The sequence below is a fragment of the Pinus tabuliformis genome, chromosome 6 (genome assembly GCF_031772625.1).
Source record: "Pinus tabuliformis cultivar Carrire ecotype Pingquan chromosome 6, CPIR1, whole genome shotgun sequence".
Classification (NCBI taxonomy): domain Eukaryota; kingdom Viridiplantae; phylum Streptophyta; class Pinopsida; order Pinales; family Pinaceae; genus Pinus; species Pinus tabuliformis.
In genome coordinates, this window is record NC_142292.1 from 758,924,650 (window position 1) to 759,068,828 (window position 144,179).

The 144,179-nt window shown below is 38.7% G+C and overlaps 1 protein-coding gene across 5 annotated transcripts; it reads left to right on the forward strand.

Moving 5' to 3' along the window:
- The first annotated feature begins 48,650 nt into the window (after positions 1–48,650).
- LOC149260944 (uncharacterized) lies at positions 48,651–88,297 on the forward strand. 5 transcript variants are annotated; one of them, XM_089421439.1, is made up of 5 exons: positions 48,651–48,787; positions 48,924–49,014; positions 60,032–60,143; positions 83,372–84,495; positions 84,935–88,297. In XM_089421439.1, the coding sequence occupies exons 4-5, from the start codon at positions 83,425–83,427 to the stop codon at positions 87,317–87,319; spliced, it is 3,456 nt and encodes a 1,151-aa protein (XP_089277565.1). In that variant the 5' UTR covers positions 48,651–48,787; positions 48,924–49,014; positions 60,032–60,143; positions 83,372–83,424; the 3' UTR covers positions 87,320–88,297. The 5 variants fall into 5 exon arrangements, with proteins under 5 accessions (XP_089277565.1, XP_089277559.1, XP_089277553.1 ...); XM_089421433.1 differs by lacking the exon at positions 60,032–60,143; XM_089421427.1 differs by lacking the exon at positions 48,651–48,787 and having other exon boundaries at positions 48,794–49,014; positions 60,025–60,143.
- Positions 88,298–144,179: the final 55,882 nt, after the last annotated feature.

Sequence of the window (144,179 nt, forward strand, 5' to 3'; positions counted from 1 at the left end):
TGAAACCATGAATACCTGCATGGATGGTTGAAATTCTTGCCATTGTTCACCTATAGCATCCACTCATCTTCTACCATTGTGTTCCTAACATTTCCATCATATTTTAGGAGCTTGAGTGGATCCAGTTTCCATATCGTCAAACCCTAATTTCTCCACATATGTCCATCCTTACTCCCCTTCTTTCGCCTGCAAACAAATGATGTGGATCACACACATTTACAGGCATAAATACCTTAAAACATAATGAATTGATTGACAGAAAAACCATTAATTTGGACCCGGTATAGTCCTTTTTTGTGACACAACGTTATTAGAGAGGGTGGCTTTATAGGGTCTCCCAGCCTTCTTTAATCAATGTTTTGTCCATGGGCCCACAATGGAACGAGTGTTGAATGTATCTCCACTGCTTTGTAGAGCCAAGGGGCATAGTACTGTAAAAGATAGATGATGTCATTTTCTATGTCTACGAGCTTCCTTAGTCAATTCTAATCATTAATCGTTGCTACTAAGAGCCTCAAGGGTTTGATCACTACCATCTAAGTTTCCCAAGTGGGTATAATAATCATACACTTCTTTAATCACTTCCCATTTCCAAAACTTGCGACGGGATACAAAGGTCTCCCTTAGTGGCTCCATAATGAATGAACCCACACAATCTATGTTGAATAGTTTCAAGACCTCCATTTAAGGCCCCAAACAACTCGGTCTTCTAAAGGAACCTGAGGATAAAACGAAGGATAATTGTTCCAACTATACTCTAACATTGGAATCATTAATCCTTTGGTTTCTAATCCATGACATCCATTAATCTCAAGGAGGTTGTTGAAAACCCTAATCCACTTGTTGCTAATGCCATTGTACTACTAAGAGAATTTGCAAGAGTTGATGCTTGGGGTTGCAATGTTCAATTTTTTAGTGTTTGCTTGACTTTTCTCCTTCCATTGACACAACACCTTAAGAAGGTACATGAATCGAGTTTGCGTGTTGACTCAAACCCTGGATGTGAAGCTTATGGAGGAAAACCCCAACTTCCTTCACATAGGTCACACTATTTCTTTCTCATGCTATATGGTGTTATAAGGGCAAGTGGCTTTATTGAGTTCTGTGAGGTTTCCAGTCATTATCCTTCAACTTTGAGGCTCATCCTCTACTGCTATCAGAGGTGCCCTCTTGCTAATTGAATTGTTTCTCTGAACTATCATCCACAAAATAGGCGTTGAATGTAGCTTCATGTTTTGCAATGTCGACAATCATAGTGCCTAAAACAACCCATAGTTTTTTAGTGTATATTCAATGTGCTTGTATGTGTGAATTTGATCATTGGAGCCCTTTGGATCGGTTAAATGAACCTCCCAAGCACACTACTTGGTCCATCCATTACATATTCAACATGAGCTCATTTTGGGTAGCAGTAATACTTTTTATGTTTGTGTTCAAACCTTTATACCCTCATGAATAATCATGCCTCATTTTGATACAGTTACTGCCGTAATATCTTGGCAGCCATTGCAACATTAATTTTTTGCCTTGCAATGCAATGGTAATAACTATACTACCCATTTCACCATGTTCGCTTACACCATTTCATGCATTGGACACATTGAAAGGAGATCACATTAGTCGCATACAAGTTCAAGGCGTATCCTAGGGTTGCTTCCGAGGTTCTTCCAGGTGACTTTGCGACTAGTCACATAGTCGCACTTGAGTGAAGTCACGACCTTCTACAGCTTTTCCGAGGCCTTATAGTGTAAGTTTGCGACCCGTGGGAGGGATTGAAACCTATGGGGACCGTATGGTCGCAACTCTCAAATAGGTCGCATTTCTCGTGGCTTGCTAGAGATTTAAAATGCGACTATGAAGGAGTTGCATGGACACACAGTGAGATGCATCACGTTCTCCAGTTGTAAGGGAGCTACTAAAGGCCGTAGAGTTCGTGTGACTGGGTGAAGCTCTGCATTGTGACTTGGAGACCAGTGGAAGAGGTTGTGAATTTGCAATTTATGTGGGTCACGTAATAGCCATTCTCGTTGAGATGTCCTAAAACATTAAATCTTCTAAAAATTGAAGACGCATCCATGAGAACATGATTGGTTCCAAAAGATTCCAAAAGATACTGAGCATCAGAGATATCCACTTTATTGTGAATGGTGTAATACAAAGGAATACTTTGACCAATGTTTCTATCAAGAAAGTCAATAACTCTAGGGCCATACATCCCAATTGCCAATTGCAGAATGAGGACAACCAAAGTCATCATTGTTGGAAGTCCAAGAGTTGTAAGATTTGATCCAATATTCTACCAATAAAGCCAAAGGCGAGTAGATAGTAATTCCTTTATCTACATTTTCAAAAGACTTCCCTTCTGATTAATCACTCTAAAAGCATTATCACCAAGCAATCACTCCCTTTCACTATTGGTATCTTCGATAAACCTTTTGTTGGATAGATGTTATAGAGATATTGCTTCATTCATAGAATCCGTTGCGAAAACAAGCAAGAACTTCTTCTGTAATTTACATATGAGATTCCATAAATGCTTTTTAGAATCTAGATATAAGCCAAATGTTGGTTGCTCCATCAAGACAACCTGGGGATCACCAATTAGAGCTAGTTCCAGCTAATCTTTTGGCGTGCAGGAGACACAAGTATCGTGCTTGCTTATCTGCTTCTTCTATAAGGTTTAGCTCCTTCAGCAATTCATCAATCTGGAGTTTGACAGACTTTCTTTTCCGACCTGAATTTCTGAGGTCCTCATGGTTTCCCCTTAATGGTATCAATATATTCTAGCTCTTCACGGGGAGTTAGCAGGCCACTACAGATATCACCCTTAGGACAGACAGACACAATCGACTTCAGCTCTGCCCCTTCTGTTGCTAATGGAAGTCCATAAATGTAAGCTTCTCCTGATGTGCAACAAAAAAGTCGAGAGAGCATATAGATGATGGAAGACTTTCCAGATCCACTGTGACCAACAATAGCAAAACGTTCTCCCTCATAGAGTTTCAGGTTGAGGCCCTTTACTGCTTCAACTTCCCTATGGACTCTTTTAGTTCTTAGACTCGTTCCATGGTCAAATGACCAAAACTCCTACCATTTCCTGGGTGTAGTATAGACTTTCCTCAGATTTTTAAGCTCCACAACAACTTTAGATGCCAAACCTGGATCAACTCGCTCTATGTTGGAGTTGTCATCCTCATCTCATCATCACCCTGGATGGTAAATATGGAATTTCATTGTTAATTCTTCTCCTCATGGAGTGATTTCGTTTTACGCCCATTGTTGCCTCATGAACCGAAAATCATTTTACAATGTGCAACAATTAAAATCCATTATTTAATTGCGCTTATGTGAGAGACTAGAATGGGTTTCCATCACCTTTTCCTTTAAACATCCTCTTTGACACATATCTCTGATGGTATATGATTCTCACTCTTCCATGGCAACCTTTAGTCATGCTTTCCACACTCTTTATTATTATGCCCCTATGCATGATTTTGGAGTGTGTGTTGACTTTTGCAACTTTTAATATTTCTTAGCAACGAAACTTCCCATACGACTTCTATGTGCGTTATGGTGGTTCAAACTCAAAATAATAACCCATTTATTAATTTTAAATATCCATCATGCCATGTATTAAAGAATTGTCACGCGTTAAAGAGTGTTTTGTCTCATTTTCGCCCTCTATTTTCCTTAAACTCCTTAAAAGAGTATATGAGGTTCGTATGGAAAATTAAAACCTCCATCACCATAGCATCTTATCGGTGTCATGTCAAGGGATTATTTAATAAAATTGTAGCATAGTTCACTGTATATCCATGGCATCTTCAACTAATTGCCGGAAAAGAAGATGGGATGAAAATAAGTTAGTCTACAATAGTGATATTTTCGTGTGAAAACAAATGAGTAAATAAAATAATTCATTTGAGGAGCATAAACAATAAATGATCCAAAATAAGATGTTATAAATTATATTGGTTGATAAAAGTAGGCTTAAGTTTGGAGGCCAACTCAAAATTCAAGTGCTTTCATGGATCTATTAATTGTTGTTGACTTTGATATTTCATGATGCCCAAGGTGATGATGCACTCATAGAGAAAGTTCCTTGAGATACTCATGATCATGTGCTTGGAGGGTGGGGATTAATGTAGAGAAAGGTTGTATTATTGATTATGTCGATCTAGGACTTCAAAGTGCATGGGAAATATGACATTATTACAAACCCCAATGCACACGTTGAGATGAGGAACCAATCATGAACCTAGGGGAACATGACATACAATGATTCTTACCATGATGCCAAGCAACATCAATGAGAATGCACCCCTAAAGGTATATGAATTAGGTTAAATCATGAAGGGAACCTTCATTTTGACAATCTAGGGTTTCTCCCAAACCCTAATATGGTCAACCATAAGGAAATCCAAATTAAAGTCATGCCCATCCACACACAGGTGCCTCCACTAATTGGAAATGTACACTATAGGAGGATAGGTTTTGAAGTCACGGGGTTCTCAATGCTCCTTGAAGCAACAAACCTCGAAACCTAATGCAATCATAAGATTTATAATTGAGATAAAACATGATGTGTCGATGCAATGTGTGAAGTGTGGGTGAGCACACCAGCAAGGTTTGACAGGAAGGGTCGCGGGGAAAGTAACCAATTGAAAACCTTACCAAAACCCTAATAGCCCAGTGTGAGTAGAAGGGGGGGACCCAAAATTTTGGGTGTTGTTGTAGCAACTACAATAGGTCCTTACAACTACCTCTTTACATCATGCTCGTCATTATCAAGGAGTAATCATCAAGCACAAGTCTTGCTTTTTCCATCCTTCTCATCTTGATTTCACAATTTTGACAATCTTCATTATGTGCCTGCAAATTTTTCATCATCAAGTACAACCAAGTAAGATATACAAAGACAAGAACATAATGTCAATTCGGTCAATCTAGGGTTTTTATGATTTCTCAAAAGTGTATTTATAGGGTTTTAAATATACACCCTAGAAACTTCTTTACCTAACCCTTATTAGGGTTTTTAATTTTAATGAAAACAACCATTCATAGGGTTTTTTCTTCAAGCCCTAGAATTTATCTTAAACCAAATTTTGCTAGGGTTTAATACATACCCTAGATCATTTAGCCTTCCAAGTCCTAGATACCATTTTCCAAGAACTATGGATTCCTAAAGAGGGAACAATTAGATGGTGTTTCCTTTACTAGATTTTTCTAATTCAAGTCTTATCTAGGGCCTACAAACCCTAAATACCAAAAGCTATAAAAGCTTACAAACCCTAGGAATTGTAGCAAAATTTGTGCTATAGTGGGGAACTCGTCCCACAAAACTAATCTGTGTTGGCATTATGGTGTGCATAGTTCCAACTGGCTGATGTTGGCATTGATGTCAACCATATGTAGTCTAGATAATGTGTGGATTCCTTCCTTGTAGCATGGTTGCAGCTGGTTGTATTGACAGTGAGATGGTTGTGTTGGCATTCATGTCAACCTTATGAGGTCATGCACTTATGTTAACCTCATGATGATATAGATTTTTGATGGAGCAGTTGGTTTGTGCTAGCATGTGTTGGAATTGATGTTCATCCTATGGTGATGATCAGATGATGGCATTGGTTTGGTTGATGATGCAACTACAAGTGGATGATGACAATCTACATGTGATGGAGATGATGATTGGCACACTAGTCGAGTTGAAAACTAGGTCTTCATGCTTATGCTCATGGAGATGACTTGTTGCAGTGTGATGGCCTTATGTTTGATGATGGAGATGTGCTACAGAGTATTTCAAGTCTATCAGGGGTGTTGTAGTTTGTGGATATGATTATTGGAGAGTGGATGACTTGTTGGAACTCTTTCCAACCTTGTTTGCTGGCCTTCTAGGTCAATTTGGCAATGACACTTGGGAGACATGTTTGATCCACTTGAAGATGAGTCAAAGGCTATGCCAGAGGTTTGGAGGCTTGTACAGATGTTGAAGAAGGTGATCCAATAGGTGGCAGAGATTATGAGCTAAAGGATTGATTTTTTATTCATCCTTTGCCCTGGTTCCATGGATCCAAGCCTGTGGCAGCGATTGAAAGACTCGAGTTGGTAGCATACATACCTATAGGAGTGAATGAAGGTTCCAATTGAGTTCATCCAGTGTTGTGCATGTGACTAAGTAGTTTCATAATATTTTCTCTCCATTCCTCGTGTTGTTCAGAAGAAAATTATCAAGGAATTTCCTAGAGGCTTCTAGAATTAGTTGAAAAGGTCAGAAATGTTTTGAAAGGGTCCTCCAATGATGTGAACTCATTTAGTGCACAAGTAGTGGTCTTAGTGGATTGATTTGATCCAATTTGTGCACCTTTGATCCTAGCCCCAAGCTCAATTTCACCCTACATGTTTTATATTCTTCACTTTGGAGCTTAGTGGTTGTTGATATTGGGTGTACATGTGTAAGAGAAGGTTGCAAAGTGTGATTACGATTTAGACCTATTGGAGAGCATAGATGCTTCAGTATATGAGTTTTAATGACTACATGTGGAGCATATATGAAGCATGTTGAAGAATAGATTAGATTTGATGTTGTTGGAGTAGATATTTTTTGGAGAGCTTTTGTATGATGTTGGATAATTGTTGTTGGTGACTCTCACACTTTCTTTTGCAGGAGTTGTTGATGCATTTGGAACATACCCATAGTGTCTCTTGTTTTTTATTTTATTATGCATCATTATATTCTACTGTGAGGATTTGATATTATGATGGCATTTTAGATTTTATGTGGACACTATTTTGCTAGTTTGGAAAGCATATGATTGTGGTGTTTTTTATTAATATGGTGATGTCTTTCTACTAGAGGTCGTATGCAGAGCTAAATCGGTTTGTGCAGAAAGTATTTGGATCCAGTTTGAAAATAGATGAAAGGAGATCCACATAGAGTAGAGGAGGAGTGACTTCATGGATGTGGAGCAACGATTATGAAGTTTCAGGAAAAGGAATAATTCCTCAATACAATGGAAGTTGGATAGTCTAATCAAAGTTGGGGGAGGATTGACTATCGTGGCTTGAGTAGATGGTAGTTCGTAGATCCATGGAGAACATAGTCTTCTGAGATTATCAATAGAATCGAGTATCTAGGCTTATCAGAGTTAGATGATTGTATATGAGGTCGAGTCTCCATGTTGATGGGAGTCAACAAATCTATGTAAAATACACATTTTGCTTAATAGAAGATTCAAAGCAGCAAGAGTCGTGTTTTGCCTGGTGAATGGCTTTCCACTAGATATCTTGTGTCTCTTGTGTGATGCTTTTTATGGTTATATTTGATGGTTTTGTTGTTCTCATGGTTGTTTGATTTAGTTGCTTACATTATTATAGTCATGTGATGGTATTATATGTTGTTGGTTATATGCATGATTATAGTGCTCAAAGGTTTCCAACAATCTGTCCTTCCCCCCTCAATATTCAGCTTCATAATAATGCATATCCCAATAATAATAAGAGGGAACTCAGTCTTGCTTCAGGAGGGACTTTGGCTCCATATTTTACTTGGGTCTTCTATGATAAAATTAAGTCTCTTGGCCTATTAACTATTTTGAACGTAGACCTCCTGCAAGAAATCAATTTCCCCAAACTTGCAACAAATATTAGCAATAAAACAAAATAATAAAAATTTCCAACTAGGGTGGTAAGAGTGTCCACCGAAATTGGAAGAGGACTAGCTAGGGTGGCAATCAAATCTATTGAAACTAGTTTGTGAGGCTTTAGCTAGAAACCCTCATCAAGACTAAAACTTGCTTGAGATTCTTTCCAATGGAAATAAGAAATGTTGGGATAGAATAAAATGAATAGAAATTGAGTCCACGCTCATTTTATATTTTTTAATGAGTCTCTCCAAGCTTTTATATCCCCCCCTTTTTAATATTATTTTATTGGTGGGGGCCACTTTCCACTAAGTGACTTTTGCCGCCCTTTCTAATAAAATAATATTTGTTGCCCTTTTCCAATAAAATAATCTTTTGTTGCCATTCTCCAATAAAATATTATTTTTCCACCATTCTCCAATAAAATATTTTTTTCTCACCATTCTCTAATAAAATAATATTTTCCCTTTTTTTAATTATAATTAACCTTTTATATAATTTAAAAAAAAAGGGGCAAACTCCTTAGTAGCTCTTGCCCTCACCAAAATCAATCTCACCATATGTTGCTACCCCACAAGTTGGTCCAGTTAGATGCAAGTGTCCCAAATGTGACATTGAACCACTACACGCCATTGTGCCACCTCACATGGATAAGTCCCACTCAACTTGGAAATTTGCTCCACTCGAAAATCAACCATATGCACTCCATGAGTAAACTTCTGAAGTTTATGCAGTCCTCCTTGTCCACCTGAACTGGCCACATCCTCCTCATGTTGATCACACTACCAAGCTAGCGAGGTGTGTCATAAGATTAGTGAGTGACCTAGAAGTGAAATGATCTCCATGAAACTAAGGTCCAATGGAACTGTGAGTGGTCTCCCCTTATACAAACTTGCTCATCCCCACTAGTAGATGAGATGCCAAGACCTATAATGTCAGGGTCCCATTCTAATCTCAAAAAGTAACCACTACATTGTCATTGCACCACTCTAATTATGGTTTATTTCCCATTGCACTCATATAGAATCCTCCTCTCATAGAACCCTGATGGAAAAATATTTGTAAGGGTCGAACATATCCTACCCAAGAATCCTAACGATGTCAGAGCCTACCCATTTTTTGTAGCTCCTGGAGACAATCGTTGGGTTGATGAGAGACCAATGCCTAGGACATCTTGATGAGTGTTTTTATGGTTAGCTAGAAATTCATAACACACTCAATTTTCAGTATAGCTTAGAAAAGAATTGATTCAGAACCTTCCATAAGAGAGGAAATGCAACAATCTGATGTAAATGATTACTCACAGAAGTGTCAATCTTAGATTCATGGTGGCCAACATTATTTGAATCTGTAGCTTATCAATCATTTTAGTATATATGATAGGAGAGCTAAGTAGAAGAGAAATTCGATACACTGGGCTTAAATTCTAAGAATCTAATGCATCAAAATTCAGAACGAAATGGAATAGGTGGAGATGTTGATGGGATGCAAAGATACATGGAGCGCGTTTAAGGATCTAGTTTTCATATCAATACAAGCGTCATTCATCAACACTTGATTTAAATGAATCCATAAATTCATGAAAACATGTCCAACAACTACTATTACATGCAGTCTGAGAAGAATATTGAACACATATGGAAACACATAGAAAAGAATACATACTACAAACTCAAATGAGTTGGAATCGCCAAAAACTTTGTATTAATCTTCCATGAAGCATACATTTATCAAAATTCCACAACACTTCTCTTTTGGAAACAAAAGACTTCAAAATTTTGAACCCTTGTTTAGTTTCATAAAATTGTTCTTATAGGGCCTCAGAGGGAGAACCCATTACAAAAAATATTCCTTCTTGATTTCATTACAGTGAATAATCATGTCAAAACCTTAGCGTGCTTTGTGGCATAGTTGTACTAACCGAATACTAATGGACTGACTAAAACAAAATATTTACATAAGAGATGAAAAGTAAAATGTTGCAGTCAACGAAATAAAAAAATTTCTTCAAACATGATAGAATGGTGGTGGAGTCTGTGTCGAGGGATCCATGATTTGGAGCACAAGAGGATTGAAAAATTGCTTGAATCATTGCCACAATGCTGGAGATGGGCCAGGGGCTATGAAGAATTATTGATACACAATCTTAAGGTTGGTCAAGTTGGCGTAGTTTAGTCTGTGACGAAATAGGTTCTTCACCATTCCCAGCAGTTGAAATTCTCTCTTCAAATAGTTTACCACAATCTTCCCTTTGAGGGTAGTAGTTTTCTCGTGGGAAGAACCTGCCTTGCTTTTGGCCTCTACGAGTCTCTAACTATAATTCTCCCACGGGGTTAGCTCCCCTAGAAAATCCCAACAATTGGGTAATCCTACTAGGACAACCCTTTCAAACTCATCACTGAAAGCGGCCACATCCTTTGACACCACTTCTAGGAATTCCTCGGCTTTGACTCTAGCCTCCTCTTTTTGGACAACTTTAGATATCTTCATAATAGCACTCACTCTATCCACCATGTCAATAGGCCTAAGCTCATTGATTGGCCTTTCATTAAAAAACCAAATGATTTTTTTGGCAATCTGGGAGTTCTTCTCGCCATCCTCTTTAGCAGACAAGAAGAAACCTTTGTAATCCTTGATCGCAATCTTATGTTCATTCATCAATGTTATGTGCCCCCAATGGTTTCTCATTTCATTGATGATCTCATCCCAGACGAGCTGCTTGATTTGTAGTAGCGACATATTCCCTTTCAGGTCAGCGACCTCCTGATTTACTGCCTGTAGGTTCTTACTAATAATCTCAGCATTCGTCATAGCTGCCTCCAACTGATTTTCTTTCTGAGCTATATTTTCATGGGCAGCATCCAAATCCTTTTGTACCTTTTTCAATTTCCCTTCTTAGTAAGCTATTCAGTGGGATTCTGAGGGTCCTTGGGCACAATTACTTCACATATATGTGAGTCTATTCTCGTTTGCAGCTCTGTTGCCTACTGCTTGAGGGCTATTATTTCATTATTCCTTTCAATAAGCTGCTTGGAAAGGATCTCATTTTCTCCTTCAACCTAAGCAAGCTCTTGATATTTCACATGATCATTACCTGGAATTTTCAGTTTATGCCTTAGCTCCTTCCGAGAATGTTGAAGGAGGGCTTCAACCTTCATCTTACCCTATGGATTCACCCCCAATTTCACGATCAACTCCTTGAAACTTTGATTATGCATGTGGAGAACCCTGGAAATGACTCTCTCTTGCTTACATTTGTTTACAGCTTTCTCTAGCAGCTTCTCGACTTTTCTGATAGTCATTGCATTCTTGTTGAGCTCAGTATATAACATTTTTCCAACATGTTTATGGAAATTTATTTTATCTGGCAAGGGAACACTCTCTAGATCCAATGAAACATCCAAAGCTTTGAAATGGGAGCCTGAAGGCAAAGACTGTGCCAATGGGTGTTGTAGTGAAAACTTCATTTGATTTCATTCTAAATCCATAGCTACAACAATATGGTGTGATAAGGTACTGAGTGGAATGCCATTTTATGTTGTATCTCCTCCTCACCTTCTTATTTCTTTCTTCAATGACCTTTCCAGCAGGCCAGCTTGACTCAGTTGCAATTGCACCCTCTTTAGCACCCAGAAAAACTACCTCTGAAGAGGATGAGGCAACAACCTGAGATGGATCCTCCAAGGTCACTTGGAAACCTATTTTATCTAGCTTTGTTTCCACTAGCCTGGTCTCAAAATATTCTTCTTTAGACTCTTGGTTTCTTGCCTTTTTATTTGCATGTATTTTCTCCATCTCAATATCTCAAGCTTGGTCAACAGTCCTTTTTGGTGCTTTGTCCTTGGTCACTAGGGTCTCAATATCCATTTCTATATTCAGAGGCCATGAATCAAAATTAGTTTTCCATTCGATTTCAGGCCTGTACTCGTGTTCATAAGTTGAAGATTTTATCTTTTCTCTCCTTCGAGCAATGACACCCTTAGGATCATAATGTCAGACATCTCCCTGGTCAAACTCCATATTTTTTAGTAAGGCCTCAACTGCCTTGAAGGCCTGCCTTGAATTTACGACAAAAGGCCCCACAAGCTTCCCCAATTTAAACATATTTCCTTTCTTTGTAGGGACGAAGTGGAGCAAGTCTACATTGAGGCTCTACCTAATGAATTCTAGAGAAAAAAATCTCATTGGCATGAACACGGGTAGGTGGTAAGGAGGAAGCTCACACCCATAAAGCTTGATTTCTATATAATTCTAAAAAATATACTAATCCCCCACCCTAGTGTCTTTGCTAAGCTGAAGAAGCCCTTTTTTGGGGGGAAGAATTTTGGGTGGAGAGACACTGTGGATGATCTTATATGCAATGGCCATATAAGTCGATATGAACTGAGAGTAACCATCAACATCTGGTCTCCTCCTGACTACGACATCCCAATCAAACACAAAATTCCTCTGTTTATTGTGAGTATTCACACTAATACCCAAGTATTCGAACTCATTGACATGGGCGTACACGAACAAGTAGAACAACAATGAATAATATCGTAAATAAGACATGGTGAGAAAGTGGTGTAGCTAAAAACTTATAGTTGCAGATAGATAGGCTAGAATATCAAATAAGTAGTCATGCTACATCATTTGGTCTAGAAATCCCAAGATGACTTTGTTGGCCATATTGGGATCATCATCACCCACTAACCACGAAATTAAGGATATGATGGGTTGAACGGGTTCAACAAAGAGGGTGACTAGGAAGTTGTTGATCAAAGGCAGAGATTACAGGCGCAGGGCCAGGATCATTTGTAAGAAGGATTGTTGCTCATCAGCTGGAAGGGTAACATAGTGATATACAAGGGTGACATCAATGAATGATTGCGACTCAGGAGAGGTGGGGTAAACTAGGGACTTTTGGATTAATTCTGGAGTTACTTCGAATATTTTGGCTCCCCTGTGTCCATGATGGGTTCAAAGCCGGAAGAGGGTTTGACTTCATGGTTTTTCGGGGTTTCAGGTGTCGTCTTCTTCATATTATGAGCACATGAACAAATGAGAGGTGGTCGAGGGCAATAGGTTACCTGGTTATCGTAGATGTGGCTGAAAACGATGTCGGGAGTAGGTCCATGGATGGTTTGGGCACTCGAACGAGATCCTATGCAGGCAACTAATAGGAGAAAGTGTGTCGAGAACTGGAGAGTGAATTTTGGAAATATGAGGTGGTAAAGGGTCATTGTATTGTGGGAGGGGAAACAGTCGGATGACACAAGATGACACGTGACACAACAGGATTGGATGAGAGCGGGAGACAGGAGCGGGGACACTGGATTACCATTTACCGTTAAAATTTCATTCGCTTGAAAAGGGTGCCAGTGGGTTGCCCCGCTTGGCGTGTGGTCCCCACCACCTTCCCGCGAGTCGACTGGCAGATGGGTGGATCCAACACTCACCCCCCGGGATAGATCTAGACTGTAAGATCAAGATCTGAATTTTCAATGCCAAGGGGTTCAATTTGGTTATCTTCCATGCAAGTTAACCCTCTGATATGATCCTGGGGGGCGATCGGTCAGAGATGGACGGTTATCCACCTGAAAATCACCCGACCTTTGACCAATAGTCGCGTCTGTGTAAATCCTCCTACCCGCCTTGTTTTTTTGTGCAGTTAAGAGCCTGTTGGGTACCATCTTGTGTCTTTGGTCCTTCCACCTGAGTACTCGACTTCGATATTTTACCCCAATGATGCTTTAACCAATTTTGATTTTTGAAGCCATACCAATGGCTCTTCATTTCCTTCAAAAACCTCATAGGGGTGACAACATTGGCTCCAACTAGGGACAATGTATTGGATGCAATGCACTAAGAACCTGTAACTTAGCGCCTTACTCCTTGGGCATGGAGTCATTTTATTGAAAACTTTGCTCAAACAAAAAGAAATAACAGAAAACTCAAAGCAGTATTGGTTATTTATAGATAGCTCAGTGATATTTACAATGATTGAGGATGGTACCTTTAGTGCCTAAATTAAAACTTGAGAAACTGCCCATTGCCCGACAACTCAAGAGCTTCACCTTCTAAGTTTTCCAGTAGGAAAGTATTATTCCTCTTTGCTTTGGTGATCTTGAAAGGCCTTAACCATAAAGGGTCTATTTTTTTGTGCTTGGCTTTGTCTTCCCTCCTAACATCCCATCTTAAAACTAAATCCCTGGGCTGGAGATGTTTGTCTTTTTCCTTCCTATCAAACAAGGACTTCATTTTTTCTTGATAATTGATCAATTTATGATTCACCTTCTCTCTACTCTCTTGAAGTTCTACTAGTTGATTTATCCTTCTGGTCAAAGCATTAGGCTCTTCATCAATGTCTTGTAAGATTCTGGCAATAGGAATATCAAGTTGTATGGGGAAAATTGTGGCCCTTCCATAAACCAACTCAAAAGGAGATTTCCTGGTGGATCTCTTAGTGGTAACCCTATTGGCCCATAGGGAAAATTTTAGCTGTGAGCCCCAATTTTTCTGGTTTTCTACTATTTTTTTCTTTAAGATCCTTACTAAAGTTTTATTTGAAGACTCGGCTAATTCATTCCCTATGGGTAATAGGTGGTGGAGTGACCTACCATGATGTTTTACTTCTAACAAAAATCGATGAATTTTGTTGACTTAAACACCTGAGCATTGTCGGTTACAATCTTTTTGGGGCAACCAAACCTGGAAAGGATGTTTTCCTCTAAGAATTTAATGACTACAACATTAGTTCCATTTCTAGCAGGGGTTGCTTCCACCCACTTAGTGAAGTAGTCAGTAGTTATAAGTATTTTTTTGTGTTGGCTGCTGAAGGGTGGGGTGTATTTCTCCAATGAAGTCTAGCCCCCTTTGCTTGAAGTGTTCTACAACAAAGACAATGATTAGAGGAAAGGTTGCTAGTTTTTATTTCTCGACAAACATTTGACACTTCTCACAGGCCTAAACATAAGCATGAACCTCTCCAAATAGTTTTGGCCAGTAAAAACCTGCTTTGAGGATTTTGTGTGACATAGCCCTCCAACTATAATGTCCTCCACAGACGCAACCGTGGAATTCATCCATCACCTTATGAATTTCCTCCTCAACCAAACATAAAAGCAGAATCCCAACAGGGTCTTTCCAGTATAATTGGTCATTTGATATAACAAATTTTTGGGCCTGTAGTCTCAAAGCCCTATACTTCACCTTATCAAAGTTCATTGGGCACCTTAGAAAGAGTAGATAGTGAATGATGTCTTTATACCAGCAAGACACAATATACTTCATCTAGATTTTCTAGATTGTTGTTTCGATCTCTTGTTGTTGCCCCATGTTTCCATCTTCTCCATCTCTTTCAGTCAATAATTTTATGCCCAATGCTCGACAATTTATTTCTGATAGAATTTTACCTAGTCCATGCCCTTTGATGATCTTAGTGGGCTTGATATCCATGTCAAACTCCTGGATTTTAGCAATCCATTTGCCTCTTTTTCCCTCACTATCTCCTTGTACCAGAATGTCTTTCACGGATGTTGTAGGAACATAAGCAATTATGTTGGATTGCAGAACATAGATTCTAAAAGTCTTTAGGATTTTGACTAAGGCACAAGCCTGCTTCTCTAGGATGTTATAATTTAGCTCAGCTCCTTACAACACTTGACTAAAGAAGGTTATTGGTTGCTCATGTCCTCCACTACTTTTCTACAATAAGACAACAACCATTGTATGAGGAGAAGCAAAATGTAGGTTTTAACCCCATACAGAAATTACCTGCATACGAATTCTAAAACATAGAAAATAAACAATGTGAAAGCATAACACATAAAACACATATACATAGAAATTTTCCCCTGGATCCCAAAACTAAGACTACTAGCTTGATTTTTCATTATGTTCCTTTCAATGTTACAATACATATATATACATGTCGAAGCATCCAATGCCATGGACTGAAAACCATCGCGCCCAAAACCATGTGCGAAAACCATGCACAAAACCATAGGTAGGTTCGCCCACCTAATATAGGGTCCAGAAAAAATTTCCCCAAGGCACTGCCCCAGACCCCATAGAGGGGGGCTATCCACCCCCAACCCCTCGGCTAGTCGTGGAAAGAATACAACACAACCCAACATTCTCCCACTTGTTGTTTTCTTTCCACAGGAGAGCTTAGTCATTTATCCAACCCTTGCAACACCCATTGTTTCTCTACACCAAGAGAACTTCTCAGAGCTCATGGATTTTTTCAATGCATCTGCAGTATTCTTCAAAGCGTCCACCTTTACCAGCAACACCTTTTTGTCTTATATCATATCCCTCACAAAGTGATATTGAACATCAATGTGCTTTGCCTTTGAATGGTAAGTAGGGTTCTTTGCCAAGAAAATTGCACCTTGGCTATCACAATCTATTCTTATAGCTCCTTGTACTAACCCCATACTTGAACACAATCTCTGCAACTAGACTGCTTCCTTGCTTGCATGAGTGGTTGCCATGTATTCTGCCTCTGTAGTTGATAGTGCCATTACAGATTGTTTCTTACTCATCCAACGAATTGCACCTCCAAATAGGTTAAACACATACTCACTTGTAGATCTTATCTGATCCAGATCTCTATCCCAGTCTGCATCAACAAAGCCACGAATATCCAAATATTTGTCCAATCCTGGTCTTCCTTGGTAGCAAAAACCATAATCACTAGTGCCACGCAAATACATGAAGACCAGCTTCACTGTTGTCCAATGCTCCTTCCCTGGTTTTGACATAAGCCTGCTCAATACTCCCACTGCATTTCTAATGTTTGGTCTAGTACAAACCATCACATACATCAAGCTACCGAATGAAATTGAATATGGAACACAGGACATGTCCTCTTCCTCTTCTTGTGTATTGGGACACTGTTCAGCAGATAACTTTACACCTATAGGGATAGGAACCTTCATCGGTTTACTATCCTGCATATTAGACCTCTGCATTATTGTCTCGACATACTTACTCTAGTTTAACCAGAGCTTCCTCTTTGCTCGATCTCTTTTAATTTTCATGCCTAAAATATAGTTTGCAGCAACAAGATCTTTCATGCCGAATTTGGAGGACAATTGGGTCTTCAAATCCTCGATAATTTCTTTGTCATTTCCAACCAGCAACATATCATCCACATACAAGAGCAGATATATAACATGGTCACCAATTAATTTAAAATACACACAATGATATGCTTTGTTTTTGGTGAAGCCAAGTCCCCGCATAAATGTATCAAATTTATGATACCACATCCTTGGTGGTTATTTTAACCCATACATATATTTTTTTAACTTGCATACCAATTCTTTCTTACCCTTCACCGCAAAGCCTTCAGGTTGCTTCATGTAGATCTCCTCTTCCAGATCCCCGTGAAGAAATGTTGTCTTCACATCCATCTGTTGTACCTCAAAATCAAAAGCAACAACAATAGATAAAAGTAATTTAATAGAAGCTACCTTGGCAATAGGTGAAAAAATATCACCAAAATCAATTCCCGACACCTAGGAATAACCTTTTGCTACCAACCAAGCTTTGTATTTCTCCACCTTTCCTTCTGCATTTGTCTTCTTCTTGAACACCCATTTTCTGCCAATGGGTTTCCTTCCTGCCAACAACTCCACTAGATCCCAAGCCTCATTTTTGTGCAAAGATGCAATTTCATCAACCATGGCCTCTTTCCAGAGTTTTCCATCCTCTGAATCTATTGCTTCCTTCACAGTTCTGGGATCATCATCAGTAATAGATAAAGCAAAATTTGAACAAAAAGCAAATGGACTATACCTTTCTGGCTGCCTTCTTTCTCGAACTGATCTTCTCACAACTGGAGTTTGTGGCTCTTTATCTTCTAATTCCACTTTTGTTGTAGAGTCTGATTCTTCCTCCTTAAGCTCAAACTCTATCTTCTCAGGTTCCTTTGGTTGGACTTCATGTTTAATAACACATTTCACCTTTCTGAACACCACATCTCGGCTGTACACAACCTTCCTTGTTACTAGGTTCTAAAGTGTATAACCCTTTAAACCATCCTTATACCCAATAAAGATGCACTTTTCATATTTACTATCCAACTTTATTCTTTTCTCCTTTGGAACATGTACATATGCATCACATCCAAATACCCTCATATGTGAAAGAGAGGGTTTCTTACCATTCCATACCTCTTGTGGAGTCTTATCCTCCAACACTAATGAAGGTGATCTGTTGACCAAGTAACATGCAATCTCCACCGCCTCTACCCAGAATTCATGTCCTAACCTGACACCACTGAGCATGCTTCTTGCCCTTTCCATCAACGTCTTGTTCGTTCTTTCTACAACTCCATTTTTCTCAGGTGTATATGGAGTAGTCTTTTGTCATGCTATACCACACTTCTTACAAAATTCTTCAAATTCCTTCTTGCAAAGCTCTTCACCATTATGTATCCTCAACACCTTTATCTTCTTCTCTATCTGGTTTTCCATCAGAGCCTTAAATTCTTTAAACTTGTCAAAGACTTCAGATTTCTTCTCAAGGAAATATATCCATGTATTCCTTTAGAAGTCATCCATAAATGATACATAGCACACAGATTTACCTAGTGATGAAACCTTCACAGGTCCAAACACATCACTGTGCACAAGCTCTAATATCTGTTTCGCCCTCTTACCACCAGAGGGGAAACTCACCCAATTCTGCTTCCCATATACACAATTTTCACAGAAATCAAAATCCATAGATCTATTAGTCATACCTTCTACCATACCTTTACCATGAAGTATTTGAAGGCCCTTCTCTCCAATATGTCCAAGCCTTTGATGCCATAGCATGGTCTTTTCTCCAGAGACCACTAGATTTTCTGCTCCACTTTCAGGAACCACAGAACTATTGCACCCATCAACAACAGTGATACCTTGTAGCTTGTACAGAGTTCCAATCTGAACTCCCCGCATCAATACCAGTGCTCCCCGAACCATCTTGTAGGTATCCTTCTCGAACACTGTTTTTACACCTACATCATCCATCTTGCCTACATAAATCAAATTTCTGGCTAATGCAGGAATATACAGAACACCCAGAAGTGTTCTAATCCTTCCACCTTGCAAATTCAACTTAACTTTTACGCGACCAATGATTTTAGCCTTCCTGTCATCCCCCAAGAAGACATCACCACCATCATATTTCTCATACTTGTAGAACCACTCTTTATGGGGAGTGAAGTGAAAGGATGCACCTGAGTTAATCAACCATGCCTCATGATCTACATGTGTACTTGAAGAAGCCAAGTACACATCCACACCTTCATATGAGGTGGTTTTCACGTCTGCAGAAGGAGCATTATCAGATCCCTTTCCTTTGTCAGGAGATTTAAATTTACAGTCCCTTTTGTAGTGCCCTTCCTTTCCACATTTCTAGCACACCTTTACAGGTTTTGCTGCAGATTTAGAACTCCCAATTGATGACTTATTTTTGTTTATGTTCTGGGACCTTCCTTGTAAAAACAAGGCATCACCATTATGGCTCTCCATATTTTTCTGTCTCATCTCCTCTGTCAGCAAGGATGAGACTATTTCATCAAACTGCAAGGTAATTGCATTACTACCTATTGCAATAACCAGACTATTCCACGAATCTGGTAGAGAACACAAAAAACTGATGCACTTATCTTCATCTGAAATTTTAATATCAATAGATAATAACTGACTTACCACAGTATTAAATGTGTTCAGATGCTCTATCACCGAGTCTCCATCTTTCATCCCTAGGTTATACATCTTTTTCTGTAGGAACAGATTATTCACCAGAGACTTAGATTGGTACAAAGTCCCTAACTTGTCCCACAAAGCCTTTGTCGTAGCTTCCCCTGATACATTCAGGAATACTGAAAGTGAGACACACAATCGTATTGTTCTATTTGCCTTCCGATCCAACTTCTTCCATTCTTCATTGGACACTCCCATTGGTTTAGTACCCAAATCTACCGCGATCCACTGATCTTTATCTACCAACAAATCCTCTATCTTGAGTTTCCACAACTCAAATCTCTGACCATTAAATTTCTCGATCTCTATATTTCCACTGCTCACCATCTTATTTCACCACCAGAACCGATCCTGCAGATCTCCCACTGAACAGGGTCTACCGCAGGCCCAAGCGAAGCCCCTCAACAACAAAGGCGTCCCCTTGAAGCCAAAACTGCTCTGATACTAATATAGGTTTTAACCCCGTACAAAAATTACCTACATATGAACTCTAAAACACAGAAAATAAACAATGTGAGAGCATAACACATAAAACACATATACACAGAGATTTTTCCCTAGATCCCAAAACCGGCACTACCAGCTTGATTTTTCATTATGTTCTTTTCAATGTTACAATACATATATATACATGCCTAAGCGTCCAATACCATGGACCAAAAACCATCGCACGCAAAACCATGTGTGAAAAGCATGCACAAAACCATAGTAGGTCCTCCCACCTAATATAGGGTCCAAAAAACAAATTCCCCGGGGCGTTGCCCTAGACCCCGTAGAAGGGGGCTAAACGCTCCCACCGTGACCCCCCCGTTGTGTAGTTGGCACAATGAAGGGGGGGCTTCACCCCCCCTCTAACCCCCCGGCTAGTTGTGGAAAGAATATAACACAACCCAACACAAAATAAAATATGTAAGAATATTTTAAATGATCTAGGCTAACTAGTACAGGAGCTTCTGAAAAAGCCCTTTTAGTCCTGGAGAAGGATTCTAGAGACTCTAAATTCCATTTTACTTCATTGTCCTTCTTCAACATTTTTGTAATCTCTTTTACTATCTCGACATAGTTAGGTATGAATCTCCTCAAGAAGTTAATTCTACCTAGAAAAACCTAAACCTATTTATTATTCCTTGGTAAGGGAATGTTGTTTATGGCTTCCACCCTCTTGGGATCAATCTTCACCCCCTCTTTTTCCACTATGTGCCCTATTATATTTCCTTCACTTAAAGAAAACTGATATTTTTTAGGATTCAGGGACAAGCCATACTTTCTGCATTTCTCAAAAGTGAGTTGTAGGTGTTCAATGTGCTCCTCATCTATTTTTGAGAAGACAGTAATGTCATCTAGGTAAATTACTACAAACTCGCCATGTTCTCCCACAAATGTTATATCCATTTCTCTTTGAAAAGTGACTCCTGCATTTATGAGACCAAATGGCATTTTGGCATACATGAAGGTCCCCCAGGGCATGGTGAACGCATTTTTCTTTTGATCTTCAGGATGTACAACCACCTAATTGTATCCACGAAATCTATCCATCATAGACATATGGGCTTACCCTACTGCCTTTTGTAAGATGTAATCCATTTTAGGCAATGGGTAATTGTCTTTTAATGAGGCTTTGTTAAGATTCTTGAAGTCCACACACAACCTTATCTCTCCATTCTTTTTTCTAACAGGAACCAAATTCGCTACCCAATCTGAATATCTTAGAGGCACAATGATTTTGGCCTGGAGTAATTTCCTTACCTCCTTCTCAATGGATGGGAGTAGAAGAGGATTGATCTGCCTAAGTTTCTGCTTGTATGGTTTCACCCCACTCTTCAAAGGAATCTTATGTTGAATAATATTAGTATCAAATGTTTTTAAATCATCATACGACCAAGAAAACACATCCTTATAATCTCTAAAAAGGTTCAAATACCTCTGCTTGTACTTGTGGGAAATTCCTTTTGCCAGCTTGATTATCTGGGGCTCCTTTTCTGAATTGATGTTGCAATCCTCCACCTGTTCTTTAATTTCTTGTTCGGTTGGTTTGGTAGCTACATCGTTTGAGTTGAACAATCTTTCCAAGGGAACCAAACCCTAGGGAATAGTGTTACCCTTTAGCTGTAAAATCTTTTGCCCTACAATGGTTTCTTCCTAATCGCGCTGTTGTCCTCCTATCATCTTCTCACCCCATTGGTCAATTACTGAATTTGAGAATTCCCCAATAACTTCCATGAAGCATTTAATCTTCTCCTCATTTTCAAACACCTGCCAATGTATAATGTTATCTGGTACTGATGGGCTATATCTGACTTTAGCGTCATACCTAAGAAGTGGATTTTGAGGTGGTTTAAAATGGTTGGTAGCTATGGCCAAGGAGTCAACCATTCGATTCCTTTCTATGGGCAAGAATTGAATGTTGAAGGCTAAGAAAAAATTATCAATAAGATCCTAGACCTCATTATGGCAAGCCTTCAATCTCAGATGCTTGGTTTGGCACTGATTTCTAATTTTTTTCTACCGGTTCCAAGTCTTTGAACACAATCAAGCACCCAATGTTAAGATTTTTTGCAGCTTGCAGGCCCAAGAGTAAATATTCATACTCAACAACGTTATTAGTGGCCTCAAATTCCAATTTAAAAGAGAGAGGGATCAAACTGCCTTATGGGGATATCAACAACACACCTGCCCCATTTCCTTCCTTGGAATAAGCACCATCAAAGTATAACTTCCACACCTTATCACATTCTCATAATTGTTGGTCTAGTTGGATAGAAGGCTACACCTGTGTCTCTTCCAGGATCAAATCATCTTCCTCTAATAGCAAGCAAGAGAACTCTCTTTCTTTACCATACATAGGGGCATTATTCAAACAGTCAGTTCTTGTAACTGTCTTAACAAACCTTGATTCTCTATATAGTTGTCTTTCTTTTCCACCGAATACTAGACAGTAGCGTGAGTCAAACACAATTTAATGGACCCTCCAATATTGGACCCCCATGACCTGGACAAGAGCATACCAAACCTTGCAGGGATGTCAGCCACTACAATATCCATCACTACACTTTTTATAGGAATTTGAGCCAAATTCACCACCAAATCTTTAATCATCCCTAGACACTTTACTCTTTTGGAGTCAAAGGAATACAAATCTTTGTATGGCCTGGTTATTTGCAGCCCCAATTGCTCCATGATAGATAAAGGCATCAGGTTATGAGAAGCGCCTGAGTCTAGCATGCAATTATGTAGTAGAAGGTCATGTACTACCAAGGTAACATAAAAAGGGGCGGTGGAAGAGTCTTGTTCTTCAACATGGGGTCTAAATACAACCATAGGCCTTTCTTCTTGGAGATTCAAACTATCATGTAGGGGGACTGTGGTGGATGGACACATGAACTGAGACACTTGAGCTTTATAATTTGGTTGCTTTAACAATTCAGTCAACAGGACAAAGATTTTGACCTTCTCTAGTTCTTTTTGGAGATTAAAAACAACAGGATTCTTCTTAGCTTGAACACCTTGATGAGCTCTTTTTCGTTATCACAGACTGGTTTGGGTGGTGAGGGTGATTTTTCTGCTTTAGTTGCTTTAGAATTATTGGAGATTGGATATGAGGACTCCTTGTTTTTGGGTAAGGCTAATTCTAAAAGCTTCTTCCCCTTTTCTTCCGATTTAGGAGAATTTTGGGGAGAGGGGTCTTCATTTTGGCTCTGCATTCTCAATCTCTTTCTAGAATATCTGAGATCATATTTCCTTTACAACTGTGCTTACATGAAGTCAACAAACTTCCTACAGTAATCATCAATCTCACCATTATCCAGTGGTGCATCTAAATCATCATGTACTTCAACCTCATATTCCTCATCTAAAAAAGAAGATAATAGATGTTCTTGAACCTCACTGCTTTCTTGTGCCTGTTCTTTTGGATCATCATCTAGGTACAATGGACGCTAAATGTGGTCTTGATACTCCTTTCTCGCCCTCTGCAAAAGTTGCAAAGGAGGTATCATATACTGAGGATTGAAGGCTCGATTAGGGGCTTATGGGTTTTGTCAAGGAGGATTTTCATTTACCATATCCAACTTCATGAGCTTGTTAGACATGTTTCTTATCAATTTATTCATTTCCTCAAGTTTATGCTCTTGGTTTTCCTTCCCTTGGCTTGAGGAATTAGATTCCTATTTTCCTCTCCTCCTTTCTCCATGATCAATTATGCCTCTCGACTCCAGGTAGAGGTAACTTTTTCTTCCACCTCTAAAGAATTTATTTGAATCTGGTCCAGAGTACAAGACTTCCTCTCCCTAAGTGTGAAACCAAACTCTGGTTCAAAATCCCAGCAAAAACTACTTTGGCAGCTGCCTGTGGAGGCTTGATTTCAGTAGGAAGACTATTATACAATTTATTGAACCTTTTTATGAACTCTAACACATCTTCATTGTGTTTCTTCTTCATGGCATTGAATTCAGTGAGGATGTACCCATGATCTCTCTTCTCCCCCCATTTTTGCATGAAATAATTTTCCATCTCTTCCTAGGTGGTAATTGAAGCATTTGGTAGATATTTGAACCATTTCCTAGCCTCCCCATCCAAAGATTGGACAAAAAGTATCAGCACTACGTCTAGGTGTTCAACATTTAGGTTTTCTGCAAAGGCACAAAAAGCTTCTATATGTCTCTGTGCTGAAATGTCATCTTCTCCTGTGAATCTTGGCAAGAGATTGAGATAGTCTTGCGGCATACCACTCAAGGGTTGAGGCAAGTCCAATGGAGCATACTTGTTTAAGAGGAATCCTGGGACAACCATATGGAGCAAAGGAGGTGGTAATAGGTTTGTTACAGGTCCTCGCAGAGGGGTTATTTGAGCAATAAATAACTGGATCTGAGTTGGGAGGTTGTTCACACTTTGCGTGGGATTGTTCTCAAGGATGTCTTTGAAGTCTTCTGTTTCAGGGAAGGGATGAAAATAGAAAGAAGGTGCACTGACAAAGGCTTCTTCGTCTTTGACTCAGTGAGAGGGATGTGTTGAATAATAGGCCGCTTGCTAGAGGATATTCTAGCACTCTGGAGGGAAAATCGGGACAAGTTATTACAACTTTCTAAGAGCTGGAAGAGGATGCTTCTGGAAAGGAGGTCATAGGAACAATAGTGGTTGGGGTTCTTTCCTTCCAGATCCTCCTAGATATTATTCTTTCAGGTTTGGATACAGGAGGAGTTCTTTGTTGTGAGGTATCTAAGTAGGTATGGGGCCTTTTGAAAGCCAGGGTGATCAAACTGACAATGGAGTCGCCAAGGTGAGAGATCTTCAACCCATACCCCTTTCTGCTCACCTTACCAAAAGGTGTACAAATGTCGTACCTAGGGAAAATATTATGATTTGTTCCCTGATAACGACACCAGAAGATGTTGTAGCTCCTAGAGACAACCCCTAGGTTGATGAGAGACCAGTGCCTAGGACATCTTGATGAGTGTTTTTATGGTTGACTAGAAATTCATAACACACTCAATTTTCAATATAGTTTAGAAGAGAGTTGATTCAGAACCTTCCATAAGAGAGGAAATGCAACAATTTGATGTAAATGATTACTCACAAAAGTGTCAATCTTAGATTCACGGTGGCCAACATTATTTGAATTTGTAGCTTATCAGTTGTTTTAGTACATATGATAGAAGAGATAAGTAGAAGAGAAATTTGATACACTAGGCTTAATTTCTAAGAATCTGATGCATCAGAATTCAAGACAAAAATGGAATATGCAAAGATGTTGATGGGATGCAAAGATACATGGAGCGCGTTTAAGGATTTAGTTTTCATATCAATACTTAGTCGTATTAATACTTATTAAAATCATAATCATATTATCTAAAATTTTATAAATTTATATTACTATTATATATTTGATATTTTTATTATTTAATTTTCTTGCTTTTAAAATTTTAAATAACTAATAATTCATTCCTTTATTCCTCTATTTTTTGTTTCTTCTATGTGGTTCAAAGATCCCATAGATCACTAACCACTATGTCCATAGAATATTTGTACCAAGCAAATCCATTCAAAGGGATTAGTTCCTGTCGACACAACCACAGAGCCTAACCTCGAGGGTGTCGAGAGAATTGAACTCGTGACCTCTCAATCGCAAAGATACTTTAAAGATGAGGGCTTAACCAATTAAACTAACCCTCCAGGCTTATTAATTCTTTTTTTTGTAAGTTTGGCAACGGTGAGGCTACATCATGGTCATGCCCAAGAATAATACTTGAATAGGCCGAGGAATTGAACTAATTACTTAACATCTAGGAGTGTCATAACAATGCACCTGGTCACCGTCTATCCAAGGCCCTGTGGAATAATAATTCTTTATTAAAAATATATATATATATATATATATATATATATATATATATATTTATAACTTATAATTCATAGTATATAAATTTATATGAATAATATAAAACTTGATCATTTTATGTAAATTTATGAATAATAAATTAGAGTGAATGTTAGTTATATATATATATATATATATATATATATATATATATATATATATATAAGTTAATTCGTGTTACCTTAAAATGGAAAATTACATCATTCCATCTATCATAGATCAAGACAGTTCAAGATAATACAATTACTATGATCATGGTCTTAGCTTCCACGATTGATCATGTGTTTTTTCTTTTTTCCTTTTCTCTTGCGAACATCAATCCATTTTGAGGAGTTATTAGGAACAAATGTAAAGGAGACAACAACTAAAACAAATGGTTCTACAATACTTGTTGTTTCATTATTACCATTTGAGTGATATGATTCATGGAAACATTTGTGTCCGCTCAATGATGTAGCCAAAACCAAGGTTGTGTCTCTTACGTCTCCACTCTAATGTCAGGATTTGATATCTGAGAGATGAGATAGAGCTACTTGAGGCTAAAGGACTTGATTTAGCTGTAGAATTTTGTTGTTCTTTCATATTGGCTTTCTTGTGAACTGAATAATTCTTAGAACCATTTGGAACTTCTGGGTCTTACCATCCACAAACCTTATTCTTGGGGTTTAGTGGGGGAAGAGAGCCCTTGAGAAGAAGGATAAGAATTCTGAAGATGATCGGGCTATTGACAAATCCTACATTGAAAAGTTGTGTTTTCTTAGTCCACTAGTAATGAATATACTATGTTGTTCCATTTGAGGAGGAGTTTGTTTGGCAATCCTTTATTGAGGTCTATTTCAACACATATGTGAGAGAAGGTAACAATACCCTTCTCAATCTTGTATGTCTCACCCTTAATGAAACAACTGATTGAGTTTCCCACATAAGCTAAGACATTTGGATGTAAAAAATGAATGGGTGCGTCAAGGAGTCTTACCCAGACTAGAGTGACAAAAATGACATAGAAAGAGGGTTAAAACCAAGAAACCAATGCCTGAATAATAAATCATAACGACCACAAAACTAGGTTCCTTGATAAACAACCTTTTGTTGATCCTAAGGATTTTTGAAGTATACCACGAAGAAACCCTTCAAACAACAAAATAGATATATATCCGATGACCAGGTCTGATGCACCCATTCCTAAAGCATGGTTGTTGAGGGCCATAACCCATTAAAATGATAGATAATGGAATTTTGCAAAAAATCTATGCAAGTACTGATAGTTTGAAGTTGATTCACTTCGATAGTTGGATTATTTACAGTCTAATCCACAATGAAGGTTGGACTTGGGAGATCTTTGGGAGTCGTCTCTAAGAGCCTTGGCTTTAGGGCGTCCTTAAAGAATATAGCACCCCAGCCTTTGGCTCCACCATTTAATCTTGAAACTAAGAATATTGTAGTGTCCTTGCTATGCCATATTCTCAAAGCAATTTCCTTTCCTGGAGTTGTCTTCCTCTATGAAAGAGTTGTATATAGATAGAGGGGATTCTCGTTCGATCTTGGATTCAAGTTGTGAGCATAGAGATAAAATCGGCAACATTGACCTAAATATAGAAATAACCCCAAGAGATTGGTCTCACAAAGATGGAAAAATTCAAGAGATGTAGAGAAATGGCCTCAGCTTGAGAGTAGGAAAAACCTTGTTGCAAACAAATAATATTTTTCATATCTACAACCAAAGCAACAAGATGAGGGGGTTTCCAACCAACAACATAGTCCTGAAGCATGAATTCTTCAAAAACTAGAATATTGGCTAAAAACATTAAGGTTTTCATTGCAAAATATATTTTTATATTTTTTATAAATATTTTAAATAAAATAACTATTTTATTATAAAATCGTATTAAATATTTATCAAATATACCATTTACTTTTAAATCTTATACACAAACATACTATTCAAATTATTTTCAAGTAAAATAAGATTATCTTTTAATTATCATCTCGATTACAATTTCCCTCATTTTATTTTTTTAAGTGATTTGATTCCATAACATAAAATGTATGTATTTAATTATATTTTAAAATTTAAATAGTTTTATTTTATTTTTAAATAATTTATTGTGTAATTAATTATGTGTTCAAATTTAAATATTAATGAATAAGAGATTTAATTTTATATTACTATAATTATTGTTATTTAATTTTAAAGTTATAATTAAGTTTTTCTCTTTCTTTTTTTAAGTTAAAATTTTCCATTCGTTTATCAAAAAGATACATAGAAGTCTAGCCTTGTCGCACTGGTCTACCACAAGGGAAATCATACCAACGTCGAAAGAGCAAAGATTTTGTCTAAAATATGATAAATATAATATAACACTTGTACCTATGTTTAATAAAAAAAATACAATCCGAATAACTGTTGAAAGCAATTAACCGAGACTTGCCCAACATCACAAGTTCCCTATTCTTATACATGACTAACAAAATGTCAAAATTTTCAGAGAAATGAGCATGCATGGATCTACGAAGATGTGGAGACATTAATAGAATCAATAGGGTTCGTTGGTGAGGGAAGGCCCCTGGCTCACTGCAATAATGTTTCAATCCTAGCCATCCTGGTAGAGATGTCACTATGTTCCAAACTAAGATCCCTGTGCTCCATTTGTAGTTCATCAATCTGCAATAATATCTCCATGGAGCTTCACTAAGCTCCAACAAGGCTTTGTAGAGGAGAAATTTCATGTTCTAGTATAATTCAATTGTACATAGATATTGGTTTTGTGTTCCTAGATGTGGCCTATATCAGGCACATACTCAACCATCGTGGCCAAGACCGCCTCATCAGCTTGATCATCATGATCAACACAAACTTTAGCATCAACATACTTGATTTCTTACTATATAAGAGTAAGGGTTTGAGAATGGTATATTTGTGTTGCCTTATGGGCTCGAAATCTGCCTTAAGCACTCCCCTCTACCCAAGAAAATGAGCCTCAACGAGATTTAACTCTTTTTTGTAGCAATGGAACTGTTGAGTGGGGGAACAAGAGAGTACGAGTATGCATATAGGTCAATAATTCAAATGGATATGACTAATTCTAGCAGGGTGAAGCTTCAATGGTGTAATCACTGAGTAAGGATGAGCATAAATTAATTTAAAGTTGGAGAGTAGAAGGTGCATGGTCATAGGCACATTTGAAGAAGGTAGGAGTAACATTATGACTCATAAAGATTGCCTAAGGTGCAAAGGGGACCCAAGTATCAAAATGTGGAAGGAAAAGCTTGAGTTCACACCTTAACTGCCCTACTTCTTTATAATAGAATGTAAGAGTTAAATAAGCTAACCATGTCTTCATGAAAAATTGAAGATGCAAGGTTGAATTACCTTTGAGGGCTCTGATCCAAGTGGATATTGGTGGCCACCTGCCTATTCCATTTGGACCCCTGACGCCATTTCTTTAAACTTCCTTACAATAAGGGTTGGAGTTGAAAGTTGTAGTCCTCGGATAAATCTTTCTAACGAGGTATCTTACCCATTAAACAAAGATTGTATGCCAAAGTTACGAGCCGGGGAGTTGGCATACCAACTAACCCCAACAGGACCCACAAAATTTTGGTGCTCATCTCCTAGGGTTAGGTTTTTGGATGTTTGGGGTTTTCCCTTATTTCTCAATAATAAAAAGGCCTACGAGCCTCATTGTAACACAGTTCAGAAGCATGTAGCCACCACGTCTCTTCTTAGAGATAAGCTACCATCGCCTAAGCTAGTTTATTTCCATTCTTCATATAATCAATTTCCAGTATTTTGTTATTAATGAATTGAAGTTTAGTTTTTGTTGTAGCCTTGTGTTTTTGTTTAAATTTGTATTTCATTTTGTTCCTGCATAAATTTGGATTAGTGGTATTAGAGTGGTATGCCCTTTCTCTATTTTTCTTGTGCATGTCCCCAATAAGGTCATGGTATAAGGTAATAGGGCTTGAACTGGTTGAACCTTTACAAGACTCGCCTCACCGACCCCAACGACCTCCCATGATGAAATAAAAGAAAGACGAGGGAGCAGGAGATCCTTTCAAAATATTGCTCGAAGTAGCCCTCCAACGACAAAGGAATGAGATGATGGACAACTTTTCCCAAGTCCTTCGGTGGATGCCCATAAGCAACACATCTTCATCCAACAACCACCCTAGAGGCACCACTTACTTTAAGGTACAAGTCAATTTTGACATTCCCATATTGAAGACCAGATAGATGTCGATGTCGTAGATAAATGGTTAAATTTGTTGGAAAGATATTTTTCGATTCATGATTTTTCCAATAGGTAAAAGATTACTTTTTCACTCCTCAAAGTCCCCCCTCCAACATCAAGGATTGGTAGGAAACCTACTATGAGAAGAGGGATGAGATGGAACCCTCACTATTTTCAACCACACCCACTTGTAATTCTTTCTAACACACCATCAAGGAACAATATTACCCTGTCAGGAGCTATGGAGATAAGCACATAAAATGGAGCACACTATGGTGGGGAGGGGATGAAGACATGTTGGAGTTCACAAATACTTTTCATCCCCTTCATACGAAGTTTTGTATCAAGGATTCTGAGCGGCATCTGGTACTTAAGTAATGCAACTGTCTACATAAATACATCTAGGATGAGATGGAGTTCCTGGACATCTCCTCGCTTGGCGTCACCTATTGATACATTGTCAAGATCGAGCAAAAATTTAAATAAAATAAGAGAGAATTTGGATTTGTGAATTTGAAGCAAGGGAAAGGCGCCCCCAAACCACAAAACAAAGGACAAAGCTAAGGCGGGGTGAGCCAGGACAACCCACTAAAGGCACAAGTAAAAAACAACACCATGAAAACAAAGAAGGAGATAGGAAAGTGGTGTGAGTTCCATAAGAGTCTCACTCATAACATAAGTGAGTGTTGAGCCAGGAAATCATTGATGGCCGAGTTGGAGGCTTTAGAGTTAGATGCATGTTTCTAATCTGAGCTAGAACCCGACAAGGGAAATGACAAAGGGAAGCAGATTATTGATGCAAAGCCCAACGCCACTATTTCCACCACCAAGATCTAGAAGATTGAGCTCAAAGATCCAGAGGAAGGGGAACGTCTCTTCCACTCATAGATGTGGGTGAAGGGGTCTTCGTTTCAGTTCATTGTTGATAGCAGGAGCCAAAAGAACCTCATCTCAACAGAGGTTGTTAAGTGGTTGGGCCTACCAACCACACCACACCAGTAGCCATACACCATCAATTGGATCCACTAAGGACGATATCTTCACATCAGCCAACTTTTTTGTCTTCCTTACATTATCAAATCCTTCACAGATGAGGTATTATGTGATGTTGCTCCTCTTGAATTTTGTGATGTATTATTAGGTCAACCATACTTGTGGAAGCGTCGTGTTGTGTATGAATTGAGGACTCCCACTGTTATTATTACTTTGGGAAGTAAGTTATATAGGATACTAGAGGTAGCCTTTCCTACCGCCATCTCTTTCATCTCTGCTAAGAATTGCAGTAAGATCATCTCCCAGACTTGGAGATTTGTTTTCTTTTTTATTCGTTCTCAAAGTAAGGGGAAGATCATGGCCACATCCATGGTCCTCGCGAAGGGTTCCAATGCGCAACAAAAGCAGGTAGATAAAGTCGTGGAAGAATAAAGGGACATCTTCTCCTTGCCCGTAGGGATACCGTCGCACTGTCAATTCAAGCATTCGATCGATCTGACTCCTGGAGCACCTATACCAAATGGGCCGATATATTATCGCTCTATTATGGAAATTGAAGAAATCAAGTGGAAAATCAAGGAGTTTCTGCAAAAATGGCACATCCAACCAATTTCCTCAGCCCGATTATACTTATATAGAAGAAGGATGGGACCTGGAGACTCTGCATTGATTATCGGGCACTAAATAAAATCATTGTTAGGAACAGGTATCCAATCCCACAGATTGATGACCTTCTTAACCAACTCAAATGGGCTAAGTATTTCAACAAGATTGATTTAAAGTATGGTTATCACCAGGTTCCAATAAAACCCTCAGATATATGGAAGACCACTTTTGAATCCAAGGAGGGCCTTTTTGAGTGGTTGTTCATGCCTTTCAGATTGAAAAATGCCCCTGCAACTTTTATGACGCTAATGGATGACATCTTGCAGCCCTTTACCAACTTGTTCGTGGTTGTATATCTAAATGACATCCTCATCTTCAACAAGATTTGGGAATAGCACATGCAACACATTTGACAGGTCCTTCAAACCCCGTGGCAACACAAACTATGTGCCAACTTGGAGATATCCACCTTTGGCATGAGCTAGGCCCAATATTTGGGTTACATAATTGACGAGTAAGGTGTACATGTGGATCCAACTAAGATCCAAGTAATTAGGGATTAACCAGCCCCGACCACTCTAACATAGCTTCACAACCTTTTGCGCCTTGCCAATTTTTATCATAGGTTCATATTGGGATTCTCTCATATCACTTGGCCTTTGAGTCAAATTACCAAGGGTAGAGCGAAAGCAAGTTTTTTTAGTTCGATTCCAAATAGAAGAATTTGTTGAACTGAAGCACCGCCTCTACTCTACACCAATACTCACATTGCTATACTTGCAACAACCATTTGAAATTGAGAGAGATGCCTTTGACTATGATATTGGTGTATTTCTCACCCAACAAGGGCATATGGTGTCCTATCATACTGAGACACTTCCGACACAATTCGAAAATACCCCACCTACAATAGGGAGATGTATTCCATCATGTAGGCTTGCCAACAATGGAAACATTACATTCCGAGGAAGGAGACAGTCATCCACACATATCACCAATCCTTGTAGTTTATACAAACCCAAGGTAAGTTGCAGAACGATCGTCATCATAAGTGATCCATACATCTACAACAATTCCATTTGAATATTAAATATAAGAATAAAAATATTAATCATGTTGCAGATTGCCTCAATCATCCATTGGTTGTAACATTAACCAATGTTCTCAACTCTTGTGGCCATGAGACATTTGGATGGCCACAACTATATAAAAATGATCCAAAGTTCGCCACCACATACTAGATGTTAGTGATGGCAAGCAAGTTCCAGACTTCCACCTCCACAATACATTATTATGCTACCTAGGCCACCTTTGTGTTCTTTCAAGCAATCGTTCCAAGTTGATTTGGAAGGCACACTACAGTCCGATCGTAGGACACTTTGGTGTGGAGAAAATTGTGGTCGTACTACATAAGTATTTTTATTGGCAAAATCTTTAACATGATGTTGGAAAATACATCAGATCTTGCATTGCCAATGCCATCACCAAGCCAACCATTAAGAAGCAAGGCTTGTATACTCCTCTGCCTACTCCTAGCCGGCCTTGGTAATCCATCTCCATGGATTATATGTTTGGCCTTCTGTCTACTAAGCATGGCAACAATTGTGTATTTGTGGTCATCGACATATTTTCTAATATGGCCATATTGGCGGCTTACAAGAAGAGTATCACAATACAGGCCACTACCAAGCTCTTCTTTGAACAAGTATGGATACATTTTGGGATCCCACAAACCATAATATCAGATCTGGATAGCAAGTTCCTAAGCATGCTTTGGTCAAGCCTTTGGTCATTGTTGGACACCAAGTCGGCTGCATTCCATCCCCAGACTGATGGCCAAACAGAAGTCATTAACATGATTATTATGCACATACTACGCATGCACAACTCTAAGAATTCACGGACATGGGCTGAGAGTCTTCCCTATGCGCAACACAACTATAATAGATCTATCCATAGCTCGATTGTCCACAACCCCTTTAAAGTGGGCCTAGGATTTCAACATTATGTCCCCTCGATGTTGCACTGCCTTTTGCAACTACACAGGGAGGAATATGTCCATGCTCAATTCGAAGTTGATAAAGCCACTAGGTTTATTGAGTGCATTCAACACATGCACCAATAGGTTCACAACATCTTGGATAAAGCCAATGCCAAATACAAAAAACAACATGATCAACATTGGGTGCCCAAAAGTTTCAGGTGGGTGACAAAGTTTGGTTACATCTGCACAAAGAATGCCTCATTGGAGCCCATCATAAGCTTCAACCACTCTGATATGGGCCTTACACCATCACCAAGGTTATGGGAGACAATTATTTCGAGCTCAGTATCCCCCCATTCCCTGGATGGCACCCCGTATTCAATGTGGACAACTGTTGGCCGTACTTTCCACCATTGTTGAACACATCAGACATTGTTGAACATTTGACACCAATAGAGCTCAACCCATAATACAATGAACATGCCATGACTGATTAGATCATGGACACACAGATCAAGAACACTCACAAATAGAGGATCCAACTCTGTCGAATTGTCAAAGTTAGCCAACTCTTGCACCATGGCAAGTGGCTCACAAGGGACCAAGTTTAACAAAAATTCCCCCATCTCATAAAGGCACTCAATGCAATGGAGACCATTGCTTCCAAAGGGGGGAGGACTGATCCAAGTGGATATTGATGGCCACTCGCCTATTCGACTTGGATCCCTAACACTGTTTCTTTCAATTTCATTATTGCAACATAATTTACTATTTTTGTCAGTTTTTCGGGTCCTGAGCTTCTAGAGCCGTTTTGAGGCTCTAAAGGATGTTTTTTTGGAAAACGGAAAAACCAGTAACTTTATTTTATAATTTGTAGTCAAACGTTGTAGTCCTAAGATAAATATTTCTAACGAGGTATCGTACGTGTCAAACAAAGATCATATGCCAAAGTTACAACCCTGGAAAGTTGGTATACCAACTAACCCCAACGGGGCCCACAAAATTTTGGCGTTTCATCTCCTAGGGTTAGGTTTTTAGATGTTTTGGGTTTTCCCTTGTTTCTCAATAATAAAAAGGCCTATGATCATAATTGTAACACAGTTTAGAGGAATGTACTCTCCACATCTCTTCCTAGAGATAAGTTATCATCGCTCGAGCTAGTTTATTTCCATTCAACACGTAAACAATTTTCAGTGTTTTGTTATTAATGAATTGAAGTTTATTTTTCAGTGTAGCTTTGTGTTTATGTTTAAATTTGTATTTCATTTCGTTCCTGCATAAATTTGGATGAGGCTCTCAAACTGAAGAGTTGGGTGTGCAACGGAGACCTTTGGTGCCACCACCTATGAATCCTTGTTGTTTTGTGCACTTTTCCTTGCAAATTGCGTGCCTTCGCCACAAGGAAAGAATGCCTCCAAAAGGAGCAGGTAAAACTAAGGAGCTCGAGTGGATTATAGACCTTGGGAGGATATTATGCAACTTCAAGAAAAGAATGGATAGGTTAGGAGGACTATGTCTAGCCTCTTCAACCAAGATAGAAACAACAGATCCAGAGGAGAAATACAAGTCTAGATAACACAAAAAAATGGACTAGGAGAAATCCTCATCAAGCTCCTTTGTGTAACTTACAAAAGTAGAATCCAATCCATTGTTAAAGCCACAAAAACCTAGATATGATTCATCAAAACGGTCATCATCGAACATAGAGTGCTCATGAAGGATGAGCGTGCAAGTATAATGTTAATGCATAGATGGGATAGTTGGAGATTGGTATGGATATATTCCGCCACCCTCTATTGCTTATGGTGGCGGCTGTAGAGCCATTATAATTCCCCTTTCATGATCATTAAATGAGTTGTCACCTCCCTCTACCAACCTTAGGATTCCACCCTGATTGGGGGGCTGTAAATATTTCTTTAGGAGTGCAATACAATCCTTCTTTTATCTTGTTGGGGAAAGATCATCCAAAGAGGACGAGAAGACTTTAGTTCCTTCAATGTATCCCTTGTGAGCAAGAAGAACCATTATTTTTTTGTTCGTCCTTCGAACATGCGATGGAAGCGTGACATGGATTTGAGATAACAAACTTGCAACTTTGGAAATATAAAGCTCTAATAACCAACTTGTAGAGATTGTTTCTAGATTGGTTCCATTTATTAGTTTTTTGATAGTGGATATTACAAGGGTTGAATCTCCTTCCATGACTAATTTAGAGAATCCCTTTTGTTTGGATAGGAGTATTCCTTCTAAGAGTGCTTGAAATTTCGTAGCATTTTTGGTGGAATATCTCAAAGAGCCGAAGAAGAGGGCAAGGGGAATCCCTGTGTGATCTTTGAATATCCCTCCACAACCTACATCATGCCTTTGGTGGTTCTATCAAAGTTAAGCTTAACACAATCTTCTGGAGGAGGAAACCAGGAGAATGGAGAGGTGAGAATAGGATGAGAACTATGGGAATGGGAGGAAAGGGAAGGGGAAAGGTTGAGATTGGTAAGAATGAGAAGCTCCTCTGGGGACCCAATCGAGTTTGAAGCAAATCATGAAACAAAGAAGACGATTTCTTTGGTTTTTAGGAGAATTTGCGACCAAACATAGTCTAATGTGGTGGAGGAGGATCCAAAAATATGAGAGTTTCTCTCTTTCCATACTAAACAAAAGAGGAACCCGGGAAAAATTATCCAAGCTTTGTTAGTGACTGGGTTGAGGAAGGCCATGAAACTTCAGTTCTCAATGGTTTGGAGAAGATTTGATAAGTTCAGATCAATTTTACCAAATAAATAAGAGATTTGAGCCCATAGATCTACAACAAACAAGCACAAATTGAAAGGTGCTCCATAATTTATTCTTCTTCATGACATAGATGACAAATAGATGACCCTTTATAGCCCCTTCTTAAGATTTTGTCGTAAGTTAGGGTGCCTTTTCGTAGCTAAATTCCATTGAAAATGAGCAACTTTTGGCAAGTGGTTTTGGAGCTAGATTTTCTTCCATGTGCTATGTGAGGGAAACTATTGATGTTGTGCTGCTAGGGTGCAAGCCTCCTTAATTGTGAATGTTCCTGTTGGCCTTTGTCCCTAACGAAGTTTATCGTCTTCATCATTGATTAAAATTTCCTGTTTTTGAAGCATTTTGTCAAATGTTTCCCATTCTTCAGTTGTGTTTTTTAATCCCCAATCATTTTTGTCCTTCCATCTTCTATTGGTGATGTTCCTCTATTCTGATTTCTTGTAATCAACTACCACAAGGGCTTGTTTCTATTTTGTTGTTGCCATTATTACTTCTAGGTTTTATTCCTCAGTAAGGTGGGGTAATTGTTGCCAAGAGTCCTCTGAAAAGAGGGCTATTTGGCAATTCCTTATTTCTCAAAAACAATTTTTTTGGGCTAACTTCTTGTTTTTATCAACCAAATTCCAAATTGAGGAGCCTTGAGTTAGGTGATCCCTGTGGATTTTTTGCTAAATTCATAACTTTCCCCATATTCGGCATCCCAAATTTTCTTCCAAAGTTACTCTCCCCCTGAATCCACATCCACCATAATTTGGATCCAAGTACTTGATTTAGGATTTCTGGATGTTTCAATCTTAGACCTCCCTTTAGATTGGGCAAACATAGCTTGTCCCAGGCCACCAATTCTCATTTCTTTTCTTTGAGAGCTCTCCCCCATAGAGAGGACTGTATAGCTGCTTGATTGACTTCAAGATGCCCTTAGGGGCTGCTAATGTTGAGATTTTGTAAGTTGGGAGTGTCATAAGAACTCATTTACGAAGCAACAAATGCCCAACTAGATTAAGAGATCTGAATGTCCAATCACTTAAATTTGTGTGTCACTTTAAGAAGCAAACCTTTCTAGTGGATAGATCTTAAATAATTATCCACCATAGGAGCACCTAAGTACTTGGTTGGGAGTGTGCTTCAAGGAAAACCCAAAAAACTTTATAATTAAGTTAAACATCAAATTGATTTATGCGATTTTTTTTATCTATAGAATAAAGAAATTTCTTGATGCAAAGATCTAATTATGGAAGATTATAAAAATATACAAATTTGGTATATAATAATATTTATAAATTAATAATGATAAAAATATAATAATTACTTATTATAATGACTACTTAACTGGTAAGTGTTTATAATTTTATAATAATAAAAATACATAAGCCTCACTTCATAGAATTATAGCTTATATTTACATAATCAAATCTTGTAGTGTTTTTAGGAATTATTATTAGGTATTTATAATTTGAATAATTATTAATAATTTTAAAATAAATTATAATTAATTTATCATTAATAATTTAAAGATAAATTCCCATGGGGCTTTGCATGGATGGTGAAGGGTGCATTATTAAAATACTCCATATAAGATCATGAGTTCAAATCCTCCATGAGTGATAACTTATAAGAATTTATCCTTTAATAATAAATGTTATTGATATTAACTAACTTGAAATTTAAAATATTTATTCAATAATTTGTTTATTTTTAATTAATTTTTATGTTTATGTTTAAAAATAAAATTTCAATATCTTAAAATTTACTTAAAAATTATAAAAATATAATTTTTTTTTTTTTTTTCTTATTTATTAAAAGTAAAATTTTATTATATATTCATATATCATAAACAAAATATCATTTTTTTCAAGGGGCTTCCCCCCTCGAATCAACTAGTTTACACTTCACAAGTGTAAAAAAAAATATGATAGTTATAAGCCCGATAGGAGCTTGAATGAGTGATTTATGTGGATTACCACTAAATCTCACATAAATCGAGAGAGGTTTTATGATTTATTATAGGGGAGATGTTGTCATGTTAATAATAGATAATGTTATATTAAAAAAAAGGTCGGCTCCATTTAAAAAAACAATAATAAAAGTAAAAGTTGGTTCATGTTTACCTATATTAACTCGAATGATTTAGTTGTTTACACACACATATATTGACTTGATTTATTTAGTAACACATGATGAGATTTCTCCTTATTTAGTGATGCACAAAGGAAAGAGCTCATGGATCTTTGAAGTGGGCTCAAGAATTGGGAAATTGTTGATTGAAGAGGAATGAAGTCTCTATATACATGAGTCTCTGAATACTTCATTACTTCTGAGTAGGTATCTTAGATTAACACTATTTTGGTTTCCTTTTAGGTTATGAATTTTATTTTAGTTGCATGCAACAAGAAAGTGGTTGAATAACCTTGTCTACATTACTTAGATTAACTCTATACTGGTTTCTTTTTAGGTTATGGATTTTATTTTAGTTGCATGCAACAAGAAAGTGGTTGAATAAACTTGTCCCTTAGCATTTTACATTTGCAATAAGTTAATTCTTGTATATTTTTTTTTGCGGCTTACACATTGTGAATGGTGATATTAAAAAATTACACATTGTGGATGATGATATTCAAAAATTAAGAAACTCATGCTAAAACATGATAGATGTCTTTTTTAAGGCAATCCTTTTATGAACAATTAATCATACAAAAGAGAACCACTACAAAGTTGAATTCTTATTATTAGTAGAAAATTATGACATCAAAAATTAAGTAAATTCAAAAAGAAAAAATAAAAACCCTTTTACTTTTGTGGACTAAGTAAATTCAAAAATAAAAAATAAAAACCCTTTTACTTTTGTGGACATTTATTTATTTATTTTTATTTTTAATTTTTTTTTTTCGGAGAAAAAACGAACTTTTTATTAAAAAAAGTTACATATACATGCTGCAGCTTCTGTTTAGCTGTAATACATCATCTGTTTCTGCTAAAGAGTTGTTCAAAGTCTGAGCAAAACCTCCTCAAAAAACACAGCTCTCAGTAATGGCAAAAAAAACCAACAGTTCCTTTAGTTTGATAACAAAACCCAGTGTCTGGCATCTTTCCTCGGGCTTCCTTTATCAAGGAAAACAGCCCATGACGAGAGAGATTGAACAAAAAACACAAAACAAAACGACTTTATACAAATTTTCAGCTATCAAAATTTCCAGTTATGTTAAAAAAACATAGTATGTCCAGTTCAGCTATATGCCATGATTATGCAATCTGATTATAGGGAGGCTGATCCGAAAACAGGACCTCCCCATTGTTTTCCTCCTTTATTCTCCAGCTGCCTAGAACTTGTTGAAGACCTTCTTTAGAAAGCTTGTCTGCATTGTCATTTTGTTCCCTGAAGACATGATGAATAGAAAAAACATTAAAAGACAATTTTAAATGTTGTATTTCTTCTAATAAAGGAACCAAGATATAATTTTGACATCTGCATTGACCATTTATCCATTTAATAACATTTAATGAGTCCCCAAAAATCTAAACTGTGAAGATGTTTTTGTGAATCAGCCAACATAGCAGAAGCTTAAGAGCGGATAATTCTGCAAAGTTATTGGAGCCACTCCCTAATCCTATGGAAGCTTTTAGGGAGTGGTTTCCGTTTATGTGAATGATTAGACCTGCTCCCGCTTTGTTGTTTTGTGAGGCTCCGTCAAAATATTCCCATGGCACTCCATCCTTAATCTTTTCTTCTTCAACCTGCCTGGGCGTCCTTTCTTCCTCTGAATCCGGGATATTTAAATAAATTGATGAAACCTGCACGGCAATTGCTTCAGCTGTGGTTTCCTTGTCCTGAAAGATGCATATGTTCCTTGCAATCCAAATGCCCCAGCATATAATAGGAGGCAAATTCCTTAATTTCCGTACTGAGTTTTGGTGTCACCATTTATGCCATGCTTCAATGGTGTTGTCTCCTTCCCAGCTTATTGGCATAAGGATGAGCTTTCCCACCTCCATCCATACTTTCTTGGCTTCAGGACAACCAATAAACAACTGCGCTATAAATTCAGAGTCATTTTTGCACAATGGGCATCTTCCCGGTCCTTGTTTGAATCTGGATTGCAGAATGTCCCATGTAGGGACTTTTCCTTTCAAGATACACCAAAATAACAGTTTTGCTTTGGCAGGGCATTTCAACTTCCATAACGATTTTGCCCACCATTCTGGCTCTCCCCATCCTTTTTTTCCCATGAGGAACTTATAACCAATTTTAGGGGAATAGCTTCTAGACTCTGCATGAGCCCATAAGCTGATCTGGTTTATCCTTAAACCTTACATTTGATCTAGACAGTTCTTGAATGTAATTCTTCCAGTCATTCCACCAATGAGGGTGAAGCTCCAATTCCTCCCCTAACCTCCAAGCCTGTCCCCATATGGTTGAATGACCTATCTTTTCCACCTGATTAAGGTAAAAGATTCCTTTGGATACAAGGTGTCTAATCAGGCCTGGGGGGATAACATAGTTCTCATTACAACCCACCCAGGGGTCCCTTCCGATTCGAATGTTTTCCCCATTTTCGACCTGCCATGACAAACCTTGTTCTATAACTTTGAAAGCGTCGATAGTCGCCTTCCAGATTATCGACACACTTCCGCCTTTCTTTTCTGGGTTCCTGATCCAGTCCTCCAGAGGAGCGGGGTCAATGTACTTCTGCTTCACTACTTTTGTCCAGAGGTTTTCCATTTTGATGATTCTCCACACTGATTTTGTTGCTAGGGAGGATCCAAAAGTAGTGATGTCTTTTATTCCCCACCCTCCCCATTCTTTCGGTCTTGCCACCTTTTCCCAGGCAATCCAGGGAAGCACCGACTCTTCCTTAGATCCTGCCCATAGAAATCTACTGCAAATTCTTCTTATCTTTTCTAGAATGCCCTTGGGCACCCAGGTCAGCGCCACCCGGTAAACCGGAATTGCTTGGAGGACAGATTTGATTAAGGTTAGCCTTCCTGCTCTGGAGAGCCACTTAAAGCTCCAGTGAAAAATCCTGGCTTCAATCTTTTCTACCAGCCAAATCCAGTCCTGCTTCCTATAGGAGTCTGGTTTCAACCAGAACCCCAGGTATTTGAAGGGGTCCCCAAACTTAAGAACTTCTAGAGGGAGAATAGAAGTAATTTGGCTTATCTCCTGTCTATTAAGACCTTCCAGCATGAGCTGCGATTTCCTATAATTTACTTGCATCCCTGTTGCTTTCATGAACAACTCCAGAATCTTCTTTATTTCTTTCATTTCTGACAGGCTTCCATTACTGAAGAGTAGTATATCATCTACAAACAGAAGATGCGAAATGTATAGATTGACAACCGCCTCCAGACCTTTTATTGTTCCTTCCCTTTTGGCTTTTAGAAGTAGTTGGCTCAGTCCTTCTGCAACCAATAGGAAGAGCAATGGAGACAGGGGGCAGCCTTGTCTTAACCCTCTTTTCCCTTTAAAGAACGGAGAGGCTGCCTCATTAATAAGCACTGCAAAGCTGACACTGGTGATACATCCCATAATCCAATTGATAAAGTCAATTTTGAATCCCAGATGAGTTAACAACATTCGGAGATAGATCCAACTGATTCTGTCGTATGCTTTTGACAGGTCGATTTTCACCACTGCCCCTTTCTTTTTCATCAGTTTCACACTGTGTATTGTCTCCTGAGCCACTCCTATAGCTTCATGGATTTGGCGCCCATCCAGAAAACCAAACTATTCACTTGAGATGCATCTAGACAGAATTGGTTTTAAGCAGACAACTATCGTCTTAACTATAATTTTATAAACGTTGTTGCAAAGTGAGATGGGTCTGAAGTCTTCAAACGACTCAGGCTCTTCTTTCTTGGGAATAAGGGCTATAAAAGTTGAGTTAAGTGGCGCATAAACCATACCTTTCCTTCTGGACTCCTCAACCACCTCCGTTAGTTCTGAGCCAATTTGATCAAAGAACTGCTGAAAAAATTCAATGGGCCACCCATCAGGCCTAGGGATTTTGTCTTTGGCCATAGATTTTATAATGTTCTCCACTTCTTCAAGTGTGACTTCCCCCTGTAAGTCCTCAGCTTATTCCTCCTCCACATACCGAGGGAAGCATTGGGCTGTTTTGATGACCTCTGCTAATGTTGCCTCCCTCTGATCCGAAAAAAGACTCTGAAAGTGGTTTCTCCCCATGCTTGAGAGAGCTTCAAAGGTATTTGCCTCTTTGCCTTCTTCGTCTTTAAACTTCCAGAAAGTATTTATTATCTTCATTCCTTTTGCATAGTTGTGAAAGAATTTTGTGTTTTCGTCTCCAGCCATCAGCCAGATCGCCCTGTTTTTCAACCTTCACTCTTCTTCTCTGTCCAAGAGGATTTGGCCTCTCTATTTTTCCAGCAATAGTATCTTGTTCTTCGATTCCTGAGAGTCATAACCATTTGAATCAGGGTTTTCCAGCTCTCCAAGCTCCAGGTTGGTGCTATTTAAGGCTTCGTTTTGCTTCTGCTTCCTCTCCTTAGCCCAGGCCATAGTGGCCTTCTTCATCCTTTTCAGATTTTCTGTGAAAAGGAAGCTCTTATCTTCCAAGGCATCCCTTCTTGGGTGTTGCCAAGTTTCATTAAAGAGCTTTCTGAAGGACTCCTCCTGCATCCATGCTGCATTAAACTTAAAGGGTGCAGCCGGTTTGAAGGGAGGCTTGGAAAGCTCAAGCAGAATTGGGAAATGATCCGAGTTCCCCCCCTCTCCTATCCACTGACAGAACACCGAAATTATGGACACTAGATTTTCGCTTAACAGAAACCTGTCCAGTCTTTTTGCAATTCGAGCTTCCCCAGTTCTACGATTTCTCCAAGTAGGTTTTAGTTTTAGCAGATTTGCATCAATTAGATTATGCGCAGCAAGGGCATTTAGAAAGAAGTTCGATAAGTGGTATTCTCTGGCAGAGGGACCCCATGTTTTTGCTCGCCCAATGGAGAAGTTCAAGTCTCCTCCTATCACCAGATTTTGATTTCTCATCATAGATTTAGCCAGAAGATTTTTCCAAAATGATACCCTCTCCTGGAAAGGCCCATATATGTTTAGGATAAACAGGGGATTCTCAAATTCTGGGCTCAAGGCTTCCATTCCTAGATCGTGATACATCCCCCACGAATTTATGAATTTCATTCTTCCTTCCTTGAAGCCTATAGCCAAGCCTCCTGAGTGACCATTTGAGTCCAATGCTTGGAATTGCCACCCCGGGAAGATGGAACATAAAGAGGACACCACTTCTGAACTTATTCCTAAAGTCTCCTGCAGCATGAGTAGATAAGGGTTATAGCATTTTACCGATTCCTTCAAAGCCAATTTTTTGGGCTTACTGGCTAAACCCCTTCAATTACGTGAAAGGCAAATCATTTTGACACTTCCCCACAGGGTTTCGCCGCTCTAAGCACCCCAGGAATTGACAGTTGTTTACCGTCCTCCACATCAAATTTTGCTTTCACTTGAGCCTTGGACAAAAAATACTTTCACCCCCTTGACTTCTTCCTTGAGGTCTGAGGAATATCCATGCTTATGCCTCCGATTGTGTCTCCGGGCGCCGGTCTTTTGTCAAGGGAGTGCAAGTTATAATGGAATTTAGGCTTAGAAACATGAATTTTAGTTTTACCGGAATCATTTACAGACCCTTCACAGTTCAGATTGATTTTGGGGATAGATGCAATAATAGAATCAACCTGCGCTTGGTCTATAGATGCATGACCATGCAACTTTGAATTTAAGCATGTTTCATTTACTTTCTTTGGTGGGTGCAAAGAAGGGAAAAAGTCCAGATGCGTACCCATCGAACCTTCAGGAGAGCCTTCTTGAACTTCCTTTGAAGCTTTCGGATCGCCTTTGCATGCAACAGTAGGAGCTCCTTCTCCATCTGCCTGACGCATAGCCTGCTGTGCCTCTACTGGAGCCCTCTTTTCCTCGATTCTTTCTATCTCCATGGCATCCTCCACTTGAGCCACCTCAGGTCTAGGTGTTTTTTCTTCTCCCACTGATCTGACCTCTGCTGCATCTTTTTTTTGCTTTCTTCTGCGGCGGAAACCCAAAGGACAGTCCCTTGCCAGGTGTCCATACTCGTGGCACCTATGGCACCTGAAGGGCAGGTGTTCGTAGTCCAGAGGTTGATCGAAGACGAGCTCTTTATAATGGATTTTTATATTTTCCGGAAGTCCTTCTCCAGGATTAAGATTTACCAGTATCCGTGCCATGGCTTTGTTCCTTGTTTCGATGAAAGACATGTCAGCTTCTAGGTAGGAGCCAAGCGTGTTTCCAATCGACCTGAAAACTGACTCAACCTATAAAAATGGCGGTAACCCAGGAGCGCGCACTCAAACCAGAAATTATTCTACCTTCTCTCGCTGCGCATCAAACATCGGTATAAACATTCTTTTTATTATAAATATTAAATATATTTTCAAAAATAAAATTACAATTATGTATTACATAATTTAAAATAATTTCAATATCTTAAAATTTATTTAAAAATTATAAACAATAAAATAAAAACTATATTTTTTAATTTATTAAAAAATAATATTTTATTATACTTTCGCATATCATAAACCAAATATCATTTTTTTAAAAGTGCTCCCACCCTCCATTCAACTAGCTTACACTTTACCCGTGTAAAAAAATATGATAGTTATTGGCTGGATAGGAGGTTGAAGGAGTGACTTGTGTGGATTACCACTTAACCCCACATAAATTCACTGATACACCTCACAAGTGTAAAAAAAATATAATAGCCCTTATTATTTCTATTGATTTATTATAAGGAGATATTGTCATGTTAATAATAGATAATGTTATATTAAAAAGACCTAGCTTAATTTAAAAAACAATAATAAATATACAAGTTGGTTGATGTTTACATATATAAATTAGAATGGTTTATTTATTCACACACATATATTGATTCATGATGAGATTTCTCCATATTTGGTGATGCACAAGACCTTCTCAAAGAGCTAGAGGATCCTTGAAATGGACTCAAGAAATGAGAAATGGATTGCAGAGGAATGAAATCTCTCTATATGTACATGAGTTTTAGAATACTTCATCACTTCTAAGCACATATCTTATATATATATTATTTAGATTAACTCTATTTTGGTTTCTTTTTAGGTTATGAAATTTATTTTAGTTGCATGCAACAAGAACGTGGTTGAATAATATTGTCCCTTCATGTACTTATCTTATATCTACACTAAGTTGTTTTTTTGTATATATATATATATTTTTAGGAGCTTAGACATTGTGGATGGGGATATTTAAAAATTAAGAAAGTCATGCTAAAATATTGATAGATATCATTTTTAGGGCAATCATTTTATGAACAATTAATCATACAAAAGAGAACTATGACGAAGTTGAATTCTTATTATTAGTGAAAATATTATGAAATTTAAAATTAAGTAGATTCAAAAAGAAAAATTAAAATCTCTTTACTTCTATAGCCGTTTTATTTATTATAAATATTAAATAAAAATTCAAAAATAATATTACAATATTATAATTTATATATTACACAAATTGTAATGGAAAAGAAAATAAATATTAATTGTTGAAGACTGAAAATACATTATAGCAACTTACAATTTAATATAAACATTGATAGATCCATCTTAACCCTATATCTATCATGTGGGTAGAGATATCAAATTTAACTAGATGAATCTTTTTTCAAGTTTTGGGCTTAAAAAAGATTTGCACCTCAAAACATTTCATCAATCTCAAATCTATAAGTACATTTTTTTTCTTTCAAATTTCACTCTATTTTTTTTTTATTGTATCTCAGGGGTTTGATCCATCTAGACACTTGAAACATCCAAAATAAAAAATCTCTAATTAATCGAAATTCAAGAGATTTAATTCTTCTAAACACTTGATAAATCCAAGATTAAAATAAATCCACCTAATTCGACCATTGATTTTTAAATCTCTCAGTTTTAATTTACATCATTCATTAGCACATAGTCCACATCTTTATTGAAATATCATAGAACATAGAAATATGCTACTGAAGAGAACCCTTCCCTTGCTTTCCTAATTCTTTTCATAAGACTTTCTAATGTTTTGTCCCTTGGAGAGGAGCCCTTCCCCAAATGTCTAATAAGGAGGGAATGTCCCAAAACATTGAGAGAAGCTACTTGATTTTCTTTGGTAACTAAATCCCCTGGTAAAAGATATAAGCTTCACCTTAGTTGTTTGTCATGCATCCTAAATCCCATAAATATTTTAACTTCTTCACCATAAAGCACTCCCTCTTGTTACTCCTATAATTTTATTAATTTTATTATAAATTATATCTAACAAAATTTAAAATTCCTTTTCATTACATTCTAATATATTAAATAGGTATTAGTGATATAAAAATCATTAAGATTGACTAAGGATGAAATTTAAAGTTTTTATTTAATAATTTGTTTATTTTTCATAGTAAGTTTTTGTTAAGAAATAGAAATATGGATTACATGGTTTTATTGGATCTATTTACTATTTAGTAGGTTAGTCATTTATATTACATTTTTAAATTATATTTTTAAATATAATAATATTGAATAGTGTAAACAATTATTACATTTATAGTTGTGTCTGTTTTGAAGTAGAATTTTTAGAGTTTTAATTAATTATTAATAATTATCAAATGAATGGTAAGGATTTAATCTCTATGGAATATTCTAGAATATTTTTAATAATAGTCACATAGAAAAGGTTGAACCTTATCTCAAAAGTAGTTACGTTTCTTGCCCTTTTAATTAAATTGATTGATTAAAAAATGTCATGAACATGAGTTATGGTTTTATGGTTTTTTGGACATGTGTGTTAGAAAACCATGGTATTGACCCATGGTATAATAACAAAGCCTATTTACATGTTAAGAATATTTATAATAAAGTGGGACAAATTTTCATGGTTAAAAATCTTGTTACATCTTATTACCTGTTTTCTTAAATGTATATATATTTAATTCATATATTAAATATTTTTATAATTAATAATAATAATGATTTAATTAGTTTTTATGTTTTTTTAAAATCTTGATAGTGTGAGATGTCTCGTAAAGTAAGTGTTTTGATGTTTATCAAATATTTACCAGTCATTTAATTTATATGATTGAGCTAGCTAATTAATATATTGGTTCACCACTTTTCAAAGAGTAGTTGAAAAATTATATTAAGCAAAATTTATGTATGGAAGAATAAAAAAGTTATACAACTTAGTGTTGTTACATTAATTTTAGGCAAAACATCATCCCGGTTCATATTGAAACCATCTATTTTATAACTATACTTAACTATATCAAACTAAGGAATAAACACTATATACACTTTGTAAAACACCCCTAAAACGAGGTAAAAATTGACTTACATATAGATTTCATGAGACCTAAAGAAACCTAATTTATCTTTGGTGCACTTGTACTAAAATTTGTGATCAATCAAAATTCCAATGTGGTGACTAGTGATCAAGGAATTGGTTGAAATGACACTCTTCAGTTGATTTGGGGTGGTGTGCCCCGCTAATTGGGTAGCTAATTCATTTCCTTTAGGATGTATTCCAATCTTTATTGTATACTTTAAAATATTGTTTGGAGTTGAATGTATATGGAGAAGTGGCATAATTCAGAGACATGAAGCAAGATCATTATAAAGATACTTGGGAATAATGCATAAATTTTTGTTTGATGGTTGGAGGCATGTCCCAAAGTTGAGAGAAAGTGGTGTCTATTATTCCTTCAATAAATTATCCGTACACCGGCCAACTATATATTGATTAATCATTATAATCATATAAACTACACATGACCATATTTTAGAACTTACCCAAATTCATCACTAATAATTTTAATATAAAAATTACTATTTGATTTGATATTTAAATTATATTAGTCAACCATATTTATATTTATAATAAAATATTAAAATATTTGATACATTACTAAATATAACAATAAACATTATATAGAATCATTTGATATATCAATATTTACATATATCCTAATTATCTTAACCTAAACACTACACTGTAATCATAATATTCTGATTAAATATAAATAAATTTTATAATTTAAAGATTTTTTTTCCATATATATATAATTATTAACCATATTATAATATTTTGATAATATTTACTTTATTTATTTATTAGAATATAGGTTTTCCTTTATTTTTCCTATTATCATAGGCACTCCACAGAACAGAGAACATAAAATCCACCCTAATGTCATAAGCTATAATTCTCATATCAATGCCATTTAATTTCAAAGGGACCGTATGACTTGACCGACTGCCATCACCAAAGCAAAAACAAGAAGAAGAATACTAGTCAGATAAATTTTAAGATGAATAAAATACAGCACAAAACTTGCGCTTCTACTATTTATATATAGATGCACACACACAATGTATAGATTCAGTTCATTTATTCTCGCTCATTGTTCTTTCGTTGTATTGTATTTGTGTTGGTGATATCAGCTTCGCTTTGTCCTTCTCCATCTTTTTAATCATCAGCCATGGCTTATGAATAGATCTTCTTGTCAGGCAAGCCAAGCATTCATTCATCAACCAACAACAGCAGCTGAGAACCATGGAACACTTGTGAGCTATTATTTTTCAGACATACTGTAATCAGGTAAGAAGATTGATTCTTTTACTATATTTTTACATATTGTACTCATGTTTCACAGATCAATACACGATATTCTGTTTTGCCTTCATATGTTCACCCATAACAATCAATGCTTAACGTGGGGTTGTTATTTTACCTGTGTTATTTCACTCTGTGGACTGAACCCAACAACCCAATACGGGAATTCGACATAGATCTTTCGTGAGTGACGCCTCTGCAATTTGTTCGATCTCTGATAATAACAGCACTCCGTGTCTCATTCTATAATATTAAAACTTTCGGTCCAAGGATTAAACGAATCTAGGGAGTTGAATTGGTCTGCTATGGTGGGCTGTTGGTACACTAAAAAATAATTAAATGGGGAATTCGTTCATGATGTACGGAGCCAGGAGGACGGTGATATTCGCCCTGTGTGCATCTGTGCTGGAATACATATCGAGTCTTACTGTTGAAGGAGTTATCTTAGTGTTTGTCCAAAGCTACTGCATTTTCCCTACTGTTATGCTCATTATACATTTTGTGTATCTAGAAGTTGTTTATATCCAATAATGATTTTGTGGGCGTTTTCAATTTGTTCTCTGTTAAAACCAAGTTTTTGGATTTTGGTTTTTGAATGGGGTTTTTCGTTCAGTTTTGAGTTCCATCCCCACCTCTGTGACTTTATGCGATAGCAAGTCTATGAACAAGGTATTAGAATGAAAAACTGATGAGAAAGGGTACCTTCCTGCAGACTCTGGTCTGGTCTTTTGGTTGAGGATCCATATCCATGTGTAAGGTTTCAAGTTTCGAGTTTCTGGTTGAGCAATGAATCTGAGAAAGGGGTTGCATTTTCATAGGTTGTGTTCTGGTCTCCAGGATGAACATAGACATTTGAATATCAGGTTCCCTTGACGATGAGTCTTGACAGAGCATAAGATATTATATATATGCTAATTTATTCTTATCATTTTCTTGTTAAAGTTCTTGCAATGAATTGTAAATGATGATTGACAGTTGGTTAGCATTGGAAGGAGACTTTCTAGAGGGGAAATTTTGCATTTATAGTTATGTTTCCTGTTTCCTGATTTTGCCCAGCAAATAAGAAATCTTACCAGTCCTCACTGCGTTTTTTTCCAAACTTCCCATAGATGATTCCCCATTAAAACTGCTTTACTCTTGGTACTCATGCTTAAGGAATATGATGACGACTATTAATGGCATTAACATTGAGAATGCTCAATTTTAAACTTGAGGCAATGTTAACAAATCAGCATGAGGCAATGTTAGCAAATCAGTCGGCTTCAGAATTGTTTTACCCCTATGCATGATAGAATGTGACTTTAAAAAATGATGAATTGTTAATGCCATTAACATTGAGAACCCCCAATTTTAAAGATGAGGTAATGTTAGCAAAATCAGTTTGCTTCAGAATTGTTTTCCCACAGTATACGTTAGAATGCGATTTTGGGGAAGTCACTGGCTTCTTGTTTAGCTTTGCCTACGATAGGTGCTAATAAATTGTCTTCGAATCAACAACTGTAACCAAAGATTGTATATCTTATTCCTTCACTATTCTCAAACCTTGCAATAGAGTGTAAGCTTTTGCTTGATTGTTGGGTGAGATGTTGAGTCCCCATGCAAAGGTGTTTCCTATTGTTCCTTTGGCGTCTAATATGACTCCTTTCCATGCCTACCAACACACATTTACAAATTATTCATGCTTGCAGCTTAAGGAATAGGATGATTATTAATAATGCCATTAACATTGAGAACTTCCATTTTTAAAGATGTGGCAATGTTAGCAAATTGGTCGGCTTCAGAATTTTTTTCCGGCAATACATGATAGAATATGATTTTGGGGAAGTAATTGGCTTCTTGTTTAGTTTTCGCTTTGATAGGCGCTAATGAATTGTCCCTAGGATAGAGTGCAAGCTCGCATAACTGATAGTATACCTGATTTCTATTAATATATCATATAACTGATAGTATACATGGTTCCTATTAGTATATCATATAACTGATAGTATACTTGATTGGTTGTGGTATACCTGATACCACAACCAAAGATAGTATACCTGATGCCTTCACTATTCTCAAGCCCTGCAATAGAGCATAAGCTTCTGCTTGATTGTTGAGCGAGATACCAAGTCCCCATGATAAGGTGTTTCCTATTGTTCCTTTGGCATCTAATATGACCCCTCTCCGTGCCTGCTAACCCATATTCACGCATTACTCCAACAAACAAAACCAAGTTTCTGGTTTCTTTCCAAATAAGCATGCTTGAAATATGCTTTACCAAAATTAAAATGTATTCAGTTGGAAGCTTGCCCGCAGCCCACAAATCTCTAGGGATGATAAATCATAAGAAGATGGAGCCAACAATGATAGACCCTCTGCCTTGTATGTGTGAATGCTCAATATGCATTTGATCACATCTTCTAGAGCTATCATTGGACATGCAACATTTGGAATTTCTCTCTAAATTGGTTTGGTTAGGACCCTTTGGCGACTGAGTTGCAACAATGGCTTGCAAACATCAAGCAACTTTCTATGTTGCCAAGCTTGGGAGAAATCAAAGAGATGGTTCAATACTGCTCTAGTCAGACACTTGTTCCTGCTGACGTTTAAGGATTTAATTTATATAGTCTAGAAATAAGGTATACAGCTTATTTTCAATTCCTAATGTAAAAAATAGTGCTGGGGAAGATCAAATTTATGAGAAAGTAGCTAGAGCTATTAAATATGGAGAAAACACCCACCTGTTTGATTAAGGCCTTACTCCCAACTTACCTAGAAGATTACTTACTGCTATAGGTTGTTTGAAATTAACACTAAACATTCAAAGGAGTAATAATTTGACAATGAATCAGAATGTTGAGGCCTTTGGGGTACAATTCAAAGAATTTTTGTTATTGCCTATCCTTGAGCAGATTCCAGAGTTTAGATCAGGTAGGTTTCTGTTTGCAGGTCTTAGCAGTAATTCCTAAGTTCACCGCTGGATCCTTGGGGAGTGATTCAGAAGTCTGTGGTGTCAGAGAATAAAATTCAGAGTCTCAGACATTGCAACATAGATTGACAGTTTGTTTTTAAGAATGAATTAGTTGCTGTCCAGGTACCTGGACAGGTTCAAGATGCAGAAGAATTGTCAGATGGAAACCCAAGTTTGAAATCTGCTCAGGTGAGTGAGATGATCTAGTCATGACTAATAACCCTAAGTCAGAAATCTGTTTTTGGACAGAGTAGGACAAACTAAGTGTGGAGTGTTGTGGAGTAAGTGGTGGCATGGACTGAGTTATTGGGATGAAGTGAGTCAAAAAAATTGAGTGAGTCAGTGCTGATGGTGTGCAGCAATGAGGAGATGAATGAGGATAAAAATATTCAGAAAAATTTCCACACTTTTATTCTCTTTTTGTAAAGAAGATAGAGTGGTATGAAGTCTGATGGATGAACTTGTGCTACAGAGTTTGTCGCAGTGTGAATGAATGGACTTGGTGTCCAATGGAGTGTCCTGGAGTAATTGGCACAGCCAAACTTAGGCAGAGTGGGACAGTAATTAATGGAGTTAGAGTTGGAGTCCGACAGAGTGCCATGGAGTATGGTGGCGCATGGTAGCATGAAGTTTGGACTCAACCCAGAACCCAGAGTAATAACTTACAAGAGAGTGTGAACTAGAGCAGCGGGCCCAGGGGTGCCATGGGTTTCACCAAACTTGGAGTAACTGTGGAGTGAGATGAAATGACCGTTAGCAGCAGAAGATTTTAATGTTACCTAGCAATTTGGCAGTTGGAAAAAAATTCCATGAGCACCAAAGCGAGTCAACAACTTTCGAGGCAAATTTCAGAGGTCAATAGTGGCATAGAGGGCCAAAAAGATGGAAGGGTCAGAAAAGATTCAGAAGGGCCATTCCAAATGAAATGGTAAAAAAATTGATGGGTTGCAAAAATAAAATGCCATGTTTGGACAGCTGGAAAATACAGAGACAACCTCCTATGAAAACAGGAATGGTACCACTGGAAAGGGGATTATGTACACATTCCAGAACGACGGTGAAATGAGTTGCATGTACTAATGATTCAGAATTATTTACAAAGAAGTGGGTGCCCATTAAACTTTTGGAAGATTCTAGAGCAAGTAGAGTCAAAGTTCTGAACAAACTTCTTAAAGCCATAGAAGCAGCCAGGAACTCATTCACAGCAAGAGAACAACCATTGGAAAAGTCTCTTAGAGGAGAGTATGATTATGAAAGTAACTGGTTGAAATCTGCTATCAGTCAGATTTTAATATTTATAGGGCAAATTGGCTCTAACCTAACTTTTGCACCTTGAGTGCATAACAGATAGCAGAAGTATCCATTTCTGGCAAATATGGGCTCAATGGAAAACTAACTCAGAGGAGAAGACTGTCATATAGTAGGGATATCAAAGATGAGTGGACTCAATCTTGCTCACAAGAACCAACTCAATATTTTAGGGTTGAAAACCTTAGCTAAGGTAATAAAAGAGGCCAAACACTGCAACGAGTAGGCCCAAGGTCATTAAGATCTTTGTAAGAGATTGAAATAGAAAGCAAAGGAGAAAAGTGACTTGTTATGGAAGGGTTACAAGCCTTCAACTTTCACTAGGGGTAGAAAGTACCACGTTCTCATGACAAGCCCACACCTTTTGATGTAGACCAAAAGAGGGTGGGGATGTGACCTATTACTGTTGTAAAGGGGAGGGGCATTGTGCCAAAAGTTATCATGAGAAGAAATGTTGAACATGAAAGTTCAATAACATGCAAGAGGTAGACACTATGGAGGATGTAGCCAATACAAACAAAAATTATGTAACACAAAAGCATCAATAGGTGGACCACCATTCTACTATGATTGAGGCAAAAGTAAGATGGGTCTTCACTCCATTGTATTGATAGACCTAGGAGATAGTCATAGTTTCATAGCACTGCATGTATTTGTTAAGTAGGGATTACTGTGAGGGTGCTAAGGGCACCATGGTCAATGGATATACCTAGGAGGATATTGAAACCAATTAGAGAGATGGTTTTAGATTGTGTAGTGGAATTGGGTGGGCTCCCAATCCATGTAGAGTTGCACATTTTACCATTGGGTTGTATGATGTCCTAGTTGGACTAGGTTGGTCCTCACTTACTTGAGCCAAAATAGATTGGTATGCGAAATTTTTGAGTGCATTGATGATGAGAGACAATAAAGAAGGTTTAGGGGTTGCTAAGCCTATCACCTTTTGGCATGTCTCCTCTATGAAGGTGAAGAGGCATTTGAGAAAGTGTTGACAACTTTATCTTTGAATGTTACAAACTCATCTAGTGTCAAAGGACCAAGCCTTGAAGATTATTCAACATTAAAAGAATATGTTATGTGTTCCTTGATGAGCTGCCATATCATCCTTCCAAGAGGGAGGTGTAATATTTTGTAGAGTTGCTGCTAGGGTTTGAGGTAGTATCCAAGCGACTCTATAGAATGAGTACACTAGAGTTGTTGGAGCTAAAGATCCATATACAAGAACTAGTTAATAAGGGCCACACCAAGTTTGGTGTATCACTACGGGGAACATTGATACTCTTCGTATGGAAGAAGGATGGCACACTTAGATTGTGCATTGATTATAGGTAGTTGGACAAAGTGACCATTAAGAATAGGTACCCTTTCCATGGATAGATGATCTATTTCAATCAATGGGAGGAGCCAAAGCCTTTTGAAAGATAGAGTAGACGTTTGGGTAATATTAGATTGGGATTAAAGATGAAGACATCTACAAGATGACATTCAAAACCTAGTATGAATTCTACAAGTTTGTAGTGGTACCCTTTAGGTTGACCATTGCCTCCCTCTTGACTATGTTCATATTCCTTTGGATGTGATTGTCCTTGTGTCCTTGGATGATATCCTTATTTATTAGGATATCATGAAGAACATTTACGTCTAGTATGACAAGTGTTAAGAGAGTGTAAGCTTTATGGCAAGTTGAGCAAGCATTATTTTTTCTAGAAGCAATATTTGGACTACATAATTGCATTTGATCCTTAGAAGATTGTAATGACCGTGGAGAGGCCCGTTCCTAAGAATGTTTCATATGAGAGATTGTTCATGGGCCTTGCAAGCTATTACAAGACATTTATTGAAAACCTCCCAAATATTGCCTATCTTATCACTTCCCTCTAGAAGCAAGTAAAGAAGTTGGAGTGGATGGCTAAGTGCGAGGATAAATTTCACCTTTTAAAGAAGTTCCTTATTAATGCCCCAAGTCTAAATATTTGATATCTGGACAAAGAGTTGATTGTATGCATGGATTGAAGGAATTGGAAGGGTGCTCATGTAGGGAACCATGTACTTTGCTTTTGAGTTTAGGAAGCGCAAAGACTATGAGATGAATTATTCAAACCATGATTTATAGCTTACAACCATTACATATATCTTGAAGATGTAGAGAGAGAAAGCTAGAAACTACCTTTTGATTAGGAAGTTTGAGTCTAGGATTGACCATGATAGTCTCATTTACTTGTTCACTCAACCACATGAGTGCAAAGCAAAGAAGACGACTTGGATTTTTCAATGAGTATGATTTTGGAATCAAATATATTAAATGAAAAAGAAACAAAGTAGTTGATGCACCCATTAGGAGGGGATATGTAGTTGCCATAAGTTCATATGACGCTAAGTCTCAATAGTTCATACTAAGGGAGATTGCACGAGATGAGTTCATCGTTATGGTTAAGAAAGAGATTTCAAGAGTTGAAGATACTATGCAAAGGAACAATGAAGATTGCAAGATAGAAAAGGAAGGCTTTCTCATATTTAAGGGCAAGCTTTATGTGCCTAAATAATATGTCTCATCTTGAGTAATGCTTTGATTTCCCACCCTAGCTAAATAAATTTAATAAACGACCATGTAAAAATCAATGTCATGTTTTCCTTGATGTATTGGAAATAAACGGGTGCTCATTAATGAAGAATTTGTCTTTTGATATTAAAATTAGTTGAGAAACTTTTGATCTATGCTGTAGTAAAGGGCAAGAAGCTCATGAATTATAGTTGATAAAAATAAGGCACATTAAATTTCAAGGAGGGGAAATAAAAATAACCTTAGGAGGGGGTGTGTGTGACAAGTGGCAAGTTCAAGTGGTAAGTAAATTTCTCCCTATAAGATAAAACCATTGGCAAGGGGGAGAGACCCTTTTTTCCACCGTCCTTCATGTTGTTCCTCGAACCTTCCTACATTGATACACATTTTTCCATTATTTCTCCACACATGGGGAATGGTGGATGAGGAGAGAAGCAAGGGAGATTTACTTCCATATTGGGTATGTATCTCAATCCTTAGGTAGCTTGAGGCTAGTAGGGAGGACTCTAGTTGTTCACATCTTTGTGGACTGAAAGGAGACTAGCCTTGGGTAGTGGATTTTGATAGAGAGCACTAGGCATTCTATGTGGGAATTCAAGATTGCTTATTGATTGAGTTATTATTGCTTTGTGCTTCTTTTATCGCAATAGGCCATTCTTGGGCTTGGAATGGCCCTAGGCCTAGATTAACATGTTACATAGACCTAGCAAGCCTACATGGGCTTGGGATTGGTTGTCCCACAATCGATAGAGATTAGGCTCTATAAAAGATGTTTTGTCAAACTGTGGCCCTCATCTTAGGGGTGCCTCTACGTAATGTGATCCTTTGGCTAGGTTGAAAATTCTCCAAAGGCAATTGATGTATTGAATTTATCCCATACAAGTATTGTCTTTTTGTGCAATATAGGTACCCTATGGTGAATGGATTCCATTTATTAATATATTTATGCAATCTTGCTAAAATTGAATCTTTGATATATTAATTGAACTATTTTATACATGTTGGAAGTAGACATATAGGTTTTATTTAGAATTGGGGCTTGATAAATGCATTGTGCTTAAGGTGAATTGGGGCGAATTGTCTATAGAATACTTTATGAGTTGCCATTATTGTTGTAAAAAATCATACAAAGAACCTATCGAGATTTAAAGATTAGAAGTTGCAATGTAGATTAGTGCCTTGATCCTTAAGAGTAAGGTTGTTTCATGTGACAATACCTCTATTGTTGAAATTTATGCTATACGACATTCCTCCTTTTCCAACTCTACTATGGACCTTTTTGGGCCCGATTTGTTATTATTGGGGGGGTTCCCCACTTGTTGTATAGGAAGAAGATCTCTATTGCTAGAGCTCCACTAGGTTGTTAACCTCTAACTAAACTTTATTGGCTCGTACACATATCCACAGAAGGAAATGGAATACTTGTTTTCGAAATAAGAAATTAAAATTTAGATCAAGTGAATCACCATTAATGATGACACTTTGATAGTGCTTCGTTATTCTAATAAAGAATCATCACCCTTTGAAGCTATCGGACAATGTGGAAGGTAATAAAGCAAGAATTGGTATGTCCTAATAAGGTTGTTGATTAGTTTACTTCACATGGAAGGGGCTTTGTGAGGGTGGAAACCCAAGACTAGGAAGATTTGGCCTAGGGACAAAATCAAAACCATTTCCTTATTATGGTACAATGGAGAATGGAATCTTGAAAGTATCAAAATCCATTTGCCAATGTCTATCCCCAGTTTTCAATCCTTGGTGAATTAGGGACTAAGCAAAAAAGGCTTGAATGGGTTATAGAGAGGCTTTTTAGATAATTAAAATCCCTAAAAACCAAATGGTAGTTGGAGCCTAGCATTTCCACCTGATAAGCTTCTTTGCCAGCCCCAACTCTTGAAACAACTTTAAATTTGAGCTACAAAAAAGAACAACAAGAACTTTGAAAATTTCCATGTTTGGTTTGTTGTATTCCAGGTAGAAGTACAATTACATTCAAGCTTAAGTTACTAGTTTTGTTCTCATACAAGAGAGAAATAAGCATGCAAATATATCTCTCTATGCTACAAGATCACACAAAAACATATCATATCAATGCACATAGAAGGGGGAGAAAAAGGTATACGTCAAGGCAACCAAAGGCACAACAAGTATTGTATTACTCCAATATCATGTACAGCTTTCCAAGCTTACAATATCAGCTTCATTGACTTGTTTAGTAGAATAGTCATAATTAACAAGTTGGTAAAATTGATGAACAATGGGTCCACTAAACCTTCATCGATTTGCAAACTTTGCTGGATGCCAACTTGTAACCAAGATCAACATCAACTTATAAATTTATGAACAATCAATGGTTGGTACTGACTTATAATCTGAGTCGATGTTGGGAAGAAATTGTGGTTGATGTTGACTTGCATTATTGGTGAGGTTTGAGGAAAAGTGGTTGATGCAATCTTGCACTCTGAGGTCGAAGTTGACTCTGATCATGTCTTTGTTGAGCTGTAGCACTCATCAATTGACTTCCAAGGGTCAAGGAGTACAACTATCCAACAAGTAGCTGCCCACAACATCTTTTCTAGACTTGAAGGATTTTTGTCTTTGAAAAGTTGAACTTCAACAATGCAAATCTCCAAGCATGTTAAACTTAACCAAACTTTGTTGAACTTGTACAAAATTCTGAATCAAACTGGGCTGAAGTAACCTCTAGCTCACAGGCCCTTGCTATTCTAATTGCTTCTGCAACACTGCAAGGGGGTCCTTCTTGTAATGGAATAGTGACAACAATGGTTGGAGTGTTGGCTAGAATACCAAGAGAAATGTTGTGGACAGTCTGTTTATATAATTGATAAATAGCATGACCATTCTCTCTCAGTTTGTCCTCAAATAAATCCCAGGTGATTATTAAGCTGCTCATTTTTCATACCAGTTTTTCCTGTGCTTGGAGTTGTTCCACCTCCTTTCTGTGGAAACCTGGTATGTTTCTTATAATCTCTAACTGTTCTGGTGTTGATTCTGTTGTGTAATCCTAGAGGGTTATTGACATTGCTTGCTGTTTTGTAGCTATTTCTTGATAGACTAGTAATAGATTACAATGGCTGCTATGGCAATACATTTCATGAATGCTGAGTTAATATCCTTTTTGATCAATGATGATTACTAGTGGCCAAACTTTGTAAATCTTTCAGCTGGTTATGAAGCTACTCCTTTGACTGTTGGACTTTCTCCAATTGATTCTCTAACAGTTTATTGTTCTCTTTTGGAATTTGAAATTTCATATTGTAGTTCTGATTTTTGTTTTCTAGCTCCTCCTGAAGGCTGACTTTTTTTTTCTAACTCTTTTTTTTTTGAATATTTTCTTTTTCCTTCTGCAGACTTTCTTTTTCTTGTTAATGTCATATTTTCTTAACTTCACTTATTCTTTTTCTACTTATAAATGTTCTATTTTCTGCTATACCTTTTGAATTTCATATCGCAGTTCTGATTTTCTTTTTCTAGCTCCTCCTGAAGGATGCCTTTTTTTTTTTTTTTTCCTTTTAAAATATTTTCCTTTTCCTGCTGCAGACTTTCTTTTGCCTTTTCATCCATTTGGTGAGCTAAAGACATTGCAATAGATCTAAGTTGTGTAATGGGCCAATTCCTCTCATCTCGATCTGGTTTTCCTTGAATGTCTTTTACCTTTTCTTTCAATTTCAACAACTTGATTGTTGCTGGGCCGTGGAGTGTTCATGCTCTGAAGCAACTTGAGAGTGCCTCCTATGTTCATGCTCTGAAGCAACTGTAGACCACCTCTCATCAGCGTTATAAATCATATCGTTTCTTAAAGTATCTGCATCTCTATCTGCTAATCTTTGGCAAATATGCCATAGACAGTCTTACCTGTTGTAGTCTCAGGCTCAATGATACCCTTAGAAAGTGTTATAATGCTGCTGGCTGGTCTTGGCAATAATTCTCTCACTGCTGTTGTTGATGATGCTGTTTGTGTGTTCAACTGTATAAGAGGTTCAATCTCTTTTGTTACTGATGATGTGGTCGACTAAATATGTTATTTGGTGTCTAAGTCCACTGCCATGTTGTGCACTACTAAACGGGTCTTTCAGGGAAAACATTTTTGTCCACTGTCCTGTCATTGTAAATATTGCTGGTGCTGATGTGGATAAATTTTTTCTGTTCTTTCTAGCCTTCAGGTTTAGATTGCTGCTGCTGTGGTTCTGAAGATTGTGATCCTGTTGGTTAAATGCTATAGATTGCTGTTGTAGAGGCTCTAAAGTCTGCCATTGTTGTTGATCTGCTGTTAAGGTATGCTGATATTTGTCTTGATTTTGATGAAAATGTTGGTCTGATGATGTTATTGAAGATGGTAGAGTTAGCTGGTGTGATGGAATGGTAGATACTAGAGACTGCTTCTTTTTCTCTCTTTATCTTCATTCAATTTTCTTACAGCTGCTTCGATTGCTTTTTTCTCCTCTGCTCTTCTTCTGTTGCTAACCTTTCAAACTCTTGCTTTTTCCTATTTTCATTCCTTTCTCTATCTCCTCCTATTTTCTTTCTTAGCAATTCTTCGTCCTCTCTTTTAGTCCTGGTTAGCTCTTCTTCTTTCATCCTGTCTTCTGCTTCCTTTAGTTTCTGTTGCCTCTCTTCTTCCTCCATCCTCATTTGCCATTCTTCCTCAATTTTGTTTCTTTTTTCTACCACTCTTCATGAATTAACTTCTGTCTTGCCTCTCCAGCTTATCTATCTTTTCCCAGCCCTTTTTTGTCTAAGTTCCACTTTTTGATTTTTTTTTAATTTTAATTTTTTTCTCGGTTCTGTTCGTCTTGCTCAGTAATGATTTTTCTTTGCTCTTCCAACTCTTGTTTTCTTTGTTCTTCTTGTAATCTTTTCATGTCTTTTTTAGGCCATCTTTGTTTTCTGGCTGTTATTTCTCTTTTTCTTTATGCTCCTGAAATTTGTTTCTTTCTCAATGCCTAAATCTCTCCTTTTCTTTCTGTGCATGCTGTAATTCTATCTATTGTTTTAACTTGGCCATCTTTGTTTTGTGTATGGAGTCCAAAAATGACCAGCCTGTAGTCAATTCATCCACCAGGATTGTGCAGGGTAGCCCAGTGTCCATTTCATTTGCTACTTATTCCCTTTTTCTAGTTCTGTCTTATCTTCTTTTGTTCTGTCTTCCTCTTTTTCTACCTCTCCATGCCCATTGGTACCCCCCTCAGGACATAAGTTTTCTTCAAGACCTACACCTCTTCCAAGTCAACCTCATCTGGAGGCTTTGGTTTCTTCCCTCCACTAAGTGCTTTCAACTTTTTCCCTTTCCTTTTTGTTGGTGAACCCTGTGTGGTAAAGGCCAGTGTACATAAACATGCCTTTGATGCATCTTCTTCCTGCCCTTCATCTCCTTTTGAGCCTATGTCAATTTCCATTGTGGAAGGAATGCCACGTTTACAATCCATCTGTCTGGACAAATTTATAAATTGCTAAATACTTCTTCCCTTATAATGTAGTACTCAAATTTAGTGGATTCACTAGCTCCACCTTATAACGGGACTTTTGTTGTGTTGGGCTACTACTGAACATGGACCACAAGTTTGAGTTTTCTTCTAATATAGGTTTGGCATCTCACTCTGGCTCCATCAGCTTTTAGTCTAATCAACCAGTCATTAAAGAGCTTTTCAGAGGATGGTTACATGTTGTTAACATTCTAGTTTCTGGGAAAGCAGGCATACATCTACGGCTGAGTACTATGGAGGTGAAATGGTAGTTTCAAGGATGTTTTTAGGTTGAATTTGTGCATGGCTATATGAATGAGAAGAGATGGAAACTTAATTGGCTTGGATTTGGCTTAGCATTATTCATAATTTTGTCTGAATAAACATTCTATATATTTGGATCAATTGAATGGATAACCCTAGGTTACTGTTTTGTTTACAACTTCTAAATAATATAGAGTAGCATTTGAAGATCTACCTGTACTGGAAAGGCTCATTAACACAATTCTTGCTACTCATTTTCAATGTGTCTCCTTGATAGATTTCAACTGCAAACATTTTGAATTGTGGCTGGCTTTCCTATCTCTAGTATACCTTTCGACTATTAATGCTGCATTGGCAACCTTGGTTGCTATTGGGTATCCTTTCTTTGGCAGCCCTATGATGTTATGAATTAGGTCAACAATGAACATCTATCAGAATGTCCTCTGGCAGTGAAGGTCTCCCTCTATGGTATTTATTGATGATAAACTTTGCAGCCTTTACCTTCATGCCAGAATTTTGAACTTGAGGTAACTAAACTTTTGCTGGTCAAGGTTTTATACTATTAATGTGTTGACATCTTTACTAAATATTTTGTTTTCCTTGGTTTTTGGTCAGTTTGTCACTGCACTGTTGAGTGTTGCTCTGACGGTCATTGTCTCATTGATCGATGTGCCATTTCTCACTTTTTCGTCGATGAGTGCTCTGTTGGTCGGTGCATCAACTTCAACTTGCCATTTTCCTATGTTGGTTGATCATTTGAGGATGGCACCATCGACATCAACTTTGCTTCTCATGCCATTGACAGTGACTTCAGTTCTGTCCTTGTCGATGGTATCATTGACGTTGACTTGTTTTTTCCCCTCGTCAAGGGGGTCATTGACGTTGACTTATTCTGTCTACCATTAGAGGGGTGATTGACATTGACTTGATTTCTTTCATTGTCAAGACAATGATTGGTTTTGACTTTGTTCATTACACCGTTGATGATGTTTCCAACTTTTATTACCATTCTTTTCTTGTTGATGATGCTCTCAACTTCGCCTTTGATCTTCTTGATGCTGATTCTGTTAATTGTAGATTTTTTTCTTCAATTCTTTGTTCCAAAGAATCGAAAAATTCAAAGCCTTCATCTCGATGTTTATAGCTACAGTCAAATACTTATCCTACCAATTTGCTTCTGTTGATCCCCTTCTTTTTATTTTCATACCAATCCACTGGTGACTGGCAGTTCAAATTCCTTACATTTTCGCTTTACTATTCATTTGTGTGAGTTGTATGTCTTTTTTTGCTTTGTTCTTATTTTCTCCCTCTTTTTTATTTTTATTTTTATTTTCTCTAGCTTGCATGCTTCATCATTTTTCTTTGAAAATATGTCTGATTGACAAGAGAATATTTACAAGAAAACTGATAATAAGAGTGAAGGGTATTGCAATTGAGTCTTATATACTTTAACTTAGAGCTATTAAAGCTGACATAAAATCAGAATAAACTAATGCATCTAACTCTTTGGCATCCTTAATTAGAAGATAGCCTTTGGTAGACAATTCCATATGCATTTCATGTTGTCAAGAGTGACAAAAATATTGGATTGAATTGATTTCGTCAGAACACATATTTGGATCATACCTTTAGATGGTAAATAAAGCAGTGATATGAAGACAATCCCAAATTCTTGTGAAGCGATAAAGAACAATGGATTGAGTCACCAAAGAACTCTGCTTGCCAAAGAAGCTAAGCTTGAAACAGACCTAAATACTGATCTAGAACATATTTCCAGAAAGTTCTAGCAAACTTGCACTCTGATAAAATGCATTTAAGGTCTTTAGGTGGTTGCAACAGAGGCAAAGACCATCTATCCGCTCGCTTTTAGCAAAGTGGGCTTTGGATGGAATCCCTTATTAAACAAGTAACCAAACACAACCTAGAGCTTTCAACTGATGTGGAGTGACCAAACACTATGGAAGCAGCGAATCACTGATCCTGATTCCTCGGGATCAGAGGAAGTCCATCTAGCATTTAACATAGGAGATAAAGGGTGCTTTCGATGCAAAAGAGTAAAGACTTTTGATATGATATTGTTGAAGCTGCTATCCAAATCTCCAACCCCAATCCTGCCATAGAGGGCCTTGCATATCCTTATCCAACTTATTGTTATCTTTAGGAGGAATTATTCCCATAATGTCTTTGATAACTAGCTTTCTAGAGGACAACAAGGCCTTTTGATTAGTTAGCAATCTCCAATCCATCTAATCTTGACTTTGTGGTCTCAAAATCACAAGATCCCTCAAAAAGAATAATTTGACTTCCTTCTTGCTACATGGGAGCCTTCTTTGTCTTATTTGGGGGCTGAGATGTTCTTCGATTTTTTTCTTCTATGTATGAAAACAAGGTCTTTCAATTAAGGGTTTGTTTGTCTTCAACAATCCACTCCTCCGTGTTTCCATCTATCCTTCATCTTTTGTTGCCAAATCAATCATCATCCTTTTGTTTTCAATAATTCTGCCAATGCACAATGCTAAGTTTTAGCAAAGAAAGATGGAGTTTCAGTAGTAATAATAGTTCTCTCTAGTGAAGCACAACCCTTACAAGACTCTTGAAGACTCGTGAGTCTTCATGAGTCAAATGCCGAAATGAGTCTAGAGGCCAAGACCCTCCTATAAGACTCAGACCCTCCAAGACTTGTCCAAAACTCTTCAAGACCCGTGGATCCGCAAAAGACCCTCATAACTTATAAGGATTGGAAATATCATTAGTTTCTTTTTTGTGCTTAAAATTTACGATATTTTAAGTTTTTTTTTGTATTTTGCGAGTCTTATACTATTCCTTGATTCTTATACGAGTTGTCGAGTCAATAGCCAGACGAGTCTTATACGAGGCTGAGTTGTGCAACATTGGTTCTCTCACCATGTTGCAACCACCCTATCCCTAACCAACTCCTGATTTCACATTTTTTGTTTATGCACACACACATACACAAATGTTGGGGTTTTCAAGTATTGCGTTTCCTTAGTTGGGTGCCATCAACAACTATGCATAGCACAAAACCTTCAAGTTTCTTGAGTTGCACATACACATTAGCCAAGTTGTTTATTGTTCTATAGACGTGACCTTAATTTTACTGTCATATAGAGATGCAAGGTCTCATTTTTTGAAATTCTTTCTTAGAATGTGCTATTTATGGCAAGCCTTTTGCTATTTCTTCTCAACTTCTTGGCAGTGTAGGGAGTGGTGATGGGTCTCCTCTAGATGATTTAACTCATATAATTTGTCTTGTGTTTACACTTCACACTTCCTTTGTCCAACCTCATAGTTGTAGCAATCCTAATTGTAAGAGGTAGAGTATAAAGGTATTGTTGCCTCTTGACCATATACTAACTTAAACGAAGTATGGCCAGTGACTTCTTGTAGGAGTCTTGTATTGTTAGCAATTGATAAAGGGCATCCAAAACATGATTATTAGCAATTGATAAAGGGCATCCAAAACATGTAATAATAATCCCAATTGTCTCCTCTAGGTGATTAAACTCAAATTATTTGTCTTGCATATTATGAATAAAATATATATATAAAATAGAAATAATAATAATAATGAATAATGATTGGTTAACTAATAATTAGTATTGAAGAGGCATGTCTCCAAGGACATGACCATTTGTGAAAGAGCACCTGCCTAGGTGTATATGCGGGCCCTCATTTGTATCATTCTCATCATCTCATATCTTCTGTACATTTCTTGCATCATATATTATTTACCTATTATGGATATTTATATATTGCAAATCTTTTGAGTACATTGTTGCATTTACGCACTTTCTTCGCAACTTTGGTATTGTTGTCGCCCAAAATGTATAGGCAAGATGCGACAATGCTCAGGGAGGGGGTTGTCACTCTGATCCTCGCCTTCTTCGTTCAAGTTGTCTCCCTACAACAAGCTATGGGGGGTAGTCCCTATGAAATGTGAAGATGGAAGATTGTTGGCAACTAACAAATTCGGGAGACATAACTGAATGGCCTAGCAACTTGGTTGAATTAGCAAGTTAAGTGATTTGATTAGATTTATTATGAAGATTAGTGCCTTAAATGGAGTCAACTACTTGCTTAAAACAAATTATTACCAAGTTACCGGATGAACAACTATTGTTTAAGGGTGCTCCACTATCCTAAATGAGATGCAAATCCTACAATCTAGGTGAGATGCAAAGTCTTGGTTTATTTTAGTTATATGCCTACTCTAGATGTATCCTTTCTTTTAACTATTTTGAAGCTAGTCTCTAGAGTAGGTTGTCAGAGAGAAGCCAAAGAGAAGTAGGCTAGGGCCTGGTTAACGCTACCTCCCCTTAGGTTCTAACCACCCGATGCTTTCTTTTAACTGTTTTGAAGCTAGTCTCTAGAGTAGGTTGTCAGAGAGAAGCCAAAGAGAAATAGGCTAGGGCCTGGTTAACGCTACCTCCCCTTAGGTTCTAACCACCCGATGCCTCCAACGCTGTAGAGACTGTGGCTCTGATGACTTCAAGGTCACCGTATTAACCACTAAAGAGGTACTAGGCTCCTCAAGCTAGGTGAGAAAGGTGGTCCTATTCTCTATCAACTAAGCTTAAGCTTGGAAGTAGATTAATTAATGCAAGATACTAATCCTAGTATGCAAGTGAAAGAGACGGGTGAGTGCTCTTAAAGTGAGATCACTTAATTATTCTAGTGTTCAATTATAATGATCTTTAATGAAGGTACTTAAACAATAAACAACCTCAACCACAAGAGACAATGCTTAAGCTTAATAGTGCCAGAAAATGTGACAAGTAATATCAATAGACAATTGCTTAAAAGACAAGATCAATGCTACTTCAATACAATTAGCAACTTCAAGATTATAGTCAATGAATAACCAATATGCCAAGATACACAATTAGATTCTCTTATCACACTTATGATTAAACTTGATTATGAGATCCACAAGAGATATCCAATTCACCAATGAGCAATGTATCTACTTATAAGTTATCCCACAATATCACTTAGAGCAATTAACCAAACTTGTTAAACACTTGTCAACTTGATTAGAACACGTGTGTGAGGATGCAAGAGTGAAAATGGATGCTAATGGTGCAAAAGAGAACTATAGATCAACCAATAAACATAAGATTGCAGCAGTAGAAAAATCACCCAATTACACTCTTAAATGCTTATCCAAGTTTCACAAAGTACAAGGAACAATAATCAAGTGAAATTAGATGAGCTTCAACACTTTAACATTGCTGCAATTTTTTTTCTTGTGGAAAAAACGTAATTTTATTCATAGGACAAAATTACATATTGTGGATGCTGAAAAGCATATGCAAAAGAGCTGTTCCGGTTTTCACAGAAACCAATAAAAAATAATGAATGAAAAAGTTATACTTTTCTCCCTTTTTTTCCACCTTCCGCCATCCTCCAGTGTTGGGGGTAGCAGTTACAATGGATAGCTGATTTTTTGTTATAGTTGTGGGAGAGTCCTTATCCGACTCGGATCCTTCTGAGCTGTGAGTTCTCTTGTTACTAGATGTTTCCTTTCCTGTTGGTTGTGAGCTCTGTCGCTGCAGAGAGTTACTGGGGTCTTCCTCTTCTTTCAGTGTGCTGTCCTGAATTATTTGTTCATCCTCTTCTGAATTGTATTCTGTAGCCTCTGTTGTATCTACTTTCGTTACTAATGGCTCTGTATGTTGCCATCCTTTAGTCTTTCTCTATTGCTGCTTGTTCCATTTGGGGGTGTTTCTTGCCTGTGGACATGTACTGTGCAAGTGTCCTGTTTGTAGACGCCCGCGGCATCAGAATGCTGTGTTTTCATAATCCAAGGGTTGTATTCACTGTGTGTTGTTAAAGTTCAGTGTTATACTTTCTGGTAGTCCCTGGCTGAGATCTACTTCGACACAAAATTTGGTGAAAGTAAAGATTCCCTTTATGAGTCTGTCATTGTTGGTCTTTAGAAATTTACCCAAGGTGTTTCTTATAGCGATTAAAACCTTATGGTGCTAGAAGTGTATAGGGAGGTTATGCAGCCTAACCCATACTGGCATATTTGATACCACCATTGTGTTGGCGTCGAAATCTGGAAACCACAGAGTGATGAAGAGCCCAACATTGCCCTAGAACCATGGCCCCTGGTTGAGGATGTGATCCCTTTCTTGTTCAGAACTGAATCTTACTATAAAAAAGCCTTTGGGACATAAGTAGATTTCGCAGTTTGTTGTCCAAGTGGTGTGTATCCATTGATGCAGAACGTCAGATCTAGGCCAAAAACCATTAAATCTGCAGATGACTGCGTCGGAACATAGAGCTGAGTATATAGAATTTACCTCAGGTATTGCAATGGTAAGAGCAGGGTTCTCAGGTTTTTGTTCTACGATGTATGGCCTAGAGAGTTCAGGGGCAGTTGAAGGATTGGACTGCTTTTGCCCTTTACCCTTAACTGCATCCTTGAAAGAGCCTGTGTTCTTTGAGCTGGTTCCAGGACATCCGCCCCGCAGACGGAGATTAATAGTGATAGTCGAGTCTGTTATTATTTTGTAGTCCTGGAGGGTATGATTGTCCTGTAAGCTGAATCCCCTGAAGATTAGGTTTTGCCTATGCGCTGGTATGCCAATGAGGCTCTGTATTTTGAGTCTCAGATCCTGGATCCTGCTGCCCTTCCAGAGCCTTAGACAGTAATGCCTTCCTGCCTGAGTTTTGATGAAGATCTGTGTAAGATCCGTCGCTATAGAATATGTGTCCAACTGTGGAAGACGTCGATCTGCTGCCCAGGACGGCCTGTTCCATACGGCTGGTTCTTCACTGTTCAACTTGCCTTTCAGACCCTCTCCTACGATTTGGGCTTGTGGGGCAGGACAGGGTGTTATTTTGGCACTTAGCTGCCCCCAGATCTGAACTTTTGGTGGGCAGATTAGACCTTTGTGTACCAGATTTATTAGATCGTTTACAAATCTGAGGGTTTTTTCACCTTCCTTGGCATGATAGGTTGACCCAGATCCGAACAGTGCCCATGCATGAACAGCGGGGCCAGACTCAGGATTGTGTTTAAATAATAAGAAGGGCTTGCTGTTCCTTACCTCTGGATCATATAGGTTGCTGGTTCCGGTGCTATTAACACCATAGATCCCTTGACCATTCGCCTGAACCGACGCAGATATGGTGGTTGCAAAAACCCTCGCGAAGATTTGTAAAACGTCCACCTCAGTGGGATGTGGATCCGTCTGAGGGAAGGATCGATCTGCTGTCCAGGGGTCCAGATTTGACGGCTCGTGGCGTATCTGAGCACTGTCTGAGTCTTGTTTCTCTGAGTTTGGGCTGCTGTCCAGCATGTTTGCCTCCCTTCTTGCTTTGCCGCGCATCCCCAACGCTTTCTCCCTATCATCCAGCTGTGGTAGCCCTCGGATTTGAGTATATTGGTATAGATCTGGCCAAAATAGGGGGCCTTCTGCTGCAGTGTTTCCTAATAGGGGGGATTTCACCCATATTTGAGGCCATGTAGTTGCAGAAAACACCGGATCTAAGGCATGGTTCCGAAACCCCCAGGGAACAATCAGAACCTGCGTCTAGGGTTCAATCCCACTACTGCCCCTTCCTTTGATGGTAATCCAAGTCTGTACTGCGAGAGCAGAGATAAGGTCATCCTCAGCGTCAGACAGATTGAAAGTGGTGCCCGATCCAGTCCAGGGCTTGTCTTTCTTCAGGGGCGTGGTAGTAAGGGTCTGGTGCCGGCGGGGAGGAGAGACATAGCACGCTCTGGATCTGATAACTAGACGGCTAGAGTGAAAGAGCATCGACGGCTCAGTTTGCAGGTTTGGGATCAAGGCACTTTGGCTGAGAACTGCAACGACTGCCTTTGCTGTTGCCATTGCTCTCCAGTCCTTCTTGTTGTCCCTTGGCCTCTCTCCCTTCTTTCGTCAACCTACAAAATCCGATTACATTGCTGCAATTTTTTATATCAGATGTTAAATTAATATTACAACCTTCAGAAAATGATGAATTATGCCAATAAGTGCAAGCCCAATGAAAGTAAGTGACAATATAATGATGGAATATGATTGCCAATGTGTTATCATGCCACTATTATGAACTTAATTACTGCTGTAGGCTAAATGTAGATGGCTGTAGCATATGAATCAGATCTGAAAATTTAACAAACAATTCACTAAATCCACTTGTATGCAATCAATATGATCCCAAGATTTGATCTTTAGTGACTTAAGGTTATTTTTTCAATGTCTTATGTGATTGATTAGTGGATTTAGGCTTAGATTTAGAGTGTTTTAGTATTGAATACACTGCTGTAACAAAAAAATTCAGAACTGAAGAACAGAACAACAAGGAAAATGTGGGGAAAGTGAGCAAACCCTTAGGCCTTAAGGCCTAGTTTGGTGGCTAGTTGTCCTTCAATTGACTTGGGACTTGAGCCAATGACTTGCAACAGAAATTGTTAGCTGAAAACAAATAGACCAACCCTCTTATGACTGGAATTAGGGCACTAATGGCTGGTTGAGGCCTTGTTTGGCAACTTTGGCCCTTGAAACCCTAGCCCAAGAGGCTAGTTAATCTGCAAAACCAAGTGTTAGCCAAATAAACTCAATTCTTGATTCAAATTACCATAAACCAATGGAAAATAATTTTCAATGGTGTCCCAAGCCTACAACCACAAAATTTAGCTGAAGAACTGTTGTAAAACCCCACAACTTGGCTGAAATGAATGCAAGCAGCAAAACCCCACAAGAACCCCAACGAAGGAAGGGAAAGGCTCAATAGGGTCAACGACTAGGGATGCAAGGCCACTAGGGCTTGCGACTAGGGCAAAATTGCCCCAAATAGGGTTGCGACTAGGAGGGAAGGCCCCTTAGGGGTTGTGTCCTAGCCCTAAAGGGCTGCCGTTAGGGAAAAGGGCCCTAAAAGGTTGTGGCAGGGGCTAAAGGAGGGGGGGGGGGCAAGGCCTCCAAGAGGCTAGACGACTCCTCTAGAGGGGGGCCGAGGCCTTTCTTTGCCCAAACTAGGGTTGGAAGGGCTGGATGGCTAGGCCTTGGGTCTCAAAATTTTTCCAAAAACCTGCAAACAAAATTTTATTCATGAACTTGCTACCAAAATGCTAGACGCTGGGCTTGGAGGATGAATGGAGGCTAGATCTTGCCTTCCTAGGCCTAGATCTGCCTCAAAACCCCAACAAAAGTTTTTGATCATCTTGAAATTCACTTACAAAAAATAAATCAAAGAATACCCAAAACCCCAAATATATACAAAAATATAAAAACCCAAAAATAATAAAACCCCAATTGCTGCAAAACAAATAAGTTAGAAATATTTTACAAATTATTTACAAATAATTTACAAATATACAATTTCTACAAGCTTTAAAATTTTTGGAGAAAATATTTTTTTGAGTAATAACAGTGGATGAATATATTTTTTGAAAAGTTTGAATATTGGCCAAAACCCTCCTGCAAAATTAAAATACCATATAGAAATCTTAGAGCCCAAACATAGTCGGCTCTTCCCCACAGTCTGTGAACTTGGAGCCCAAGGGCCAGTGTACCTGCAAATCTCTATAATTTTTTCTCAAGTAGAACTGTTAGATCATATGGTGAATCAGATCACCTAAGATAAAATTTTTACCAATAGAATGCTCTTATCACCAACAAATGAAATAACAAGTTCATAAAAAATTTAGCACAATATAGAAATCACATAACTAGCACGTACCACAGATCAATGGAAGAAAAACACCATGAACTGAACCCCAAAGTCTTTCTATTATGATACAGAAATGTTCCCAACAGAGCAATGGCTCAATACCAGCTTTACAAAATTTTACATCATCCAAAGATATTTAATAGAAGCAAAATGACTTCTATTTATAGAGAAATCCCTCCAAGTGGAAAATAACGGCTAGTTGGCTTGATCTTCGTCAAAATAATCTTTACCGTTGAAATAGTTTGATCTTCTTTTAATCTTCACCTTCGAATTTTTGATTTTGAGGAAAAATTCGAATTTTTCTTAAAAACAACTTTTAATTAATCCAAAAATTAATATCTTGGATTAATTTCTTCAAAAATTTGACTTTGACTTAACCACCAAGGTCCACGAGCTCAAATTTCTTAAATATCCACTTTCCCTTGGTAGGGGACCTCCAAAAATTGATTTTCCTTTGACTCATGAATTTTTGATTATTTTCCACTTGGAGAGAAATTAATTTCTTTATAATATTTTTGACTCAAAATTAATTAATGTCTAGCTTAGGATTTTAATTTAATTTAACCAAAAAATTTAATTAATTGACATTAGAGGGGATTAAAATTTTTTCCACCCTCAAATATTTTAACCATGGTGTCTAAGTATGAGGGACCATGCACTAATTTTTTTTTTACATCAAGATATTACAATTAATTTAACCCTCAAAGGGGGAATACACCTTTACATATAGACCCTTATGACATTACCCAATTCTGCGACACAATATGATCTAGTATAGACCAAGTGGTTTGTAATAAAATAATTTAGCCAAATATGCTTAAATTATTCCCAAACACACTTTTACAAAGACTCAATATAACACTAGGACTCACCTAAGACCGTGTCAGGAGATTCCACCCTAGCTTTGAGGTTTAAGCTGGAAGAAATACACATAATTCGGTGAGGTTAGAAAACTTCCTAGGATGAAATCCGTTGCCAAAATCAGAGGCTTACCTAGGTGTTGTTACATAAATAGATGGTCATACTAGCATCATTTACAATATAACTTGCAGAATTTGGGTTTACAATGATACAATGTGCTGGTTGATGACTTTGAACTTTGAAAAAATTTCTTCGCATCTTTGTATTTTGCTCCCTTGGACTTGTTGACAAAATGCGGTCAACAAGTATTAGAGCTATTCAATCCTCTGGTCGCTCAACTGTTGCATAGAGCTAGTCTGATCCGGCCTTTGGCCATCAACCTGTTTTCAACCTTGTTGTCGTCACAATTCAAATGTTTTGCTACATAGTTGGAGGTTCTCCATTCTACTAGATTTGCCGTCAGGTCTTTGGCCATTGAAAAAAAATAAAAAAATAAAAGAAAAAAATATTTAAAAAAAGAGAAAAAAAAGAAAAAAAAAAGGGAAGAGAGAAGTCCAAATAAAAGGTCAAAAAGTAAATTATCAAAAGAGTTATAGAAAAAAGAAAGAATATAGCTGAACGAACAAAGTTCGTAAATGCAACCATATACTCAGAAGATCTGAAATATATAAATATCCATGATAGGAAAATAAATTATAATATATGATATAAGAAATGTACAGAAAATATGAGATGATGAGAATGTTACAAATGAGGGCCCACATATATGTTGGAAAATGTAACTATGTCCGGTCTTCAATAATGTACTTGAGTCATTATGTAATGTACTTGTCAAAAGAATAAAGAAAAGAATTTATTATTATTATTATTGTGACTTATTAAAGCACGAGTTTCATGCTTGGGTCACCATGTTTTAGGTCAAAGTCCCCATTGAGGACTTCGAGGATTTATTCTGAGTTTACAGAATTATTGTACATTTAAAAGACCCTTCTTGGGCTTTTGAATCATGTAAAAATGTTTAGTATTGAGTCAAATATGAATTATAGAACCTCCACACCATGTCGGCTTAAGGGAAGATCAAGTCGGCCTAAGACCCTATTCGACCCCACAAGAAGCCTATAAAAGGAAGGACATCAAATTCATTTGGAGCATCACTTCTCATCAAAGTTCGAATTCTCTCTACTAGGCATAAATGCGAAAATCCTGTTGCTGGGCAGAAGTACGAAGTGGGTAGCTGGGAAACTCTGTTGCCGGGAAGCTGAAGTGAATGCAAGTTTGGGTGAGTCTAAGGAATCAAGGAAAATCGAAATTTTGGTGGTGGTCTCTCTGTTTCGTGCTTTGGATTAGGAGATCGAAGTCTTCCAAGTTGGACTGCTGCTGGACGTTGTTAGCTGTTGCATAGTCGAAGTTGCTGGGAAGAGGTCAATCTTCTAGAGGCTGACTTGGTGTGGAGGGAAGGTCTGGTCTTGGTCTAGGGTGAAGAGTCTCAAAGAATACTATTGAAAGGAAGAATTACTTTGACTGGGTTTTCCCCTCGAGGGGGGTTTTGCCCTGGCATGTGCCTACATCTTGTGTTCATTGTTTTATGTGCTGCTGCTTTTGGTAATTGCTTGATGAACTAAAGAAAGAAGATATAAAGAATCGTAATAATAAGAAACATCACAAGTAATTATCAAGATCAAGAAAATCTTTACTGCCTTTCTGATTTTCCATCATACCTAGGCAGGTGCCCTTTCACGAATGGTCATGTCCTTAGAGACATGTCTCTTCAATACTAATTATTAGTTAATTAATCATTATTCATTATTATTTATATTATTATATATATATATTTTATTCATAACATTTCCTTCCTCTTCAAAAAGCTTTGCCCTCAAAGCTTATTGCTTGACAAGGTGTGTCATCTGTTTCTTTGTCATTTAATCTTTTCGCATTTTTTAGAGCTCTTCGAATTGTCATCTTCATTGATACATGATGATAGGATCCTCCGAGTGATAAACAAAATTGCCACACTAAGAAGGGATCTGACCATCCTAAATCAATCTTTTGTGGAATCTTTCGATTATTGGAAACTTGTAATGAATTGTTATCGTAAGATTGGATGGTGCAAATATCAGTATTCTTTGGAACATAAGTCTGTTGTTTCTGTTTTGAGTGATACAGATTCGTAGATTAATTGAGATGTTTGTTCTTGTGATTCGGATGTAGATAAGGAGTTCTTTTGGCTTGTCTTTCCCTTATCATGCATGTGGCAATATTATGATTTTCTTCAAGTTTTGATGTTGTTGAGTTGGTTACAAAATCTTCGCTTGGAATTTTCATCATTTGAACTGCAACATCTGAGTGTGTTTTTTCTTCAACTGACTTGTCTTCTTCTTGAGTTGAGATATTCGCTGGATTGGTGTTCGTTCCCTTCTCTTCAACTTGAATTTCTACATTTGAAGATTTCAATGCTTCCTTCTCAGTAAAGTGTTGTACCTTGTTTTCCAACGACTTCTTGTCCTTCTTAAGCTTCTTGATTTGCGTTAGTAATTTTTTCACTATGGTCTGTAAGCTGTGAAACTTCTTCATTCTTGTCAGTGGTAATTTTGTCAACTTCTCTTTGCATGTAGTACATTTTAACCTTCTTGAAAAATTATTTTCGAAATATCTTGTATGTCTTCTGGTGTTACTGAATTTGGCTTCAATGTAACATCTTGTAATGCTATTTTTTTTAATTTTTGTATGAAAATGTCAAAAACTTCCTTTTCGTATTTAGGATGAAGGACCCTATAGTTTCCATCCAAGGTGAACCCAAAATAATAGCACTATTGTAAAAAAATAAGATTTTCACAGTGAATTGCGAGATAAAAGTATAATCCCCAATACTGAGTTGTATATTGCTTATGTTGTATTGTTTGTCACTTTGTTTCAACCAAATTCGTTTAAATTATATTCGATTCAGGAGTCACTAATTGGTTAGCACATTTACTACTAACATAATTACTATATTTAGAAGGACTAATAGAGATTATTATATCTCTTCCTGCAAGTGATTCTTTATTTTAAATAGTGCACTAACACATTTACTAAAGGTTTTTGGAAATCTTTCATTACTGGTCTTTGTTATTTCTTTCAGGATGAGCTTTAGGTTTTATAAGTAATCCTTTTTTATACGACTTCAAAACTTTATAACCCCTTCAAACTTTAATGATGAATTTTTAATAATCTTTTCTTCCTTAAAAAGGAATTTCAATTACTTTTTCGCCTTTTATTTTAATAATGCTTCCCTTTTTAATTTTATATTTTAAATATTTTTTTAATCTCTTTTTTATTTTTAAAACTGCTTCACCTTTATTCTTTCTTCTTTATATAACTCTTTTGATACTTTACTTTTTATGACCTTTTATTTGGACTTCTCTCTTCCCTTTATTTATTTTTTCTTTTCTCTTATTTTTTAATATATATATATATATATATATATATATATATATTTTTTTTTTTTAATTTTTTAAATTTTTTTCAATGGTCAAAGGCTTGACGACGACGAATCCAGTAGAATGAAGAACTTCCAACTATGTAGCGAAACACTTGAATTGCGATGACAACAAGGTTGACGACCAAAGGTTAGATCACGCTGGCTCTATGCAGTGGTTGAGCAACCAGAGGATGAGACAACTTTGATACCAAAGTTATGAACAAAGTTCGTAAATGCAACAATATACTCAGAAGATCTGAAATATATAAATATCCATAATAGGACAATAATATATGATATAAGAAGTGTATAGAAAATATGAGATGATGAGAATGTTGCAAATGAGGGCCCGCATATATACCCAGGCAGGTGCCTTTTCACGAATTGTCATATCCTTAGCGACATGCCTCTTCAATACTAATTATTAGTTAATTAATCATTATTATTATTATTTATGTTATTTTTATATATGTTTTATTCATAACATTGCCTTCCTCTTTAAAAAGCTTTGTCCTCAAAGCTTATTGCTTGACAAGGCAATGTTATGAATAAAATATATATAAAAAAATATAAATAATGATTAATTAAGTAATAATTAGTATTGAAGAGGCATGTCTCTAAGGACATGACCATTTGTGAAAGGGCACCTACCTAGGTATATATGCGGGCCCTCATGGGTAACAGTCTCATCATCTCATATTTTCTGTACATTTCTTATGTCATATATTATTGTCTTATTATGGATATTTATATATTTCAGATCTTCTGAGTATATTGTTGCGTATATGAATTTTGTTCATAACATTGGTATCAAAGCATAAACGAACTTTGTTCATTACATTGGTATTAGAGCGTGAACGAACTTTGTTCGTAACATTGCATTTACACTTCACACTTCCTTTGTCCAACCTCATAGTTGTAGCAATCCTTTTTGTAGGAGGTAGAGTGTAAAGGTATTGTTGCTTCTTGACCATAGACTAACTTAAACAAAGTATGGACAATGACTTTTTGTAAGAGTCTTGTATGCTCACAATATGGCTAGAAGTCTATCGTCCTAGTTGTCTTAGTCGACATTAAGCTTTTTACTAGTGTCTTGTTAAATGATTCAATTGCTTTATTGGTTTGATGGTGATATGGTGAACTCCTTAGCTTTTCACTAGTTTTGCTTATGTGCGTGTAATTAAATTCATATAGAAATGATTATGTATCTTGTTCCCATTCTTGCTATTATTGGAAATGTTCCAATGAAATCAACAATCCACATTTCAAAGAGTAGCTGGGGTAGAGTTGAATTCAAAATCTCAATGTTATCTTGTACTAGTGGTCTACCCATTTGTTGACATCTATCAAGTCATTGATGAACCTTCAACAATATTTGCGCATTGTTGGTCACCACCTAGTCACTGTATTGGATTGCTAGTGCCTTTTCGACACTCCTTTATGTGCTTCTTAATGATATTGACTCTCTCTTGTTGCAATCTAATCATCTTACCACTTACTGTCCAAGCTTATATATATGTCTGTTAATAAGTGTACAGCCAGCAAACTTCATGGTCAACACTTCCTTTTATGTTGAGGCATTTTAGGGGGGGCTTGATCATCATGTAAAAATTGTGCTACATCTTATAATTTTTTTGGTATTGCTTTGGCTATGATCAAATGTGCATTTGGCAAGTTATTGTCAATATTGGCTGTTTTTTCTCCTATGTCAACCTTGGACAAGTGGTCAAGAGAGATGTGTTTTTCCATACTTCAACACATCTCGAAGCCAAATTCCTAGAATAATAACAAACGACTTATGTATTCTCCCTTCATGGCATGTGACCTTCATGTTCAACACTTTCCTTTTATGTTGAGGCATTTCAACTGGGTCTTGACCATCGATTCTTTTGGCACTTTTTTGACTTTGAACAAATGTGAATCCAGTAAGTTTTCATCAATATCAATTAGTTCTTCTCCCATGTCAATCTTGGATAAGTGGTTAGATCTGTGATGTGTTTTCCCAAGCTTCATCACTTTCTGAAAGTCAAATTCCTGGAACAATAACAACTGCATGCCTATTGTTTTGTGGTGTACAGGGTTAATTATCAAATACTTCAGAGCTTGGTGATCAATGTAAAACACAAACAGGGTTTACTAAAAGATATTGTGTGAACTTTTGAAGAGCAAAAGTCATAGCTAAACTCTCTCTTTGTCGTTGAGTAATTTATGCTAGTCAGGTTTAAATTCCTTATGCCTAAGTTATGTGGTGACCGTGATCTATGTTTCCTTGGGTTGAGTGAGTATGGCACTTATTGCAATGTTAGATGCATCTAATGCACATGGAATGACTTTGATCAATATGGAAACGTCAAGATGGGTGTTTCAAGATGTCAAAAGATTCTTCACATTTTTTGGACCATGCAAATTTTGCATCTTTCCTAACCAGTGCATACATTGGAAAGGTGATGTTATAGTAATGTTTGATAAAATTTTAGTAGTATCCCATATTACCTAGTGCTATTCTTGCTTTTGGTTTGTACGGGGCCTCAAATCTAAAATTATTTTATCATCAGCCCTGTCCATTTTCAATCCATCTTTACATACAATATGAATAAGTAGGATACCTATTGGAGTGGCAAAAATACTTTTTTCTGATATTTAGAGACAACCTTGTTTGATGACATCTCTCAATCATTAGTTTTAGATGATGATGGGCATGATTTTTCAGCATATGGTCCAATCATCCAGATAGACTACCATAGTCTTGTAAAGGAATTCTTAAACTGCCTGGACAACTATCATAGAGAAATTTGCAGATTCATTCTTAATTCAAATGGCATGACTTTGTATGGATAAGATCCCTCTTCAGTTACAAGTGCAGTTTTTTTTCTATCTTCTTTTGCATTAGGTACTTGTTGTACCTATAAAATCCATCTGTGAAAGAATAACACTCATGGTTTCCCACCTCATCCAAGTTCTCCTTTTCAAACGGAGTGGGGATTGGATCATTCACTGTCACTTTGGTCAAACTTCAAACCTTCAAAATCTATGCAAATCTTTCTACGGTGTATGTGATTCCCACAACCAACATACTGTTAATCTCTTGCTTTACTTGTTACATTTATGGGTTGATGTGTATGGGCTCTTTTCTACTAGTTTTACACCTTTTATGAATTCAATCCTCAATTCTTCCATTTCAACAACTAGTCCTTTGAAGTATGTGTGATGTTGTGCAAAGACATCTTGTTACTCTTTCAACAGATTTACAATTTCTCATGTCTCCTTCTCAGTCCAATGATCTTTGCTTGAGGCTATTTTGGGGTCGATTGTTGGTTGAGATGCTAAGCTCTTTCACTTTAATTTTTGCATCAATTCCATTGACTGTTTGACTTTTATCAATTATTTTCTCTACTTTGATGGTTTCCATATAATGTTGAAGAAGTCAATTTTGTGATATTTAATCTTAGTTGGTTGGTTTGTTTGTTATTTTTTATAATTTATTCTGGAATATTTTGGCTCTGTTTACCACCCAAATTAATAGTCTTGTTAATGCCTGTACAAGATGCTATGATGGCACACATAGGACAAGTGCCCACTATCACCTCGGCACAAGTCTCCACTTTTTAAGACCAACTCTTACTTAAATGGCCATGGTAGGGTTCATTAAACAAGTAAACTCACCCAAGAGATGGTAGACTAGTGCCTTAAAACGTGATTTTGGGTGAAGAGAGGAGTTCATTCTTTCTTATTTTGCTAGTATGGAAATGATATTTATGCAGAAAATACTAAATAGTGCAGACCAGTAACAAAGTTTACTCAAAAGTCAAGATATCAAACATATAAATAGCTCATACGAGTAAAATTTTTATATACTTACCAAATATGAGTTGCCCTTGATATGTATCTTTGGTGAAGACTATTGCTTTCGAGGAAATCCTTCTTGCAGAACCTTTGTTATCATGACTTATCTTGATTAGGCAAGGGATTGTTTGGTCTTAGATCTTAGTTTCTTATTTTAATCCCTAAACATTGGATAACCAAATCTTGGAGGGACATTCTACTTGACCCCATAAGCCCTAAGTGGACACAAGGCACTAAGCTTAAATCCCAACAACCAACCAAAAATCTCTACAAATTATTTTCTTTCTTGTCTTATTAAGATAAAAATGCAAAAGATATAAAAGAAAAATCCCACAAAATATTTGTTCACTGTCTAGTGCAAAGTTAGTGGTTTATTTCATTTTTCTAGACATATTTGTCCAAAGGTTTATGCTAAATTGTGGATATTTAACACTCAGGGAAAAATGGCCCCACATATTTGTCCTAAAAGGTTTATCAATTCTGGAAATTAAATTGTAGCATTAAAATCAGATTTGGTGGAACCCTAAAAGCTTGGGTTTAATCTTAAAAGGTGCATTCTAACCCTACTCTAGCTTATATTTCAATCTTAGATTGTTTCTAAAACTAATCCAACACAATATGATGGTGAAATTCATTTCCCAAGTGCTTAATTGTGTTTGTATTTCATTTTGGAGATTTTTGGTGAAACCCTAGTGGATTCAAAAACTATTTTTACAAGTTTGAGCTAATTGGATGATTATTTATCACTGCGTTTGTAAATTAATCATTGTTGGGCTATTTTTACACGTTATATTCATTGTCCTAGCAAAACCACCCAGAGTTGATTGTTCTAAGTGCTTTGGGGAACTCTTGGGTGGCCTTTCCTCACTCCAAATATTCATTTTTGTTTATTTTCACCATAAATCAGATTCTGGAATTTGTGGACAGCAGCAAAGCTGTCCTATTTTAGCTATCCTATTTTAACCATATACTCGAGGGCTAATTCAAGTGTATATCTTGTTCTTGGTGTATGCAATCATATCTCATTCTTGTGCATCAAAAGGAAACCGATTCTTGTATTTATTGAATGAGATCTAAGTGGTGGTTAGTATTTTCTTCTGTAGCATATTTCTATTTCAGATTCATCACTTATTAATCAGCTTCTAATCCTCATTATATTGTTATAATTTATGCCCTACTTTCTTGTCGATCATTCTTAAGGCATCTTATCATTTGGCACTAGTCTATCTAACCATATATTGAAGTGTGTGTTGTTTAAAGTGAGCTGTATTGTGCATTGCAACGATATATGTTACAAGTTCGTTTCCATAGATTGGGATACCTCCCATGGCTTCAAAGAGCTGGTCTGGAGTGAAGGAAAGATTGTGCTCAGGTGACAGCGGTACATTTTCCAAGTGTGTTTATCCCTGTGGCGTCACGATTGGGATTTTCATGAGGGTTCTAATTTGGGTTGTAACACATCCAATGCCGATGTGTATGGAGGCTGGACAAGGAGTCTATCCCTCAACTCCATTAAATGCTTTTACATAGAGGACCATCTTTGGATGCAACCCATCTAGTGTGTCTAAGTAACTTGTATGTACTTCCTGCAAACATTATCGTGGATGAAGCTATTCAACCCCTATCTAATCGGTAGTAGTTGTCCAGGGGCATCAAGGGAGTATCTTAATAGAGGGATACGATCTATTGAAATACTCACTAACTCCAAAAGGTCTGAGACCCTCGCAAGTCAACAATGGTCCTGCCCCCATGGCAAGCGAAAGCAATGGACTATGATGACCAATAGGCTAGGTATGAATAATGGTCCCAGCTTGCAATCGAGTTAGCAAAACTCCAAACTCAATAGGAGTGAGACTAGGCTGAAAACAATCTCAAGTCGGAGGGGGTAGGCACTATACTGTGTGAGAATAATGAGCGGAGAGACTGTTCGTAGAGATAGGAAGAAATAGTTCCTTGTAAAGTTGAGAGCAACTTAGATTGTGAATCTATGTTTTAGGGAAAGCCTAACTCCCCCTGCGTGTTGGCATCCTGAAATGCCAGGAAACACATGCCAAACAAACTGGAAATGTTTCACCTGGTGTTTCACGTTTTGGAAACATGAGGGGAAACACCATGTGGTGTCTCAAGCAGGTTTCACGTCCTAAAGCTGTGTTTTGTGCTAAGAAAAGCTGTTTTTTCCTCCATAAATGAAGTGGCAAGGGAAATGATCATTGGTACCCACCCAAACAACTATTCTTGGTGTTAAAGCTTTGATAATGGTGCTTAGACACTGATTTGACTTTAATGTCTGTTTTTTCTTTCAAGTTAATGTGCTATCCATTAAAACAAGCTAATTTGTGAAGCATTTATATTTTTTAATACTGCGTTTCCTTGTTTCAAAATTCTAGAGGTTTAAATTTCTAGTGTGTACTCGTTTCCCTGTACTGTACAACTTATTCATGAATCAATTATAGCTCCAATCAAGGTCTACAGACACCTTTTGTTGTAGATTTCAGTGCAAGGGCAACCCAACCTATGAATCTTGTAGTTTCTTGGTATTATTCTCTTGCCGCCTCTTTTCACTATTCTGATTAGATGCCTAGTTTTATACACACATGAAGTCGCAAACAAGAGACATTGCAGAACCTTTCTATGCCCTACATCACTAATCTCATCACCTCCTTTTGGTCTATCTTGGTGACTAGAGGTGCTAAGCACTCTGCAAATGTCATAGCATGGATGTAGATAATGTAAGATCTACGAGACAATGTACATACCGTCACTTGGTTGATGGATGTCTCACCTCCACAAGGTCACAAAGCCATACCCGCTCCTTGCATGGTGCTACTCCCGAACAAAGATCAGGTAGCCAAACTCGCTTCACTAGATATTTCTTTTATTCCTTGGATGTAAGCCTAGAAGAGTTTCAACAATTTTTCCTTGATCTCTGCCTAACTTGAGGTAACTAGGCCCTCTCAAGCCCAAGCATTCCATGGAGGACATTATGAAGGTTTGCATCAACTCCGTCACAATGATTAGATGATTACAGAGATGTCTATTCTGCCTCTTCTACTTCTACCTCCATCTCTATCTCTGATATTGAGTAGTGTTTCCTCTCTTTCTAGGGTTTACCTTATTGGTTCACCCTTTCTCATGTTCTTTCCTTTTATTATACTTTCAGCTGTATATTTTTATCTTTTAACAATTGGAACTTAGAAGTGATCTTGGCACTCCTACACTCTGATGTTGTCTGTCTGTATTTTCTAATCCCATTGTCCTATTCTTTGGTTGTCTGTGAACATTACAAAAATGATCTAATTCTATCTTATCAAACTGGTGAACAATAGAAATATGGTGACTTTTAATTGATTCTAAACCTCTCTTGTTTCCAGTTTTCTGGCACATCTTGCTTTCCTTTCTGACTGGGTGTTTTAACGCTTGACTTTTTTAAAAGAGTCTATTTCTTCTCTCATATGATTTTATATTACTTTTGTATCCACTGAACCAAAGAATTCTTCCTTACAAACTTTACTGTTTACAGCTCTTGAGTGGAAAGTTGAGTTCAGTAAAACGTTGTGCTCTTCCTCTGCTTATAAGCATGATCTAATTTGGTCACTGACGTCATAAGTGGATTAATCCTTAACAATGCCTTTCTCCCAATTATCATTCATGTTTTTTGGGTTATGAGCAGGCTTGCAGTACTTTCTATGGTTTTCGATTTGCTTTTTATGCATTTAATATTGAGCAAAAATATTCAGTAGATGCAACTTGATTTGTAATTAAAACTTGCCAGGTCTAAAGCATCATTAGTCATAGAAAATGATGTTTGAATTGAAGGCCTGTTGAATTTCTAATAATATAAAGTTTTCTTTTTCTTGTTTTTGTCATTAATTGCTTACTGTTTTTGTCAATAATTGCTTGCTTGCCAGAACTGTAAAGAGATCATATTTCTCACGGCAATCAAACTTTAAAGATTGCCAATATGCAGCCTCTCGTACTTGAAAATGGTGATGAAATTGGGAAGATAGAGGACCAACTGGTAATCCCATCTTGTGGCTCTCCTTGCGATGATAGCTCTGATATTCCACAAATTTTCCCTCGAATTGGAGATCAATACCAAGCTGAAGTACCTCCTTTTAACCCTCATAAGGTTTTCTACAAGCAGGATAGAAATGGAAACATGAGTTTAGAGGAAAAAGAGGATGAGGACAATGAGGAATTGTTTGCAGAAGGATTACCTGTGCCAGTAATGCAGATACCATTCTTTTCTCCCAAACTTGATCTGATAGAGTCAGAGATGGACTGTGGTAATGAGCCATCATCAGAGAGTGTGTTTGGTGTAAAGGAAACAATATTTTCAGTTGCAAAATTGGAAAGCAAGCCTTGTCAGCTGGATTTACTTGAATTTCCAGATAGGAGTTGCATCCATGAGCACAACTTTAGTAACATCAACCACCTTCCACAGGATTATGAAGATTTTTCCATGGCAGATACAAAAGGAGAAATTTCAAGAGAAAAAGGAGAGCAAGAGAACATTTGTATAGAATCTGTAAATGCAGCTAATAGTGTGCCTGATGCAGTTTCCTCTGGCAGAGGGAGGCGAAGGAGAAGGGGCAAGGGAGGTTGGAAGAAAGTCAAGAAGGCAAAAGTAGAGTTGTCGAAACCAAGTAAACAGAGAACTGAGTCTAATGTTTATAATGAACAAACAAAGCAAGATTTTCCTTCAAGGCAATTTATTATAGTTCCTGGCAAGCCAAGTGAGCCCTGGACAGAGACTGAGGAAGAAGTATTCCTTCTGGCACTGTACATTTTTGGAAAAAACTTTATACCAGTGAGGAGTTTCCTGGAGACAAAAGAAATGAAGGATATCCTATCTTACTATTATGGCAAGTTTTATGGGACAGAGTCCTACTACAGGTGGGCAGAATCTAGAAAGATTAGAAGCAGAAAATGCTTCCAAGGACAGCGTATTTTCTCTGGATGGCGTCAACAAGAGTTATCAATACGTTTACTTCCTCATGTACCTGAGCATTTAAAGGATAGGCTTCCAGATGTAAGTATTAAATAGAGAATGTGGTTTTTAGTTGCACTAGAACTTTTAATCATGAAAAATTCATTCCACTGCAATGTTTCTGGGAAAGTTTGGAATGCATATACAGCTGTCAACACAGTTTTGATTACAGGAAATTTAAACCTGATAAACCTTTCTAGGCAGACCATTAAGCGAGGTCAAAGTCAAATTTATGCGTTGCAGCTTCTTTTGTCAATGGTTGTAGATTTAGTCATTATTGTTAAACAAGACTATTTAGGGAAATTTGACTCCTGTCAGGTAATAATGTAATTAAGGAAAAGTGTACAGGAGGCTTTTATCACCACGGAATACTAGTATATAGATATAGATGTTATTACAGTGCTACTTTTGTATTTCATTTGATGTTGAATTTCAAGTTAAACGATTTAACATTGTGGTTAACTTTCATGTGTCTTAACAGGCTATGAAGAGCTTCAATGAAGGGAGAATATCTTTTGAAGAGTTTGTAACGGAGCTGAAAACATTAGCAGGGCTAAACATGCTGGTTCAAGCAGTTGGAATTGGTAAAGGAAACCATGATCTGACAGCAGCTTTTATGGACCCCATGAAGACTAACCAGGTGGTGTCTGCTCGTGAAATTCCTATGGGTAGAGCATGCTCTTCCCTTTCTACTGATGAGATTGTCAAATTCTTGACTGGAGATTACCGGCTTAGCAAGGCACGGGCAAATGACTTGTTCTGGGAAGCAGTGTGGCCTCGACTTCTAGCTAGAGGATGGCATTCTCAGCAACCTGAGGATCAGGCAACATCGGGATCTAGACACTCGCTAGTTTTCCTCATCCCTGGTGTGCAAAAGTTTTCCAGAATTTTAGTGAAAGGGGTTCATTACTTTGATTCTGTGAGTGAGGTTTTGAATAGGATAGCGTCAGAGCCAAGGTTGCTTGATCCTCCACAGCTAGAAATGGGTGACATGACTGGAAGCAAAGTGAAGCCAGAATGCCACTGGACTGGTGAGATTCTAGAGGAGCAAAATGATCGCTTGCAAGACCCCCCTTGCTATCTTCGACCAAGATATTGCCCAAGAAATATTGATTCATATGCATTCACTGTAGTTGATACCAGTTTGGTATCACAAGGAGAGGAGCCTGCTCGTTTTTGGGAGAGCAGAACATTGCCTGCAGAAGACCTGTCATCATGTCTTCAATGTGTTTCTGCAGAAACAGAAGGTTTGAACTCAGAGTTGCTGCTGAGTAAGGTGGCTAAAACTTGTGAACCTTTGGTAGTTGAAGATCCACTGAATGCCTATCCAGCTGAGACTGACGCAGTTGCAATCAGCAAGAAGAGCTTCGGTGGAGTTGATAGGATATGCACAGTATCACCATTGCATAGAAGTGATCCTCCATTGTTACAATCCGAGGAAAGTAATTATTTCAGCAGTAATTTAATGTTGCCGATTAGTCCCTCACCACCCATTTCGAAAGAAGGCATAGTTAACTCATTAGTTGGTGGTAGAGGTGGAACTTGGGAGCTTAATCAACAAGAATGTAACTATGGTCAGAATGATCCAAGCTCTCCAGTGGTTAATGATGCAGCTTTATGTAGAGAGACCCCTGTTTCCTGCAATAGTATGTCCTCTCTCTCAAATGAAGGGACATTGAGGTTAAATAATAATGATGAAAGTGAAACAAGAGATTCTGGACTGATAGAATCTAGTGATACAAAAGAGCATGGAGTAGTTGCACCTGCACTTAGCCTTATGATCAAGTCTAATGACAAGGAAGAAACTCCTGTGTCTGTTGTAGGAACCAGCACAGCCGAGAAAAGCCCGTGCATAGCACCTCTAGGTCAAGTTGACCAAGAGAATAGCGAGAAAGATCTTTCTACCCTCATAAGCAGAAATTGGCTCTCTTTCAATAGGACTAGCAATAATGCACTATATTCCAGGTTATGTAAATTCAAACCACAGGCTGTACATGCTTTAGCTTCTTATCAAGATAACTCGGAAAGTTTGATCCTCAATTCTTTTCCAGTTTCAAGCGCTACATTCCAGGAAGCTCCAAAATCAAAAGAAAATTTCATCTCGGAACATGATCCTGCATGTCCTCAAGAGACACCAACTTATTCTGGACAGATACAATCCTTAAGTCCAGGTCCATGTGTGGATACTGGGAAATCAGAACAAAAGTGTCAGTCTGAGCAAGATTCAAGGCATTGCCAAGAACAGCAAAATGATTCAAAACTAGCACAATCACTGGGAAATGACCCTCTTTTGGAAGCTGCGAATTCTGAATTTTTTGCATTTGATAGAAATCCTAGCGATCCTCAAGGGGAGCATAGTGGTTCAGAGAAAACACAATCTGCAGCTCCCACTTCAGATGAGGGCCATCCTCATGAGACACAAGAAAATAAAATACAGGAATTTAAAGCAGAAGGGCGCAGACAAAGTACCAGGGCTCGCCCTTTGACTGTAAAGGCACTGGAAGCTTTTGCATCTGGTTTTTACACTGTCAAACGACGAAAGGGTGGCAAGAATACTGTTAACTCTGACAATTCTCCTCCCAAATCCATCTCCAGGCAGTTCACAAATGAGCCTACCTGTTTGCTTAATGGTTTTAGTTCAGATAATAATGACATTACTATAGTCGATACAAGCATGGAGTTTGTGGAGGGAGAAGGAAATGACGATTCTCAGTTGGGTCTTAAATCTCGGTGCAGTTATAAGAAAAGGAGAAGAACCCATGCTGTCATGAAGGTCCCAAAGGGAGGTTTATACTCAGAAAGTTTGGGGCTGGAGGATAGGGAAGATGTGGTTACGGGAATACTGGTTTCTGAGGTAGGGAACTAGGAACCAAGGACATACAAGAAAGAACACGAGTAATCTGTTAAAGAATGCCAGCCACTTGACGTCAATTTGGAGATTTCGAGCATATTTCAGTGTCATACCCATTGCATCCCTTCAGCATAGATTCTCTTCATATGGATCCTGTTAAAGCACACGTAGCAAAGAAAAAAATTTCCTGGAAGTTAAGTTACGCCTTCCTTAAATTTACTGGACACTGATGCTACTTTTGTCTCCAAGGTGCAATTTTCAAAGGAATGTAGAAACTGCTAAGAGGATATTTTGCCTGGGGAATTCCTGTTTCTCTTTGCCAAATCAGTTTCTTCAAAGTTCAAAGTGAGATAAAACATCTAGAATTGCCTCGCAATCATCTTTGCAGAGCTGAATTACAAACTGCTGGAATTGTGAATTTTCAGAATAATCATGGGTTTAACTAATTAAATGAGGGCTTACAGTTTGAACTGGTCATTTGAATTGCTTATTCAGTTGGTTTTTCTTGAAAAGATAAAGGTCACCTGTACTATAAAGCAGCCTTTAACAGTTTCTGGTCCTCTTTGATGCAGACATGGCAACTGGTTTGTGTGTCATTGAGCTCCCTCTTGTTCTTTCTTGTTTTGAACTTCCTCACGTAGTAGTTGCAAAACCAAACTTCTTCGGTTTCTTCTTCTTCTGGAGATTTCTGGCTTGTTCGTCCAGCAAATATTTAATCTACAGAGATGCTATTGTGCTTGGCTTATATTGCCTTTCCCGACTCCAGACAGACTCATGGTTCGTCTGATTTGTTACATTGATTCATTAGTGGTAAACGCTTTATTATTGAGGCATGCTTCAGGTTTTGATTTTTTTTCTTTTTTATGTACAAAAGCAAATCACAAGACTTAGTGATTCCAGCTACAAAAGTAGACTGAAGGATGTTGATGCAAAGTACTATGATTGTTTCTAACTCTCAGTTGACGACTGAACAGATTCAACTGCTTGTGATAATCATTCATGTAAGGTATTGTTTAAAAGTATTCTTGGTATGCATTGATGCAATTATATCAAAAACATGCTCTTAGAAAAGAATTGTTATGAGGTTCAGTGTCTCTATTCTAGAGGAACCATGTAAGATGATATTGGAATAATTCATATTAGATAAGCTTAAGATAGATTGCAGAATAAAATCTGTTACTGAGTTTTTTTCTTCTCGAGTGCTGGTGCCTAGATATAACAACTGAAAGGGATAGCTTCAAGCCTTCCAAAAGAGATTGTTATAATGTTGATGTGACTGGTACCAGCTCTATATCTTTTAGTCTTGAATTTCTGGCTATAAACGACTTCCAGCATTTCAATATTTCCAGCAGCCATCGTGCAGGAAACTCAATATCGAGTACAAATCTATTCTCGTTTGAGTTTTGGCTCTTCTAGTGGCATTTTAATATTTATACTGCTTGGAAGATAAACCATATGGTGCTTGAGTTGGAGAGTGGTATCAATATACGTTTCTGTGGCTGTATAATATTAAGCTGATGTTTAATTTCAGTTAGTAGATGCTAATTTGTTGTAAAATAACTTCTTGTCTTGAGTTTAAAATTTAATTGAGCTGCTGTTTAAGATCAGAGCAAATTTTACTGATATGCTTTGGGTAAAGTTCTGCATTGCAATAATGAATTTCTTGGACACTTATTCTCCCAAGAACTATACTCTTTTAGCGTGATCAACAAAAGCTGCCATAACAAGGGGATGCAATTTAATCACATTGTGTGTAAGGCTTGTGGTTATCCTTTCATCTTTGGGTTGGTAGGTATAGTTCCTCTTTAGAGATTAGCCTGTAGTTTTTTTCTCACCATCATTGTATATTTAAATCGTGCCCGTTCGCGTGCAAAATTGGGATTTTACATCATATTTTCGAGCCTGCTAAGGGCTTTTGAGACATCAATTGTTCCCCATCCCTTCCCTGAGAGTTTTCCCCATGCTTCCTACAAAAAATTCTCATTTCAGGTAGCCTATGGCTATACATTCGACATAACTGTAATAGTAAATATATACATTTATAGTTTGCCATACAAAAACATTTTTCAAAAATTGAGTGAGAGAACAAACTACTCCATTGATGTTGGACTGTTAAGATCCAGTCTAGTGAATTCTTCTTCATTGCTCTGGCTATTCTCCTCCATCTTGAGCTTTAGTTGCTCAATTTGCTGACGCAACGCATCCAATTGCCGGATGTGCTCTTTTTTTCCGAGCTGTAGTGCCTGCATGGCCAGAGCCTCCTTTTGTTGCTGATGGATACATCGATGCAGAATAGCCAAACCTTCTCGAATCTCCAAATGTTCCTGCACACAGTCCTTATAGGCATTCCTGTTGCTGCCACCTTCCCGAGCTTTGCCCTCCCTTGACCCCCCTATCCTAGGCTTGCAGCAACCCTAGGAACCAGACAAAGAGCCGTCCTCTGCTGAATTGTTGTGCATGCTCATGATCTTTTCCAGTATGCCATAGACCCCCCACTCCAGAATCTTTCTGACACATAACCCAAAGCCCGCAATGTTTTGCTCTAGCTCCCCCACTCGAGTCTGCTTATCTGCACAATTCTTGACCTCACTCAGACAACCAACACTCAACGAATCAACACATCGGTTCCCCTTGTGATAGCATATGCCTCGAGAGACCCCCTTGAAGGCTAGCGCTTTGACTCAAAATTTGTAAAAGATTCTCAGTGAGCCCAACTTCAGCCGCTAGGCTTTCGCAGAGACCACCTGAGCAAAGATTAACCATAAACCATAACAATATATCAAATCATTACTCCTTAAATAGAAGGTGCAGGTCTGGATTTTGATGTAGTACTGGAGATTGGTACTCATGGAGCTGAGATCCCAATGCTCCTCCTTAATTTCCCATCTATCCACCATAATTTCCCAGCTCTTCTCCTCGTCCTTCATCCTAACCCACGCCTTCCTCCCACACGCGGCCAGAGCAATTCTGAGCAGAGGGATTAAATGTTTCTCACGCTCTCCCATTAACTTACCATCTCCTATGTTGGATCATTGACCTTTGCAACAGATTCTATGCCATGGGGGTTGGGTTCTCACGCTGTGAGATCTCCCTAACCCAAGTGTAGTACCATCGTGAAGGACGCACATACGTTGCTGTAGCGAGATGAGACAACCATTGCCACGAGGCGCAAGGACAGGTTGGGCCAAGTAAAGGCTGATGCGACAGGGACTGAGGAGCGGGAGGCTAAATGTAAAGGAGAAGGGGCCCATAATGAAATGGAGAGGAGGAACGAAAAGGATGGGAGGCATAACGGGATGAGAGGAAGAAGGGTGACGGGGGTTAGGGAGAAGAGGTGATAAAGGAGAAGAGGGGAGGGGGAGGAAGGGGCGAGGGGGTAAGGAGAGATAATGTGCAACTAACCTTGAAATTTCCAAATTGTTTTTCCTTTCTAACCTCTTGGATGAGCCAAGAATGCCATCCTCAAACCAATAATTGGATCCCATGACTAAGATTAGGGAATGCATGTCGTTTCCTCTACCTCATTCACTATACTTCTTTCTGCATTCAACTGACAAGCCAAATTTGCTTGCTTATCTGCTTCTTGGTTATTCCCTCTTAGGATGTGAAAGAACGACACCAAATCAAAGAAGGGAATCATCCCTTGGGATCTCTTAATAATTTGATTTAGGTTCATGTTATTTGCTGATGAATTATAATTCATATGCTTTATGATCAACATTGAGTCTCCTAAGACTTGGATCTTTCTGATGCCCTTTTTTTGAGCCAAGGATAGTCCGAGAAACAAACCATAAGCTTCAGCTTGATTGTTTGTCTTCCTACCCAGGCCCCAAGCATATATGTCTTCGATGTTTCCTTCGGGATTAATGAGAATCCCTCCCCCTCCTGCCACCCCAGGATTACCTTTTGATGCTCCATCAAATTGGAGAGTCCATTGATTTGAGGATCTTATCCATTCCACTAGCCCCTCAAAAGACAATCTTAGAATCCACTGGGCACGAGAGGGGTTACCTTTAGCCGGGAGCTGAGTAGCAGGGGTGCCAACCCATGGTGCCATCCAAGCAGATTCAATCTCATCTAGGGAGGGGTCCATTTCTGGTCTATGCAATTCCATACACGATGAAAGGGCTATCATGGCTGTTAAACTGGCAGAAGGGCGGGTCTTTTTGAATATTGCTTTGTTCCTTGTTAGCCAAATTTGCCAACAAACATACTTAGGAAGAGAAGACCAGATATCTTTGAAGTTGCTTTTGGCCTGAAGGGAGCCCAAATAGCATTTGGGCCAAGAGCTGAAAAACATCAGGAGGTCAGACGACCATGTAGTCTTGCAGTATAGAGGGTTGAGGACCACCGACCAAACTTCCTTAGCCACCTGACAGTGGAGAAAGAGATGGGGAATAGACTCCTCCGAAGATTCACATAGTGGGCATCTTGAGGGGCCAATATGTCCTCGCTTCTGAAGGTTCTCTGCTGTGAGGATTTTTTTATGCGATAGCAGCCAGCAAAAAAATGACCTTTGGAATAACATTCGGTTTCCAGATTTTATTCCAAATGGAGGATTTAGGCGGTACCTAGGAATTAAAGAGCAAGTGTGAATACCCTTCTTTGACAATGTAGCTGACATTTTTCCATCCCCACTTATCTGCAACTGTGAGAGCTATGGGGGCACAACCTCTTAGTTTCTTTATTAGTTTATCTCTTTGATGGAGAAGAGCCTCCGAGATGTTGTCAATCTTCCATCCCTTCCATCCTCCTTGCTGATCCCAATATGATATCTGATCCAAATTTTCCACCCCTCCTTGTCTCATGAAAGATCTTAGAGCAACCAGGGAAAGATCCGAACCCAGGGGCTGAAGGCCCAAGATTGAATCCATGAAAATGTTGATGGAGGCTTCATTCCCCAGAACTTTGCTTAAATTTTTATTGATGGTGTCCATGGAGGAATTGATCAACTTCCAGACAGGGGAGCCCAAGCCTGGGTCCTCTCTTCCCTCTCGATCTTTTTGCTGAATTAAATACTTGGCCATCACCTGAATCCACCATTGATTCGAATTCGTGATCATATTCCAATACAATTTTGCCCCCATTGCGAAATTTTCTAACCTCGGGTCCCTTATTCCTAATCCACCATGTTGTTTCGGCGCTCTGATTGTTTTCCAATTTACCAAATGATATTTCTTGGTTTTTGTTCTTCCTCCCTCCCACATAAATTTCCTTATATACATCCCCATTTGATGTAAAACACACGTGGGGGATTGCAGGGTAGAAAACTGATACAAGGGGATCACCGACAACACTGACTTCACTAGAATTTCCCTACCTGCATGATTGAGCAATATCCCTCCCCAATTTACTATTTTTGTTTTCATTTTATCCTGTAAATTTTGCCAAGCATATGGAGCAACTCTTCTTAGGAATATAGGAACCCCTAAATAATTAAATCTTTCCAATCTCTAACTCCTTTAAACCCCAAATTTTCTTTGATTTTCTTCTCTTTTTAAATGGAGATATTCCAGCTGTAGATGTGGCTCTTACTATCGTTAGTGGCTCCCCCCGACGCATTAAGGAATCTGTCTAAGGTTCTTTTGAAGCATCGAGCAATTGTTACCGAGGCTCCGCCCATCAAAATTGTATCATTTGTGAACTGCCCATGATTTATACTTCTGATACCTTCTTTATACCTTATGTCCGGGAGGTTGCGAATAACTCTTTCATGTTCCAGTTTCCTGCTCAGGGCATTCGCCATGATGATATATAAGAAGGGGGAGAGGGGACACCCTTAATGAAGGCCCCTTGAAGCTTTGAAGAAGCCCACCACCCGACCACTAACTAATAGAGCAATCCAAGGGGAAGCTATCCATATGCTAATCCATCTAATGAATGTATCATCTAGCCCCATTTTCTTGAGGACTTTTATTAGGAGCCCATGACTAACTCGATCAAAAGCATTTTCCATGTCCAACTTTATGATCATCCCTTCATCACCCTTGCTCTAGCTCGAATCAATAGCTTCTTGGATAAGGATAATATTGTCGAAGATTTGCCTACCTAGGACAACCCCCTCCCCACCCTTGATTATCAGAGATCAAAGAGGGTAAGAGAGGTTTAAGCCGTGAGGTCAGCAACTTCGGGAAGATTTTGTATGAGACATTACAGAGGGATATTGGTCGGAATCTAGAGAAGGAGGAGGGGTTTGATTCTTTGGGGATCAGAGCCAGGAAGGAAGAGTTTATGCCGCCCCCCATGGCAAAGTGTTTGAAAGAATAACCCACCATTTTGCATAGGTCCTTCTTTATTACTTCCCAAAAGGATTGATAGAAGCTAGCCGAGAATCCATCCGGACTAGGAGCCTTATCAAGGGGAAGGAGAAAATAACCCTCTTGATTTCCTCGACTGCAAGGGGGGATATCAAAGTTCTATTCATTTCCTCCGAAACCATCGCTGGGATGCCTTCTAGGAAGAATTCTTCGCTGTCTAAATCTCTTGTAGGATCTCTTGTATATAGATTTTCATAATGTTCTACCACTGCTCTCTTAATGTCTTCAAAATTCTTGATAGCCCCCCCCTCTCCCCCCATGATTTATTTGAGTTATATTATTTCTAGATTTTAATCTCCAGTACTCCTCTTCCCTCCTAAGGTTTGTGTGAACAGTCTTGAAAATCTCTGCTTCTTTATGGAAGTCTGCTTCTCTTACCAGAGTTGATTCCATTTGACCCTGGATTGATGCTAGTTTTTCTTCCATCTCCTTGATGTTGTCTTGTCTGCCTGATTTGTTTTCCTTTAGCCACTTTTTAATGTCATCTTTTAGCCTGCGAATCTTGGACTCCTAGATAGTTATTGGGATTCCCTCAATCCACCCCGACCAGGAAAGGGAAACCACCTCCAAGAAATTGGGGACATCCATCCATAGGGTAGAATAGTGAAAGGGGTTAGGGCCGAGATCCAAGGGCTAAGAGATTATCAGATTGATTGACCGATGATTTGATCTGTACCACAATAGAATAGAGGATTTGAGGCAGAATTTTAGGATTAGGAGATTGTCAGCGACTAGAAAATGGTCTAGTCGGGCTGCACTATGGCTCACTCCTACTCTTTTATTAGTCCAAGTTCTAATTGAGAAAATTAGTTTTGCTGTGCTAAAATTCCTTTTTAGAATATATTAAATGTGCTTGAGGATTCATGAGATTATTTGCAAGTTTAAACATGGGTTTTTGAGTGTTTTAATGTAAAATTTATGTGCAAATTAACATAAACAAATGATTGAACAACAACATATAACAAACCTAAACATCACCATAAACAATATCATAACAACGCATGATGGAGTTCACCCCTCATGGGCTACGTCTCCTTGGTCTAACTTCCAATGGCTTGACCCTCTTTATTATGCTAAAAAATGTGAATACATCATTTTACAATGTTCAAAAAGCTCTGAAACCTGTTCCAATAGCTCTAGAATGCCCAAAAATACCTGTGTAGCCTCTTTCTGCTCCCGATTTGATAAAAAATTGAAGAAGTTATGGCCTTTCCCAATCTTCTGCTAATCACATATCAAATTCCCCAAAATTTGGCACCATCCTACAAATTTGCCCCAAAACGCACTAACAGAGCAACAATTTCGCCGAATTTCGGGTGAAATTGTTGAACATTTTAAATGTCCGCTAAATCCAAAAATTTTGGGCACATGGGGGCCATGTGCCCGGGGATAAGGCCAACGGCCCGTCCTTGTCGGCCAGGCCCTTGCTCCCCTTCGGTTGGTGGTCATATGTGGTGGTGTGACCAAGCGCTGATGCCTCTGCCAAAATGGCGCACTCATAACATTTTAATATGTGCGGAGTTCTTATATAGTAAGAACTAATGTGATGGTATGTTGATAGTTGGCTTCGCTCGTTGCTATGTGGTCGCGGGTTCGACCCCTACTACTTGCTGCTTGGACTCGACCCAAAGTTTTGGTGGCCCCGCGCTGCCACGTGGCGCCCTCCCGCTAAGCCATGTGTCAGTCCGTGGTTGGTCACCTACCAACCATTAAAAATCTACAAAATTGCACCATGAGAATGTGCCACTTGGCACAACATGATTCGCTGAGCTCGTTGACCAGTGAAAGCGCCACATACACCTGCTCAGTGAGCGTCACGTCGACAACACAGATTGCTGACTGAATTGTCAATTTTTTTTGAAAATTCCATGTTTGGGAAAGTGAACAAAACACGATTTTGGGAGCATACCGTGTCCGTTTTGCGCGAAACAAGTTGTGCTAGATTCAAAATGGCGAGCACTACGCGGTCATCCAAGTTCCACACCTATTCGACAACTTTGAATTTTGAGCTATTTTTTTGAGTACCCGATCATTTCTCCCCACTGAAAGCCTTTTGGACCCCAAAAGATCACTTTCAATTGTCCAGCAGGTGAGGGTACGGTTCCCTCACCTTGCCAATCTCAATCCATTTGGGCTTTGAAGGATTTGTTCTCTTGAGCCCCACTCGAAGGTAATCCACATTCCTTCATTTTGAAGACCTTGTTCTTCTATCAAGAATGGTGTCTTGCTGTAGTTCATCAAGGTATTCAGGAGAAAAATCCTCAATGGAAGGAATTTGGACATTTTCTCCTTGATTTTCAATCAAAGGAGGCTTGTACAACCTTAAGTTCTCAACATTAACAACATAAAACTGCATATATGAAGGCAAATCCAACCTGAAGGCATTGTTACCAATCTTTTCCAAAATTCTGAGTGGACCATATCTAATTGGTTTTAGTTTTTTACCTTCTCCTTGGAGCCTCTCTTTGCTAATGTGAAGCCAAAATTCATCACTGAATTGAAACTTGTGATCTACACGAAGCTTGTCATGCCTTGCTTTGTACTTTCCTTGGCTCTTTTCATGCTATTTTTGAACTCTTTGGTATACTAATTGGATTTTTTCAATGAACCTTCTTGCTTTGTCTATGTCACTATGATCGTCAATAGCAATATCTTTCCCAAAAATGAAATCCAAAGGAGACTTAGGCAAGTATACCAAACATGCTTCAAACGACGATGTTTGAGTTGAAGAGTGCTTGGCCCGGTTGTAAGCATGCTGAATATAGTGCAAATGTTCATCCCACAACTGAGGATGCTTGCTGCAATACCCATGAAGAATATGTATCACTGTTCTGTTCACCACCTCCGTTTGACCATTTGTTTGCGGATGAAATGTTGTACTCTTTTTCAATTTGGTGTCCATGAATCCTCACAAACTTGACCAAAAATTCCCAACAAAGCGAGATTCTCGATCATTAATAATGGATGTGGGCAATCCAAAATGAACCCATACATTCTGAAAGAATAACTGAAAAGTTTGTTCAACTGTAATTTTCTTTTTACATGGCATCAAAATACACATTTTTCTGAACCTATCCACAACTACATACAAATAATCATGACCTCTTTTTGACAATGGAAGACCTCCTACAAAATCCATAGAAACACTCTCCCACGGTCATGAAGGAACCAGAAGTGGTGTGTACAATCCTAATTTCCTATTGCTAGGCTTACTGACTGGACATAATGAACATCCTTTAATAAAATGTGACACACTTTCAAACATACAAGGCCAATAACAATACTTCTGTAGATGTGCCACCATCTTACTTACACCGAAATGACCAACAATAAGAGAAGTATGTGCCTCTCTTATGATGTTGATTCTTTCTCTCTGTGGAATACAAAGCTTGCCAATATGGTACAACAAGTTATCATGCAAATGATAATCCAATTCCTCTACTTGGTTACCTTGACTCAAGCTTGCATAAACATCTTTAAAGTCATTGTCTAATGCATATTGTTCAATATAACTTTCATGCAAAACAGAATTATGCTCGAGTAAAGTAGCTGCACTAATACTAGGCTTAGAAAGCATATCAACAACTTTATTGTAGATATCTTTCTTATACCTTATTACCAAGTGGAATTGTTGAATAAAACCCATCCATCTAAAGTGCCTTGATTGCTGCAACTTAGATTAAGATTGCAAGTGTTTCAATGGCCGATGATCAGTGTGAATGGTTGTTTCCTTACCCATCAAGTAGTGTTTCCATTTTTTCACACTTTGCACCAATTCATACAATTCCTTGTCATATGTATGATAATTAATCACTACACCATTGAAAGTTTCCGAATGAAAATAGATAGGCTTACCATGTTGCATTAGGACTGCACCCATGGCGTAGTCACTAGCATCAGTTTGGATCTCAGATCACTGTCTCAAGTTTGGAAGTGCAAGGATTGGGGTTGAATTGATCTTTTCCTTCAATGCAAGGCCTTTTGCTGTTTGCCTCCCCACCGAAAAACCTTTTTTCACACTTGTCAATGCATGCAAAGGAGCTGCTATAGAAGAAAAGTTAGGAATAAATTTTCTCCAACACTGGGTTGCTCCCAAAAAACTTTTTACCTCAGTAACTGTCTTGGGCCTTGGCCAATTCAAAATGACATCAACCTTGGAGGGATCTATTTTCAACTCACCTCCTCCAACAATATGACCCAAGTAAACTAAAGAAGTTTTTCCGAACTCACACTTTGACACCTTTAGATACAATAGTTCTTTCTTTAAGACATCAAGTACTTTTCTCACATGCATGGCATGTTTATTACGAGATTCACTGAAAATTAAGATGTAATCTAAATAGACTATAACAAACTCATCAAGAAATGGCCTCAATACATCATTCATCACACGCATGAAGGTAGCAGGAGCATTACATAAACCAAAAGGCATAACTAGCCATTCAAACAAACCTTGTTTTGTTTTGAATGCTGTCTTCCAAATGTCTCCAACAATTCTAATTTGATGGTAGCCACTCTTTAAGTCCAACGTAATAAAATACTTTGCATCTTTCAATTGATCAAGTGAATCATCTATTCTAGGCAGTGGGTAACGATTCTTTACATGGTAATGGGTAATTTTGTTCAATGCATGGAAGTCCGCACACATGTGCCATGTTCCATCTTTCTTTGGCACCAAAACAATAGGTGAACCACATAGCGAAGAACTTGGCCCGATGATCCCTTAATCCAACAACTCTTGAATTTGTTTTTTAATTTCTGTACTTTCCATCACTGACAACCTGTACATGCCAATGTTAGGAAGATGACTATCTTGCTGCAACTGTATCTCATGTTGGATTCCTCTTTTGGGAGGTAATCCTTTTGGTTCTTGAAACATCTCATCATATTGGTTAACAACATCAACCAATTCAGATTTCAATCTTGAATCACAACCTTGAAAAACTTCATTATCAACATCATTCTTGGGTTTGATCATTAGAAGCACAAAATTTTTGCTTGAATTCACTAGTCTTTTCATCTGCCCCACATTAACAAGTGAAAGATTTAGTTTCTTGCTATGATATCTGACAATATATTCTACTCCATCTTTGAACAAATGGTATTTGTTTTCATGTCTATGGAAGATATCTTTTCTGTCATAGAGATACGGGCTGCCCAAAACTATACCACATGTTTAATGGCACAACATCAAGCTCCACTTCATCTATGAAATTTGCAGTAATGACGAATTTCAATTTACACTTTCTAGTTACTTGCAATTGTGCATTGTCACACACACATCCTAATGGATATGGTTTATGATGTGGAATGGTTTCCAAGTTTAAAATTTTGACAACGTTTTCAGAGATGAGATTGGCTTGAGAGCCACTATAAAAAATAGTAGTGATTTTGCTATGTTTTGAGATCACACTTAGGTGAAAAAGTTCTATCCTCTTTTTTTCATTTGGAACTTCATTGTGTGAATTTGAAGTACTAGCGCTAGCAATGGATTATTTTCCCTTCATACCCATGGTTGTGATTTTAGTTTCATCACCCGAATCGGATCCCAAATCCTATTGAGTGGTTGCAGTTGTCTTTTGTTTTCCCTTGTTGTTGAATTTCTTTGGTTTCATTTTGGGATGAAGCTTCCAACAATGAGCTTCATCATGAACCTCTTTGGAATAATCCTTGCATGCTAATTTCTCTCCTTCCTTCTTAATAGATGCATTTTTTCCCCTTCCCTTTGAAACCCTTTTCTTCTCCTTTACCGTTAAATGACTTTTTACTACCCTCTTCTGGAGTGTTTTTCCCTCTTGCCTCAAGATGAGTGGCTTGCACACACACCTCATCTAGATTATTGGGATTAAACATAAGGATAGTATGCCTAAGGTAACTGTGTAATCCCCCTATGTACTTCAACAACGTGTCTTGTGATTGCAAATCTACACCTAACATTAGAGACCTTTTTCTGAATTCTTGGGTGTAATCTTGCACATTTTGACCTTTAAGTTGTCTAAAGTTCTGCCAATTCATGATGGCTTTCTGCATATAAGCTAGAGGGTAGAATTGTCTTTTAATTTCAACAATGAAATCAAACCAAGAAATTGACATCTTACTGCGTTTTTTAATCTCTTCTTGTGTCTATGATTCCCTGATGAATCTCTTATAATAGCCTACCAACCCCATGAAATATCTCACCTCATCCACATTCGTAGGAGCTACCCACTCCATGATGGCTCTTATCTTTTCTGGGTCTACTACAATGCCCACCTTGGAGACAACATGCCCCAAATAGTGTACCACAGTCTAAAAGAAACTACACTTGTTGAACTTAGGATACAACTGATGCTCTCTCAACAACCTCAACACTATTGCTAAATATTCAATATGCTCTTCCTCATTTTTAGAATATACCAATATATCATCAATGAAAACAATAACAAACTTATCCAAGTACAGATGAAACACACTATTCATCAAACACATAAATGTAGTTGGATCATTAGTTAAGCCAAATGGAACTACAAAAACTCATAGAGCCCATACCTGGTCCTGAATGCGGTCTTGTAAATGTCCTCCTTTTTTATGCGTACCTGATGATATCTAGATCTCAAGTAAATCTTAGAGAACACTGCTGCTCACTTTAGGTGATTGAAGAAGTCATCAATCCTTGGCAACAAATACCTATTCTTGATGGTCACTTTGTTCAACTGCCTATAGTCAATGCATAATATTAGAGTACCATCTTTTTTCTTCACAAACAATACCGGTGCGCCCCAAGGTGATACACTCGGCTTGATGTACCCCTTGTCCAACATTTCCTTCAGCTACAACTTTAACTCAACCAACTCAGGTGTGCTCATCTTGTAAGGTGCTTTTGATGTTGGAGCTTCCCCTGACACTAACTCAATAGAAAAGTCTACCTCCCTGTGAGGTGGAAACTATGAAATTTCCTCAGGAAACAAATCTTTGAACTATTGTAGAATTGGGTATCTTCTCAACACATCTGCATCCTCAACTTCCTTACCTTTATCACTAGAAATGTGCACTGCAAATAACTTACACCCTTTCCTGTGACTATGCTTTGCTTGCATAGCTATCACCATCCTAACTGATGTGGCTTTCTTCTTTCCCTGTAAGACTCTTGGTTCTCCATTTTCATCAACACACTCAATGGCTTTGTCATAACAGTCTACCTTGGTTCTATGAAGATACAACCAATCCATGCCCAACAACATATTGTATGATCCCAACGGTAATACATTCAAATGTGTTGTTGTAGGCATACCATTCAAATCAAATGCACAATCTCTTACCCAATGATTAACTTACTTCTTTGTACCTATAGTCAACTGCACTAACCAAGATTCTACATGAAATTCCTTACTCAAACCACACTTATCCACCAATTTAGGACTAACATAGCGATAATTAGATCAAGGGTCAATCAAAATAGAAATAACTGGATCAAAAACTTTACCATCCATCTCAATGATAGATGCCTGATGCTCTTCCTGTTTGTTATCCAATGTTGCATAAACACGTGGAATACTCTTACCAACATCCCCAATAGTATGTGCCTCTTGTGCACTGTATATTTGAGGTCCACCACCCTGATTCTGCAAACAATATCTCCTACAATGATCTTTGCCATAAGTCCAACACTCCATAGGCTTCCAACTTGTCTCCTTGTTCTGTTCTTTTGACCGAAATCCCTATCCTCTATCTGATGTATTAAACTTCTTAGGTGGTGAAACATTCTCCTTGTTACCTGTGTCCTATGGTCGTATTCTCTTCTTGTCCCATTTTCCTTTGTTCTTTGCATTACCTCTCCAATATTGCTTAGTCTCCATTATGTGCTTCAATTGTTCATAGCAATGCTTCAGTTTTAGGATGGCCTCCTCCAATGATCTAGGTTTGTCGAACTCAATCCTATATTTGAATGCAACCAGTAACCCACTAACGAATCTCTGAATCTTAGGCTTCACCTCCTTGAGGTAAGGCACATACCTCAGTAACTCCAAGAATCTTCTAGTATACTTATCATCTATCATGGATCCCATCTTTAGCTCATAGAATTATTCCACCTTGTCACCAAAGTATATTTTTGAAAAATACTTATTATTGAATATCTGCTCAAACTCACTCCAAGTCAAATCTTCCTCATTTATGCCTATGAAAATCTTCACATCTTCCCACCAAATGTTTGATTTTCCTTTGAGACTGAATGTAGCCACTCTAGCTTTCATGTTCTCTAAATAGTCATGCAATCTAAAGAACTTCTTCATGCCTAGCAACCATACCTCTACATCTTGTGATTCCTTACCTCTCCATCAAAAGTAGGTGGATTTTCTTTCTTAAAATCATCTGGAAAATACCCCTTATCACTCCTCCTGTAAGGATGATACTGATGATGATCAAGAAGGTTGTATCAGAATGCTTGACTGACAGGGCAAAGATTGCTTGTTTGAAAAGTGTTTGGACAGTCAAGGATTGGTTGCCTCATCAATTGTATGCTTGGTCGCAGACTGACTATTGCTTGAGCTTGCAGAGGTGAAGGGAAAGCTAGTGATAGCTCAGTGCAGAAAGGACAAGAAGGAAGAAGGGCTGAAGGCATTCTTCTATCCCAAAGGACCTCAAGGCGATCCTTGAAGCATAAGAGGTTTTTGCAAAAGGTTGCTGAATAAGCTCCTTATTAATCTTGTTTGAAATTTTTTTATGCATTTTGAAAATGACAACTTCTACAAGTGAGTTCTCAAATTCTTCTTGCTCTCGAAGTTCCTTTAATGGAGACACGAAGCAAGATTTGTCCACCATGATGGATATGGTGAGAGAAATGTATGAGGATGGAAGGAAGAGTAGCATACTTAGAGAGTAGTTGAATTCCGTGGAGGAAGAGAAGCATATGCTTTCTAACAAATTGTAGGAAATGGAGAGGCAACTTCATATTGCAAGTATGAACCTGAAAAGGATGCATGAGTTGGAGTCACAACTCTTTGTTGCCAAAGAAGCCTTGGCCAAGTATCAGCTTGAAGAAGAGGTAAACCATTCCTGTTTGTCTTCAAATTCTTCTAAGAATGCTTATATTGGTTCTTTTGAAAAACATACCAGAGGCATAGGTTCCAAGCAAATGTCGAAGATGGGCTATGAAGGAAAAGGATTGGGCAAACATGCACAAGGTATTGTTGAGCCAATAATGGTTGAGGAAAGGCCTAAGTATTTGGGTCTTGGCTATGGACAGTCTTATGGAGAGAGTTCCAACGCTGCCATGAAGGCCATTGAAACAGTTCCAAAAAGGATTTTCATTGCAGGTCCTCTACCTCAGAAATGTGAGGATTGTATTAAGGAGGAATGCAATAACTCGAAACATCATTCACATGATGTAGGTGTTTAGAAGCACATACTTGAACTAGAGGGTTGTGGAAACTCTGACAACCTTGAAGAAAGTGATAGCGTTCCAAAGGGAGCCACTTCTTCACTTGCTTCACCTCCTCATGAAGGCAATAAAGGTGAAAGAGGTAGGTACAAATGTGGTTCTAAACACATTCCTTTTGATTTTGTAAAGCATGGAAAAAGAATTGCATGCTCCTTTTGTGGTTTGGATAACCATTATGTTTCTAGATGTTGGAAGAGGATGGCCACATATAGGAAACTTTTGAAGGAAAAGAAGCAAGCAGCCAAAGGTCCACAGGACAAGGCAAATCATGCTGTCAAAAGGATGCACGTGTGTTTCACTTACTGCCATAAGCAAGGGCATCTTGCTGAAAGGTGTTGGACTTTGAATCCAGCGTTGCTTCCACAAAAGCTAAAGGAGAAGGTGGAAAAAGAAAATGGCAGGGATGGAAATAAAGATTCCATGATTGATGTGGTTTAGGATGATTCACATATTGATGCTGATGTGAAAACAAAGGAGGGACCTTTGAAATGGATTGGTAAGAAATGGTTAGAATTCTTATCCAATTAAGGCTGCATGTCTAGTGATGCATCTGTTTGCATTTCTTTGTGGAATAAATGCAAGTTGCAGAATCTTACCAAAATGATAAATAAAAAGAAGTTGAGTAGGAAACTCACTTTATTGCTGAAATAGTATGTTCATTTCAGCTTCGAACGTACAATGTACTTAAGCAAAAGTTGAAAGATGGAATGCATGCCTGAGCATGAGATGCATGTGATGTTGGCTTGGGAGAAGTTAACTTGGTTTCCTAAAATGGAGATAAGGATGAAGTGTTTCATCTTTTGGAAAAGAGTCCTAAAGGTATTTTTCCTACATGCTTGACTTGAAGGGTCATTTGTTGTAAAGGCATGTTTTATTGGCTTGTCATTTGTATGCAGATGTAAGACATGGAAGGGTTCACAAGATGTGAAATCTGTTTCTTTGTTGAAGCAGGAGTTAGCCCATGCAATTGTTGTCTGTATGCCTGTTGTTGTTAACAATTGTTGTTGGCAACTTTTCAAATAGGTACAAATGAAAGTTTTGTGGAGCAGATGTACTTCACATTTGTTTGAGCCACCTTGGATCAAGGATCAAGGCAAAGAAGCTCAAACTACCTTCTGTAAACTTCATAGCAGAAGTTTTGCATGAAGTCAAGGATGAAAACCGTTCTTCCTGAGACAACCAACCCATCCAAGAAGGGAAGTGGTTAGAGATTTTGGCTCAGAGGCACTATGCAAAGGCAAGTGTAGGGAGGCTGAAAGAAGAGGGTGTTGTTACTCTCATTTACTACTCAGATCAGTATATCAGTCTTTTGGTGGACCAAAAGTTCTTTTAGTGGGAAGGCTTGATCTGAAATTGGATCCTTAAACTCTCTTAAAGCTACCCAAGCTCTGTAAAAGCTCATACCGAAGTTTAAAGTCTTATGGATGTCGAAGCCTATCAAAAATAACTTTTGAACAACCATAATTTGCAGCCAGCACAGAGCAACGAGGACCTTCAGTCAAAGCACATTGACCGGTGGCCCATGGGGACTATGCATGGCGCAAAAATCGCAGTTAGGAGGCTCAAACTAGAGAACGAACGCTGTTTCTGATGCACGATTAGCGCAGTGCAAAGTGCTAATCGCACATCGCTGGGCAAAAACCCTCGAAATGGAAGAGCCCCGAGCACTCGGTGACAAGGGAAGCAAGAGAACTGTGGGGAAAGTGCTAAAGTGATAGGTAGGTCCCGCGCTCCAAAACCGGTGGAATATCAGAGGCGTTTCGGGCGGTAAGCGGGTTTGTCAGGAGAACGAGCAATTCCATACATTGATTGATGCGTGTCCGGCGGATGAGAGAGAAAACCGCTCTCATCGTGGGCTAACATCTGAGCAAGTCAACCATGCGATAAGAGCGATAACCGTAGGATCTGGATGCCCCAGATCTAACGGCAGAGATTGCTCTCTATGGGAAACCGGATTCAACGGAGAAAATAAGCTTCGACACATAAAGGTTGAAGTCCGATTGGACTGCTGAGTTGGCAGATGAATCATTTCACAGACTAACTGAAGTAACGAATCGTTTGAGGAAGAGCTGGCTCAGCTCATGAGGAGACAAGTGGCCACCTCTATATGAAGCATTACATTGATGATGACGCAGAGCAAGGAATTCTAGCACAGAGGCAGGCGATCTGAAGAGCCGGGAGAGGAAACGAACAGTTGGGGAACGAAATGGTTCTAAGAGCCACGAATAGACAGAGAATAAGAGAAGAGAAGACGCTGAATGCGTAGAGAGTCTGGGGAGTCACTCGGAGGTCGAGTGGAAAATCCAGAGAGCTCAATTGACAACAGCATATTGTTGTTGGAGTTGCTTGGAGGTCAAGCGATTCACAGAGGCATGCAAAGGCCAAGCGAAAGAGCTTAGAAAAGCCAGAGCAGAGAGCCATGAGCCACAACCAGAGCGAGCACTAGAAGTGAGAGCTAAGAGCCAGAACCAGAGCCCAAGCCACAGAGCCAGAGCTAGAGTCGAAGCCAGAGCCAGAGCCAGAGCAAGAGCCAGAGCCAAAAGCCAGAGCTAGAAAGCCGAAGAGCTCCAAGAGCCAAGGGATAAGATGGTGTTCTGAGCCCAATGTTCCTGTATAAAACATTGGAGTTAAGTGTAGCAATTGTAAAAGAACTATTGCCATAATCCCAGAGCACCTAATCGAGTTGATTAGAGCTCAAGGAGACGTAGCCCAAGATATTAGGGTGAACTCCATATGATATTGTTGTCTTATGGGCTTGTTTTGACTGCTGCTTTAACTAATGTTATATGCATTTATATATCAGTTTAAGTACCTTCCCATATCAGCACAAATAAAAATTTTTAATGTAAATAATCAGCTGAAAACAAGTACAAGCATATACCCATATTGTCAAGCATTTCTTATTTCCGCATTGGTTAATCAAATAGACTTGGGAAAATTTAAAGCTTTGGAAGTGAGAGAGGTTCTTGTAAGTTAGACAAAAAGCCTAAGAGCCCCATTTTGAGATCATGGAATCAAATGAATAGCATGATCATGATCACGAATATGTGGGAGGCTTTTGGGAGTCTCAAATACCTTGGAATGATTGTCCAAGACTTTTTGGAGATCTGGAGAAATAGATGATTTCAATGTGGGAACCTATAACGGACATAATTGTGTAATTACACCTCGTTGTTCTTTCTTTAGAAGCTGTGGTGTTCTGTTAGAGCTGATTATCTTTTTCGGTTTCCCTACGATACCCCTTAATTCAACTTCCTTTCCTTCCGAAGAAAATTTCATGAAAATTAAAAGCTATTGTACCCAAGGTTTGTAGCCATTAGACTCCTAGTACAACATCAACACCACCCATTGGAATGGAAATAATTGGGCTATTAAATACATATTATCCCATGGATAACTTGATATTATGGCACTTTCCAGAGAAATTTATGGTTCCTCCACTTGCAACCATCACTTGACACTTAGTGCTAGATATAGGAAGCAATCCAATTCTTTGGCTATCTTACAATGAATAAAATTATGGGTACTGCCCGAATTAATCAACACTATTACCTTTTTCTTCTTGAGATGTCCTTCTATCTTAATCGTTTGAGGAGTGGTAATTCTGGCCAATGCATTACAAGATATGGTCAGATTCATTTCTTCTTTCTCTTGGGTTTTTTCTGGTGTATATCCTCTTATTTTGACATTTCCTATTCCTTTTCTTCCTCCTCTTCACAATCTTTGTAAAATAATTTCTTCTCACCACACTTATGACCTTTGGTGTATTTTCTTTCACAACTGTAACAAAGCCCTTTTTCTCTTTTTTCTTCCAATTGATGTGGTGTCAACTTTGTAGGTTATGGAATGGTAGGAGCAACAACACTTCCATATTTATAGTTGTGGGTGATAAGCTTCCTTGTTGCCATAATTTTTCTTTCCATTTTTATTGCCAACCTGAATGCCTTCTCCAATGAATCAGGTTCCCAAAGGTGAACCTCATGTTGGATGTTATCCTTTAAAGTCCCTATGAACACATCAATCCTATGCTCCTCTAGAATATCTTTTACCCTTATATTCAATTTTTGGAAGTCCTCAATGTGCTCCATCATTGAACCCTTTTGTTTGAGATTTACCAATTGGCTAAAAAAGGTGTTGTTTTTTGTATCCTCATAATGTGCTCTCATTTCTTCTATAAAAATTGCCCAAGTGACAATTTCTTTACGAGAGAAAAGCCATCAATACCATACAAACTGATTTGGTTCCAAATATAAAGTTGCAATGCGTATCTTTTGTGTGTTTTTTACATTATGGAGATCGAAATATTGTTCCATATGTAGTATCCATGTTACGGGATCCTTGCCATCAAACTTCCTCATATCTATCTTTGGAATGTGGTGGGTTTTTGTTCCAATGTTAGAGTCTATTAAATCATGATTAACATTTCTTTTGTTCTCATCATGAGTTTCCTCTACTATCTTTTCGCCATTAAGAAGCCTTTCTTGTAGAAACTTTGTCAAACCTTCCACATCTTTCTTCAAATCTTCAATGTTGTCATTCTTCGAATCATGATTAACATTTCTTTTGTTCTCATTATGAGTTTCCTCTACTACCTTTTCACCATTAGGAAGAAATTATTGTAGCAACTTTGTTAAACCTTCCTTCCAACCTTCCATGTCTTTCTTCCAATCTTCAATGTTGTCTTTCATACCATCTATCTTAGCTTCCATGCCTTTATTTAAACCATCCATCTTAGCTTCTGTTACTTTTTGTGAGAGTGAAATTTGTTGCACTTGGTCTCGTAATTTTGATATATCATGTTGCATTTATTCCTCTTCTTCATGAGTCATGCTAGAGATTTCAGGTTGCTTACTAGGTGTTTCCATTTTATTTCTTCAGGGAATCAATTAATGATAATAATGATTCACTATGCCCTTTGAATTCCTTCAAACTAATTTTTCAAACCAAACTTATGCAAAATTTTTAAAAACATACACACCTTTTTTCACTTTGTAGGATCTTAATATTGAATATATTGTATCTCTTTAATTTTGGATCTCCAAGGTCTGAAATTGTGTCCTATGGTAGCCCTCTGAGTCCTCTTTCGAAACCTGCAAGTTTGATCAAGATTGGATTCTCCAAGGAAGAGTTATGTCAAATATCCCACGATGACGTGATTATAGACTGGTTCAGTAGAGAAAACTTGGAAACGTGCAACATGAATATTTGATAGCAACAATATAGAAGCTACAAGAACATCTTCATCAAGAAGAAAGAAAGGGCTATGAAGCATCAATCTCTTCAACATCATCATTATGGTATTAAGTATGTAATTCTTCCAAGCATCACTTCAACACTCAAGAACCAATCATCAATACTAACCATAGCAGACACATCCCCCTCATCAAACATGTCAATAAATAAAATTTATCATCATGCATCATTTATTATTAACAACATATAAATATTTAGAGTTAACAGTAGAAATATCCAATCATTAGCAGAGATATGCAACAAGATATACTTACGAAACCATAATGCCTACTTCTATCTGTCTAACTTAGAAACCACATACATACGCAACTTTTCTTCACATCATCCGCGTACAGAAAGTAAACTGTAGTAATTTACAATCACAACTTCCCCTGAACATAAAATACCTGTTAGAACAATTAGTAGAGTGACTAGGAAGGAATCATTCCTAATTTCTATTAGAGATATTCAAAGGAATCACGTGGAAGAGGCTTTATAAATATATCTGCAACTTGTACCTTTGAAGGAACATACTATAGTTTGACCTTTTGTTCAAGCACCTACTCTCTTAGAAAATGATATATGATTGGGATGTGCTTGGTTTTTTAGTGCTTGACAATATTTTGAGATATGCTTATGGCACTAGTATTTTCACAGAGAATAGGTACATGTTTAGGACAAGTGATTTGAATTTCTTGCAATGCTTGCATCATCCATAGAAATTTAGTACAACAAGATGCAGGAACAACATATTCTGCCTCAACATTAGATAAGGCGATGGATTTTGTTTCTTGTTGAACCATGAAACCAAGAAAGGTCCCAAATAAAATGATTCTCCACTAGTACTCTTGCGATCATCAATATTACCTTCCCAATATGCATCCGTGTAAGCATGAAGTGAAAATTCTGCTTTTTTGGGATACCATAGACCAAAATATTGAGTTCCTTGTAGACACTTGAATATTCTCTTAACGGCTCGGAGATGAGTTTCTATAGGATTTTCTTGAAATCGTCCAACAATTCCAACTACATGCATAATATCTGGTCTTATGCTTGTAAGGTAGAGAAAACTTCTGATCATAGATCTGTATTCTAGTTGATTGACTAAAGGAGAATCATCATTTTAACTAAGATTGCAACTTGTTACCATTGGTGTGCATACATTCTTGTAGTCTTCCATTCCATATTTCAATGGTGTGCATTACAAAGTACAATGATTATCACAAGCAATCGAGTACCAGCTCCACCTGTTACACACAATACAACTAAGATTTGATCTCCAAATCTATTCCACTGCTTGCCTGCCTCCACTGCTCAATACTTGCTCAAGTATGAATGAGAATGGTTTACCAAACTCGTATTTCACCTCCAAAGAATCACTCACACTGTGTTAGACGTGAGAAAAGGCTATAATACTGGGCAAATACATGAGCAAACTCATTGGCATCCTCAATCCCTTCATTGTGCAAATCCTCATGCACAACTATAGTCACAACTGATAGCAATTTGATCCTCTAACACCTGTCCCTGTTGAACTGAACATGCACTGACATGCAACTGAGTTAACTGATGTATTCTATAGTTGTATTATGAGTTAATAATTAGTTTAACAACTCATCATTAGTATATTAGCATTTATACTAACTACAACTAGTTTAACCAAGTCAAACTGAACACAACTCCATCAACTCCACAATCAACTCCACCAAACTCAATTGATTGAGTTCTAAATGAAGTCATGCATGCAACAACTCAACTGAATCATAAGAAAAGCGTACTTCCTTCTGACAGCTGCATGGGCCACATCTGTAGCTCAAACTGAAGTGCTCCAAGAGAATAAGATCAAGTTTATAGTCCAAATATTATTATGAGACAATAATATTTGACTTTTCTATTTTGGACAGCTAGTCTAAAAATAGACTTTGATCACTCCTGCTGTGATCACTCCTGCTGTGGTCACTCCTACTATGATCACTCCTGCTGTGGTCACTCCTGCTGTGATCATCCTTGCTGTGGTCACTCCTGCTGTGATCATCCCTGCTGGGATCCAAAAATAGAACTTGCGCCATAATTTGCCTGCGGGCCCACTTAGTGAAGGCGACTCTTTTCACTAAGCTCCATCATCTTGTTGCAATCTCAACAGTAAATAGTGTCGGTATTTCTGGAGTGCGTATATCATTACCAACCCTTCGCGCTCAGTAGTAAAGTAGTTCTTTTCGGCTTTGGACAACCGCCGACTCGTGAATGCAATCGGGTGATCCATGCCTTCCGTGCCTTCCTGCATAAGTACAACTCCCAACACAATACACGACGCATCAACATGTACATGAAATTCTATGTCCCATTTTGGGAAGACCAGGATGGAAGCGGATGCCATTTTCTCCTTGAGAACATCCAAACTTTTCCTACAATCATCATTCCAACAATATGTAGCGTCCTTTTTCAATGGTTTTTCCATTGACATTGTTATTTGTGCATGGCTCTTGATAAACTTTTTATAGTAACCAGTGTGCCCAAATGTAGTGCATAGTTGTTTGACACTTCGCGGCGCTTCCAGATTGAGAATAACAACAATCTTCGCAGGATCCACCATCAGGCCTTGTTTGCAGACCACATGGCTGAGCAGGTTTCCAAAGGGGATGAGGAAGGTGCACTTTTTAAGATTCAGCACAATCTGGTGTCGTTGGCAAGTATCCAGCATCAAACGTAAGCTTACTATATGGTGTTTAACTAACCCAAATACAGTCCAGTCGTCCAGATAGACCTCCAAGAACTTGTGGATGTATTCCTTGAACGAGGCCACCACTATACATGAAAATATCGCTGGTGCGTTGTTTAGTCCAAAGGGCATAATGGTGTATTCAAAACAACCCCATTCGGTTGCAAAGGTTGTCTTGCTCCTATCTTCCAGCGCAATCTTGATCTGATGGTACCCAGAGAAGCCATTCGTGAATGAGTAAGATTCCTGATTGCCAACATTCTCCAATACTTCATCTGTAAACGATGTCAGGAATGGATCGTGAACACAGGCGTCGTTAAACTTCCCGAGGTCCACGCATATTCTAATTTCACGCTTCTATTTTTTCTCTTGTACTACCATGGGACTCACCCAGTCGGATTCTTCCACTAGTTCAATAATTTCGGCTGCAAGCATTTTGTCTAATTCATCGCGGACCTTTTATTTATACTTTGGATTCAAATGGTAAGGTCGCTGTTTAACTGGCTTCATGTCCAGTTTTAGAGTGATCTTCATCATCCCTAAGTCACCAATGATCCCCTTTAAGTCCGTGATTTTGGTCGGGAACAAATCTTGATATTTGCAGAGTAACTCGGTGACCTTATCTACCGTAGCATCGTCCCAATAGTCCCCAAGCGTCGCGTACTTCGGCTTTGCGTCTGTGCCAATGTTTACCTGCTTTGTTTTTAGTGGCGCAGTGATGTTGGGATCCTCAATTGATGGTCCTTGAACTTCGTGACACCCTTCAGTTTCTAGAATATTAATATTTCAGGGGTTGTCATCATCCTCCTCTACTTGCACGTTATAACATTCTAGGGCACTGCTTAACTGGGTTGCCCATGCTGGTTGAACTACTTGCCGTGGTTCCTATGGTATTTGAAGATGGCGGCTTTTATGGCTTGCAGTGCGTCGTCAATAGTATCCGACCATCGGTCTTCAAATGTGAATGTTAACAAAAATCCCTCGCGCAAGACATCCCATTTGACCGTACCATGTCAGAGTTCTGTCTTAGTATACTAATTCATGGGTATGACATCCAAGGTATGGTAGAATAAGTGTACCCATTCAGACTGAGGTTCTTCCCCATAGGCCTTGGTCCATTTTGCAAGGTGCGTGCGTGAGTCATCTCGTCCATCATATTTATCTTCTATCCATAGTTGCGGTTTCCAAAATCGTAGGCGCATCATCCTTCTACATCCGTGCCAGTTTTCAAAATTTCCTTGATGTGTTCCCCACCAGCGTGCGAGTGTCGCGCATAGCACCCACTTCAACGCATCGAACCGCTGTTGTTCTAGTACTGCACTTTTAAACTTGCTCAAGAATTTATCCACCACTGTCAATCCATCATAGGTTGGCAGATCTTGGGCATGGGTTGTTACACAATGCAATGATCTAATCATCATGTTGCAATTTAGCGTTGTCACTTCGTTCAACCGATTGTGCCAGGGTTTGTCTTCTTCGTCTGAATCCGAGGTGGTGGAACTTGTGCGCTCTCACGAGATCCTTCCATCTACAGTTGGATTCACCCAATCTTGATCTCGCGCAGATATCTTGTAGATACAATCTAGCTCATTGTCGCTTCCATTGTCACACACTGGTTAAGTGTAGCGCGCTCCTTCAGCCGGGTCCAGTGGGACTACTAAACGTAGCAACTTTTTTCTCAAAGATCATTTTGTGCTTCTTCAGATTGATGACTCCATTCATATCCATGGCCTAGTCTATTCCTAGCAGCGCGAGATAGGGATTCTGTCATCGACAATCTCTATTACTTCAAAGTCTTTCTGTGTGCTTGTGCCTTTGATATCAACTGTTACCCCTTGCAACCTCCCCATGGGAAAAATATTCTGTTGGTTCATCATTCGTAATTGAATAAGGGACCACTGTAACGCGAGCTTGCCCATACGTTCCCATGTCTACTTCGGTAATACATTCACGTCTGAACCTAGGTCTAGGATTACCTGATCCATTTCATACTTGCCAATCTGCACTTTCAATCTCATTTCCCTCCCAGTGTGCAATGCATGCTTTCCCAATTTCCAGACTACACGTGGTTCCCCTGACCCTGCACACCTGGTGATCAACTCCTGTAGTCCCTTAACCACCTTATTGTCACGCAGCAGTTTCATGCATGTCTCCAAAAAGGTAGTAAGCATAGAAGGATCCATCCCTGGCTCTGGTTGATCCTTACTACCTGAAGTAGAGGCCTCTGCGAAGATCTTCTTGGCTTCCATGAATGTCTCCTTTGTGCGTTCTAAGTTAGACTCAGGTTCCTTTATAGGAGCCTTACGAACCCATGTATCTTCCTCAGGATGCTTCCCCTTATCTTCCCCTGTGGTCGCACCGCTTCTAAGAATCATGTTCACATTTGGGTCTTCTTCGCGTGGTTCAGATCTCATCATTTAGATATTTTGAGTCAGAGGAGGCTGGAGTACCCCTTTCTTGTGCATCTGTGTGATCAACATAGGAAAATCTATCATTTCATGATCAAACTGAGCATAGTATGAACAATATATTCTTGTCGGGTTGGAACAATCGCGGGTGTAGTGTGCTGGTCCTCTGTAATTGTAGAAAAATAATTGTCTACGACCCCTTCCTGGTCCCATTCCTCCTCGTCCTCAACCTCTTCCTTGAAATCCAGTGCACACCATCCCCACAGCTGGGTCAAGGGCCCGTGTTTCTGTCTACATCCTTTATGCTGGGTTTTGATCCATCATTAGCTCGCAGCTATGACAAGTATGCTCGTCATGGCCTACTGACCTGTAGAAATTACAAAATAACTGTTGTGGAGTCTGTGTATACTTCTGCAGCAAATGACAATTATCTGTCATGTGTTTTCCTCCTATCTGATAGATCTCACACCATAGCGTGGGTGTTGCGCTTAGCCCTGCCTGTGCCTTTGGTCTCAACGGCATTGGTCCCCCTCCTGCCAAATAGTTCGCGAATACTAGACAATGATTCTTTTCATGGCCCTGGCCTTTGCATTTATGCACCACACTTCCTCGCGTGCCTTTGGCCGCAGTGCCCTATCTTGCTTCAAGCTTTTCATTTCCAGGTAGAGATTCTGTAGTTGCACATGGATTTGTTGAAATTCCAGCCTCGGATCCTGTATCAGTGTCTCATGCAACCTCATCGCCATTTCCAACACTCTGGCCTGGGTAGAAAGTTTCTGTTGCGACAGCGCCATCCTCAGGTGCGGTGTTCGAGATGCCACAAACCATGCGCGATGTTGTGCATCCGTGAGCATCATATTAGCCTTGTGGATCGTACTCTTTAGTCGCTGATCCAGATCCTAGGGGGTCTCACTTGGAAGCATCGCGATCTCTTTAAATCCAATGATTGGCTGTGTCTTTGATTTCAGCCAACTAAATTATCTGTTCAGCGCATTTTGGATCTCTGCTATTCCTGCATTTGGGTGGTCATTAGAGTGCTTGATATACCATGTCAACACAGGATCCTGTAGCGCGCTCACCAATGTAGCCTTCTTAATGTTGTCGTCTGTGACCCCTTGTGCTTCCCACACTACAATTACCACAAACTAGAATTGGTCTGGATCCTCATTCCCTACTCCTCTGAATACAGGTAGCTTGATCACGCTCGCCACGCTGAATTTCAGGGTTGGTGGGGGTGGAGTGGGTGGAGATGGAGGTGAAGGAGGTGAAGCGGGTGGTGGCATGGGTGGAGGTGGTAACTGTAGAATATGCTGACTTATCAAACTGACCGCACTTCTCAGAGAGACCCGAGCGAGTTCTTCCTCGCTCTCTCGCGAGGGTGAAATTAAGGGACTGTTTCCTACTTCCCCGCTACCTTTGCAGATCTTTCCACTCCGCGTCGTTCCAAACATTAATGTATTTGCATAACCTGCTTTTCACATAACAACATCTTAATCCAAGTATTCAAAGATTTAATGTACTTACCTCATGGTCCCTTGAGAAAATGTTATTATGCTTCGCTGTAGCTCATTGTTGTATCTATCATAAACTTAGTGATAAATCCCCCTATTATCCGGTCAAGCCAATGTTCCACAACTCACGTGATCTTATCTTTTGATGCCTCTAGTTTGTGCACTAATTCTGGAGTTCACACTATCAGTTGGTTGAGTTTACACCTTCCCTGGCTGTCAGCTAACCTCGCGATCCACTCATACAGTTCAGAAGCAAAGGACATGAAGAAGATCTCGTGGATTTCCGTATATACATAGCGATCTAGCCACCTTTTCTCGAATACCTACGGATTTTTGTTTTCCTGTGTCACGAAATCGTGAATCTTATTCTCCAACCACTCTTCAATTTCCTTCTTTGTTGGGTTCCAGTGGCACGACATCACACATCCCTTAGGCAGATCTCCGTCTTGGCAATGGAACCATTTGTTGGCTTGTTGGGGCCTAACCCAGGTTCAGAAGTGATTTAGCCAAATAAATCTCGAAACTACCGGCCCTTTCGGCAACAGTCTGTGGTGCACGGACTGAGGTCTCACCCGAGGTAGTATGGGAGGGTGCTGGAACCAGGTTTCTGCACCCTAGGGATGTCTTGATGAAATCTAGGGAGTTTGCGAACCGAACTTGCGCGCTTGCACTGCTCCGCGCAGCTGTCTGTCCTTCACAACTTGTGCAACTGCTTTCGCGCAGCTCTGTAAGGAGCAGGAAGAGGTGCTATCTAGATCCTTTATCCTTACAGTGCTATTATTATAGATCTTAACTTAATTGTGTGGGTCCAATATTCTCATTAATCATTCAAAATTCATAACAAGTGCGTGCAATCATAAAACTGTAAAGAGATGCATAAATATAACAGAAGCATAGACACACAATATTTCAGAATCAACTTATCTTTTATTAATTCTTTGTCCAAGTACAATCCCAACTCCGCCTTGCGCACTCAACTGTAGGGGTCCACGCACTCAGCTGCAGACTCTACTAGGCCTATGCACACTCAGCTGCAGAGCCTCTACCTATCACTATGACCCAATACCTTTAGATCTACTTCTAACTTCTAACCATGCCTTTACATCTATCTGTTACTTGTCAAAACTAAGACTGACTTTACACTTAGAGCCTCGCTCTATTTATCCAATCCCATGGTTCACGGACCATGGGTAGGCTAACACACTTTACATTAAATTACATTATCTTAGGGCGGAAAACCCTAGAATCTTGAGCTCCGCGCCTGCATTTCGCGGGGTATTTACATTAAACTTGACCAAAATTTAGGCTTCAAGCCCCAAAAACATGCTATGGAGGGATCCGCTGCCTAACAAATCCCTAAGCATGATTGCCCTTAATACCTGAGTTTTTGTCCTTAACTCCTTCATTTCAGTGATTTTAAGGACCAACACACCCTGAATAACCGAGGAAATGCATTGCAGTGAAGTCTCTCCTTCTCTCAGGGTGCTATGCAGTGCAGTCTCTTCTTCTCTCAGGGTGCTATGCAGCGCACCCTAAATAACTCTGGGGGTGAGTTGATTCTAGAAATTCGGGAAAAAATAAAAAAATTCTAAAGCTTCCTCTTCTAGAAGATTTTAGAGGTTTTTTCAACCATTTACCTTGGATAAATATTCGAATCCTATATGATTCCACCTTAGCACCATCTTATCCCTTGAGCTCATCCTCCCATCACTTTTGGATCTCAAGCCTAGATTGGTAAATGGATAATAAGTGATGAACTACCTCTCCTTCCTCTATATTTACCTCATTTCCCAAGTACCTGGTTAGTTGTGGTTGGATTTTGGGGAGTGATATTACTCTTATGTTGCTGTGGTGAGAGGTTTCATTTCATGCATTTAGGGTGATTGGAGGTGTACATTGTGACAAGGAAATGACAAGTCAGCCTTGGAGGAGATCTTCTACAAGATCAACACATATTTATGGTTGCAAACTCCTTCCATTTATATTAATGAAAATAATTCTCTATTTTCCTATATGTGATGTTGTTATTTCATATATTTTATTGCCATGTTGATCTGTTGAATAAAGTATATAGATGATACTACATAGATCTTGTAGTTTCTTTGCTTGTGTTATCTAACTATGCAGGTTCTAATTTTGGCAAATGGAGCTGGAATTGGATAATTCAAGCTAAAGAAGGAGCGAATCCTGTGACAAATTCTGGGTAGGCTTCATACCATAATCTATTTACTTTAAGGAAATCATTGTATTACTTGTCTCTCTGTTGTTCTAGGTTAGTCACCAAACCTAGGGGATATACTTTTGTTCACAATCGTAAATCTCGTATAACAAATTGGCGACCATACTGGGGAACAATGTATTTCCTTGGTGGTTTCTTTGTCTATTGTGTTTGTGTTAGGAGGGGGATCCCCCAAGGGCAGTTTTGGGGCTAAAAGCCCATGTTTAAGTCAAGTTTTATTGTAGAGACGCCGCATTTTGTGGTCGCAGAGTGCGAAGGTATTATGTATCACAAACGGTAGTCCGCCCTTAGTTTTGTAAAGTAAAGTCGGCTGTAAGAGATCTACCCATGGTCCGTGCACCATGGGATTGTATAAAAAGAGCTAAGCTCTAAGTAATTAGAAAAAAGGATCAATCGAACATGTAAGAGAGTCATAGCTTTAGAGAAAGAAGTCTAAGTCTTGGGTTGTGGCGTAGGTAGAGGCTCTACAACTGAGTGCGCAGAGGCCTAGGGTAGAAGTCTGCAGTTGAGTGCGCAGACCCCTGTAGCTGTGTGCATAGGGTGAACAAAGTCTGTAATACTTGGAAGATATTAATAAAAGGAGTTATTTTGCAATTTCTGTGTATCTGTTGTGTTGATGGGTTTGGATATTTTTGTATGAAGTTCCTTTATTATGCTTATATGGTGTTCGAATGAATGCAATTACATTGAATAATTGAACGCAATCGCAAATATCTGTTTATGCAGTGATAACTTTAAGTATTTGACAAGATAAGCAAGACACTTAGGATAATTGAGGAACCTGTATGATACGCTGCCATAGCAACGCGAAAGTACCTGAGCCCCAGGTTAAGGCTGCACGAAGGTTGATCGTATACTTTCGTTAAGGTATTGAAGGCCGGAATAAAGTGTTTGTCTTACAAGCCCTAGAGCTAGATCACCTGCACGAAGGCAGGGATAGAAAAGATCAAACGACACCACAACCATCTCAAGGGTGCGAAAACTTAGTTGCAGAAACTTAGTTTCAGCATTCCCCCATACTGCTTCAGCTGAGACTTTGGTCCGCACTCTGCAGGCTGATGCCGAAAGGGCCAACAGTGTAGGGATTTTTTGGCTAAATAACGATGACCTGGGTCAGGTCCCCTCAAGCCAACAAATGGTTCCATTATCGGGACTGGAATCTGCATGAGGGATGTGTGATGTCATATCATTGGAATCCAACTAAGAAGGATATTGGAGACTAGTTGGATAGAAAAATCCACGAATTCGCAACACAGGAGAATAGAAACCCATGACTGACAAAGGAACAGTGGTTGGACCAATACTTGTATACAGAAATCCACGAGATATTTTTCTGCTCTTTTCCTATTGAGCTATACGAGTGGATCGTGAAGCTAGAAGATAGCGAAGGAAGGTGGAAACTTAATGGTCTTATTGTGTGGACCCTAGAGCTAGTGCGAAGGTTGGAAGCATCGGAGGATAAGATTGCCCGTGCTGCCGATCACTAGCTCAATTGTGTCATAGGAGGATTTGTGACTGAATTCGCAGTTGACACCTCGGTCAGCTATAGTGAGGCAAAGTGACACTTTTCAAAGGACCGCGAGGTAAGTATGTAAAATATTTGAATATTTGGATTAAAATGCTATTGTGTGAAAAATGGGTTATGCAGCTACCTTGATGTTCGGGACTACGCGAAGCAATTTTTTTACAGAAACGAGGGAAATAAAGGTCCAGAGTATAACCCCTTGATTTCACCTCTACAAAGGGACGAAGGAGGGATAGCGATGGTTTCTCCACAAATTTCTATTCAGTTAATAAGACAAGGATTCCCATGAATACCACCTCTGCCCACACCACCTCTGACTTCATCACCATCGCCTCCAACTTCACCCGTACCATGTCCACCTCCATTGCGGTTCAGTATGGAAAATACAGTGAAGTTTCCTTTGTTCAAAGGCTTAGGAAATGAGGACCCGGACCAATTCTGGTTCATTGTGAGGGATGTATGGGAAGCTCAAGGTGTTACAGATGATCACATAAAGAAGGTGACACTAGTTAGTGATCTGCAAGATCACACACTAACCTGGTATATTAAGTACTCTAACAATAACCCGAATACTAGAGTAGTAGACATCCAGGCAAGACTAAACAAGGAATTTAGCAGGCCTAAATCTGAGGTGTAGTTGATTGTGGGGTTCAAAGAGATCGCGATGTGGCTAGGTGAGACGCCTTGGGAACTAGATCAAAGGTTGAAATGTACAATCCATGAATCCAACATGAATTTGATAGATGGACAACATCATGAATGGTTTGTGGCTTCGCTACTACCACACTTAAGGAGTGCGCTGTCACAGAAAAATATAACAACTCAGGCACTGGCCTTGTTGATTTCCATGAGACTACATGAGACTCCAATGCAAGATCGTAATCTAGGAGTTTAGCAGATCCATGCGCAGCTACAAAATCTGTGCCTTGAGATGCAAAGTCTGAAGCAGGATAGTACGATTTGACTAGAGGTACGCGAGGAGGTATGGTGCTTGAAATGAAAGAGTCAGGCTCATGAAAAAGTGTAGAAATTTCACCTGTAGAACAAACTGATATATGCAATGTCCTAAAGCATAGTACTTGTTCTACTTCTACAAAACATTAAGCGGAAGCATAATCGAATTCATGAGCAACGTAAAGTAGAAACATGCATAACTGATCAAGAGAAATAATCACACATAATACAATATATATTTAGGGGAAAGCACTAGCATAAAACCCCAACCATGTATTATCAATCAAGTGGAAATCCTCTTCACAATACAAAAAGAATTAGCTCTCAAGCTATTCAGTTCTCAATGAACTATGAAGATATGAAGATATGTCTCATGAACCAACCAAGCCCTGTTTATATAGGATTTACCTATGGTCCTTACGTAGTTTGCTTAGGAAATAATAGCAAAATCATATGCTATTAATTCCAAACATACCAAAATAACCAATGGTCCAACTACACAATCCTTGAGGACACTAGTTCCTCAACCATGCAAAAACTACTTACTAGAAATAGTCAAGCATCTAATAGTACACTGTCCCACATCTAATCTCAACTGGGTCTCTGACAGAACTGACATGCAACAGTTATCCGTGAGTGAATCCTCAATTATCTAAAATAATAGTTGTCACATGCATGCAAGCATTAACAAACTATATTTTATTATTTTAACAACTTGTTAAAATAATCTAACTGGACTTGACTAGTTAGAACTAAGTCAACTGATTCTCTCATTATAGAACTCATACTTATTCCCTCAATCAGTGGAGGAAATTAAGGATAAATTCCTCAATTAGTGGGACAACTCATGTGCATGCTCACAAAGATTTCAAATTCAAATTTCCTTAACTAATTAACTCAACTGAATTAATTAATTAATATTTCCAATTGCTATTAAGACCAAAATTAATTTTACTTCCTATAGATAGACTAGGGACTGCTATAAATAGGAAGGGACCCAGAAATGCTATTTTTAGAACTTTCTATTTTTAGTAGTTTCACCTCTCACCCAATGTGGCCAATGACCTCACTGGCCAAACTGCTATTTTTAGACATGCTATTTTTAGCAGGTCTATTTTTAGCACATTCTAAATTTTGCATTTCTTGTTGCACACTTTTCAACACAAAGACCATTGCCCGGTCTTTGCAAATTACATTGCAGGAGGGGGAACGATGCCTTTAAGGTCAGAAGCTCAAGCAGGACCTAGCGCGGGGCCTGCATTATGGTGCGCTATCTGTCAAGTAGTCAGAAAACATGCCACGAATAACTGCCACTTGTTACAGAAGTATGTACAAGCACCGCAATAGCTGTTTTTCAACTTTTGTAGGTTGGTAGGACATGATGAATGTACTTTTAGGAGCTATGAATTAATGATGGATAGAACTCCCGCCTACAGGGTTTAGGCCGAAACATGACCCCTCAACCAGAATGCAGGGATGGTGCGGACATGAATTTCAGGGGCGCGAACGAGGCCGAGGCGGAGGAGGACCCGGTAGAGGTCACAAATAGTTGATTTGCTACAATTGCGGAGGACAAGGACACTATGTTGACTATTACACTAATCCAACACGTTCGTCGTGCAAGTATTTCATGCTACTTGTTCATGAAACAAAAGACTGTCCTATGTTGATAGCTAGGATACAAGACAAAGGGGCGCTACCACCTCCACCAACTCAGAACCTGTAGATGATGAGGTCTGAGCCGCGTGAGGAGGATCCAAACATAAATATAGTGCTCAGGAGTGGGATAACGACGGGGGATGACAAGGGGAAACAACCAGAAGACAGTACATGGGTTCGAAAAGCCCTGACAAAACAGGAAAATTTTGACTTAGAGTGTGCTTGTGAAGCCTTCATGGAAGCTCAGACAAGCTTCACTGAGGCCTTGACCTCAGGAAGCAAGGATAAGCCTGAACCAAAGATGGACCCTTTAATGCTCACAACTTTCCTAGAAACTTGTATGAAGTTACTGCGTGACAGGAAGGCTATGAAAGGGTTATAAGAAATCATCAATAGATGTGCTGGAACCATGCTAGGTGAGCTGCACGTAGTACGAAAGATTGTAAAACATAAAACAAGGACGGGACAGGAGATGAGACTGACCACACAAATAGGAGAGTATGAAATGGATTAGATCATTTTGGACCTGGGTCAGATGAAAATGTCCTACCAAAGCAAACCTAGGAATGAATGGGGAGACTTGCACTGAAATGGTCTCTGATTCAGATAAGGATGGTGAATCAGCAGAAAATCATCCCCATGGGGCGACTACAAGGGGTGATTGTGGACATTGAGGGAGCGAGTGCACTGGCAGATTTTGAAGTAATAGAGATAGTGGATGATAGAAATCCCTACCCTATGCTTTTGTGAATTGACTGGGATATTGATATGAACGGGTTAATCAATCTGAAGAAGCGAAAGATGATCTTTGAAAAGAAATCACTGTGCGTAATAATACCCCTAGATCATGCTGAAGGATTGCGCTATACAGAGCGAGTCCACGATTATGAGACTGATGATGATTTGGACTACATCTATAAGATAACAACGCGAGACCAAGACTGGGTGAATCCCACCATGGATGGATAGATTACATGGGATCACGAGAGTTCTTGCACTTCGGATTTTGACGAAGAAATAGAACGCTGGCAGAATCGGTTACACGAAGTAACTAAGTTGAATTGCAACATGATGACTCGATCTCTACATTGTGTGTCGTCAGAGGCAAGAAATATGCCTATTTATGACTGTCTCAATGAGGTAGATATCTTTTTGGATGCATTTGAAAGGGAGGTACCCGAAAAGCAGCGCTTCTAGGCCTTGGACTGGGCACTGCGTGCTACGCCCGCAAGATGGTGGGGAATGCACAAGGGAAGCTTTGATGATTGGCGCGAATGTAGGAGGATGATGAGAACATAATTTGGGAAGCCTAAGATGTGACTGATAGACAAGTACAATGGGCAGAATGATCCACACGCGCATCTGGCCAAATGGACGCAGGTCTATGGAGAAAAGCCCCAACCTGAATGGGTGCACCTATTCTGTCATACCCTGGATGTTATCCCAATGAATTGGTATATAGAAACAGAGCTCCACCATGGGACAAGCGACTAGGATATCCTATGCGAAGGATTCATGATGACATTTAGTTTTGAGGACGGGTTTGACAGTATTGATATAGCACTACAAGAGGTGAAAACAGACATCTTTATGATACCGTAGGATCCTTTAGACCTAATTCAGCCTGAATGGGCTACTCAGCTGAGTCACGCGCTTGAATGTTATAATGTAACTACTGAAAATGAGGATGAGGATCCGTGGAAGATTAACATTCCAGAAATAGAAGGCCACTGTAAGGTTCAAGGACCACAGATTGAGAACCCTGATATAACCACACCAGTGAAAACAAAACAAGTGAACATTGGTACGGAGGCAGAACCCAAATTCGCTAAGATTGGAGAGTACTGGGACGACGCACCGGTGGATAAGGTTGCTGAATTGCTCTATGAATACCAGGAATTAGTCCTTACCAAGTTTACGAATTTGAAAGGAATAATTAGAGACCTAGGAGTGATGAAGATCACGTTAAATCCCGACACGAAGTTAATTAAGCAGAGGCCTTATTGCCTCAATCCGAAATACAAGGAAAAGGTCTGCTTATAGCTAGACAAGATGCTAGCGGTAGGCATCATTGAGCCTGCAGAAGAATCCAATTGGGTAATCTTGATGGTGGTGTAAGAGAAGAAGCAGAAGGATGAGATAAGGATCTACGTGGATCTCAGAAAACTGAATGATGCTTGTGTGCATGATCCTTTCCCGACTCCGTTTACGGATGAGGTGTTGGATAATGTAGGTGGCCAGGAAGCATATTCCTTCACTGATGGGTTCTCTAGGTACCATGTTGACGTGTCATGTATAGCACTGGAGGCAGTACTAACACAATATGGAGGCGAAGGCTTGGACCATCCTATCGTGTTCGCAAGCTATAGATTATCCAAAGCAGAGAAGAACTATTCTACCACTAAACGCAAGGGGCTAGCTATGGTGTATGCGATCCAGATTACCGACACTACTTGCTAGGAGGCCATTTTAGGATGTATATGGATCACTCCGTACTAAAGTCCCTGCTCAATAAGCCTATGTTGGGGGGATGAATCTGCAGATGGCTCTTATTGTTCCAAGAGTATGATTTTGAACTTTTTATGAAGCTTGTACGATTGAACATGGGACCAGATCATCTATTGTGCATCGAAACAGGGGAGGAACCTACCACCTTGGAAGAAGGATTGCCTGACACGCAGCTATTTGCAGTACGTGTCGCAGATGGTCATTTTGAGGATATAATACACTTTCTAACAACATGAACTGCACCAGAAGGATACTTTGTCTAACAGAAGAAGGAATATGTGGTATGCATGGTAGATTTATCTATAATTGCTGGGCATCTATGCAAGATGGGGACTGATGAGATATTGCGACGGTATGTACCGGAGTTCGAATGAAGCAGCATTTGCGAGGGCACCGTGGGAGGACATTATGCAGGGAAAGCAACCACGCAGAGGATTCTACACGCAGGGTTGTGGTGGCCAACCCTTCATCAGGATTCAAAGGCATAGTGCAAGGCATGTGATGTATGTCAAAGAACAGGCAGGCCATTGTGGAGGGATGAAATTCCTTTGAATCCACAAATGACGTTGCAACCTTTCAAGAAGTGGGAAATAGATTTTGTAGGACTCATTTAGCCACAAGGGAAGACATGGGTGAGGTACATTATCATTGCGGTGGAGTATTTGACTTGTTGGGCAGAAACGCAGCCAGTGAAGGATTGCATGGGCGCGAGGATGGCGAAGTTCCTATTTGAGTATGTACTAATGTGATTTGGATGTCCAAGGATCTTGATGAGTGATCGTGGTACGCACTTCCTGAATGAGATGATCAATGCACTAATGGAGTAATTTCATGTATATCACCAGAAGAGAACACCTTATCACCCACAGGCTAACGGGATAGTGGAGGTGTTCAACAAAGTGCTTGAAACCACGCTGACAAAGGTTTGCAATGCTCAGTGAAGTGATTGGGACCTATGCATACCTGCAATATTGTGGGCTTATCAAACGACACACAAGAAGCTGCCGGGACAAACCCATTTTATGCTTGTCTATGGTGTGGAAGTCGTAATGCCTATGGAATACATCGTGCCTATTCTGCGCATAGTAGCGCTCATAGGTATGACGGATCGTGGAGCCCTGGAAGAGAGGCTCGCTTAGCTGGATGAGCTCGAAGAAGAAATATTTTTGGCTAGGTTTCACCAATAGGTCCAAAAGCAGCGTGAAAAGGCATGGCATGATCGACACATCAAGCTGTGCACATTTAAGGTAAATGACCTGGTCTTGTTGTATGATAGTAAGTTTGATAAATTCCCTGGAAAATTTAGGATGCATTGGTTAGGGCCTTATGTTATTAAGGAGATTACCTATGGAGGAGTGGTACAACTGGTCAAGTTAAATGGAGACCCCTTCCTAGGAAAGTTGAATGATAGTTGCTTGAAGCCATACACCGACGATTTGGCCATGTGAATAAATGAAAGTAGCACAATCTTAGTGCTCCAGGCAACTGAAAGGAGGCACGGGACTATAAACTACACTGCCCAAGTTGGGGAGCTGCGCGATTGGAAGATGGTGCGAAGCAAGGATGTGTCACTGGGTCTGCGACAACGCGGAGGGAGCTGCACTACCCAAGGAGAAATCACATAGGTTGGCTAGAAAGTGACCATTAAAGTCACTGTTCATGAAAATATGATAGAAGTGAGGCCAAATGGAGCGAGCGACTGGCAATTAAGACAAAATTTATGGCATAGATCCTTGAAAATCTGCTGCCATTCCGGCATTAATGAACCAATTTTGGGGGGAATGGTCAGGTTTGAATTCAAATTTCCCTATAAATTACAAGTGGCTACCCAGCAAGAAACACTTGGCATTTTTAGTATTCAACTGTTGAGCTCTTAGACGCCTATGGACCCAGAGTTTTTTGAAGCCCTCAAACAGACTCCTGCATTTGCGAACTTGCCTGAGACGTCGTGAGTACTGATAGAGAGTGTTATGTCATCACCCCCAGAAGTTATCAATACACAAAAAGTGGTAGAAGAGCCAATAAAAGAGATGGAGAAATAGGCCGAAGAAGCTGCCCCTGAAGTCGCCAAAGTACTGGAGGAGGTCCCTAAATCTCCGAGAATGCCGAGACCAAAGCCAACCCGAACCAAGGAGACCATGAAAGATAAGAAGGGAAAGCAACTTGCCATCTTGGTGCACGCGTCATCGAGATGAAACCCAAAAAAGCCCACTGCCCAGGAGAAAGGCAAGGCTATAAACCTAGAGGCCAAAGAGGAGGATATCAAAGACATCCCCATGGACGATGAAGATGTGGGAATGGAAATAGAGGAGTTTGAAGCCCAGAGTGCAAACCCTATTACACGGTTGTCGGAGTATGTCCCTCTGCGAAAGCCTAAGTCCAAGCTCCAAAAGGACATTAATGAAAGGAAGAATCCCCTGCAAACCCCATTTCTACCAGATGAGATCACTTTTGACGGTCCGCATTTGGCACGAGTGCCAATTTTGAAGCTCAAAGACTGGGACTTGGCGGACCATGAGAAGCTCCCACACTTGGTGACCGAATAGTTGATGTGCCGCATCATAGACACAACTACGGGGATGACTGCACTGGAGCCACGGAAGTGGCTCAAAGGAGTAGAGAAGGCAGCATTACTCAACTTGATCTGGGTGTCGCACTATAACCACACCATCGTGACAGTTCTAGTCATCAAGCAGTTGCTGTGCTTGGTACATGATGGGTGTCTGTGGATGGCGGAGCCAATACTCATCATGTTATGAAACCAGCTCAAGAAAAGATAGAAAAGATAGATCAACGCCTTAGAATTCAGCCTCTTCGAGGGGGCAACCTCCTTTACATTACATAAATGAACAATTCTTTGATGATACAAATGACAAAACCTCCTTTCTATATATAGGAGTCTAAGGAGTCACAATATAATCCAGCCGACCTAACAATAATAATATAAAGCCACAAAAATAACAATAGAGGGATTCTATGGGGCACATAAATAACAATATGGGGGTAATAGGGGCACAACAATATAAATAAGGGGTATAACTACAATAGTAATGGGGTAATCACTAGTATTATAGGGACCCAACATGCCCCTCTCCTTCAAAAAAGTGTTGTCCTCAACGCTTGAGTAGTTCTGGATACTTCTGCATAAAATTCTCATCCTCCCATGTGGAATCTTCAGCGGATAAGTTCTTCCACTTGATAAGATACTCTGAAATTGATCGATTTCGTAGCTGTCGAGTTCTTGTTTCTGTGACTGCTTCCGGTTCCAATATAATTTTTCCTTCCTCGTCAAGTTCTGGCAATATTGTTTGAACTGGGAGCTTGTCGCCTATAACCTTCTTTAAACATGAAACATGGAAAACTGGGTGCAATCGAGAAGCTGCAGGAAGCTCCAATTTGTATGCCATAGTACCAATCTTTTGCAACACCTTGTACGGACCATAATACTTTGGTGATAATTTATTATCCTTCTTAGCTTGCTTTAGGGACATTTGCTTATATGGTTGTAGCCGTAGGAATACCCAATCACCTACATCAAAACTTCTTTCACTGCGATGTTGATCTGCCTGTTGTTTCATTCTATTTTGTGCCAACACGAGGTTATCCTTTAAGAGTTGGAGGACTTGTTGATGTTCGATGTGATGTTCCACTGCCTGAACCTTAGAATTTTCTCTTAAATATGATGTGATGGATGGTGGTTGATACCCATAAAGTGCCATAAATGGGGTCATTTTTGTTGCTGTATGGAAGGAAGTGTTATACCACCATTCAGCCAGAGGCAACCATTTGACCCATTGTGTCTGTTTATCAGATACAAAGCAACGAAGATATCCTTCCAAACATTTGTTTACTATCTCAGTTTGCCCATCAGATTGAGGATGATAAGATGAGCTATGAGCTAACTGAGTACCAAGACAAGAAAATAATTCTGTCCAAAAATTTCCAGTGAAAATGGGATCTCTGTCACTTACAATAATCTTTGGGTTTCCATGTAGCTTTTGAATTGTTTCCATAAATGCAGTAGAAACTGTACTGGCTTTAAATGGATGTGATAATGCACAAAAGTGTGCATACTTGGTAAGTCTGTCAACTACCACCATGATGACACTCTTTCCCTCAGACTTGGGTAAACCTGTGATAAAATCCATTGAAACCTCCTCCCAACGTTGGCTTGGAATGGATAAAGGTTGTAATAGACCCGGTGTCTTAATTGTTTCAACTTTATTTTGTTGGCAAACCAAACATTCCGCCACAAACTTTTGAATATCTGATTTAAGGCCATCCCAAAAAAATTCCTTCTTAACCCTGTGGTAAGTTTTTAAAAATCCTGAGTGCCCTCCTAAGGGAGAAGTGTGCAATTCCATAAGAATCTTTTGTTTTAGCTGGGAATTCTTACAGAGGTATAAGCGATCTTTGTACCATAACGAATCATTTTTCCAGCTAAATGTATCAGACGTACTGGAATCTTGTTGTAGCTTTCGAATAAGTGCCCACACTTCTTCGTCATTCTTCCATTCCTCCCTTGCTTCGTTTATCCAATCTGGTTGGATAATAGAAATGGCGCACAACAATGCTTCCACATCCTCATCCTTTCTTGAGAGTGCATCTGCCACCACATTTTGCTTCCCTTTTTTGTAGATGATTTCAAAGTCATAACCCAACATCTTTGTGACCCACTTTTGTTGCTCTTCAGAGGATAATCTTTGTTCTAAAAAGTATTTAAGGCTATCATGATCCGTTTTTACCTTGAAGTGTCTTCCCATTAGGTAGGGTCGCCATTTCTTAAGTGCATGGAGTATTGCCAACATTTCCTTCTCATAAATAGCTTTGCTTAAAAACTTTCCCTTGATTGGACGACTTTCAAAAGCAATGGGTCTTTCATCTTGCATTAGAACAGCACCAATTCCATTTCCTGAAGCATCACATTCCACAATAAAGGTTTTTGTGAAGTCCGGTGTAGCTAAGACCGGTGCTTGGCACATTGCCTCTTTAAGATGTTCAAAGGCCTTTGTTGCTTCCGGAGTCCATGAAAATGCATCTTTCTTCAATAATGTTGTTAGAGGTGCTGCTATTCTCCCATAATTCTTAACAAACTTGCGATAATACCCTGTCAACCCAAGAAATCCTCGCAGATGCTTTATGGATGTGGGGATTTTCCATTCCTTAATGGCTTTAATTTTGCTAGGGTCTACCTTAACTCCTTCATGAGATACAATATGACCCAAATATTCCACCTCCTGGACTCCAAAGAAACATTTGGATCTTTTTGCATATAATTGTTTCTCCTCCAATAGTTGTAGCACCCTGTCAACATGTTCAACATGATCCTTCCAAGACTTGCTGTAGATTAGTATATCATCAAAAAATACTAACACAAATTTTCTAAGGAATGGTTTGAAAATTGAATTCATCAAACCTTGAAATGTTGAAGGTGCATTGGTAAGGCCAAAAGGCATGACCAAAAATTCATAATGACCCTCATGAGTTCTAAATGCCGTTTTCGGAATGTCTTCAATCTTCATTCTGATTTGATGATATCCCGAACGAAGATCCAACTTGGTGAAGTAAATTGATCCATGCAATTCATCCAGTAATTCATCAATGACAGGAATGGGGAACTTATCTTTAATAGTGAGCTTGTTGAGCTCCCTATAATCCGGACACATGCGCCATGATCCATCCTTCTTGTGCACCAATACTACTGGAGCAGAGAAAGAACTTTGACTCGGTTGAATTATACCAGCCTCTAGCATTTCTGCAACCATACGTTCAATTTCACTTTTTTGGACATAGGGATATCTGTACGGCCTGATGTTTGGAGGAACACTTCCTGGAATCAGATGAATAGCATGATCATGATCACGCATAGGTGGGAGACCTTTGGGAGTCTCAAATACCTTGGAATGATTGTCCAGACTTTTTGGAGATCTGGAGAAATAGATGATTCCAATGTGGAAACATCTAGCGAACATAATTGTGCAATTACACCTCTTTGCTCCTTTTTTAGAAGCTTTGTCATACCATTAGAGCTGATTATCTTTCCTGGTTTCCCTGCAATACCCCTTAATTCAACTTCCTTTCCTTCCGTAGAAAATTTGATGAAAAGTTCTTGAAAATTAAAAGCTATTGTACCCAAGGATTGTAGCCATTGGACTCCTAGTACAACATCAGCACCTCCCATTGGAATGGAAAGCATTGGGCTAGTCAATACATATTCTCCCATGGATAGCTTGATATTATGGCACTTTCCAGAGCAATTTATTGTTCCTCCATTTGCAATCATCACTTGACACTCTGGTGCTGGATATAGGAAGCAATTCAATTCTTTTGCTACCCTACAATGAATAAAATTGTGGGTGCTTCCTGAATCAATCAACACTATTACCTTTTTCTTCTTGATTTGTCCTTCTATCTTGATGGTTTGAGGAGTGGTAATTCCCGCCAATGCATTACAAGATATGGTCGGATTTATTTGTTCTTCATCTAGGCTTTGTTCCTGGAGTATATCTTCTTCTTTTGACCTTTCTTGCTCCTTTTCTTCTTCCTCTTCACAATCTATGTAGAATAATTTCTTCTCAGCACACTTATGACCTTTAGTGTATTTGCTATCACAACTGTAACAAAGCCCTTTTGCTCTTTTTTCTTCCAATTGTTGTGGTGTCAACCTTATAGGTTGTGGAAGACTAGGGGCAACAACACTTCCGTCTTTATAGTTGTGAGTGGTATGCTTCCTGGTTGCCATAATTTTGCTTTCCATTTTTCTTGCTAACCTGAATGCCTTCTCTAATGAATCAGGTTCCCAAAGGCGAACATCATGTTGGATATTATCCTTTAAAGACCCTATGAACACATCAATCCTATGCTCCTCTGGAATATCTTTTACCCTTATGTTCAATTTTTGGAACTCCTCAATGTGCTCCATTATTGAACCCTTTTGTTTGAGACTTATCAATTGGCTAAAAAAAGTGTTGCTTTTTGTATCCTCATAATGTGCTATCAATTCTTCCGTAAAAATTGCCCAAGTGATAAATTTTTTACGAGAGCAAAGCCATTGATACCATACAAACTGATTTGGTTCCAAATATACAGTTGCCATACGTACCTTTTGTGTGTTTTGCACATTATTGAGATCGAAGAACTGCTCCATCTGTAATATCCATGTGGCGGGATCCTTGCCATCAAACTTCCTCATATCGATTTTTGGAATATGGTGGGTCTTCGATCCAACATTAGAGTCTATGGAATCATGATTAACATTTCTTTTGTTCACATCATGAGTTTCCTTTACTACCTTTTCACCATTAGTAAGTATTTCTTGTAGAAAATTTGTCAAATCTGTCTTCAAATCTGCCATGTTTGTCTTCAAATCTGTCTTCAAATTTGCCATGTCTCTCTTCAAATATGTCTTCAAATCTATCTTCAAATCGTCCATCTTAGCTTCCACACCATTTATCTTAGATTCCACGCCATTTATCTTAGCTTCTGTTAGCTTTTGTGAGCGTGACATTTGTTGCACTTGTTCTTGTAATTTTGATATATCATGTAGCATTTCTTCCTCTTCTTCATGAGTCATGCTAGAGCTTTCAGGTTCCTTACTAGGTGTTTGCATTTTCTTTCCTCGGGGCATCAGTTACCGATAATAATGCTTTACTATGCCCTTTGAATTCCGTTAAACCAAGCTTACACAAAAATTTAAAAAAAACTACACACCTTTTTTCACTTTATAGAAGCCTGATATTGAATCTGATGTATCTCTGTAATTTCAGATCATCCAATTCTGAAATTGTGATCTATAGTAGCCTTCTGCGTCCTCTTTCCAATGCCACAAGTCTGACCCAAATTGGATTCTCCAAGGAAGAGTTATGTGAAATCTCCCACAGTGACTTGATTTTAGACTAGTTCAGTAGAGCGAACTTGTACGACGTGCCATGATTCAACATTTGGATCTGAAACACATGTACAAGAAACTACAGTCCATCCTCTTTCTGTACCTTCTTACGAAATTTCAATCCAATCCCCAGAGATAAAGTTATGACGATTTTCCCCAGGTCACCTGCTTTGAATGTAATTCAGGGGTCTGCAAAAAGACCAACTTCCCAGATCATATCTCCGAAAATATCATGTGAAAAGCTTTGAATTTCGGACCCAAGGTTCAGCGCAATTTCTTCTCAAATGGGTTTTTTTGCGACTTCTAAAACGTCACAAAAAAAAAGTTATAGCGAAAATTCCACGATGACCTGTTTGGAGCAGCGAAACCCTAGAATCCAAGCTCTGATACCAAATGTTATGAAACCAGCTCAAGAAAAGATAGAAAAGATAGATCAATGCCTTAGAATTCAGCCTCTTTGAGGGGGCAACCTCCTTTACATTACATAAATGAACAATTCTTGGATGATACAAATGACAAAACCTCCTTTCTATATATAGGAGTCTAAGGAGTCACCATATAATCCAGCCGACCTAAGAATAATAATATAAAGCCACAAAAATAAAAATAGAGTGATTCTATGGGGCACAGAAATAACAACATGGGGGTAATAGGGGCACAAAAATATAAATAAGGGGTATAACTACAATAGTAATGGGGTAATCACTAGTATTATAGGGACCCAACACATCACCGATATGCTGATTCACTGCATCACACGCCTGCCGTATACAAGCGAAAATCCAGCGATGATCTTTGGTGGCAAGGAAGGCGAGCTGGCGCTTGCCATATCCATGAAAGAAAAGTTCAAGTTGGTGAAGAAGTCATGTGGGTACGCAATCTCCAGAATCTGCGACCCTGCTGTAAAGGTGGAAACGTAGATCCTTGCAGCAAAGGTCACGCGGAAGTGCCATGCTGACGAGGTGCCGACACCTGTTGTCACGCTCATAGCAGTGCACGAAAGGAGTCCAATTTAACTAGTCAAACTACCTTCGCAGAGAGTTCTTGGTGAATTGTTGCGAAGTGCAAGAGCAGAGAAAGATGTTCCACTATGCATGGCTCTTGCTATCGATTGTGCTTGTAGCATGGGAGCTATCAGAAGAAAGCCAATTCCCCTTGGTCGCGCTGGACCTTCCTGAGGAAGTGAAGTACGCTTCGCTATGGGCCACCAAGGACGCAGAGCATGTGAGGGATAAAAAAATCTTCTAGATCTTGATGGAAATGAATATCAGGATGGATATCAATCGCAAGCCATGCTTGTTGCCCATGGTATATGCTAGCCTGTGGAGCTATGCCTAATTCAAAGCTGATTTCAATCAGATCTCAATCAGGGCATGGACGGACCTTGCAAAGAAGTGGTACGATTTTCCATACCTAGTCACAGATGATGACATAGATGCAGTATTGGATAAATGGTCGGCAGAGTGGCACACCTCCATGGACTTGGTGGAGGGTGGAAGAAAATACACCACATGAAAGAAGAAGGATGAGGCCAAGCTGAAGATGGTGCAACTGGTCGAGAAGAGGAAGAAGGAGGCCACTGAGAAGGCCAAGGTAGAGCAAACAAGAAAGGAGGCAGGAAAACAAATAGGAGGCACAGAGCAGGGCTCTGACAAAGGCACGCGGTTGCCTTCACCTGCAATTGAAGAAGAGGACATAGAGCAGCACGACATGAACCCCTAGGAGACGTCCGACCATATTAAGCACCTGAGAGAGCCAGAAAAGGGAGGGTCTAGAAAGAAGTCCAAGGTGACCAAGACCTCGCTGGACCCCATCACACTAACGGAGGGAGACTTATACGACATCGGTGACACAGTCAGAGATGTCGCCGTGGTGGCCCTGCAACAATTTTGAAAGTAGTAGCAGATCGTCCTAGGGGCCATCCAGACTGGACCGCAATAGTTGTAGGCCCGCTCATCACAAGTTGGTATGGCATATACCAGCTTCACTATCAGCACATTAGAGGCTGCCAATATGCTGCACATGAAGGCTTCTAGTGTGCTAGTGCTGCCAGATGGAGCACTGACAACAGAGAATGAGGCTGAACAATCATTTGAGGTGCTGATCAACTTGCAGGAGGACCTAAAAATCCAAAGGCTCAAGACAAAAGTGCGCGAACTTCAACAATGCTATGATGTAGTTAAGGGCACAATGAAAACCATCGCACTGACACAAAGGTTAGCCAAGCTATAGGAAGCCAAGCAGCTGAAGGAATAGGTGGACGGAGCACTGCACACGGAAGCAATGCTGAAGGCGTGACTCAAGCGCTCGCTGGAGGAAGCTTATGTAGTTATAGGAAACATTGAAGGCAAGCTTGTAACTCTGCAAGCCATGCAACAACAACTTCAGGTTGATAGCACAAGGGCCATAACTGAGAAAACAGTCGAAGATGCGAAGCAGGAAGTAGCTCAGTACACAGCCGAATTCGCAGTCATTAGGGTCAAGCTAGATGGGCTTCGCGCAATGAAATCTGTGCCTACTGAGTGACTTGAGGGCAAGTCATGATGTTTGTTTTGGGGGCCTATTGGGAGCGGGATTCCCCAAGGGCAATTTTGGGGCTAAAATCCCATGTTTAAGTCAAGTTTTATTGTAAATACTCCACATTTTATGGCCGCGGAGTGCGAAGGTATTATGTGTCCCAAAGGGTAGTCCAATCTTATTTTTGTAAAGTAAATTTGGATGTAAGAGATCTACCCATAGTCCGCGGACCATGGGATTGTATAAAAAGAGCTAAGCTCTAAGTAGTTATAAAAAAGGATTGATCGAACATGTAAGAGAGTCATATATTTAGAGCAAGAAGTCTAAGTCTTGGGTTGTAGCGTAGGTAGAGGCTGTGCACAGAGGCCAAGGGTAAAAGTCCGCAACTGAGTGTGCGAACTTCGGCAGCTATGTGCGCAGGGTGAACAGAGTCTGTAATACTTGGAAGATATTAATAAAAGGAGTTATTCTGCAATTTCTGTATATCTGTTGTGTTGATGGGTTTGGATATTTTTGTATGAAGTTCCTTTATTATGCTTATATGATGTGTGAATGAATGCAATTACATTAAATAATTGTACGCAATCACGAATATCTATTTATGCGGTGATAACTTTAAGTATTTGACAAGATAAGCAACACACTTAAGATAATTGAGGAACCTGTACGACACGCTACCATAACAGCGCGAAAGTACTTGAGCCCCAGGTTAAGGCTGCGCGAAGGTTGATCGTATACTTTTGCGAAGGTATTGAAGGCTGAAATAAAGGGTTTGTCTTACAAGCCCTAGAGCGAGATCACCTGCGCGAAGGCAGGGATAGAAGAGATCAAACGACATCACAACCATCTCAAGGGTTCAAAAACTTGATTCCAGCATCCCCCCATATTGCTTTGGCTGAGACTTCGGTCCACACTCTGCGGGATGATGCTTAAAGGGCCAGTAGTGTAGGGATTTGTTTGGCTAATTAACGCTAAACCTAGGTCAGGCCCCCTCAAGCCAACAACTTGTCATACCTATTCTTCAGACCTTTACTGTCATATTCAATTAAGAAAAATGCTAGGAAGACCTTTCATTGAAATTTACTTTCATTTTTTTGTGTCGAAACTTGGATTGCCTTTATCAATGCACCCTATGGTCTAGGGAGAATGTGTTGCAGTGCACCCTAGCCTTCTCTGCACTTGCATTGTAGTGCACCCTAGCCTTCTCTGCACTTGCATTGCAGTGCACCCTAGCCCTTTCAACACTTGCTATGATCCCGGTTTGATGCAAAAAATTGCCTTTTTGTGATTTCCTCTCTGATTAACTTTGTTCCGGTTTGTCCTCCTTATGTCCCTAAGTGTGTCTTGGTCTCTCATAAGCCTCCATTTGGTTTTCTTTTATTTTTGATTACCTTTGATAAGATTTTTATTTTTAAATTTTCCTTTGTTCTTGTCATTACGTCATTAACAAACTAAATTGTTTAGTCATTGAGTGCTTGAAAGAATTGGTGTTTTAGTCACCGTTTTGAATAAATTTCTTTTATCAATGATTAGAAAAGTGTCTCAGTTTTCATCTAAAAATTAAGTGGAAGCCAAAAGAAAAATATTATGCATCATGCATCACATATAGCGATTTGATTTTGATTGGAAAAGTGAAGTTATAGAGATCAATTGTTGCGTCACTTGTTTGTTTCATTGTTGATTGATTTCTTCTTCCCCTACTTAGTTATAACTTTCATTGTTAAAAGGAAAGTGAAAAGAGTTCTTTTTTTTTTCATATTATTTGCATCATAGGTGTGTTCAGGTGGCATTAATTTTTGAGCCTTGAAACTGAAACATAATTTAAGATCAAATTTAAAATCCATGTCAATTAACCTAAGGAGAATTTGAAACTTAATGACACACATAGAGGTCTAGGTTAGAGACATGTTACGACGTCTTTAAATGGAGGAGCTGTCATTGTTTTCCGACGTTGTATCATGGGGGTGAAATATTGTTCCACGTATGTAAGTTTATAGGATCGTTATCCATCTACCTTCAAGTATATTAGATGACACTCCATGCATTATAAGTATATGGGAACACTCTCATCGAATGGTTACGCATTAGACAACACTACTATGGACTGCACTCCCACGTACTGTCGAGTATATTTTGGGAGTCCCCTACAATTTGATATCCATCCATAGGTAACCGAGTCAGCCTCCTTTGATCTGAATTTGAAACTACTTGTAAATGGTTTGCAAGGTATTCAATTCAGATATATATACATGTTTAAAAGATGTCCATGTCTTGCAGAAAGAAAACAAATGAAATTTTCAACTGTTCATGACCCATTTAAGTATAGCAGATTTATTGCCTTTTACTATTTAACACACTAAAACGAATTTGTTCTACAAAATAAATCAACCATAGATGCAAAATAAGTTGATAAAGCAGTTCACCCCTCCTAGGCTACGTCTGCTGGGTCCAAGGCTCCCAAATGGGCCTGTCGTTTTAATTAAATGCTCAAATTGAATATACAGCTGAATAGAAGCATCTACAGGTGGAATAGATGGTAAAAATGGATTCAGCACACTTGAATCCTTCAGGATTGACTACTGGTTCACCTCCAATGGATACCTGCAACCCTATACAATTCTCCCAATACTGGGCCCTAGTGGCTCCTAGAACTTCACGGCTCCAAAACCTTTGCAAATGACCTCAGATGGTTGTAAGACCTGCACCAATGGCTTCAGAAGGTCGAAAATACCCAAAAAAAAAAAAAATCGTCCAAAACCACCTTTCCTAGCCAAAGTTATGGCCATTTACTCCCCACTGCCAGTTGCCCTTGAAAAACTCTTGTTAACTTTAGTTGGAGCCAGTTAGGCTCGCCAAATATGGCGGGTCCGCCCAAATTTGGCGCTCCGCCAAAATTTCCGCCAACTTGACTGCAGTTATTAATGCGCATGTGACCAAAAATTCCGGCTGGCAGTTTGCATCGGATTGCGTGCCAGCGGTTTAGGGGGTTGAGCCCACGGTTATGGGCCGAGGGTCACATGAAATGGGGCTGGCCCCCTTAAGGCCCCGCCAAAACAAATTTAAACTTCTTAATTAGTTCATTCCACCCATATATCAACAGTCAACCATATGGTGTAATGGTAAAGCGTTGGAGTGTTATTGCACAGGTTGCGTGTTCAAACCCCTTTGCTGCCAAAATTTTAACGCACACCATAAAACTGCGCTGACGTCATGATGCTGTCACTTGGGCCACGTGGCAGCCTGCGGGCCTGCCACGTGGCATCCTCTGATTGGCCTGCCCGAAACCAATGCCCATACATATGCTGACGTTACCATGGACATGTGGCAGCCTCCGGGCCTGCCAAATGTCATCCTGCCATTCGCTGCCCAAAAAAGAATATTCTCTGGAATATTTCGGGAATATTCTATTTTAATTTTTTTTTTGAAAAGATTCAAAATTTCAATGTTATTGAGAAATTATTCTTTTTGCCATAACTTTCTCATACGGCGACCGTTTTTCGAACCGTTTGCGGCGCCGGAATCAGGAAGACGAGCACTTTCCAGTCGTTCAACTTTGAACTAGTTCTAAGCATTTTAAATTTTGAGCATTTTACCACACTTAGGACATGAGCACCTGATCATCCTTGTATATTGTGAACAAAACATTCGGGAAGTTTGGCTGTCTTACATTAAGACCTTGGTTCACCAAGGTGTATATTGCAGTTCATAGTTGCTTGGTAATCCTTTATGCCTAGTTACCCCTTTGTTTTTTTTTTGCCTTTAATTTCTAAAATCATTTAATTGGCTGCGGAACAACATCATTCCAGTGGAACAACTCCTTAGTGGATCTTTGGTTGAGACTAATGGAAAAAGTTCCAGAGTTTACCAATGAAAAGAACCCCTCTGACTTGAATCCTGGTCCTTTTCCTTCTTTTGGAAATATTGGTGCTCCTTATATGGAAATGTTGTCCCTTCCTGTATTTACCATTGGTTTGCCCTTCTTCACCTATTATTTATTTGTCCCTTTCTTCCTCTTCTCCTGGTGAAAACATTGATTCTAGTAACCAGGAAGCTAAGAATAAGAAGAAAAGTATGAAGAAGAAGAAGCAAAATAATTAGGGGGAAACCAAGCAACCATTGCTACATATACAACTAGTATGGAGAAACCTTCCAATCAACCACGCAAAGTTAAATTCCTTTGCATGATTTGTAAGGGTGATCACCTTAGAGATTGTCCTAGTATTCCCAAGGTATTAGAAGTGTGGTCTATAGGATCACATTAGCCTTTTCCATCAACCTATGGAGATCATGTTGGTGATAAACCATCCGCTGATGGTATAAGGTCCATGGGAAAAATGGTAAAGTCAAATTTCCCTGTAATCTATGTGAAGGGAATCATCCTATTCACCTTTGTCCTTATATGGATGAAGCCTCAAAAGCATTGGAAAAACGTATAGCTTCTTAGTCTCAACTCTCGGCTAGTTGTCTAAAACTTTGTCCCAATCCTCCACTAGTTGATGTAGTAATTGATTAAAATCCATATTTCGTCAATCCATCTCTCTCTAAATGTGAATTTCATGAGTTTGTTCCCTACCATTGGTTGGTTACCTTGATTCCACCTTCAGTTAATCGTACCTTTCCTGTAGAGAGTGAACTTTATATCTCTTTGGTTCTTCTTGTTTCTTCAGATTCCAATGAACTAGGGGGAAGTCCTCCCATTCCAATGGAATAGGGGGGAAATACTCCCATTCCTATAGCCCAAGAGAGAAGTTTTCCTGTTCCCATAGCACAAAGGGGAAGTTCCCCCATTCCCACGACATCCACTCCAAGTAGCATGGTCAATTCCTTTAATTGGATTCGAATGGTATGATATCATCTTCCTCCTTATGTGCTCTTCTAGATCATAGTACAAGCTTATAATATGGTCGTACCTAGAAAAATCATAGATGAAGGCACATCTATTAGTATTTTGTCCTCAAATACTTGGCAAGCTTTAGGTTCTCTGCAGCTTGTGTTCGTCACCCAGAATCTACTGGCTTTTAATAGAGGAACCGGTCAACTGTTAGGGATCCTACCTAAGTTTCCTATTACTTTGGGAGAAAAGATTGTCTATATTAACGTGATGGTAGTCCAAGGCCATTTGTATTTTAATTTACTCATTGGGTGTGACTATGTTTATGTCATGGGAGATCTTGTCTCTTCACTCTTTTGTGTGATGTGTTTCTCGCATGAAGGAAGAATCGTGACTATTGACCAACTTTCGTTTGTTGGTCCTAATTTGACTCCCAATCAACCATCTTCCCTAAATGGTCCTTATATGCAAGTGGTATCTTCCCCACCATAGGTTAATTATGTGGCAACCTATCCCATTCACATACCTACTGATGAAGATGAACCTTTCACTATCTGCTCAACTTCTTTCGACCTAGATCTAATAGGTGATATGGTGAATCATTTACTGGGGGCATTGGAGCTTGATATTTCCATTGAATCACTTGATATATATACCTTCTAGAGCATTGTTCTCCCATATGATGAGAACCTCTTAGATGCCATGGTATTTTGGAGGCCATGAGTAGGATTGGAGTAGAGTTCCTTTTCTTGTGTCAAGCTCCTTAAAAAATGAAACAAGGTTCCCAGAGTAGAGTTCCTTTTCTTGTGTCATTCTTCTTAAAAATGTGAAACAAGGTCCCAAATAAAAATTTCTTTTCTTGTGTCAAGCTCCTTAAAAAATGAAACAAGGTTCCCAGAGCAAAGTTCATTTTCTTATGTCAACCTTGTTAAAAATGAAACAAGCTATTATGAGGATAATTATTTTACTATGTCAACCTTGTTAAAAAATGAAATAGGTTCTCGTTATCATAGTTTTTTTCCTGTGTCAAGCTCATTGAAAAATGAAACAAATCCCCTATCAATTAGAGTCTTTGATTTGATCTCGTACATTCCTGGTCAAGTCTTTCACTTGATCTCGTAGATGAATCTTCATTCCATCCAATTGGTAGTATCCAGTAGTATACTTAAGTGCATGAAATGACACTTGGGGGGCATGTACCTTGAATTGAGTCATAATGTTGGGGGCATGCAAAATTATTTCAAGCATAGTTTTTCCTTTGTTTCAAGATTGTGTAAAAATGAAACCAATTTGAAGCATAGTTTCCCATGTTTCAAGATTTTGTAAAAATGAAACCATTTCCATTTTATCCCTCGAGATTGCCATTTTTATAAGCCTGTTTTTTCCAAAAGAGCCTTGGGTTTTTCATTCCATAGTCACCATCTGCTTAGCCGATCATACACTTTCACTTGGTTTTTACCCTTTCTTGAGAAATCACTGTGATGAGTGGTATTATTAGCCAACCTCTTGAACTTTGCATGTTTTGAGTAGTTCCATCATGACCGAAACCAATTGCTACCCTTTATACCATTCGTTCCTCTAGGAGGAGTCCTCTTTCAACTCTTTTTAGACTTCCCAAATATGAAAATATCTCTGAGCACTTATCTTTTCAAAATCATGAAAGTAAATGAAAACATGCCTACTCAGTATAAGTTTAACCCTTTTCCGGACTGAGAGACTAACTACGAAAAAGGAATACCATAGTCAAGCATGGATAAAAGGTTCCCTTGAGTATGGTTTTCTACCTTTTCGGAATTGAGAGACTATCTATGAAAAGGGACATCTGGAGTTTTACTTTTCACCTTTTTTCAAACTCTCTAAACATGAAAAATATGTTGAGTTTTACCTTCGCTGGACTTAGTAAAACATTAAACAATGGTGGAATTGTTGAACATGACAAGGTCAAACCAATATTTCTCACGGTTCATTAAATATACTCAGAGGGATTCATCAGAAGGGTGAAATTACAGATCAAGCATATTTTATCCTCCTCAAGCTTGTTAAAAAATAAAGAGGTACTGACCACTATGGTTAGGTAAATTGTGAAAATAGGGTATTCCATTTGCTAATGGCAATGAGTCACTCTTGAACATGACACTCTTCCACTTCATATTTTTGGTTGTTGGATTGGGTAATATGCTTGTCTTTTAGTTATTATACCATTTTCAAAGCCTCCATTTTAGTTTTGGGTCAATTCTGCCAACTCCATTCAATGTCATTGGTGTGTTCAAGATAAGTCACTTAGTTGATATGTGTTGCAATACTCTTAAGCCTTCATTCCATGTTTTCATCTCCTGATCCATTTTCGTATCAACATCATTCTGTCTCAATCATGATACCCATTTCGTGTCATTGAGAGGGAATACATCAAAGCCCTCCTGCGACGGGTCGCTTCCTGTGGACATCAGCACATCATCCAGGAAGTTGACTTAGAAACACCCTTTGGTACCTTGGTGCTTGCATACATCAATGGCAATTTTCCTTGCTCTTAGTGACCGGTTTACATTAATGGCCTTCAAATGAAAGACTATTTGTGGTGTTCGACATCAACTCATTTATTGACACCATACAAATTGTAATTTCGTATCTTGAGAGCCATTAACATCATCGGTGGTTTCTCTTGCGTTTGTTAACGAATTACATCATTGGATGGTAATCAAATGTTTTCTACCATGTTTGACCTCAAATCATTGATTCACATGGTTAGACTCATACGTTGGTTGGTTGTGTGAAGGAGATAGAAGACCCCAGATCTAGTTTCATCCATTCGGGATGTGATTTCAGGAGTTATACAGATATCACAATGTATGATGGCCATGATCATACCAACAATCATCTAGTCATAGGTCCACCAATTGTCAACCCTAGATGCGTCTTTTGATCATTGTACATGTTATATTAGCTTATGTGTTGAGTATGTGTATGCCTCCCTCAATAAAAAATATGTCATGATGAAAATGTATTGTAATAGAAGAAGCTCGCTAGTTGTTCTTGATCCTGACTTGTCACAAGGTAAAGCACTTCAGTCATTAGTCACCATTTATGAATTTTCTCTTTAGGGGGGAATATGTTACAGGAAATTTGGTCGCATTTGGTCAAAAGGCCTTCAAATGGGATCAATTCACATCCTTCAACATATTTTCATCATCCTTGCACAAATACCTAAGCATGACTCTCCCTAATCCCCGAGTTTCTACCCTTAACTCCTTCATTTCAAGGATTTTAAGGACCAACACACCCCGAATAACTGATAAAATTCATTGCAATGCAATCTCTCCTTCTCTCAGGGTGATATGCAGTCCACCCTACATAACTCTAGGGGTTTGTTGATTCTAGAAATTCAGGGAAAAGGAAAATTTTCTGAAGCTTCCTCTTCCAGAAGCTTCCAGAGGTTGTTTTAACCATTTACCTTAGATAAACATTCAATTCCTACCTGATTCCACCTTGGATAAATCACCATCTTATCCCTTGAGATCATCCTCCCATCACTTTTGGATCTCAAGGCTAGATTGGTAAATGTGTCAGACCAGGAGGTAACTCCTCAAAACAAATCATGATATTCATTCAGGTTGGTCATTATTATATACATGAGGGAGAGATTGTTCATTTCATCTCCCGGTGACTCTTTATCTTTTCTTTTATTTATTTACATTAATTATAGTTGTTTACCCAATCCCTATGATGTCAACATTTCCCCCCTTAATCTGCAGGGATGTTGGTGAGTCCAAGCATCATTATGAATCTTTCAAGCTTTTCTCTTCCAAGCGCTTTGGTGAAGATGTCTGCAATTTGCTCACTAGTGGAACAATGGTGGAGATGGATTGTTTTGGCCTCAACATGATGCCAAATCAGATGATATTTAGTATTGATGTGCTTCGTTCAATCATGGAACTTTGGGTTCTTGGCCAACTTTATTGCCGAGGTATTGTCAATCATGAGTGGAGTCGATTATACTTGTTTTACCTGCAAATCTTCAAGAATTTTCGTCAGCCACACTATTTCTTTTGTTGCCTCAGCTGCTGCCACATATTCTACCTCTGTTGTGGAATCTGCTGGAACTGATTGTTTGCATGATCTCGAGGAGACAACTCCTGATCCAAGACTCATAGCATAACCTGAAGTAGATACCCCACTTTCTTTGTCTCCATCGAAGTCTGAATCATAGTATCCAATCAAGCTGAAGTTGCCCACCAGTGTATACTTGATTCCAAAGTCTTTAGCTCCCTTCAAGTACCTTAAAACTCTTTTTGCAGCAGACCAATGTCCATCACAAGGCTTTTGCATAAACCTGGAGAGGATTCCAAGAGCAAACAAAATGTCTGGTTTGGTAGTAGTTAGGTAGTTGAGACTTCCTACAAGTTGTCTATACTTTGTTGCATCCTCAAATTCTTTTCCTTCAATGGATGTGAGCTTTAAGTTTTGTTAAATTGGAGTAGTAAGAGGATTGCATTCTGTCATGCCAAACCTGTTCAACAAATCTCCAATGTACTTCTTTTGAGAAAGGAATATGGACTTCAGATGTTGAGTTACTTCAATACCAAGATAGTAATGAACATAGCCCAAATCAATCATTTCAAAACCTTTCCTCAATTCCTTCTTTATGGATGAAATGTAGCTTTCATTGTTCCCTGTCATCAAAATATCATATACATATACCACAAGATATACAACTATTTTTCCAACCTTCTTGACAAACAAAGTTGCATCATCAAGATCATAATGTTTGAGATTGAGTTTCAGAAGATGCTCAGTTAGTTTTTCATACTAGGCTCGCGATGCTTGTTTGAGGCCATACAAGGATTTAAAAAGTTTGCATACTTTATCTTCATGTCCTTTCATAGAAAATCCTTCAGGCTGGGACATAAAAACATTCTCTTTTATATCTCCATTCAAGAAAGTAGTTTTTACATCCATTTGATGGACTTTCCAACTGTTCTGAGCTGCTAGGGCAAAGAGTGTCTGGATGTTAGCCCATTTTGCTGTGGGGGAAAAAGTCTCCTCATAATCGACCCCTTCCTTCTGTGCAAAACCTTTTGCCACAAGCCTAGATTTGTTCTTGTCAAGTGAGCCATCAGCTTTATACTTGTTCTTGTAGACCCACTTGCAGCCA

Excerpts from the sequence above, each read along its gene's own strand:
- LOC149260944 (XM_089421439.1), top strand. The coding sequence starts at position 83,425 with ATGCAGCCTCTCGTACTTGAAAATGGTGATGAAATTGGGAAGATAGAG. Across the intron at positions 84,496-84,934 it reads TAAAGGATAGGCTTCCAGAT|GCTATGAAGAGCTTCAATGA; the intron begins GTAAGTATTAAA and ends GTGTCTTAACAG.